Source organism: Hemicordylus capensis, chromosome 4 (genome assembly GCF_027244095.1).
Source record: "Hemicordylus capensis ecotype Gifberg chromosome 4, rHemCap1.1.pri, whole genome shotgun sequence".
Taxonomy (NCBI): Eukaryota; Metazoa; Chordata; class Lepidosauria; order Squamata; family Cordylidae; genus Hemicordylus; species Hemicordylus capensis.
In genome coordinates, this window is record NC_069660.1 from 87,441,862 (window position 1) to 87,563,757 (window position 121,896).

General features: G+C 44.7%; 1 protein-coding gene and 2 long non-coding RNA genes across 4 annotated transcripts; 2 read left to right on the forward strand and 1 right to left on the reverse strand.

Annotated features, from left to right (window-relative positions):
• Positions 1-35,114: 35,114 nt before the first annotated feature.
• Positions 35,115-40,970, reverse strand: LOC128323697 (uncharacterized). The gene is made up of 2 exons (XR_008306430.1): positions 40,334-40,970; positions 35,115-35,301 (listed from the first exon to the last, which is right to left on the reverse strand). It is a non-coding gene; the product is annotated as an uncharacterized LOC128323697 (long non-coding RNA).
• LOC128323696 (uncharacterized) lies at positions 40,437-77,928 on the forward strand. Of its 2 annotated transcripts, none has more exons than XR_008306428.1 (6): positions 40,437-40,585; positions 43,150-43,407; positions 45,433-47,167; positions 47,517-47,560; positions 47,650-47,812; positions 77,675-77,928. It is a non-coding gene; the product is annotated as an uncharacterized LOC128323696 (long non-coding RNA). The 2 variants fall into 2 exon arrangements; XR_008306429.1 differs by lacking the exon at positions 77,675-77,928 and adding an exon at positions 48,663-48,886.
• Positions 77,929-84,910: 6,982 nt separating this feature from the next.
• On the forward strand, positions 84,911-121,100 carry RAD54L (RAD54 like). The gene is made up of 18 exons (XM_053247265.1): positions 84,911-85,711; positions 85,859-85,945; positions 86,910-87,029; positions 88,010-88,070; positions 89,467-89,602; positions 100,358-100,427; positions 101,047-101,335; positions 102,293-102,417; positions 105,502-105,652; positions 105,795-105,921; positions 106,657-106,731; positions 110,644-110,774; positions 112,896-113,006; positions 113,116-113,239; positions 115,871-115,949; positions 117,032-117,211; positions 118,682-118,845; positions 120,015-121,100. The coding sequence occupies exons 1-18, from the start codon at positions 85,709-85,711 to the stop codon at positions 120,214-120,216; spliced, it is 2,235 nt and encodes a 744-aa protein (XP_053103240.1). The 5' UTR covers positions 84,911-85,708; the 3' UTR covers positions 120,217-121,100.
• The last annotated feature ends 796 nt before the right edge of the window (positions 121,101-121,896 follow it).

The following is a 121,896-nucleotide window of genomic DNA, read 5'->3' on the forward strand; positions in this document are numbered from 1 at the left end:
TCGGAAGTGCATTTCCACACTTCCTGTGTTGTGACACCGCAGTCCTTATGCGGACAGCAGGGAGCCGTTCACATTTCCAATGCCTTGTTTCGAATGTAATCGCTGTGATATAGAGCTAGGACGTCGTATATCTGGCGTAAAAAGGTTGCTGTTTTCCCCCCGGGTTGTTAGTTTCTGTGAGACTGCTCCCCCTGCTGTTTACATTTTGAATGCGACTTGCCTGAAAGGAGGCGTTTTGCTGCTGTTGAGCAGCTAGTCTGGAAAGCACCCAGGAAGTCTCCCGACCCAGCAACTGCAAACCTGGGTAGTCCAGATCCACTACCCAGACAAAAAGTGAGGTAGCTGGGGAAATGAGTCCATCCTACCTCACTTTTTTGTTGTCTGCTCTGCTGTGACTCTGGAACAGGCTACCTCTCCACTGCCCATGGGATTGCAGGAGTACCTCCTCCCCTGATTCCATGTTGGGTGTCCATTGCTGTGCTAGTCATGTGGGTGCATGGGTGGCAGAACCCTGAAGAGGCACCAATCGTGTAGGGGAAGGTAGGTAGGATGCTACCCCGCAAATCCTCCCTAGCCCTAGTCCCTAAGGTTGTGAGAAAAACCCCAATACTTAGCATTAATATAGTTTAATTTCCCTTTTATCTTTTATTCTTAAGACAAACAATATATACAAACAACTATTTAAATGTCAGTGTCAAGATTGGCATAAATCATAATCATAGCCATACAAAATTCTGTTTCAAGAGCCATATTATTTCAACACTTGAAACCAAGACAAAAACCTATCCTCTAGTGCATATTCTTTGACAATATATATTGTAAAGATATATAGGTCTCCATGATTGACTGAAGCCTGCAACAGGATTTCTGAGCAATGTTAGTTTAACTAACTTTGATTTTCCCAACTTTCAATGATTTTTCTTTTCTTTTCTTTTCTTTTTTTGGTCGCCTCTGAAACTGAGCTGTCCTTCCTGTGTTTTCCACAAAGTATTTATATAGTTCATTTCAAGTGTTTATAGAGCTTCACATATATTATCTCAATAATACAACAGCCTGTGAGGTCTAATTACCAATATAATTATCTCCACATTACAGATGAGGGCTGAAGCTGAGACAGCAGCTGCTTGAGCTATGACCTATGCCTAACCTATGAAGCTGCCCTATTCCAATTCAGACACATACTCAAACCAAATCAGCTGCCTTATACCAAGTCCATCCAGCTCTACACTATCCACAATGACTGGCAGCAGACCTCCAGGGTTTCAGAGAAAGGCCCTTTCCAGTCCTAATTAGGAATGCTAGGGATTGGACGTGGGACCCTCTGCAGAGAAGGCAGCCGGGGCTCTACCACTGTCTTCACTGCAGAGGTGAGCTTTGAACCCAGGACCAAGAGGATCACATTCAGTAAAGTTCATACTCTCAGCCACGGTGCTACACCAGGTTATTATGAATCCTACAGCCACTAAACATGCATACAATAGTATAACTGGAGGCAGTTACTTGATTTTGATTAACTTTTGGTGGCCCAGTGCTCAAAAGACATAAAGGCTCTTTACAAAAGCAGCCCTACCCAGGCTTGTGCAGCCCTGCCTAAGTAGGGATGGTTGTGTGAAGCAGCAGGATTGAGGTTGATCAGGTTGAGGTTCTGGGAAGCCTGGAATTTTCCCCTGGACTTTTACCCACGTAAAAGGGCTAGGGATGTGCAAACTGGCTCAACATAGAATCAGTTCGACGTTGAACCGGTTCAGTCCGATAGTCCAGAGTTGAACTGAACCCCCCACCCCCGGGCCATGCAGAGGCCAATCGCGCAGGTGCGGGGCCTCCAAAATGGCTGCCATGCCGAAGAGAGAAGGCCGAAAACCAACTGAAAAGCCAGCTGAACCAGCTGGAGGGGGCCATAAGGAGAGCCAGCGGGGGAACCTCCATGGACCCAGCGGGGGAATCGAGCCAGCGGGGGAACCGCGGAGCCAGAGGGGGAACCTCCGTGGACCCCCCCGCCACCTCCAGGAACTCCCCTGAGGGGGATAAGGTTGTGTTTTTTTAACATAAAAAGGTCCGCGAACCCCCCTGGACCGAGCCAAGCTGTGGGGGGGGCAAGGGGGTGCCAGACCAAATTGGCCTGGTCAGGTTTGGTCTGGTCTGAACTCAAACCGAACTGGGCTAGCTGGTTCCATGCACATCCCTAAAAAGGCTGTGAGCGCACCCTTTGTTGGAAATTCTCTGTGGTGAGAGAAAATCCCTTTCTCATTATAGCAGAGTGCACAGAGGCACAACACACAGCGGATTTAGTTAGGCATGCGTGTATGCTGAGAGTAAAGTAACTTGGAGGCAATTCATAGTTTCAAATCAATATAAAAGGCATTTATTAAGGAACTCCATTCTAGATAGGCAAGTAAGGAGTTAGAATCTCTAATCTATCTATCTAGCTGGATGCAGATGGATTCTGCATCCTCTCTGCATATATGGTGCAGGGAGAGAGGCTTGCCATGTTGCAAGGTAGAAAGGCAGGTAGGGAAGAGAGAGAGAGGAAGGAAGTTGAATCCCTAAGAGTAGCAATCTACATTTCAAAGGGATAGCATCAGAGCAGTGGAGAAGGGATGACCAATGTCTTGACTCTCTAGCCCTCTGACTTACTAGTCTGTCCTCCACTGTCTGAGACAAAGAGACAGCACAAAGTCCTTTAACTTCCAACACCCTTCTCTCTGGGTTCCTGGTCATGTGTCTGCTTGGGCTGCAGGCAGCCCAAGCAAACACAGAGCCAGGCGCCTAGAGCACCTGGTTCGCTGGCTCATCATGTGGTGCATTGTGGGATTTCTGGAGGCCAGGAAGCATTTTCCCAGCTTCCAGAATGCCACATAGCTAGTAAAAATGCTGGTCATGTGGGCGTGTCAGCCCATTGCCACAGGACCATGCCAGATTGTTTGGGGAAGAGAGTAGGTGCTATCCTGCCTCGCCCCACCCGTGCTCTCAAAGGTCACGTGCACAACCTCATATATGTGCATGTAGGGTACAAAAACTGTCCATTTGCAGGCAGAGAAAAAAACTTTCCTAAGAGGCAGGAGTTGAAGCACTTGCTCTTGACACCTTCCATGCTGTATGAATGGGTACTTGAGGAAGCGGTGTTTTATGCAATGAACACTGACAGCCAGCACATAATCTGCATGTCTCCCCTTGTTTTCACCAGTCAGTAGTTAGACAGATACAAATTGGCCACAGGACAGCATGTCATCAGCTTAGTCACAGTCTTCCCTACAAGACAGATGGAGGTAATGGAGTTTTGTCTCAATTCAGTGGTTTCCAGGAGAAGGGACTTTTTTAAAAAAGAAATTAGCTGGATTTTTGTATCCTCTGTGCTTGCAGCTTAAATGCATGTTATATGACAGGACTGAAGAAAACTGCTGCTAGAACATACCTGCACCAAGGCAGTCTTTAGAGGTCTCACTTAATGAATACACTCTTCTCTCCAAAATAAAAATCCAAATTGTACATCAAGAAAACACAATTTCTTGACTCAAACTGAAAATTGGATCTGGCACACTGTAAAGTGTGCCAGATCCAATCTGCATAGATTTGTTTTGTTGGTAAGTGGTGTGGAGTCTCTTTACTGATGCAGTGTAACAGCTAAGAGACTAAGCTGCAACTCAGGACTTTTCTGATTGAGAGCTCACCTCTTAAATGAACATAATTTGCAGTGGGGGTGATGGGAGTTGTAGTCCAACAGCAGCGGGACAGCCTCAATTTGGCCACCGCAGTACTAGACCGTCCAGGCAAGCCACTTCTTCTTGGCTGCCAAAAGAAGACTATCAAGAAAATACATGGAAAGCACTTTGCATGCTCAAAAAGCACTAGATAAATGGTGAGTACTGTTTCTGTTGAATCTTCAGCCATTTCTGTCTCTGTGGTTATGTAAATCAAGGTATCAGATTCCAGCTATGATATACATATCTAGACAGAACTTCAGAAACTGTCTTATTAGTCTGGTTCTCATGATTAACAGGATATCAGTTAAATGAAAACTGGAGATCCTGGCAGCGTGCACATTCCCCAGAGAGTGTGTCATGAGAACTTTGAAGTGATCTCCAGTTGGGGCTGCACCGAACTGGCAGTAAGTCAAACCCTGACAAGTCAAGTTCAAATCTAAGATTGCAAATTCTGGCTCGATATCAGTTTGGTGTGGCACCAACCAGAGATTGCTGAGAAATCCTGCATTCTCAAGATACACTCCATGAGAGTGTGAGCATTGCTGGGATATCCAGTTTTCATTTAACTGACAATGAAGTCATTCACACAAATGAAAACTGGGTAGGACAAGTGTCCTACCTAGCTTTGGGAGCTGTGTGTGCTCCTAATTTTTGGTTGTGGGGGTGAAAACAACTAGGTAGGAGGGAGGAGATAGAAGTGACTGTGTGGAATCAGGGTAGGAGGAAAAGCTGGGTAGGACAGCTTTTCCTCCTACCTTGGTCAAATGCTGGGTATGAAAGCTGGGTAGGGCAGTGCTGTCCTACCCAGCTTTTCCTCCTACCTTGATTCCACAGAATCACTTCTCCCTTCTCCTACCTTGTTGTTTGCACCCACACAACTGAAAATTGGTAATACATTCAGCTCCCTAACTTGTGTAGGACACTTGTCCTACCAATTTTCAGTTGTGTGAATGACCTCATTGTGTTGATTGTGAGAATCAGCCCAATGTTTTGCACTTTGGCGTAAACAAACCAAACTTAACGTCAAATCCAAACAATAGAATTATCAGACTGGAAACGGTGTTTGGAGCATGATAGAGATGTATCACATCATGGATGTAGTGGAAAGAATGTACAGGGATGCATTATCCACTGCCATAATTCAGGACCTGGGTTTATGCACAAGAAGAAGAGACTCTGAGGCTAGGTGTTCCCTCTCCCTTGATGGTCTCAAGAAGTAGCTGTTGGGGAATTACCTTCCTATGTAGTGTTTAGATTCCAGAAGTAGGAGTTAGAACATGCAGTAACTGGTGGCCACACATATTGAGAGGAAGACTCCACAGATCTTGAGAGGGAAGAACCCCACAGAGACCACAGGCAGTTCTTCATAAACACAACTATGTAAATTATTGTAAATGAAAACTGGATATCTTGACAGCATGCACATGTTCACCAAGTATGTAATGAGAACCCAGAATTTCCTCCCAGTCTCTGGTTGGCACTTTGGCAACTCAACATTTACCCAAGATTGAAAGCTGGAGTTCAGATTTAAGATTAATAATCCCAGGTAAATGTCAGGTTGGAGTGGTGCCAACTGGAGATTGAGGAAACGTCCTGGATTCTCATGAGATACTTGTCAGGAATGTGTGCACCACTGAAATGTATGCTTGTTGTTTACCAGACATTGCCCCCTTTGGACATAACAGCAAACTGCAGGTCCAGTGGTGGACCCACAGTTTGCCTCCATCTCCCCCCCGACCCCCTCCCAGATGATCAAAATCTCAAGTCTGAGAGCCAGCAAAGTGGGTGGGACTAGCTGTGTGGGCTTCCTCCAAGCCCGGAAGGACAGCCGAGCCAACCAATGGGATGGAAGCCCATGGGAGGAACTTATTTCCTTAACTCCAGCTTGGGGTGAAATCCCAATCCTGACATAACAGTGGGGGGAAGAGACCCTTGGTTGGAGAGTAGAACTCACTACAGACTGAGGGTTCATTCTTAGGTTTAGGAGCAAAATGAGAACCACAGTTGGGTCCGGGATCTGTGATTCCTATCATTTGGACATCACAGGGTGTGAACCTCTGGTGAACCTCTGGTTTTGTGTTATCACTTGGAAGTCAAAAACAGCCTAAGTTTTGGTTGTGAGAACCAGTCCCATGTTTCCTTCATTACCTGCCCCTGGGAATGTCATCCTGCCAACATCCTCAAATGCCAATGACTTATCAAAAGAAATTCCTTGAGTTCCTGGCATCTCAGCAAGGGCAGTGGGTACCTCAGAAGATGTGCCAGTGTCTCTGGAGCAGCACACCCAACAGAAACAAAGTGTTATCCCTTTAACTGGGAGCTAATCTTTGGCACTGAGTGAGAAAACATAAACTTGTTTGTTGAGCATATCTAAAATAAAATATTAAATACTACTAGTTCTTCGTTATATACCACATTTTCAGTTGTGAATATCTCTGAGGCCTCAAAGGAAGAGCAAAAATAACTTGATCTTAGGGGGGAATAAACAGTGAACAGCTCTATATGACATAGTTGCAGTTCAAGGCAAAGTTGTTGTACTCTTCTCGCTCACACACTTTGAAAAATGTAAGCGAAAGTAATTTTTTGCACTTTGTGAATTGCCTTGGAGTATGAACATTAAGAACCACAAATCTTGGTGCACAAGGGTTGGCTCATATCCAGTATTTGCTGACCAGACAACAATAGAACACATGGCAGTAAAATAATTCTGAAATGTCAACTCTACCTAAAGTGAGCTATTATTTACAGGTTAATAACAGGGCAACACACTTCTCCAGATTGATGGCCCTCGACAGCTTGCTGCTGTCTGGGCAAACAGATTTTAAAAGACTTTGTTTTCACCTTGTCTTGTTGCAGGTTGGAGATTAACTTCCTACTGCCACTATCTGCTTCTTGCTTTCTCCTATGGTTAAATAAATGATTTCTAAATCAATCAATCAATCAATCAATCACAGCTTTTCTACCATTTACATCGTTCCCAGAAGCAATTTTCCTTGGCGTCTAGTTTTGTCCCAGCAGTGACTCTTCAACCCAATTTGGTTATCACTTCATCTTGGTTATCACTTGCAAGTCAAATCTCCATGATTATCACCTGGATGCTTTGGAAAAGAACCAAATCACAGAGGTGCAGCTAGCTAATTTTGAAGCCTGGGACTAATGGGTTGATGGGGCCCCCTTTGCAAGATAAGCATCCTTCCATATACATTGCACACACTCACACACGATCTGGCTAATTGCATTTTTTAAAAACCCACTTGAATGTGCACATTTAGACATTATAAAAGCACATGTAGAATTTTAAAAAGGGTAGCAAACAAAGTCTCAGAGGACATTTCTTTCCTGCCAGCAGCCACCTAATGGCGCAGCAGGGAAATAACTTACCTAGTGAGCAAGAGGTTGCGGATTCAAATCCCCACTGGTATGTTTCCCAGACTATGGGAAACACCTATATTGGGCAGCGGCAATATAGGAAGATGCTGAAAAGCAACATCTCATACTGCACTGGAGATGGTAATGGTATTCTATCATTGATATTCTACCTCCTCTATTCTACCAAAGAAAAACACATGGCTCTGTGGTCACCAGGAGTTGACACCGACTTGACGGTGCAACATTACTTAACTTACATAGTCTTTAGAGCATGTTACAATATATCATAAAATAAGCAGATAACCATTTAAAAAATCCCCAGCCATGCTAGCTGGGGATAAGCAAGAAGTTTGCTCTGCTGTTAGCCAAACTTCATTGTGGCCTTGACAATAGCAATTGGTGACATACCATACCATTATTGTTGGAAGTGAAGGACTTTGCGCTGTCTCTTGTCTCAGTAACATAAGAGGACAGACTAGTGAGTCAGAGGACTAGAGGATCAAGACATTGTCATTCCTCCTCTACTGCTCTGACATTATCCCTTTGGGATGTAGATTGCTACTCTTAGGGACACTTCCTTCCTTCCAGCCACTTCCTTCCTCTCTCCCTTCTCTTCCTGTTCCTTCTACCTTGCAAGATGCAAGCTCCCCTCTCCCTGCACCATGTGTGCAGAGATGCAGAATCCATCTGCATCCAGCTAGCTAGCTAGATCCTAACTCCTCACTTTCCTATCTAGAATGGAGTTCTCTAATAAATGCCTTATATATTGATTTGAAACTATGAACTGGCTCCAAGTTACTTTACTCTCAGCATACACGCATGCCAAACTAAATTCCACTGTGTTGTGCCTCTGTGCACTCTGCTATAATGAGAAAGGGATTCTCTCACAACAGAGAATTCCCAACAGGTTATGGGCCCAGTATTTTGAGCTGTGTGTACTGCAACGAAAGAGTTAGGTTTGTTCCAGGAGATCCAGTGAGATCTAGCTGTGGACACTTTGAATTGCTAATCTACAGCAGCTGCCCTTTTACGGAGCCAGTGAGGATGGCAACTTATCTAGAGGGAAAGCTCAGGCTGACTATCCTGAACCCTGACAATTACTTGGAATGGAAAACCCGACTGAGGCTTGCATTGCAAGCAGAAGGACTCCAGAAAGTAACTGAGGAAGACCCCCCCACAGATGGAACCACAGCTGTTGAGAAAACTGCTAAAGAGAAATGGCTGCTCAAGGATGTGAAAGCTCAAGTCCTGATAGCTGCTTCTGTGAGTAAAAACTATCTTACTACTATATGTGATCTTGAGACCTCAAAGGAAATGCTAAGCAAGCTAGATTCCTTGCATATGAAAAAGGGGTGGGCATACACCTTTAACTTGAGAAAGAAAATGCAGAATCTCCAGTATAAAGACGGGGACTGTTTTGCCACGCATGCTGGACTGCTATGGGACTTTTTTTTTGCACAATTTAAAGCTGCAGGGGAGGAATTTACAGAGTCAGAAGCTGGAAGCTCTGTTCCCAAGCATGCTCCCCCAGCTATAGCAGTATATTCGGCCAATTAGAAGTCCACACCACTCTAACCTTTGAGAGAGCAGTGGAAACCATATCTTCTGATGCAAGCAGAAGGAAAGTTTTGACTTCTCGCTATGAAGGTGAATTGGCAAGTAACTTTGCTCTTAAAGCAACAATTGGCCATTCCAGAGGAAACCCAAGGTGGGGAGGGAATGCTGCAAGAGGAAACCTCATGGGCCCACCACATTTGCATACCAAAAGGTCTGGCTTCATTGCCAAGGAAACTCAGTCCAGAGAGAGAGGTCACATGACTGCCAGCAGGGAGACTGCTCCTGGAATGAGGCCAACTGGGACTAATGCCTTTAGAAGTTTTCTGTGTAACCAATTTAGCCACAAGGTGGTGAACTGTCCCAAGAATCAGACAAGAAGAGTTGATTTTACTGAGAGAAATTTAAATAAGGACTTTAAGCGTACAGATTCAAATAAGAATTTCAGTGTTTGTCTGATGCAAGGCGATGAAAAGTTTATTCTGGACACAGGTTCCACAGTTCATATCGTGAATAATTTAGATTTCTATACTGAACTATTTGATATTCCTGAAGAGATTGTTCATTTGGGCAATAATACTACAATTAAAGCAAAGAAGAAAGGCGAAGGAATTTTGTATTGCAAGTTATTGGGTGGATCAGTTAAACAATTTTTTGTGAGAGATGTCTTGTATATCCCTGACTTCTCAAGCTCCTTGCTTTCAATATCCAAGCTAGAGAAGCAAGGCTGTGAACAATATATTAGAAATGGACAATGTGTTGTTACCCAGAATGGAGAAGTTTGCCTTGTAGGCTCTGAATGCAAAGGCATGTACAGCGTATAGGAGCAACCTGTATCAAAGACAGACAGAGAAAGACCAACCCGGTCCAAACCTGAAGCATTCCAGCCCAATGAAGTGAACCTTGCTCAGTCATGCTTACATAAAAACTGCTTGCAACTGTGGCATAGACGCCTGGGACACAGGAGCTATGAGTCAATCCAGAACATGAAGGAAAGAGGATTAGCTGATGGCATTGATTTTGTACCATGTAACATTGTGACTAACTGTGTTTGTTGTCTTGAGTCCAAAGCAGTTAACAAGCCATTTCCTAAGCAGAGTGAAAGGAAGACCAGAAGACCCCTGGAGCGATATATCTGGACCACTACCAGCGACCATAGGTAATCACAAATATTTCTTAACAATCACTGACGATTATACACAATATTCGGTTGTATTTCTACTAAAGGAGAAATCACAGATGCTTGAGAAACTCCAGGAATATGTGGCCATGGCAAGCAACAAATTTGGGTGGAAGCCAAAGATCCTGCGCACAGACAATGGAGGAAAGTATATGTCCAGTGCCACACAGCAGTTCCCGAAAGAACATGGAATCGTGCATCAGACCAAGGTAGCTTCCAACCCATCACAGAATGGAGTGTCAGAGAACAGAAGCCTCCTGGGCATGGTAAGATGCATGCTTGCTGACGCAGATCTCCCACAGAAACTCTGGGGAGAAGGCATCATGACTGCTACATACATACAAAACAGAATGCACACAAAGCCTGTAGGAACAACACCATATGAACTTTGGCATGGTCATAAGCCATCCATGACGCATTTGCGTGTCTTTGGAAGCATGGCTTACTCATACATCCCAAAGGAGAAAAAGACTAAGTTTGGGGCTAGGGCCACAAAGGGGATTTTTGTAGGCTACTCAGCGCAATCCAAAGGCTACAGAATTCTGGATCCTGACACCAACAAGATAACCATAAGCAGATCGGTGTATTTTGATGAAAATGAAAGAGCTACATTTTCAGAGGGGGCCTACACTGAAGCAAGCAACCAGACCAAACACCCTGATGACTGGATTATGCCTCCTGATCTCAGCGGAGTTGAGGAGGAGGAGACAGTAGATCCAGATCCAACCACGCTCAACACAGAGACCCCCAGCGATCCACCAGACGTACCTGAGATAATAGAAGGGACCACAGAGGGTGAGGTGAGGCGATCAACGTGCTCAAACAGAGGTGTTCCAGCCCCAAGACTGTCCTAGCTCGCAAGAACGGCAGAACAACCAGAACCCTCATCATGGGAGGAAATATCCCAGCTACCACAATCAGAAGCCCAGAAGTGGAAACAAGCTGCTGTTGAAGAGCTTGAGAAAAACAAAACCTACAGAAAAACAAAACCTGGACTCTTACTAAGTTACCTCAAGGAAGGAAAGTTATAGGCTGCAAATGGGTTTTCAAACTCAAACATGATGCTGATGGTGAGATTCAGCGCTACAAAGCCAGATTAGTAGCGAAAGGATATTCACAGAAATATGGAGAAGATTATGATGAAACCTTTGCACCAGTGGTTAAACATACCACAGTAAGGACTTTGTTAAGTATTGCTGCTAGCAAAGGAATGCATGTTGAACACCTAGACATGAAAACTGCATTCTTGCATGGCGAACTAGAAGAGGGCATTTACATGCAACAACCACCAGGTTTCTTAGAGAAAGGCAAAGAGGACCTTGTATGCAAACTGCAAAAGAGCATTTATGGTTTAAAACAGGCTGCCAGAGCATGGAACACAAAACTAAATGATATGCTGCTTCAAGCAAACTTCAAAAGAAGTGAAGCTGATCCCTGCCTGTACACGTACTTCAGAGATGGCAAATGGACCTACATTTTGGCGTATGTTGCTGATTTGATTCTTGCCTATGAGAATCCAGATGACAGCAAGGAAATAATGCATCATCTGAACAGAGATGTAGAAGTCAAGCAACTTGGCAACATTGCACACTACTTGGGCACTCAAGTACAAAGAGAGAAAGATGGAAGTTTCCTCATCAACCAAGAACAGAAAATTAAAGACTTGATAAACCTGCTCAGACTAGAAGATGCAAATCCTACACCAACCTAGGTGGCCAGATTTGGCTTTTAAAAAGCCCAATTCTGGCTTACGGCCCATTTGACCCACGAGTATACCCCTTAGGTTCTGGCAACTCTGACACCAACTCCAATGGAAGTGAACTACATAAAGCAAGAAGATCAAACTGAGCCACTATCTGACAACCATAGATCTTGTGAAGTATTGCGTAAGCTTCTATACATTAGTACACTCACTAGGCCAGATATTAGTACAGCATATTAGGCCAGATATTAGTACACCAACAGTCAAGGACTGGAATGCGATTAAGAGACTTGTTAGGTACCTAAAGGGTACTGCACACTTTAAGCTCAAGCTGCCAGCTAACAGTCAACCAAAACTAGAAGCATACGTAGATGTAGACTGTGGGGGAGACCTAACAGAAAGGAAATCCACCAGCGGTCACATAATATTCTATGGAGATGGAGCCATAAGCTGGTCAAGCACCAAGCAAGACATAACAGCATCATCAACCACTGAAGCAGAATATGTATCAGCTGCACAGGGGTGTCATGAGATACAATGGCTGTGTCAACTTCTGAAAGATCTAGGTACAGATGTACCACAGCCCATACCAGTGTATGAAGACAACCAAAGCTGCATTCAACTCTCCAAACAAGAAGATGTAAAGAGGCGTACCAAACATATTGATGTGAAGTACCATGTAGTGAGAAGTCTGCAGAAGGATGGCCTAATCAAGCTGACCTACTGCCCAACAAATGAAATGCTTGCAGATATACTCACTAAGCCACTACCAAGACCTGCTTTGAAAAGCTGAGAGAGAAAATGAATCTTGTGAACTGAGTCACGAGACATCGAGAGGGGGTGTTGGAAGTGAAGAACTTTGTGCCTCTGTGCACTCTGCTATAGTGAAAAAGGGTTTCTCTTACCAGAGAGAATTCCCAACAATTATATCATTGCATGATATCATTAAATCATACCACAAGCACCATAAATATTGCAATCTCCATGTTTTTGTGAAAACAGAGTCATTTACCATACCATCATTATTTCTGCAACTGTTTAAACAGAAGTGACAAACACAGTGTTGGGGCATGGCAGATACAGGGAAGGTGGGGGAGGAGGAAAGCACTCACCCCTAGTGTGGGTCGAGCTCGGCCAGTGGTGACGCACTGTGGATCTTGCCTGCCATCCCGACATGTGGAGGAGGCGCTCACGGCATGACTGGTGCGGGGCCAGTATGGCCTGGTTGGGGATTGCTGCCTGAATTCCCAGGAAATTGCATAGGTTTATGTGCTCCCTGGGGGCAACAACCAGAGAATTTCCTCCCATTTCTGTCCCCCAGCCGCCAGCGTGCAGCCTTCTTGCTACTGCTGCAGTTTCTATCTGCTTCCCCAGCCCCAGCTGCCCACCGAAGCAGAGGCATTCCTCCCTCCTCACTCCCCGCCCCACTCCTGTGTTTCTTAACCATCCTGCTGCCTGCGCCTGCTGAAGTGGTGGCATTTCCTGCCCACTTGTTGGGACTAGAAGGAACCAGCCCCAGCAAGCATGGGCAGAAGAAACGCAGCAACAATTGGAACCAGCCACAGCAGCCAGTGAGAAAGAATGCTGCTGCTTTGGCAGGCAGTGGGAAAGAGAAATGCTGTGTAAGCAGAGGTAGGAAGCCCAGAGGGATGCAGCCCCAGCATGCCTGTACTTCCAGCAGCTCTGTTACTTCCCTGCCTTGCCATCCACCACACTTGTTCCCTCACCGCCCACACCTGTGACCTGCTGAAGCAGCAACATAGGAGAGAGGTTGCTCACCTGGCCGCCTGGTGAAGGACAGTAAGAGATTCCTGCTGGGCAGCCACATGACAACTGGGAGGCAGAGCTTGGCGGCCATTTCGGGGGGCCCAGAGACAGCAGGGGCTGCAGAGGCATGGACTTTTGCCCAGATGTCTGGTTAAAATGGCGCCTCTGCTTGGTCATAGTCTTCACCCAGCTTTAACTGGCATTTTCTCATCCAAATGAAGGTAATAGGCTGATGTAAATAATGTGCAGAGGAGCAATACACAACTTCTTTATACTGAGACAGACACTTGGTCCATCTAACTCAGTATTATCTATACTGACTGGCAATCGATCTCCAGGGTTTCAGACAAGGGCTTTTCTCAGCCCTACCTGCAGATACCAGGGACTGAGCCTAGAGCCATCGGTAGGCAAAGCATGTGCTCTTTCTCTGAGTAACAACCTTATTCTATCAGCCCCACTCTTAAGAAAAGGGAGCCTGGCAGCACAAGAGTACATTGTTTACATATAAGCTCAAGCGGTACTGTACATACTAGCAGGGACTGGAACATGAGAAAGTGGCCCCCAAGATGAATATTCAGATGGGGGGGGAAAGTATCCAATTATTATGTTGTCTCCGTGAGTACATGGTGTTTTCAAAGCTGCACTTTGATCATTCTTTGTCTTCTAGATTTACATGGGAGCAGTGTTCCCTCTAACAGGGATTCCCAGATGTTGTTGACTATAATTCCCAGAAACCCAGCCAAAGGCCACTGCAGCTGGGGATGCTGGGAGTTGTAGTCAACATCTGGGAATCCCAGTTAGAGGGAACAGTGCTTGGGTGACATAGATATACCCACCCATTCCTAGAAATGTTGTGATGGGTTCAAATATCACAAAGACAAAGACCTCTTTCTGTTTGATACTATGATAAGTGTTGTAATGGTTCAAAGTCAGTACTTTTCAGAATTGATGGGTTTCTATAGCTACAAGTCTAGGTGACGCATTTTTAGACTAGTTCTAATAAAGTTATGTAGTGTTTTAAAGATGTGCTTGATTACTGCCTGTCCTCTTGTATCCCAGCAGAATACTCTACTTACTACTGGTATGAAAAAAGAACTGCTGTGGCTAAAAACCTATTTGTTCTGTTGTTGAAGTAATCTTCCTGGTCTTCTGAGTGATTTTAGTAGGGTGCTCAAAAATGCACGATTGCACTCAGCATAGCTCTTCTAGATCGTAGCCAGTACTGACATGGTGACACTTTGCCCACAGTTGAGCCATAGAGCTTGCTGAGATCGCCCTCAGATGTCAAGCAGTAAAGAGGGGCTACCCTCTCCCGCAACTGGAGTTTGGCTGGCCGTGCTTTGGTGAATATCTGTGGCATGAATTTAAGTTAGGTTAGCCATTACGTCTGAGTGAGGCCTATGCCTTTCTCCTTGTGTAAATATTCAAAAGTTTGTTTTTAAAAGAAAGTAGTAGTAATATAGTAATAATTTATTATTTAATAATAAAATTATTAATAAAAAATTAAATTTAATAAATTTATAAATAAATAAAAATAAAATTTAATAAAATTATTCAATAGCAATATGATTATTATTATTAACAATAATAATGATAATAACTGTTTTTTGTTGTATCTAAAGGATATGAATTCACTGTAGACAGACTGCTGTATTCAGCATGACATTTAAGAAAGTATGATGATGTATTCCTGGCTTGGCAATGTTTGCTGATCATTGCTGCATTATTGCACTCACCCTGCAATCTTAGATAGCTTTTTCAAAGGTCTGTTTATGCTTCTGTCTGGAATTTGTTGTCATGGGAAAGTAATTTTTTCATTGCAAGTCATCATGAGTGATTTAGCACTACATCAATTGGGAAGAAATAAATAGATAAGTTGAGAAAGCAGGCTCAGCAGCACATCACCATAAAACAATGAAAGATTATAGTTATCCAGATTTGAATAATAAAAGCATTTGGAAGAAAGGTCAGTGTTGACAACTAAATTGCAAAGTTCAATAAAAAAACAGAACCAATACACTTCTCAAGTCAAGGTGTCTTAAAATAAATTTTGGTCTTCATGTGAAAGCAGATGGGAAGCATTATACATGTGCCAATTTAATTGTAAACTGGTATATACTCCTGAATGGTTTCTGGATGCTGTCTAAGATGGAATTAGCCCCATCTCTGATGAGTTCTTATCTCAGCCACCTAAAATACAAGCCTGTTGAACAGACTTCAAGGATCTGTAGGCAAAAATTATCCTTTCCCTTCTACCAGTTGCTCTGCATGTCGTGCTTGTACATATCACCCTGCCGATCTCTTTGCAAGCAAAGCTTTGGTAGAAAAGCTTTTTTTTGAAGAAATGGATTGTTGTCTGGGAAACTGGGGTCACTGGTGCACATCACTCTAACCAGAGTAAATGAAAAGGCACAGGGACACTTCACTAACTCATATCCTGCCACCCAGAGAACAATTTGTTATGGGGAGGCTAACAAATAAAGTTATATTAGTTATCTGTCTATCTATATAATTCTCTAAGGCATATCCATGGCGAATCCTGTGCATGGCAGCTCTCGTGAGGAGTTTGTGAGCAGAAGCACCATGGTGATTGGGCAGTGGAGATTCCATATGCAGATAAGGAGGAGCTGCCTGTGGCACCGTGGTGACTGGGCAGTGGGGATTCCATATGCAGATAGGGAGGAGGAGCCTGTGATGGTTAAGGTCAGTTGGAATGCAACTGTTACTGGTTGGAAGATGTTCTTGATTGTAAATATATATATATATAATTGATAGTGGGCAGGGGTCTGCAAAGAGAGGGGTTGTGAGGGAGGAAAGAGCCCCTTCAGGAGAAGGAGGCTGCTGTTGTGAATTAGATGAGGAAACAAGATGAACCAGATATGTTAATTCAGGAAGGGAGAGAGAGAGAGAGAGAAAGAGAGAGAAGCGGAGGGGAAGAGCGAGTGGAGGAGAGAGAAAGAGAGAAAAAGGGAGGGGAAGAGAGAAAGAAGGAAGGGTGAGGTACTGGCTTGAGCCTGTCAGCGGCCTGAGGGGAACAAGTGGTCATGGTGGCAGTGGCAGCGGCAAGGAAGGGCCCAGTCAACCACTGCTGCTGTTTGGGGCTACAGAGGCCATTGGTGGAGGGAGGCAGGCAGGCAAGGGACGGGCCTGGGTCTGTCAGTGGCCTGAGGGGAACAAGGGGCCATGGTGGTGTTGGCAGTGAGGAAGGGCCTAGTCAACTGCTCCTGCTGCTGCTCCTGTGGGGAGGAGCAGGAGTGGGGCTTGGGTGAGGGTGGGGAGATCTCTGGGGATGGTGGCTGCAGCTTGGCCAATAGGTGCCAGCAACACTGCAGCTGCAACCAAAAGGGGTGAGCGGGATGGAAGCAACCGGATGGAAGAGGAGGAGCAGGAGTGCAGCTCAGGTGAAGGTAGAGAGATCTCTGAGGTAAGGGGGGTTGTGGCAGGGGGTGAGGGGAGCAATCAAGTACAGCATGCAGATGCTCTGTGTGGGTTAAGCTAGTTGTTGTTGTTTGTTTGTTTGTTTGTTTTATTATATTCTGGAACACACATTTCTGAACCATAAAACAAGTTCTTGTCATTCTTGACTGGCAATTGTTCTTGCTCTTAAAATATTATAGTCTTGGGCAATAATTCTAAAGCCTGACCACACTGCTTGACTCTAAGTATCAAGGTGGAACTACATCTTACAACAACTGCAAACTGCCTTGGATTGCTAATATAGGGGTGGGAGGGATTTTAAGCAGAGAATCATAGACAGCAGGGGGTGTTTGATTCTTCTCTGCCCATTCTCTTCACTCCCCAGAGTGCTTCCAGAACAGCTTTCCATGGCATGTTCTGTAAGCATTTCGATTTTCTCTGTTTCTCTCTAACACACACTGAGAAGTCACTTTATTTGCTTCAGAACTTCCCAGCCACTTACCTCTTTAGTAAATTAAAAGCAAAAACGCTTTCATTTCTCTCCCATTCAGGAGAGCAGAGCAACTTGCAGGCTTTTATTGGTAGGCTGCGCTTCGACAGAAAGGCAGGTCAATTCTCTTGCCTTGCTGCAACACCAGCAGTCACTTTGCTAGAACATACAATAAGAATGCCCTGCTGGATGGAGACCAGCTGCTGGATGAAGTCCAGCATCCTGCTTCCAACAGTGGCCCGCCAATTGCCCCTGGGAATCCCACAGGTAAGAGATGAAGGCATGCCCTTTCCCCTGCTCTTGCTCCCTTGCAACTGGTATTTGGAGACATCCTGCCTCTGAGCCTAGACACTAGCCAGGGCTAACACAGGCACAATAGAGTTGTGATCTTATACACTGCCAATTCAGAAATTAAGCAGGGGCAGCTTTTCCATGAGATGAGGTGAGACAGTTGCCTCAGGCAGCAGATTATTGGGGTACCAGCAAGGTGGCAAGATATTCTCCTGTCCCTGCTTTAAAAAAAAGGGAGGGGGGTCCTCAGGTGCACAGATGTTCTGAACTGCCAGTGCACCTAAGTAGAAAGAATAAGAATCTCTGCCGAAAAAAGCAACACCAAAGCCAGTCCCACCATTTGCCTTAGCTGCAAACCTCCCAATCACAATGCAGTACACCAGGAAAGAATCCAAGCCGCCTTGGAGCAATTTTCAGGCTAACCATACAACAAGAAGAGCAGGCACCTGGAAATCTCATGATGGTGCCTTCTGTCTCTCATGAATCAAGTCCATAACCTTCCTGTCTTCCTCTCTGCTCCAGCCCACACACAGGAGGGTCCTCAGCCATAGAGGCTAGTTTTGGAGGTGCTATATGGAGTTGTAGTTGAGTGGAAAAGCACAGACTTAGTCTACAAGAGGCTCCCTGTCTATCCATGATCACAGGTTCCAAGCAGAAATGGCTAGGGAGAGTCAAACAAACACATTCGCGCACATCAGATGATGCAGTGCTAGACTTGGTCAGAGCAACAGGAACATGGACCAATAGCTTCATTCCAGGAATTGTCTGATTCATTCATAGTACAGGATGCCTGTCATTTTGCCCAGCCCCTACACATACCATCCAGCTACTGTGCTCCAATAGCAAGGCTATAGACAAGGCTATAGGCATCATTTTCATTTGGTTGACTGCTGTCTGCTAGTGCTCCAATAGCAAAGCTATAGGCATCATTTTCATTTCGTTGATTGCTAATGTCTGCTTGTGCTCCAATAGCAAGGCTATAGGCATTGTAGCTTACCACGGACGGCCCAAGATACCGAGGCAGTGAGGCAAGGTGCCACATGATGCTTTGCCTCACACCTCTGGTAAAGGCCAACCCCCTTGCAAAAACAACCCTTGAAAACTGAAAGTGATGGGGGGTGGGTAAAGGAGGAGGGAGGGTTGCCAGCAGCCATTTCTTAGAAGTTTTGCAAGGGGAGTGAGGAGAGGAGGGCAACCTTCTCTTTCTTCCCTGATCTTTTTGCAAAGCTTCCAAGGGTCAGATCGGTCCTGAAGAACTGCTCTGATGGCTGTAGCAAGAAGCATCTTGTTGCCCTGCTGGTGCCCCAATAATCTGCTGCCTGAGGTGACTGCTTTGCCTCGCCTCATGAAAGGGCTGCCCTTGATGTTTACAACGATAAGTTACCATTTGGCCAATAGGCTGGTACTGTATGCAAGTGTAACCCTGTGAGTGTAGCCCCTAGTGGAATGCAAGATTACACAAGCAGCTCTGGAGAAACTTATGTACCTCTCGCACACAGTCACTGTATTATTTGAATAGTTCACAGTCTTTGTTCATTGCCTATTCTAAAATGTATCCCATATTTTCTTCCTTCCTTACACTCTTTTGAGATCAATGGACAGAAAACATCACGTTGTTTTCCTTTCAATACTCCATCATAATCATGCACTGAAAGTGACTAGAACTAAACAGTGAGACAAACCACTTTGATGCCACTGCTAATCTTAGTGAAATGGAAAATACACTAAATCTTGCAGCTTCTATGGCCTAAAGCAAATTGGACTTCTTCATTTCAGTGATCAAAGGGATTGTAAGCAGCCTGCTAAAGGATTCATTTTAAGTGAATAAAATGAATCCAAATTCATTTTAGCGAAATAACTCATTGGCCTCAACCCCAACAGCATGTGATGATGTGCCCAGTGCAGCAAGGCACAAGCTCACCTGTCTTACCACTTGTGACCATGGCCCCTGCATATTTCATCCTATGTAGGGGTGTGACCGGTGTCCTATAGTGTGTGCACACACAACCACATGGAAAGGGGGCTCCCAACCGAGCTTGTCCCAACCCGTGGCTGCTGGCAAGCTCCCTAGGCCCTGTAATATCTTGTGAACAATAACAATATCTTGCAATATCTTGTGAACAATAGCAATATCTTGTGAACCCCCTTGTGTCTCATATTTATTTGCATCAACATTCTCAACCAAAGTAGTTGGCAGTTCAAAGTAACACACTGGTCTCATTTTGTCATTAATGACAAAACAATAGTTTTAAGAGTGCACTACAGCAAGTCTTAGGTTCCCATCCTTCCCATCCTAGTCTTTTGAGCAGGAAAGGAAGAAATGTAAAGGTGTGGTTTTCAACAAACTGCAGTTTCTCATGTTGGTCCATATATGGGAAACTGTGGTTTGTACAAACCATTGTAATAAACCAAGATATCAATCTAGGATCTGATTCTGGTTTGATATCCTGATTTGTTAACTTTTAGTTAGTTAATTACCAGAAGCTTTACATTTCCTCCCATCATGTACAAATGAAGTGAAATGTGTGAGTTTGAGGCTCATCACAGTTTACTTAAAACAATCCATGTTTTTTAATTACACCAAATGCGTTAAAAACACCTTGATGCTGGAAGAATATATGCTGAACAGCATAAACTTTTGTTGCTGGTGCTGGGACCCCACATTGCCAGGTTTATTGGGCACCAGTGTTCTGGCATGAGATCCACCCGGCAGCCATCTGCTCCAAGCTACAGCACTGACACAAACCTTGGGACAGAGGGTGGCACTCAGAGGCGTATCTAGGGAAAATAGCGCCTAGGGTAAGCACTGAAATTGCACCCCCTGTCCAAGCATCTGACACCCATCTTTCAGATAACTTTACCATAATATCAGCTGAAAAATACAAGTCAGGCTCATTAATCTTGTAATATTTCAATAACTATTTAGCAGTGCACTTAGCCAGATCAAAAAATGCTGGAAAACTACAAATTTCAGTATGCTGGGGCTCATGAAATACCCCAATACTATGTGGAGGTGTACTTGGAAAACTAGAAGTGCCTGTCTAATTCTCTACTATGCATTGTAGCATCACTATTACATAAGTTTTAAAAATCAATGGAGAATTTGACTTTTCCCAGATACTCTGAAAATAATTAAAGGATATGCAGAGTAAACTGTGTTACTGCTTGGAATATATTCTAGTCTTTCAGAAAGACAGTTAAAATGAGAGAAAGAGAGCAAGAAACTCCCAGTGGGCCTTAATATTAAGGATTTCACACTGATTCAAAGACAAACTCACCATTAATAGCATATTAGCAAGACATCACATTTAACTCACTTATCACAAGAAGCAAAGTAAGAGCAAATGAATACAATCCTAGCTCATAAGTGTCAGCTCAGTATTCACAAGTCCTGATTCTCTGTACATAGTGCCAATCTGAATATGTGTACAGTGTCTTATATTATATTAATTTTTATTTTTATTTTAACCTGTAGCCCCTTTGGGGGGCTTCCTAAAGTCGGGGGTTTTTTTGCAAAGGTTCCCCCTCACACCCCGCTGGCCTCTAGGGCCTCACAGGTACCATTTGAGCATGTGCGGTGGCCAATTTTAAAAATTATCTCTTTTTTTTGAAAAAAAAGGCCACTGAAAACAAAATGGCCACCACGCATGCTCAAATGGCCTCTGCAAGGCCTGGCATGACCTAGGGCCTCACAGAGGCCATTTGAGCATGCACGATGGCCATTTTGTTTTCGGCAGCCATTTTTTATTATTTTTTTATTTTACAAAATGGCGCCCCCCTTCAAGTGGCGCCTGGGGCACGTGCCCTGCCTGCCCCACCCTAGATATGACCCTGGTGGCACTTCTTGGCTCAGAGGACACCACCCAAGTAAATCAGCTGAGAGTGGGTTGAGGAGGGAGGCAGAAACAGCAGGGGAATCAAAATGCATAACAGAAGGGACCAGTGATTGTGAATGGGACTGGAAGGCAATTAAGGGGGTGTGGGGAATGCATAAGTGTATTTTGGCAGCCTAATGCTGAGGATGAAGGTGGGCATGAAGCAAGGGAAGACCTTTTTTGCTTCCTAACTTTTATCTTACTGGGTTTAAAATAGCACTTCTGCAAGAGAAAATCCTTCTTTCTTTCTAGGTTGTCTCTCAGGAAAAAAGGCTTGCAACTTCACTGGCAATGTGTACAAAAATGAAACCAGAAGGCCATAAAAGAAGGAAACTGCCATTCCGCATGTGCACTCAAGGGTGCTCCTTTCCTTCTCCTTTTCCATAATGAAAGAGCCTTTTGCTAGGGCTACACGTTATTTGTGACCTCCATCCGCATCCTTGATATTAATCAGCCTGAAAACTGAAACGGAGTGAGTTTGGGCATGGGTAGGGACTAGTAGTGGCACAGTGTAGCCTGCCTGCTAAGGTTGAGATATAACAATCTGAGAGGCTCTAATTTTGAAAATGAGAAGTGCTAACACTTCATGCACACTCAAAAGTCGTGTGCTCTGAGCTCTAAGCCCTTCAGAATGTGATATTGATTTCTTAGTATTTTGCTTGTTTTTTAGAGTGCTAGGGCTGGACTTTGGTTGGTACTCATAATGTTGCTACTCACCAGGGCATATCCTGGTGCCCTACCCAGCCTTGAATGAGGCATGAGGAGTGCAACCTGATTGGTCAAGGTGCCCAAGTGGGTGGAGCTTTCAGGCTTATGCCTGCCTGCATCCTGACTCAGCTTTAGAGAGGGATCCCTCCTCTCCGGGAGAACAGTGTGAGTTTTGGCTAGTTGTTCCTTTAAGGGCTAGGTAGGATTTTTTTAGTTGCGCCATTGAGCATGGGGGGGGGATGAGCATCTCTGGCTTCCATGGCCACAAGCACTTCTGGGGGCCTCCAGAGGCACACCCTGGCTTTCCCCCATAACTTTGGGGGGCCGCCAGAGTCACTCAACCATCCCATGTTGGGATGGTTAAACCCTACAACAGTGTCACTGTGGATCTGCTAAGTGTGCTTCCATACTTCCTGTGTTATTACACTGCAGTCTCTGTGCTGACAGCAAGATGCTGTTCACATTTACAATTCGTTCTTTCAGAACTTATTTTTACATTATAGTGCTACAATGTTGTATGTGCGTTGCAAAAAAGTAGCTGTATTTTCCCGTTCTAGGAGTTTGAGATTCTGGGAATTGTTCTCAATACAATCCTGCCAAGCCCAAGTATTTTATTGCTGTTGTAGCATGTGATCTGGAAAGCACCCTGGTCATGACTAGTGGGTACAGTAAGGCTCTGAGGAAGCTAAAACAGCTTAATGGTGAGCATCCTAAGTTATATGATTGGTGCCCATTATGCAAATCCCCAAGGAGGTCAAGGACAGGTATTTGCAGGAAGCATCCCTCACACCAAACCATGCAGCCTTAAGGTTGGTAATGCCCCTACAACATAGAGAACCCCCAGCTATGATTCCCCAAAGCCTCTAAGGACTAAGACTCCCCAACTGACCTCAGTGGGATTTACTCCCAGCCCAGGTAAGCATGCATAAGATGGGGCTGTAAGAGGAATTAGGTGGCAGTTGCCAGAATGATTTTTGTCTGCAGTCTCTCTGATTTCTTCAGCCAGCTTTCAAATCTTCTGCTTCGCTGCTGCTGTGCCACCTAAGATAATCACAGCCCAAAGGGACATTTTAGTAAATTTGGGAAGAGAAAGTCTGAATTTCTATTGTAATAGAAACTTGTTTGAGAGACATGCAAATCAGCAAAGTAATAACTTCCCTTCTCTCAAGAGCTACCCAATTTTTTGATCAGCAGATGCTAAAATACTACTGGGAATGATTAATCCATTTTATAGGCATGATTTTCATTTCTATTTTAAAGTAGTTCTAGAGTTTGGTAATATTTTCTCTGTGATTGGTAATCTTTATTGAAAAGCCACACGATGTGCCAATAAACCTGAGTAATAAATTATACAATTGCAGTTCTGAGACTGGAAGAATAATGTTGTGAGTTTGGGGTAGTTAGCTGGCTGGCATTCTTTTGAAAGTAAATTACTGTTAATGACTTTAAATGACTTCTAGAGGAGGATGCCACTGGGAAATGTGAGGGTCACATACTTCCTGCCTCTTGACAGATACTCATGGGAAGGAGTAGGATTACATGACACACAGATCCCACCCAAGGTGTGTTGTTGTGTTACACTGGGGTGAAAAAAGCAGGCAAGCTGCTACTAGTGGTGGACTGAAGGAAGGATTTCAAGAGAGAGCTTGGAACGGAACAGCCAAGGCAGAGAGTTGTAGCATCTCTGGATGCAGGGACTGGTTTCTCTGATATAACCTGCTGCTGACTTCTGAGAATGATCTGTTATTTTCTATCTGCATCCAATGCTCAACCTGTATATTTGTGTAAATAAACTAAATATTACAAAGAAACTGCAGGGACATTCCTGCCAAAGAAAACCAGAATGGAAAGTGTGCTGTGAACCCTGGAACTTCTCACTGCTCAAGGAAGTGGGGGAACTGGAGGCAGAGGAACAATGGGCTGGATCAAATGAAGAGCAGCCCGACACACACTGTTGTTGGGGCTGCTGTGAGAATCCAGTTGCTCTGATATTAAAGGACATGCTGATTCATTTTTGGCACAACCTTTACTCATGTGTAGGGTAATCATCTGATTTGCCCTCTACATATGCTGCAAAACCCTAATGAAACTGGGTTTTGCAGCGCATGTAGAGGAGTGATTTGGATAATCACTCCTTGCATGAGAGTAAAAGATATGCTGAGAATGCATCTGCTTGTCCTTGATATGAGAGCAGGCGTGTTCTCGCAGCAGCCTCAACATGATTGCGTGCTGGGGCTGCTGTTCGTTTGAACCAGCTGAATATGTTGCAGAATATCGGAGATGGAAGTTGTGCTAACATCAGTTTCAGACTAGCTATGCCACGCCTTTCCTTAGGACCACTTACTACAAATCAAATCAATATGAAAAAACAGGAATATGCATTTGGATGTGTTTTTCTGTTTTAGCCAAGGAATGATTTCTTCTTCTTCATTAATAATATTAAAATCCTCAAATGTGAGGTGCCTGAATAGTCAGTGGTGGATTAATGCATAGGCAAAGTAGGCACTTGCCTACGGCGGCAAATTTTGAGGAGCAGCCAATTTGCCTATGCATTAATCTGCCACTTGCACTTGGCGGGGCAGTGGGAAGTTAAATCTACTTTCAAAACCACTGCTGTGCAAAGGCGGCGAGAGCTCCTAGTGGGCCCGCCAGCCTCCCAAATCATGACAGATCGTCAGACCATCTTCGTATGCCCGTGTGGTGGGGTGGTGGTGGAGACGGAGGTGAGAGCTCCTCCCATGGGCCCACCTGCCTCCCAAAAGACAGGTTGGGCAGTTTCCGGCCCATTTCAGGCCTCTGTGCATACGCACGCGAGGCCCGAAATGGGCGGAAAATGTTTTAAAAGTAGATTTAATCCCGCACCCACCCCCAAGCCCTTTACTTGTAAAGAGGAAACCCTTGCTGGGGTGGCAAATCTCTGGTCGCCTATGGGTGGCAAAATAATCTGCCCCTGTGAATATTATGTGGACACTGTCATCTTCCATCTGAACTCACAGCTTCTTAAGCCACTATGAGCACATGATTGGACAGACTGGAAGGAAAAAAAATACAAAACATATATCATGAAGAGGTAAGAGCACTGAGATCATAAGCATTCTCTCTAGCTCTTTTTGCAGTCTGAGGGGTCATCTTACCATTTTCATTTTCTCTCTGGATGCAGATTTTCTGAATATTGGAATTGGAGTTGCCTTTAATTTCACTGCTGGAAGAAACCTCCCCATTTCTCCTATCCCTATATTCCCTTCTTCAGCCTTTTGTCGATCTGTTGCAAATTGACTAGAATTTGGAATGCACTTATCTTTGAAACACCTTAGATTGAGAGTGGAATCTCTGCAACAGGCATGGAAGACTCCTAAAAATAGATCCAGGAGAGATGTGATGAGGAATGGTAGTATGCCAGAGGAAATATCCAAGGTGTATAATTCACTGTCTCTCTGTCTGTCCTATTTCTTCGGCTATATCCCACCGTAAGGACACCTCCAGTCTCATGTAGCACCTTAAAGGAGTGAATAACATTCTGGAGCAGACAGTCCCCGAGTCTCTATTTTAATAATCTTCTCCAGCACCAGCTGCTCCAGGAGTGATCCAGCTCATTGCTGAAAGATTCCAGCTTCCTTTTTGGTGCTTTTCCCATTTGGAGGAAGGTTTGTGGGAATGTGCTGAACCACAGTCTAGAGATGCGCGAGTGGTTGGCTACATAGTTGTATGGTAGCTGTGACACGTTGCTACTGCAATAGAATTAAAATGACTGCTTTGATGAAACAAAATGGAGTTATGAAACAAAATGTAAGTATACTGAGGCAGGTCACCAAATGCTGCTCCCTCCTTTTTTGTGCCTCCATTTCTATTTGTGACAATGGCTGTGCTTCACTAGACATGTGTGTGAACACCCCCTTTTCTTTACCTCCTCCTCCTCTGCCTCCTTCTGCACACCCTCCTCCTTCCTTTGTGCTGGGCAGGCTACCAATGAAAATGATGAAAGGGGAATAAAGTATAGGAGATGCTTTATAGCAGGGCTACTCAACTTCAGCCCATCCACTGTTTTTGGACTACAGCTCCCAGCATCCCCAGCACAGTGGCCAATAGTCAGGGGTGATGGGAATTGTAGGTCAATATCTTCATGAGGGTCAAAGATAGCCTTGCTTGATAGAGTATCTTTTGCACTCAACTGTCCTTTCCACAGAGTACTGAGGCAGTGGGCGGCATCTGGCTGTCCCACTGGTACCCCAAAAATCCACTCTCTGCATAGCAAGCACCTTACCTTGCCTCATGAAAGGATTGCCCCTGCAGTGCTGCTTCACAATAGTGGCTAACAATCATGGGTGTCGTGCTTGATTTCTGTAATGAAAGCAGTTGGAACTCAATCCTACCTGCAAGTCGTGCTCTGACTGGGAAGTTATCCCCCCTATGCCCAGATCTGTGAAACAGGATGCACTGAGTGTTAGGGAGGCGAGTGGGAGGTGCGTGATCCTAGTTCATGCACTCCTGGGAGGCAGGGGGTCCTTTAAGGGGCAGGTAAGGGTGCCCTTACCTGCCCTGCTGCTTCCCACCCACCCACCGGCACTCTCCGGCGCCTGCATTTGCAGCCATTTGCATGCTGATGTTCACCAGGGCTGCAAGGAGTGACACTGCAGCCTCACACCAATGCTTTTGGGGAGAGTGCTGGTGGGGGGAAAGCAGTGGGGCAGGTAAAGGCACCCTCCCTGCCCCTTAAAGGAACCCCCACCGCCAAACCGGCTTGAATGCTGGACCTTTGAACCAGTTTGGCGCTCCAGGAAAGGTTTAGGTGTGTGTGCACCTGGCCTCTCCCACCTCTGCCTGCCAACCTTCTGCGAGCCCTGCCCGCAACATGGCGCTCACATTGGTCAGACCTGTTAGACTTTTTCTAAAGTTGGGAGACTTTACGAGGAAGGCCAGAAAGGGGCAAAAAAATAATTTGGAGGGGGGGAAGGGGCAAAAAAGCCAATTAATTGGGAGGCAGCGGGAGGGAAATTTGATGGGGAAAAGCCAATTGGGGGGAAGGGAAGATTTTTTGATGTGGGGGGGAGCCAATTGAGGTGAGGGGGAGGGTAACCTTTTGAAATTGGACTGGGTCAGGTGTGAAGCCAAATGGGGATGGGGATGGGTGTTTTTTTAATTTGGGAAAAGGGTGGACCCCTGGGTGGGTGGTGGGTGGCACAGGCAGTTAGGTGGAGTAGTTGGGGGGGGCAAGTCTGTTGATCATCAGGAAAATGGATGGGGGGCGGGCACAGCACCTACCGGGGGGGAGGGACGCAGTCAAAGTTTGGGAACCTGAAAATCAAAGGAAACCCTTCTTTAGTGAACTGAACAGTGTGTGGATGGATTGGGTTGGGGGGTGGATTTGAAGTAATGCTGGGGTACCAAGCAACCTTGCCTATTTAAAAAATTGCACTTTAACAAAACCCACCCACTCCACCCATAGCAAGCAAGCAAAGCACATGATAATAACATCATATATCTTCAAAACATAACAACAATGACCTGGGGTGGGGTGGGGTGGGGAACCTGTTAAAACAAGAAACAACCTGCAAGAAAAGCATGCAACACAACAACAATTTCTTCAGCAACACACAACAACAGTACATCTCCAAGTGTCCCTCCCCACACCCAAATGCATTTCAAAATACAGGTATCCCTATTTAAACCGCCAACTAGGGAAAGGGGACAACAAAAGGTGCACACAATTGCACATGCACACTAACCCCTCTTATTCCGGTCCTTCTCCTGCCACACACTGCTGGTCACAGATGCGCCAGCCAGCCACCCTGGGCTGGGACACAGCCGGGGTGGGTCAACGATCGAGGGGCAGAAATGAGGAGACAACACTATTTGTGTTGCTCAACTCACCCCAAAGCAGAGACATGAAATGAAATACTCTGAAATGAAATACTTTAAAAAAAAACCAAAAAAACCCGTTGGCAGGGACCAGGTGACGTCGGTGGTGGTACTGTGTGGCTACAGCTGTGGGAAGAAGGGATGGATGAAAGAAGGAGAGAGACTAGAGAGAGAGAAGCAGAGAGAGAGAGAGTGCACAGCATGGAGGGGGTGGGTGGAGGTGTGATGTAGCAGGGAGGGGGGATTCAGGGGGGACAGCAGCAGCAGTGGGGTGGGGTATCAATGTAGCAAGGGGATGGGGTGTTAGGAGGCAGGGGGCAGCAGTCCCAAGAAGAGACCGGGGGGGTATCAACGTAGCAATGGGGTGGGGTGTTAGGAGGCAGGGGGCAGCAGTCCCAAGAAGAGACCAGAGGGGTGTGGGGGGTATCAATGTAGCAAGGGGGTGGGGTGTTAAGAGGCAGGGGGCAGCAGTCCCAAGAAGAGACCAGAGGGGTGTGTAGGGGTAAATGTAGCAAGGGGGTGGGGTGTTAGGAGGCAGGGGGCAGCAGTCCCAAGAAGAGACCAGAGGGGGGTGGGGTGGGGTATCAATGTAGCAAGGGGGTGGGGTGTTAGGAGGCAGGGGGCAGCAGTCCCAAGAAGAGACCAGAGGGGGTGTGTGGGGGTATCAATGTAGCAAGGGGGTGGGGTGTTAGGAGGCAGGGGGCAGCAGTCCCAAGAAGAGACCAGAGGGGTGTGTTTGGGGGTATCAATGTAGCAAGGGGGTGGGGTGTTAGGAGGCAGGGGGCAGCAGTCCCAAGAAGAGACCAGAGGGGGGTGGGGTGCGGTATCAATGTAGCAAGGGGGTGGGGTGTTAGGAGGCAGGGGGCAGCAGTCCCAAGAAGAGACCAGAGGAGGGTGGGGTGGGGTATCAATGTAGCAAGGGGGGTGTTGTGTTAGGAGGCAGGGGTCAGCAGTCCCAAGAAGAGACCAGAGGGGGGACGGAGTGGAGGGTATTTATGCAGCAGGGGGGTGTTGGGAGGAAGGGGAGGGGGCAGCAACAAACAGCAAACAACAAATGAGCAAAAATCTCAGGAACAAAAGACCCAAATAAATAACTGGTAATCAGCAACAGAAAATCCTTAGAAGAAAAGCCCAACTCGGGCAGGCAGCAACAGCAGGGAGGGTGGGTGGGTGAGTGAGGGTGGGGAATCTGGATGGGAGGGGAGAGGGCAGGAGCAGAGGGGGCAGCAGGAGTGGTGTGTGGGGGGCAGGACCCAAAGGGCACAAGGAAGGGATGAATCAACAACATAAACCCAAGAAATTCAATGTGCAGCAGCAACAAACCAAACGGGCAAAAATCTCAGGAACAAAAGACCCAAATAAATAACTGGTAATCAGCAACAGAAAATCCTTAGAAGAAAAGCCCAATGGGCAGGCAGCAACAGCAGGGAGGATGGGGGTGAGGGATCTAGATGGGAGGGGGGAGGGCAGGAGCAAAGGGGGCAGCAGGAGCAGGCCCAGTCAAGGGACACATCAATTAATAAATAATTCAATCAAAGCAGAAAATATATAAATTAACAGCAGAAGCAATAATCCAAATGAATGAATGAATCCAAGGTGGAACAAAAACAAGGCACAAATAATGAAACAGCACTAAATGAAAACAATGCAGATGGATGGGGCTGCGGGAGGGGAAGCCAAATGATAAAGGAGGAATGAAAGAAAAAATGGAGGGTGAGGAAAGGAGGACAACAGAAGAAAAACAACAGGAATATGGGAAAAGTTAAAAACAAAGTAAAGTAAGTAAAGTAACGGAGAAGAGACAGACACAGGGCAGATGGACAAAAGAAAGAGCACAGCACAAGGTGGTACACAGACACTAAAGACACACAGTCAAGGGACTCACACAGACACCAGCAAACGAAGCAAGAGTCCAGAGATGATGATCCCACAACTGCAGCCAAAGAGAATTTTCCAGGCAAGAGGCTTGGTTTAAATAGGTTTGAAACTCCCTCCTTTGGGAGCCCCCACCTTTGCACTCCCCCCCCTCCAGCCAACAGGGTGCCAGCTCTCAACAGTGCGACAGCCAACAGCCTACCAGAGTGCAAGAATCATTCTGGCAAATCAAAGGATCAATAGTGCAGCCAATGCAATGCCTGAAAAATAGCCTTACAAAATGGATGCCAGGAGCAAAAGTTGAAAGAAGGAGCCACAAAATGGAGGACACACTATTCAATTAATACAGACCCAATAGAGCCCTATGGCACATCTGAACCGGTTCGAACTGGTTTGTACCAGTTCGGATTGAACCGTTCGGATTCGGTTCGAAATCGAAACGGTTCAGATTCAGTTCGGATTCGGAAGAGCCTGGTCTGGTTCGAATTTGAAACGCCAAACCGGGCCGGTTTGAATTCGAACCGGTTCGCACATCCCTACTATTCAATTAATACAGACCCAATAGAGCCCTATGGCACATCTGAACCTGTTCGAACTGGTTCGAACCGGGTTGGATCAAACCAGTTCGGATTTGGTTCAAATTCGAACCGGTTCGGATTCGGAAGAGCCCGGTCTGGTTCGAATTCGAACCGCCGCACCGGGCCAGTTTGAATTCGAACCAGTTCGCACATCCCTACTCAGGACCTCTTTTTCAAAAGGGTGAGGAAACAGCAGGGCATAACTCTATAGGAATTTCTTGCTTTGTGGGTACATCTGATGAAAACTTCCTCCTGGCTCACCATCCCATCGAAGAGCTGTCCCGTGCTTTGAGCTGGTAGAAGAGTCCTTTCTTGCTGTACACGATTCCTGCCTTTATACAGCAGGAACTGTATACTGTATATAATCTCTTTAGCCAAGAGATTATGCAATTCATTTATCCCATGGAGATGCAAACTTCCACAGAGGAAACATCTGAAAAATTCATGTTTGACTGACAAGTTGTGTTATACTGCAGTCCGTTAAGCAGCTAGTTAGAAAGAAGAAATGACCCAGCAAAAGAGGTACCACCTTTTTATTTGTGATGTGGATTAAAGATAAAGTTGTGCCATCAAGTCAAGTCGCTGTCGACTCCTGGCAACCACAGAGCCCTGTGGTTTTCTGTGGTAGAACACAGCAGGGGTTTACCATTGCCATCTCCCACGTAGTATGAGATGGTGCCTTTCAGCATCTTCCTATATTGCTGTTGCCCGATATTGGTGTTTCCCATAGTCTGGGAAACATACCAGCGGGGATTTGAACGAGCAGCCTCTTGCTCCCTAGGCAAGTTACTTCCCTGCTTCACCTAAATGTCATGAAGTTCTACAGGGCTGCAGAGAAATGACCTGAGACCTGGGGCAAAACATAAGTCCTGGTTCTCGTAACCATTAAAATTGGGGTTGGAGTTGGGCTACCATGATTTGCATGATTGTGAGAACCTGTGCTTTCCGCTCCAGCCCAAGTTGCTCCCAGGATGACCACCTAGCTTTTGTACCCAGATTTTTACCAAGGGTGGATGAGAGTAGAGCCTTCCTGCCCTGATCCTTTGGTCATGAGAACCATCCTCCTGGAGAACCATCACCCACATCATCCACACCCAGCATGCCCTCACCCACATGGCAACCATAGAGGGCTATGCTTACAGTGGTCACCATAATAACAGCCCTGCTGAATCAGGCCCAATGCCTATCTAGTCCAGCATCCTGTTATACAAAGTGGCCACCAGATGCCTCTGGGAAGTCCACAGGCAAGAGCTGAGGGCATGCCCTTTCTCCTACTGTTGCTCCCCTGCAACTAGTATTTAGAGGCATCCTGCCTCTTAGGCTGACCTATAGCCCTCAGACTAGTAGCCATTGATAGACCTGTCCTCCATTGATTTATCTAAATCCTTGTTAAAGCAGTCTAGGCTGTTGGCTCTCAGAACATCTTGTGGCAAAGAATTCCATAGGTTAATTATGCATTGTGTGAAGAAGTACTTCCTTTTGTGGGTCCTGAATTACTCACAATCAGTTTCATAGGATGACCCCTGGTTCTAGTGTTATGAGGGGGGGGGAATCTATCCACTTTCTCCACACCATGCATGATTTTATAGACCTCTATCGTGTCTCCCCTCAGTTTTTTAAACTAAACCTCCCCAGGTGTTGTAGCCCTTACCTCATAAGGAAGGTGTTCTAGGCTTCTTATCCTCTTGGTTGTCTCTTCTGCACCTTTTCCAGTTCTACAATGTCCTTCTTAAGATACGGTGACCAGAACTGCACGCTGTACTCCAAATGTGGCCACAACATAGTTTTGTATAAGAGCATTATAATATTAGCATTTTTACTTTCAATCCCCTTCCTAATTATTCCAAGCATGGAATTGGCCTTTTTTATTTTTTACAGCTGCTACACATTGAGTTGACACTTTCAATGAATGGAATACCACAGCCCCAAGATCTGGTCAGTCACCCAGCAGCGTACATGTGAAGTTGGGGATTTTTGCCCAAATATGCATCATTAATCACTTGCAAACATTGAACGGGATTTGCCATTTTATTGCCCACTCCCTCAGTTTGGAGAGACTTTTGGAGCTCCTCACAATCTCTCTTGGATTTCACTACACTAAATAGTTTGGTGTCATCTGCAAATTCGGCCACCTTGCTGCTTACCCCAATTTCTAGATCATTTATGAATAAATTAAAAAGCACCGGCCCCAGTACAGATCCCTGGAGGACCCCACTTCTTACCTCCCTCCATTTAGAGAACTATTCATTTATACCTACCCTCTGTTTCCTGTCCTTCAACCAATAACCATTCCACAATTGAACTTGTCCATTTTCCCCATGACTGGTAAGTTTACTCAAGAGCCTTTAGTGGGGAACTTTGTTGAAAGCTTTTTGAAAGCCCAAGTATACTATGTCAACTGGATCGCCTTTATTTACACATCGTCAATGGATGCAGTAGCCTGCAAATCACACTATGATCCTAAAGCTGGAGCAGCTTTGGCAAGGCTGCATCCTCCTCCTATTCCTTCATGGCCAATGGGAGGGCAATCGTGAAGAAGCCATCATGAGGAAGCCGTGAGGAAGCCATCATGAGGCTTTTTCAGTCTGCTGGCAGCACAAAGCATGCTGGGAAGGCATATGGGCACTTGGAGGACCTTGCATGGAGGAGTGGGGCTTGGAGCTGATGACTGCAACACCGGATTCCTCACAGCCAGATGAAAATGTGTCTGTTGGGTTTGCAGATCAGCAGAGATATTGATCATGTACTGCTTACAGGGTAATATCTCACCTGGGCTCCTACCCACCTCCAAACAGTATTGTGAGCAGCCCTGTTGCCTTGGAGCCCTTCTCTTGCACCCCCTAAAATGTGAACCATATGAACCAATACATGGTCTTGTGGAGCTGCAGGGCAGTTTTCCCTCTTCCCATGCTTCACTTTCTGCACCCTGGTATTGAAATTTTGCTAGTAGTTCACTGCTTAATTACTGGCAAGAAAATAAGAAGAATTTCTTCTTTTCTCGTGCGTGCACCAAGAGTAGTTGTGATCAGACACTGAGGTAGCACAGTAAAGGAGGTAAAGACTATACTGTCCTCTAATGGAACTGCTCTGTGCACTGCTTTCTACACACTGGCACCAACTAGATTGCACCTCAAAGTTTTATGAGAGGAAATTTAAGTTGATACACATAAGCTGTCTCGTGGCTCAAACCTGTCTGTGTGTCAAGGATGTAACATTGTCCTGTTAGTTCTACCTTTTCTCAACACTGGGTGTGATTGAATCATTCAGTTATAGGCAATTACCTGCCCTCAGAGGTGATGCATCCAGAACAGCGATTCAGATAAAATAAATGTTCAGGGAGAGGGTTTGGAAGGATAGTTTTCAGTTTTTACACACTTATGAAGTAAACTTTTTGGGAGTTTGGTGTGCCTCCACTTTAATTCAGGGGATGGGGGAGTGTTTCTTGGTTATGAGACTTGATCTCTAATCTGAGATGATAGATGGAGTATGGAACTTGGACCTGGGAAACCAGGGTTCAAATCCACCTTAGCCATGGGCTTACTAAGTGGCCACATCTTCAAATGAAAGCAATAGCCACTTAAGTGAGAAAGACTTCCTGATATTTTGAACCTACAAACATATTCGGTCGTCCAAAAGCCTTCAATTTAAGATAAAGAGTTAAGATGCTTTCATTTTTCACTTGTGCTGGAAGCATGGAAATTGCAAGTTAAGGTGCCCATCTTAACTTCTGCACCATATAAGCAATGTGCCCACACCTTTACCCATGAGTAGACTGTGCAAGACAGTCTCATCTTTACAATAAGACCTTGAAGCCTTGCTCATGATAATAGATATCACCATTACTTATGACTAGACTGGCAACCTTACTCATGAGTAGATGGTGCAGTCTTTCTTGTGAGTAGATCTTACATCTTTACAAGTAGATGCCACACTTGCGTGTAACAAGGGTCTACTCATGAGTAAGACCAATAGCCTACTCGAGTAGGAATGTCCCTTACTCACAATAAACCCCAATGCACTCGTGACTAGGCTACAGCCTTATTCTCAAGTACATCTACAACCTTACTATCAGGAAACTTTGCATCCTTAGGTGATAATAGACCTACCTGCAAGCAAAGCTAGGTCTACTCATAAGGAAGCTTTAGGGGCTACTCACACATATTCCTGAATTCTTAAAAACATTTAAAAGGACATTAAACAAATTATAAGATACGTTATTTGATGGCTAAAAAGATACTCAATGTGTGAACACCTCCTTTTTAAGGATATTTAAACTGTTGTAACTCCGCCATTTTACATCAGATCTGCACCATATTTGAAGACATAGTGTCATTTGTCACTTTGTTGATGTATGCAAATAGTCAGGCAGATTGGATAGACTGTTTCCATTTTGTGCCCAATGAAATGCTCAGGGTTGATAATAGAATGTTGAATCAACCCTCATCTTAACTATACTGGCAGTACTGTGCCAGTATAATGTTGTGCCAAGAAGATTAGTGATGAAGTTCAAATAGAAAGGCTTTTTGCTATCATTAATTTCCATGCTTGCTGTTTTAATTTATTCCAGTTGCTGATAAAATGTTGGCCTTAAGTCCCTGAAGCCCATGGGGGAAGCTTCTTTATTACAACAAGATGCTGTTGTATATTTGCTGCAACTGCCTTAAATAAAGATTCAGGATAAAGGTCAGGCCACTCTTTTTCTTCAGCACAGGGGCCCCTTTGAAGATGAAACCAATAATAAAATAACCAACTTCAATATAAAGGAATTTATTAGTTATTCTACTGGTAGGCTCAGCAGCTTAGACAGTCTCTGGTCCAAATTAAGTCTCCACAGCAGTTACAAGTAGGCAAAAGCAAGTAGCATCCTTTCTTCTTTCTTCATGGTTCTCTATCTGCTAACCAAACTTTCATATCTTCGTTGACCCTGTCTAATTCTCCCTGTCAAAACATATTTTCAGTGGGAGAGAGTTATACATTGGCATCAGTGGGTCACTTATCTTTGGCTAAAGAGTTCTCACAGCCTCTTATGCCATGTTAATGAAAATCTCTAGCACTGTGGCTGGTACATACTTTAAATATATTAGACAGGAGAACAAAAGGAGAAATCCTGTTGAAGAGCCTGGGCAGTATTTTCTTCCAGGGATGGGAAATAAAACACACAAATTTGCTATAATGGTGACAAATAAGCTATGTGAGGGTAAAGGCAGACAAACATGAAGATGAATGTTCCTATGAACATGTTCCTATGAATGGAACATGTTTCCATAGAAACATGTTCCTAAGAATGTTTTATATCATACCCTTCATCCAATGATCTCAGGTAGTGTGCATGGTTGTTCTCCCATGCACTTAAAGCTGGACCATGGGAAGCTGCCTTATGCTGAGTAGTCAGAACTTTTGTCCATCTAGTTCAGTATTATCTGCACTGACTGGCAGAAGCTCTCCAAGGCTCCAGGCAGGAATGCCTCCCAGATCTACCTGGAGGAGTCAGGGATTGAAATTGGGAATTTCTGCATTCAAAGCAGATGATCTGCCACTGAGCTATCCTGGGAGGAAGTTACACTGAAAAATAGTGACTGGCCCAAGGTGCACAGGGATGTGAACCTAAGTCTCCTTGGTCCTAATCTTTTAAGCACACCACCACATTGGCTCTGTACTGGCAATATAAGCCACATCTTTAGACATGGCACATTTAATTTTTTGTAATAGATAAATGCTCTAAGCGTAATCATTCCATTAACTTGAGGAGGGGTAGATTCCATTGTTTAACATGTAGAAGGCCCCAACATCAATCACTGGCATCTCTAAGTAAGGCTGGGAAGACCCCTGTCTGGGGAGCTGCTGCCAGTAAGTGTGTGGACAATACTGAGACCAATGGTCTGTACCAGTATACAGAAGCTGCATATATTCATTAGGATGAGAAAAAAAGGAAACTGTGGGCTTAAAAGGCTGAGATATCACGTTATTTGACTGTATTAGTAAAAAGTAGAATTACTGTGAAACTGTCTTTCCAGTCAGGTGAGAGAATCTGCAGTCCCATAGACTTATGGAAATTTTGCCAGAAGCCAGAAATGAGCATGTTTGTTTGCATATAGGTATAGTTGTGCTGTCGAGTCGGTGTCGACTCCTGGTGACCACAGAGTCATGTGGTTGTCTTTGGTAGAATACAGGAGGGCTTTACAATTGCCATCTCCCGCACAGTATGAGATGATGCCTTTCAGCATCTTCCTATATTGCTGGTGCCCCACATAGGTATTTCCCATAGTCTAGGAAACATACCAATGCTTAATTTTTTTTCCTTTTAAAATGTTGTAAGGATCCAAAAGCCTGCGCAAATCCTGTCATGTTTGTAAGAATGGCAGTTGGCATTAGAGGGCTGAGAAGAAAGCTGGACATCCCTGCTGCCCCTGCTAACTGGGCAAAGAGACAACTTCTAAAAGTGGCAATTCTTTTTATTTAGCAGGGGGTGAGCCACTGGCCCTATCCACCCCCCAGCACAGTACCCCTCTGTCTACTGTGCTGGATGTCTATCGTACCAGCAACTGTGACTGTTGCTGATGTCTGTTGCTGGTGCCAGTGATTGTTGCTGGTGTATATCGTACCAGCAACAGTCACAATCTCATTAGATTGTGAGCCCTTTGGGGACAGGAATCCATCTTTATTTATTTATCATTTCTCTTTGTAAATGGCTTTGGAAATCTTTGTTGAAAAGTGGTATATAAGTATTTGAAGTTTGTAGTCGATAAGGGGGAAACGATAATTTTGGGGATGGTGGAGGAGCTGGTGGGTATTACTTTGGGAGGGGTTTCCAGGAGCAGGAGCTTTAACTATTGGCAGGCCTTTCTGAGACTATATTTCTCTCTCAGTAACGTCAGCTGAAGGCCCAGTATTTCAAGGAGACTTATTGGGCATATCCACACTAACCTCTGCGTTGCATTGTGAACAGGAAATACAACCATTAATGATCAACCTTGCACAGCCAGTGCAGACAGAGCCTGAATATTAACACCATATGCCACTTCAAGCCCAAAGTTACTGTGACCTCTGATACAGTTTGTAGGCATTGCTCTGATTGCTCTAATGCAAAGGAGACCCATGTAGTTGCAGGTCAAAGAGTTAAGTGCCACTTAATCAGGCAACAACTAACGGTGAAATTGTATTGCAATATAAATAATGGCCATTGATTAAATATTATTATTAGATTCTCCCTGAAGCATCTGCTTGACAATTGTCTTTAACTATATGCAGATTAGAATGATTATGAGTATTAATGGAGGAAGTGCTCTCATCTTTTGCTGCACATGTCATTGTAGTTTTTTGTTTTCCTCAGACCAGTACACAACTTGGACTGAAATGGATTTCTAAAATCAATTTAGGGCTAAGCACTTGGCTCAACTGCATTGTGGGCTGCCTAATTTTGAAACCTATGCCTGCTTGAATTTCTAACAATGGCCTATTTTGCTGTCTTGGGAATATAGACTATAGGAAACTTCAAGGCAAATAGTTCTCCATTGATGGCACCCTTTTAAAAAGCATTTAATTATGTCAGCATTGTGATGCTGCTAAGGGCATCTCTCCAATTAGTTATCTGCCGGGGTTGGGAGGTTGCAATCATTTCTCCAGTAGGAGGGGAAGCTAGATGAAAGGGCTTTGTCACTGCATATGCTCACATTAGAGTCAGAGTAATTACCAGCCGTCTTCCAATTTGAAAGGGCTTAGAAGGGTCACCACTTCTCTGAAGAAACCCTTCTGTCCCATTTCATAGTATACTATCTTCCTTTTTTCTTTTTAATGTGATATAAATTTTATCCACCACCTGAACCCTTCTGGGTTCTGCCCCTCTCCAGCACAAGGAAGAAAATCAGTTCTGCTTATATTAAATGAAATGGGATTCTTTACAGTGGTTTGAAGCCCATTTCTCAGGAACTCTTTAATATAAGCAGAACCAATTTCCTTCCTTGTGCTGGAGAGGGGCGGAACCGATGCTTTACAGTGGTTTAGCCACCTAATGGCATAGTGAGGAAATGGCTTGATTATTAAGCCAGAGGTTGCTGGTTCGAATCCCCACTGGTATGCAGCAGTGATATAGGAAGATGCTGAAAGGCATTGTCTCAAACTGTGCAGGAGGAGGCAATGGTAAACCCCTCCTGTATTCTACCAAAGAAAACCACAGGGCTCTGTGGTTGCAAGGAGTCGACACTGACTCGATAGCACACTTTACCTTTACAGTGGTTTGCCTGTCTGTCTGTCAAATGAGTGACTTCCCTGGCACATCCAAATATTCTTTGTTATATATTTATGATTCATTAGTTTGGTTTTTTAAAAAGCATTGTATTTTAAAAGCATCTATTGTAGCTTTTATCTGTCATAATAACTATAGTAATTTTATCGGCATCGCCTCTCCTCCCCGTCTTTTCTTAAGTGAAATGTTAAGGGTTTGTACCTTTGGCATGCGTAAGCCCATTTAATGGTTTATAATAATACTGAGTTGCCTGTGGGTAGAACCAGTGAGTTGGGCGAAGATATAGGTGCTCCTGAGCAATAATCACAGAAAGTCTATAATACATTGGCAATCGGAAGCCACCTTCTGGCATGGCACTTTTTACAATAGGCCAAAAATAAAACCAGCTTCAGGACTTCAGGACGGGCTGGGCAAGAGACTATAAGTGAGCTGACATAATCAGAAAGAGTTCCATCAGATGGTTTATGGAAGCAAGCCAAGGTAGATATCAAATTACTATTGAAAAACACAACCTACATGATGTAACTAAAGTGCAGCATTAGTACTCTCAACATTAATGTCATGCTTTATTATTTATATCCCCTGCTAACTGAGCAAAGAGGCACCTTTCTGAAGTGGTGATTCTCTTTATTTAGCGGGGGGAGTGGGGGAAGGAACTGGCCCTATCCATCCCCAGCACAGCACCCCTCCAGTGACTGTTGCTGGTGTCTGTGTTATGTGTCGTTTTAAGACTGTGAGCCCTTCAGGGACAGGGAGGTGTTTTATTTATTTATATCAATGTAAACCGCTCTGGGAACTTTTGTTGAAAAGTGGTATATAAATATTTGTCGTCTCCGTATCCCACTTTTCTTTCAAGAAGTTCAGGGTGGCATAAATGGGCCTCCTTTCCCCAGTCTTGTCCTCTTAGCAACCTTGTAAAGTAGGTTAGGCTGATGATGACTAGCCTAAGGTCGCCACCAGAATTCCATGGCTGAGTGGGGATTTGAATTAAGATATTGCTAAGCCTAGTCCAAAATTCTGCTATACCATTCTGGCTCTCAAGTTACACTGTGCTACTTAGGACTACAGGAAAAAGTAAATAGCATGTGATACTTTTGTTTGAAGATTTTATCCAACTTCTACAGACATCCTCAGTGGCCTCCCTGCCAGCCTCACCATCTGCCCCATCTTGCCATTCTCTAAAGCTGGCTCCTATGTCAAAACTCTACTACCCTTTTCCAGAGACTGCAGCCCGACTCAGACACAATGGGGAACTGGAGGCAGAGCAGCTAGAGGTCCCCAGACCTGAACATCCAAATGCGGGAAACTGCAGTTCATACCCTAATTGCCAATAATGAGGGAGGCTCGGCAGTCGTGCACGTGGGACAGGGTCTTCTCTGTTGCTACCCCCAGACTCTGGAATGTTTTCCCAGTGGCTATTTGCTCCTCGGTCTCCATCACAGCTTTTAGAAAGCATGTGAAGACTTAGCTTTTTACCCAGGCTTTTATGTGATTGTCTCCTCTGCTGCTTCTTTGTATTTTGTATGGTTATTTTATGCATTTTTAAAATCTTTTTAGTTAGAGCTCTGTTTTTATTTTTTAGCTTAATGTTTTAATTGTATAATTTTTATAGCCTTGTTTTAATTTTTCTATGTGAACCGCCTTCGGATTGTTTTAATGAAAGGCGGTATACAAATTCATCAATCAATCAATCAATCAATCAATCATTCAATCCAAGGGTTCACTCACCAGACTGCAATTTAAACCCTTGGTTTGATGTGAGGTTCTCTGCCTGGGCCTCTGGTTTGTGTCTGACTTCATTACGTTCAAATTCAGTAATGAAAACAGCCTTTCCTGGGACCTCCTCCCTCTATCCATCCTTATTGGCTGCCGCAATTGTCCATCAATCAAAGGAGGAAGCCAGGCAGCCAGTTCCCCCTCCTCTCTGTAGTCTCACAGACTGCAGAGAGGAGGCCAGCACTTACATCTGAATTCAGACAGGTAACGTGTTGGACCCTCAGTTTTGTGTTATGTCCGAATTTGGCCTGCATTTGCAGCAAGGATTAGGCTAAGGTCATCCTATGGTTTTTTCCATTGTTGCTTTTGATATATGCTGGAATTGATTTTCAAAGAAGTTGGAAGAATAGCAATCAGGCTTCCAGAAGCGACCTCTGATTAATCACAAGAACCATGAATAAGCAATAACAACCACGCTCTATCTTAGGCCTCTCAAATACAATGCATAAAGTGATTCCAATTTATTTCTTATATTCCCATTAGATGGAAGTGGTTGAAAGATTAGTCTTAAAGTGCCATGGCAGAAATACTGGTGGTATAAAGAGAGAACTGTAGCCTGTTTATCAGGCACAGGAGAAATAAAATTGGTTCTGAAGACTCTGCTGGGGGTTAACAACAGGCAGCTATATATGCGCATGGCTGGATTACTTGGATAACAGCCCAGACATTCTGATCATTCTTTTTTTTAAAAAAGGGCGCTGAGCCTCTTTAAAGAGGGGGGCAAGCACCCTGGGTTCCACACATGGGAGGACTCCCCATTCAAAGTATGGTTTGGTGTTTGAAATGATCAGATCATCCTTTTCATTCAAGGCAGTAAAATGATCAGTCCCCAGGATCAAGAGTTATTTGAGTATTTGGGGTTATGACACTGATACAGGATGCAGTGGCTGACATTTTATGCAGTGCTATGCATGCAGTGGAATGAAACATCTGCACAGTTGTTCAAGAGCACTGTTGTGCAAGTGCAAAAATTTCACGAATGGACTTGTGCGATAATGCGGCCATTATATATAAAGGCTGCCCTGTCGCACAGGACTGTGTGATGGAAGCCTAATATCCCCCACTAGCTGGACTGGTGCAGAGCATCTGTGCACTAGTTCTCCCTGCTTCTTTCCCTCTTCTCTGCACTCCTCACATGCTCTGGGCTCCCCCCACCCCTGCTCTGGCCAACCGGTCCCCGCCCCGCACCAATTCGTGCACCTCCTGGAGGTTTTTCACATATGGCTCTATGCCTTGGGGTATCTGAAGAGCGAATCTGCTTTGCAGCAGATTCGAGGACAGATTCGAGGGATGAGATGGACCATTCGCATAGCCATCAGCACCTCCATCAACACCTTCAGAGAAAGCAGAAGCCCCAGAGTTTTTTCCAAAAGCTGCTGGAAATAGAGGATTTTTTTTATACTGGACATAACTCAGGCTAAGCCAGAATTCACATCCTTCCTTCAAAGAAAAACAAAGCTCTGTCTGTCCTGGTCCCTGACAGCCTGCAGGCAGGTCGTGTTAAATCCAGCGAATATGTAGACTGGCACAATCCAAACAGGAGTAGATTTGGGGGGAAAGCCCTGTCTGTAAAACCTCCTGATCTCTTTGTCAACCCTCCTCTCTTGCTTATTAATTAGAATCTTGCTTACTCTAGCCAGTGGAAGAAAGGAATTGACAAAGGGACCAAATGGAGCAGTACGGTGGGTGGTATAATGGCTGCATGATTGTTCAGTGACCCAAAGCTTTTTTAAAAAGACATTATTTCTTCATTGAGGCCTGGACATCCTTACAGGATCTGCACTCCTCATAATTAAAGGCTGCAATCCTATTCACATTTACTGGAAAGGAAGTTCCATTGAACTTGTAGAACTTACTTCCAAATCAACATGCCTCATATTGGACTGCATACCACTTCGGGTGAATGTAGAACTGGCAGTTTGAACAGAGCAATGGATGTATTTTCAGAATTTTCAGCTTCATAATCATCTCTTTCACCTGCAGTACTTTTTGTGTCTTGTCACTGAGAGCTCGTAGGGAGCAATATGAATACAAAAATGGGCTAATCTGGTAGCAAATACCAATGCAATTGGGTAAATGGCTTGAATGAAGAACATGGGTATTGTTTCCCTCTGTTGAATCACTATTCACTCTGCTCACAAAGGAAATAGCATGGTACATTGGACCAGTGAAACCACACCTTCTGTTCTCTGTCATAATGGATGAATGAATTACAAATTGCACTAGGAGAGAACAAATGGTCCTTTCTGCAAATGAAGAGAGTAAACACTGGTGATTTGTCCAGCAGTGGGGAATGATGAGAATAATGGTGCACTGCATTACTTGTCAAGAGGAGAAGGAACACCCTGAACTGGGTTCCCTCTTGCCTGTAGATCTCTCTAAAAAAAAAAGGTTGGAAATAAATGACAAGAAAATGAAAAGCTGGCCTGATATAAAAGAGGTCTGATTCACACGTAGTCTATGGCCAGCCCCAGGAATCCACTTGAAGAGTTGCACCCTTCTGAAATGTAAGCTCTTGATTTCTCCAATAGAAAGATCTAGTGTCAAAATTCCATTATTTTCGGTGGCAAATAGCTTGTCAAAATGAAATACATTTTCCATTCTTATGGTATACTAAATGCAAAAATACCATTTTAGCATTTGAGACCCATATTCTGAAGTATACAATAACTTCTCTGGCTAACTACCTGTACAAGGATCAGTGTCAGACATGGAAATCTCATTACATTGCACTAAGCTAAGCAAACTGATCCACTTTGATTTTTCAGATTCTACGTGGAGCCAGAAAATGATCTGCCGTGATCCCTCTTTGTAAAGGGCTCTCCCGAAGAAGCCATTTTCAGATCTCTAAGATGCTAATGCTTTGAATATGTGCCTAGGCACATCCGAGGTTGTAGCAGTGAGGAGGACCTGTCTTCCTGACCTGAAATTTTGTGACAGCACTGCCTCAGGTTGTCCCAAGGCAGGCACATCACTTCTGGGAGTTGCCAAGGGGCTCTTCTCCTTTTGCCAACACCACTACTAAGGTGCTGTTAGTGGTCACTGTTTTTGTATATGTTTTAAACTTGTTTTATGCTGTTGTTAACTGCCCAGAGATGAAAGTTTGGGGCGGTGTCAAATTTGATAAATCAATAAATAAAAATAAATAAGTCTTCCCAGGAGCTGTAGTCCTCTACTAGGGACATTGGATGGAGGGTGTATATTTCTGGTGGTGAGGAAGAAGGGTTTTGACCCAGCGTGTTACTAGAATGGTGATGCACATTGCTTTGGGACAGATATTAGGATGGTAAGAGCCAGGTAAGGGAATGGCAGTGGCAGGGGGCATAATGTTACATAAGAACAGCCCTGCTGGATGAGGCCCAAGGCCTATCTAGTCCAGCATCCTGTTTCACACAGTGGCCCACCAGATGCCTCTGGGTAGCCCACAGGCAAGGGGTGAGGGCATGCCTTCTCTCTTACTGTTATTTCTCTGCAACTGGCATTGAGTGGCATCATGCCTCCGAAGCTAGAGGTGGCCCACAGCCACCAGACTAGTAACCATTGATAGAACTGTCCTCTATGAATTTGTCTAAGCCCCTTTTAAAGTCATCCAAGCTGGTGGTGGTCATCACCACATCCTCTGGCAATGAATAATTATGCACTGTGTGAATAAGTATTTCCTCGTCAGTCCTATATTTCCTGAACTTCAGTTTCATGGGATGAGCCCTGGTTCTAGTGTTGTGAGAGAAGGAGAAATTTTTCTCTCTGTCCCCCTTCCCATGCATAAATTTATATACCTCTATGATGTCTCCGCATAGTCACCTCTTTTCCAAAGAGCCCCAAATGCTGTAGCCTAGCCTCATAAGGGAGGTGCTCCAGGTCCCTTATAATCTTGGTTGCCCTCTTCTACAACTTTCCCAGCTCTACAATATTCTTCTTTGGTGACCAAAACTGTACATAGTACTCCAGATGTGGCTACACCATAGATTTGTAAAAAGGCATTATAAGATTACCATTTTTATTTTCAATCCCCTTCCTAATGATTCCTAGCATGGAATTGGCCTTCTTCACAGCTGCCACACACTGAGTCAACACTTTCAATGAATTGTCCACCACAACTCCAAGATCTTTGTCCTGATCATTCACTCAGATCTGATCCCATTAGCGTATATGTGAAGTTGCCATTTTTTGCCCCAGTATGAGTCACTTTACACACTTTACACATGTTAAGGACAGCCAGAGTGGTGCAATAGTTAGAGTGTCAAACTAAGGCTTGGGAGACCCAGGTTCTCAAATCCTCAATCAGCCATGAAACCTACTGGGTGACTTTGGCCCAGACATTCTATCGCAGCCTAAACTATTTTTGCAAGGTTTTTGTGAGGATATAATGGCGGGAGGGGAACCATGTATGTTGCCCTGAATTCCTTGAGGAAAGTTTGGATAAAAATGTATTATAATGATATTTATTTAATTTAATCTTATAATACATAATATTATAAATGTATGGTGGAGACAATTAAGTGCTCTATTCTCCTCTGGTCATGGGTCCACATTTTCTAAGTGCCATCCATCTTCAGGGTAAGTCAAGTGGGGCAATTTTTGTTTAGCTTGTTCTTGAGATAAAGGTCCTAGAGATGGTTTTTCATGATGATATCCTATCTTTGCCCTCGCGTTGCAGATGGTGGCCGGCTTGATTGTAAGTGCCTAAGGGACAGGTTGAAAATTGTTTTCATGTACCAGTGTGCCCGGTTGCCCAAACAAACTCAAGGTGAATTGATAGATGCTTTGTAGCTAGGAAAATGGCAGAGCACCAGGCAAGCTAAGAACCTGTGCAAGTTCACTAAGAACATGTGAGAAATATAGGATATTAGGGCCCCTACAAATAAACAGCTTCAGCTATCCCTGTTTCTCTAAATCCCTCCCCTTGCCACTCTGATTGATGTTTTCTCCATCAAGCCTATCAAACCTATTAAGCCTTGGGTGTTTTGGTGAGAATGAGTTTCCACTTTCTGAAAAGTTTACATTGCCAGTTTCTCACTTGCGATCTCTCTCTCTCTCAATCTCAGTTTCAGTCTCTCCTCTCTTAATTGTGGCTGGCTGCAGGAATGGAAACAGAACATGATGCAAACCTGAGTGTCAAAATGGATCACTGCTCCTTCAGGAATGATTTGTGGCTATTGCATTTGGCTCAGATGGGTGTTGAACAGAAATATCCTGCTTGTCGCATTTTAGCATTTGTCACTCTGAAAACAATTGTGCACAAATGTCTTGTACATACGAGTGCCATATATTTGATTATCAGCTTTTGGACAAAGTTGTAGTTGCTGCAATGAGTTACAGGTTTTTATTTTAAAAGTTCATTCCCTTGAGGCTCTTCTCAGTCAACAGAGGTGATCCAGTATGTAGACATTACAGTATATACTTGATCTACAAAGTTTTGTATAATCAAAGACTCCTAAGTAAATCTAATAGACATAGGAGAAGAGTCTGGTAATGGAATGGTATCTGATTAAAGAAAAAGAAGCACAAGTTTGAAATAAATGAATAGTCCATACAAAGGAAGTCGTGGGGTCTCTGAAAGATTTATATTAGACCCAGCGCTATCTGATTTATTCATAAATTATCCTGAGAGAACCATGTGTGCACATGATACCAAGTATGACATCATAAGGCTCTTGAATTTCATAGTTATCTTTATGCATCTGATTGAGTCCCCTGCTAATTGAACAAAGAGGCACCTTTTAAAAGTAGTGATTCTCTTTATTTAGCAAGGGGAGAGCAACCAGCCCTATCCATCCCCAGCACAGCATCCCAACAGTGGCTGTTGCTGGTGTCTACCTTATGTTTCTTTTTTAGATTGTGAGCCCTTTGGGGACAGGGAGCCATTTTAGTTATTTATGTAAACCACTTTGGGAACTTTTGTTGAAAAGTGTTATGTAAATATTTGCCATCGTATTCTTCATATTGAGTGGACTCTAGTCCAGCAAAGCCTATGCCACAAGACTTCAATATTTTTGCTTCAATAGACTTATATACAGCTGCCCTTCTAGAAGTTGTTACGATGGAATGCAAATGTTTGGGCAGATGCATACTGTAAGAAGCTTTATTATTTTACTATTATCGTGGGGGGAAATGTTTAAGTCACCCTTTAAATTGTGCCCCCGTCAATCTGAGGTGGACTTTACTCATATGAGGGTCAGTGCAATCTGGTGGGATTCAGAGCTCCAGAGCTGCTCACTTTTAGTGTGTGTACAGTATAATGGGAGCCATCTAATGGCACGGTGGGGAAATGGCTTGACTAGCAAGCCAGAGGTTGCCGGTTCGAATCCCCGCTGGTATGTTTCTCAGATTATGGGAAACACCTATATCAGGGAGCAGTGATAGAGGAAGATGCTGAAAGGCATCATCTCATACTGTGTGGGAGATGGCAGTGGTAAACCCCTCCTGTATTCTACCAAAGACAGCCACAAGGCTCTGTGGTTGCCAGGAGTCGAGTCAAAACTGACTCTTCAGCACACTTTACCTTGACAATATAATGGGGCTGACTGGACAAACTTTGTTTTGAAATGCTAGATTTTAAGGCTTGTTCTAAGCTTTCTTTTCTACTGTAGATTACCCACATCTACTAGCAAGCCCATATTCCAGAATTTTCTAGCAGAAAGAAAAGAAGGAAGATGAAAGGGAACATGAAAAGAAAAAGACAGGGAGAGAGGAGAAGGAAGGAGGGAAGGAAAAAATGAGAAAGGTGAACCATGGAAGACAGAGGGAGCAAGAAAAATGGAAGTGCCTTGTAAAGAATGGGAGAAAGTAAGAGAAGGCACTGATATATTTTTTTGCACAATGCTATGATGATTGAAAGGAAACAGTATTCAACATTATTTCTTGTTTCTTTCTCTCTTTTCCCTCACTATTTCTAAGAAAAAACTATTTCCTTATAGGCCCATAGGCCCAACTGCACAAAAATGTAGTTCCCACTGCATTTTGTGAGTGTGTGTATGTATTGCACAAAATATGTCCAGCTGCCTGTGTTAGAAAAAGCCTTGCTAGACTTGTTTGGCTGTAATTACTTCTTACTGGCTTCACTTCCTGGAGAGCACACTTTGCTTTGTAATTAATTACCTGCTGATCTCTTGGAATTCTTTTTCCTTTTCTTAAGGCTCCACTCCTACTTCAGTAACAGACTGAGCCAGCTTCAGTAAGGTAATGTGAATTTCACCCTTTTCAGTGCAAATTGAAAGTTTCTTTTATTCAAGCCAAAAGGTTGTTCACGTGACCTCTTGTCTGGGCAGGTAAGAGGCTTCTTCAGACGACAGAAGGAGACAAGTTGCTGATCGTGCCCACATGAGCGCCTGGGCGGTGATTGTCAAAGTGCAGACAGGAAGAGGAGAGCATACTCTGAGTTCTCCAAGGACCCAGAATGCAGCACTTGCCTATGCAGTGGAGCAGCTTTAGGTAAAGCAGCCACTCTGCTCCGTGTGGCCACTCATTCCTCCCAGCTCACTGCTGGAAATGGAGGTGGGCCAGGGGGAAACACAGTTACCCAAGGGTGATCGTTCAGACGATTGCCTACCAAAGTAAAACAAACAGCAGGGTTATTTTCCCTCAGTAAAACCCAAGGCTGTTCTCACGCACAACCTAACTCAGACTAGGGATGCCCAGCCTGGGTTAGACCCAGTGAGAACCCGATCCCGGCAGGGCAACGCTGCCTAACCCCGCAGTTTAACCTGGCAGTTAGCCGAGGTTAAGGGAGTGAGCACTCCCTTACCCCAGGCTAACTGCTCGTGTGTTCACTGGTGCTTTGTCTAGCCCCAGCAGACAATGAGATGGGCACCTAGTGTGCCTGGCTCCTGAGGGAATCCCTCAATGCATCATGCATGTTGTGCAGTGCCCTGTGGGATCTCCAGAGGCCAGGATGTGTCATCCCAGCCTCTGGAGCTCAGTACTGCAAACACACAGTGCTGCTCATCTGGAAGTGCAGTTTGTGCTCCTAACAGAAGAACGTGGTCATCTGGTGGTGGTGGGGGGAGTGAGTTTACCAAGCCTTCTCTCCCCCCTCCCCCCGCCACTGCCCCGCCAGCCTGATCACATAAACAACCTTCCTGGGGTACAAAAGGTGGGCTACCCTCTACTGGAGCAACCAGGAGCCCTCTGCTCCTAGCGCTCCAGATGACACGAGCTGCCTAGGGTAACCCAGGCAGCTCATGTCATGTCATGAGAACAGCCCTCAAGTCTTTGATCTCCTAACAGAATCATTCTCGTGAAATAACACTATCAGAAAACAATATTTTTCATTTCCCCTTAGTATGAACTTGCAACCTATATGATAAAACAACTGATGTGCCAAGGATCTTAGCAGAACTGCATCACTTTCTTTTAATTGTCACTTCCCTTTCACTGCTGGCTGCAAGTTAAAATTTCATGCGTGCATCTTCTTGTCCTCCTTAGGGCACAATTCTGTTGCAATGTAAATATACCATTATCTTATGCAAACTCTACATTACTAGAATAAAGCATCACATGAGAGTACTCTAGTCTGAATGTATCTAGGGAGGTTTTAAAAATAATTTTCAACACTTGGTGATAGTGGGGGAAATCCCAATTTACTTGAAGTGCTTTCCCTGAAACCTTTGCTTATCAATGCCCTGGGTTAGGGCCCTGGGTTTCACTCTCGTGTAAGTACAGAAGAGGAAGATTTCAAGGACTGCTGGCAGCATGTATGATGTTACTTGCCCATGCACAACAGTTCTGCAAAGCTGATGACCATGTAAATGTCACCAGAAGTTTCAAATGAATTCTTGATGATGCACATCAAGAAAGGGCAATGTGATTTTTGTCTTTTGCATTTTTCTAACAAGCTCTAATGTAAAGTCTACTTCCCAAATGAGTCAGATATCCAGTTTGTAAAAGACTAAAGCTATGATTAAAGAAAAAGAAGAAGAACAACACATGAAAGGATCATGTTCAAGCTTGGTTAGCTTCTGAATAGCTACTCTAAGTGAGGGAAGTCACCTGGGGCTGCTTTTCAGTGCATGCCTCTTGGAAATGGGAGTGAAGGGTTGTGCCTGAAGGCAGTGGCAGCTCCACAATTAAAACTTGCCAAAGGTTGAATGCATAGGGAACAAGCCCTTGTCATATGGCAGGGTGAATTTGGGGCTGTCATTCTGGGTCTTTTATTATGATTATCTTAGCCTTGAAAGAGCTGATTAGGATGAATTTCCCACCAAAATTAATTAGTGCAACCTGTATTGCCCTGAATACCCGCAGTAGAGAAGCTTCATAAGAACATAAGAACCTGTGGATCAGACACACGGCCCATCTAGTCCAGCATCCTGTTTCACACAGTGGCCCATCAGATGCCTCTGGAGAGCCCACAGGCAAGACATATGTGCATGCCCTCTCTCCTGCTGTTGCTCCCCTTTAACTGGTATTCAGAGGCATTATGCCTCTGAGGCTGGAGTTGGCCCACAGCCACCAGACTAGTAGCCATTGATAGACCTGTCCACCATGAATCTGTCTAAGCTCCTTTTAAAGCCATCCAAGCTGGTGGCCATCACCACGTCCCATGGCAAGGAATTCCATAGATTAATTATGCGCTGTGTGAAAAAGTACTTCTTCTTGTTGGTCCTAAATTTCCCAACCTTCAGTTTCATGGGGTGACCCCTGGTTCCAGTGTTGTGAGAGAGGGAGAAAAATTTCTCTCTGTCCACCTTCTCCACTCCATGCATAATTTTATACACTTCAATCATGTCTCCCCTTAGTCGGCTCTTTTCCAAGGTAAGGAGCCCCAGATGCTGTAGCCTAGCCTCATAAGGAAGGTGCTCCAGGCCCCTGATCATTTTGGTTGCTCTCTTCTGCACCTTTTCCAGTTCTACAATATCCTTCTTAAGATATGGTGACCAAAGCTGTATGCAGTACTCCAGATGCGGCTGCATCATAGATTTGTATAAAGGCATTATAATTTATTTATTTATTACATTATAATATTAGCATTTTTATTTTCAATCCCCTTCCTAATGATCCCTAGCATGGAATTAGCCTTTTTCACAGCGGCCGCACACTGAGATAATACTTTTAATGAGCTGTCCACAATAACCCCAAGATCTCTCTCCTGGTCAATCACCGACAGCTCAGATCCCATCAGAGTATATATGAAGTTGGGGTTTTTTGCCCCAATGTGCATCACTTTACACTTGCTTACATTGAACCACATTTGCCATTTTGTTGTCCACTCCCTCAGTTTGGAGAGATCTTTTTGAAGTTCCTCACAATCCGTTGTGGATTTCACTACCATAAATAGTTTAGTGGCATCTGCAAATTTGGCCACTTTGCTGGTCACCCCAACTTCTCAGTCATTTATGAACAAATTAAAGAGCATTGGTCCCAGTACCGATCCCTGGGGGACACCACTTCCTACTCCCTCCATTGTGAATACTATCCATTTATTCCTAATCTATGTTTCCTGTCCTTCAACCAGTTACTGATCTACACATGAACCTGTCCTCTTATCCCTTGACTGCTAAGTTTACTGAAGAGCCTTTTGTGGGGAATGTTGTCAAAAACATTTTGGAAGTCCAAGTATACTACAGGTGAAACTCGGAAAATTAGAATATCGTGCAAAAGTCCATTAATTTCATTAATGCAAATTAAAAGGTGAAACTGATATATGAGACAGACGCATTACATGCAAAGCGAGATAAGTCAAGCCTTAATTTGTTATAATTGTGATGATCATGGCGTACAGCTCATGAGAACCCCAAATCCACAATCCCAGAAAATTAGAATATTACATGGAACCAAGAAGACAAGGATTGTAGAATAGAACAATATCGGACCTCTGAAGAGTATAAGCATGCATATGTATTCAGTACTTGGTTTGGGCCCCTTTTGCAGCAATTACTGCCTCAATGCGGCGTGGCATGGATGCTATCAGCCTGTGGCACTGATGAGGTGTTATGGAAGACCAGGATGCTTCATTAGCGGCCTTCAGCTCTTCTGCATTGTTTGGTCTCATGTCTCTCATCCTTCTCTTGGCAATGTCCCATAGATTCTCTATGGGGTCAGGTCAGGCGAGTTTGCTGGCCAATCAAGCACAGTACACTGTATACTTTTCGGAGGTCTGATATTGTTCTATTCTACAATCCTTGTCTTCTTGGTTCCATGTAATATTCTAATTTTCTGGGATTGTGGATTTGGGGTTTTCATGAGCTGTACGCCATGATCATCACAATTATAACAAATTAAGGCTTGACTTACCTTGCTTTGCATGTAATGCGTCTGTCTCATATATCAGTTTCACCTTTTAATTTGCATTACTGAAATTAATGGACTTTTGCACGATATTCTAATTTTCCAAGTTTCACCTGTATGTCAACCAGATCACCTTTATCCACATGCCAGTTGACACTCTCAAAGAACTCCAAAAGGTTAGTGAGGAAAGACTTTCCCTTGCAGAAGCAATGCTGGTTCTCTTTCAACAAGGCCTGTTTTTCTATATGCTTAACAGTTTTGTCCTTAAGTATGCTTTCCATCAATTTACCCAGCACCACAGTTAAGCTGACCAGCCTGTAATTTTCTGAATCCCCCCTGGATCCCTTCTTGAAAATTGGAATCACATTGGCTGCTTTCCAGTCCTCTGGTACAGAGCCTGATTGTAGGGACAAGTAATATTTTTTTGCTAGGAGATTGTCAATTTCACATTTGAGTTCCTTCAGAACTCTTAAGTGGATGTCGTCTGGCCCTGGCAATTTGTTAATTTTTAGCTTTTCAAGACAGTTTAGAACATCTTCGCTTGTCACTTCAAATTGGCCCAGTTCCTCAGCCGCTAAACCTGAAAAGTTCAATGTTAGGGTATATGCCACCATGGTCAGTATCCTCCACCATGAAGACAGATGCAAAGAACTCATTCAGCTTCTCTGCAATCTCCTTATCCTTCTCAATAATCCCTTTAACCCTCTCATCATCTAAGGGTCCAACTGCCTCCCTGGCAGGTTTTCTACTTCTGATATATTTAAAGAATTTTTGGTTATTCCGCTTGACACTTCTAGCTATATGCTCCTCAGTCTCTCTTTGCATCCCTTATTGTGTCCTTGAATTTTTTTTTTTTTTTTGCCAGAATTTATGTTCCTTTCTGTTCTCTTCATTTGGGCAGGACTTGCATTTTCTGAAGGAAGTCTTCTTCCCTTTTATAGCTTCCCTGACTCTACTTGTTAGCCACGTTGGTGTCCTCCTGAACTTGGTGGTACCTTTCCTCCTTCTTCGTATACATTCCAACTGTGCTTCTAGTACTGTGGTTTTAAATAAGTTCCATGCTTTCTGGAGTGATTTGACCCTCCTGACTTTCCCTTTCAACTTCCTTCTTACCAGTCCCGTCATTTTTGAGAAGTTTCCTCTTCTGAAATCCAGCACATTTTCCATTTTGGTGCACTTCCTTGTATGTGTTTGAATGGGACTTCCTGGTTCTTACACCTCTCTGGCATTTTCTTGTGATTGTGGCATAATCAGATACAGGGGACACAAGGACTTTGAGACAACTATGGAGAACTGAAACTTTAGATAGCAGTTGCAAGATTAGCCTTGCAAGATTAGCCACTCTGGCAACTAAACAGAGCAGCATCCCATGTGACCAAAACACAAACCATCACAATGCCATGGAAGAATCCGAGCATTTCATAACATTACAGAGCTCATAGAGGGGATACTTGAGATGGAAAGCAGACACGTGGAAGTGTTGTTGTAATATGTCCAGCCAGTAGGTGGCACTAGCATTTGCTAGTAGTGATCCTGACTGGGGGCAGAGTCCCTTCCTACTTCCTACCGTACTTCTGGTTGAACTTGTCTCTTCCTGTAACACAATATAGTCTTAAGCTCTAATTGCTGCCTTTATCTGAACTCTCATGACATGGTGTCAGAAGCCTGTTTGAACCCACCAATCCTAGAAAATGGTTCACTTTCCTGTACCAGAAGTTTTCAGCTTTGACAATCCTTCTGCCTGGCCTGAATAGAAAGAAAGATTTGCTTGCTTCAGACTAATTACAAAGCTCTACAAAGAAGAAGGCACTGTGCAAGTAAGTTCCCTTCTTTATGCAATGGGAAAGGAAGCAAACAGCATCCATAAATCGTTTACCTTTGCTGAAGAGGGTCAAAAGAATGAATATGAATCTGCCTTGGCTAAATTTGATGCTCATTTCATTCCAAAATGGAATGTGCTCTATGAGAGGCTTGCTTTTATCAAAGGACACAGCAGTCTGGGGAAAACATTGAGTCATTTCTTAGAGGGCTGTACGAACTCTCTGAGGACTGCTTTTGCAGACGGGAAGGAAGAACATCTCAAAGACAGGCTTGTCCCTGGAATTCTAGATAAAGGGCTATCAGAGTGAATGTAACTCACAGAAAATCTAACTCTTCATAAAGCCATTGAAATGGCAAGGCAATTGAAGTTAATAAAAGCACAGATCAGGGAGCAGAGGAAACCTGAAACCAGTTTGGAAGAAACAGCCTTTTCTCCACAAAACACAGCAGAAAGAGCAACTCCTCTGGAAATGCCAATTTTAAGTCTGTAGCTGAAAGGGCTGAATAAAATAAACCCCAAGTAAAGCAGCCCAGCCATTCCACAAGCACACTGCAGCAAAAAGGCATACAGGTGAAACTCGGAAAATTAGAATATCGTGCAAAAGTCCATTAATTTCAGTAATGCAAATTAAAAGGTGAAACTGATATATGAGACAGATGCATTACATGCAAAGCGAGATAAGTCAAGCCTTAATTTGTTATACTTGTGATGATCATGGCGTACAGCTCATGAAAACCCCAAATCCACAATCTCAGAAAATTAGAATATTACATGGAACCAAGAAGACAAGGATTGAAGAATAGAACAATATCGGACCTCTGAAAAGTATAAGCATGCATATGTATTCAGTACTTGGTTTGGGCCCCTTTTGCAGCAATTACTGCCTCAATGCGGCGTGGCATGGATGCTATCAGCCTGTGGCACTGATGAGGTATTATGGAAGACCAGGATGCTTCATTAGCGGCCTTCAGCAATTCTGCATTGTTTGGTCTCATGTCTCTCATCCTTCTCTTGGCAATGCCCCATACTCCCAGTCTGCATGTACAAGATGTGGGAGGATGCATAACATTAGAGAGATTTGTCCTGCTAGAGGAACTCAGTGCAAGAAAATTTTAAAAACAGAGCACTCTGCAATTGCATGTCATACACAGATGGTACAAGAAGTTACCACAGAAATGGAGGATCAATTTTTCTTAGGCTCCATTTTTTGGCAAAGACTCTGAACCTGCATGGAGGATTGATGTAATGATTAATGGCAAGACTGTGAATTTCAAAATAGATCCAGGCATGTATGTCTGTTAGATCAGGGGGGACCTATGCTAGCCTCAAGAATCATCCTCCACTACACAAAGTAGAGACTGTTCTATGCAGCCTAAGAGGTCCCTTAGACTGCATTGGACACTTTATAACAGTAGAAACCAGTCATAAAGGCAACCAATATGAGTTTTCTGTGTATGTGATTAGAGCCTATGTTTTGGGCAATCTCAGTCATGGAGTAGCTACCAGAATGGGACTGATGAAAGCAGTGGGAGAAATAGGAGTGCTTGGGGACATTGGCCTACTCAAGGGAGACCCTGTGGACAATGTCTTAAGACAGGATGCTAAGTCATATAGTGTTCACACTCCCTGCAGGATTCCCTTTCCCTTACTCCACAAAGTGGAAATAGAGCTGGAAAGATTGAAGGCACATGGCATAATTAAAAAATCACAGAGCCTACACCATGGTGTGCTCCAGTGGTCCCAATCATATATCAAAATGGAAAAAATCTATATCTGTGTAGATCTGAAAAGCCTCAATGAAGCAGTAGTTAAAGAAAAATATGTACTCCCAATGCTGGAAGGTCTACTTCCAAAAGTGACTGTAGCCAAAGTATTTTCCAGATTAGATACCTAGTGACATTTATAACACCCTTTGGGAGATTCTGTTTTCAGCGCTTGCCCTTCAGGATCACTAGTGCTCCTGAGATCTTCCAGAGAAAGATGACAGAACTCCTTAGAGGCATAAAAGGGGTCATTTTTTCCCATGGGTGACATTTTAGTACATGGCATATTACTAGAAGAGCATGATAAAACTCTAAACCTTGTCATAAATCTGATCCAGAAGTCTGCACTTAAACTAAACAAAGAAAAATGCATTTTCCAGCAAACTAAAATAGAGTCCTTAGGACAAGTGATTACAGAACAGGGTATGAAGCCGCGCCCCAAGAAAGTAAAAGCCATAAGAAACTTTAAAGTACCTACAATCTTCACTTAATTTAGACGCTTTCTAAGAATGGTAAATTATCTCTGTCGATACCTGCAGGACCTCTCCACAGAGACATGGCCACTAAACCTGCTACTGCAATCCAATACATCCTGGGGGCCAGATCAAGAGGCACCTTTATGAAAATAAAGGATATGATCTCAAATGCCACAGTTTTGCACACTCTGACAAGTGTGTGACTCTAACACATTAACAGTGTGTTTAACACACTAACAGGCAGGCAGGCAGGCTCTCACCAGCAGAAGCAGCAGCCACCACTCAGAAAGCCAAGGAGGACTGCAGCAAGAGCTACTTCCTCCTTTTGGAGCAACCACCTTTGCCCTACTCCCGGCCAATAGGGTGCCAGTTCTCAAGGAGTGGCACCACTGCAGAGCCTACCAGCGAGCCAGACTCATGTGGCCAATCAGGGAAGCATGAGCTCGGCAAATGAAATCAAGCAATATAAGTGACACAAAATGGAGGATAGCACCTAAAATGGAGGCTCAAGCTTTCAAATCAGTTTGAACTGAACCAGGCTCAATTGGTTCAAACTCAGACCAGCATTGCCAATGAAATGCCTGGTTTGGTTCCAGTGCAAACCTTAGAATGCAAGCTAATGTCGGACTTCAAACTGATGTGGATGGGGCTCGTTCCTGGGTCCGCTTAACCAATCAGTCAGACACAAGGATTGGGAATTATTAATTGAGGCTTTATTGCTCTGCAGACAGCAATAGGTAATCAGTAGGCTCATGCTCTCAAACCGATTACAGTTGGTTACAGGTGCACCTTACATTTATACAAACAATCTAAATGGTGCTGACACCCTAGACCAGGGTTTCTCAACGTGTGGGTCCCCAGATGTTATTGGACTTCAACTTCCATAATCCCCAGCCCCAGTGGTCTTTGGTTGGGAATTATGGGAGCTGAAGTCCAATTACATCTGGGGACCCACACATTGAGAAACCCTGCCCTAGACACAGTATGGTGGTCCAAGTATCTAGTACGCATGCGAATGCCTGGTTCATTGTTCATTGGGTTATTACTCCTTATTTAGTTAGATCCTGTTTTCTTGACTGTGTCAGTGAGAAACAGTGAGAATTTTGACTATGTTAACAAGTTTCATAGATACAATTTTGCTACAGTAAAGGCAGTGATGTAAATTATGTCCCTGAGCTGGGCCGGGGTTAGAAATGGGGTTTCTAAGATATGGAGTTGCTTTGGCTTTACCTGACACATCAAAACCAAAACCCACTGAGATGTCTGAGGATAATCAAAGCTCCACCCAGAGCTCACAAATGGAGAAAATTAAATTTAGAACAAAAAACATTGAAACAAAATATCATTATGTTCGGGGTGCACAAGAAAAAGGACTTGTAAAATTGATGTATTGTCCAAGTGAACAAATGGTAGCAGATGTGCTAACTAAGCTGTTGCTCAAGGATCGTTTCAAAACCTTGAGCAAGAACTGTCTCTAGACCTCTTGCTTGGCTAAATTCTCCCCAAACTGGTTTTGCTCTGCTATTTGGGCACTGAACTTCCATTCTTCCCCTACAAAAATGACCACCTGTTTCTAGTGGTGGTCATATATCTATTGAATATATGGTTGCTGTCTTTGAGACTTGACTCTTGTCTACTTGGACTACTTTACCTGCCTTGGGCACCTTTGACTCCAGAACTTAGCCATGCCTATCCTGGATTGCACTACTAATCTCAGGGGTCTTGGATTAACAATAGTACCCTGTGGACCTGTAACTTGCCTGCTTGGCGGTTTGATCCCTCTGGACTGTCAGCAACACTATGTGATAACATGCAGGTATGATATTAAAAATATTTTTAAAATATTAATGTAATAATAATCTTTTTGTTAGCTGCCCCATAACAAATTGTTCTCTGGGCGGTTCACTACAACATAAGAACAGCCCTGCTGTATCAGGCCCATCTAGTCCAGCATCCTGTTTCACACAGTGGCCCACCAGATGCCGCTGGAAGCCTACAGGCAGGAGTTGAGGGCATGCCCTCTTTCTTGCTGTTTCTCCCCTGAAACTGGTACTCAGAGGCATTCTGCCTTTGAGGCTGGAGGTGGCCTATAGCCCTCCGAATAGTAGCATTTGATAGATCTCTCCTCCATGAAGTTTTCCAAACCTCTCTTAAAGCCATCCAGATCGTTGGCCGGCACCACATCTTGTGGCAGAGAATTCTACAAGTTGATTATGCGTTGTGTGAAAAATTACTTCCTTTTGTTGGTCCTAAATTTTCCTGGCAACCAATTTCATGGGATGACCCATGGTTCTAGTGTTATGTGAAAGGGAGAAGAATTTCTCTTTCTCCACTTTCTCCACACCCTGCATGCTTTTATAGACCTCTATCATATCTCCCCGGTTCTGGATGGGGTTGCACTCTCCTTGAAGGAGCAAGTATGCAGCTTGTGGGTATTACTGGACATGGCTCTGCTTTTGGAAGCTCAGGTGGAGGCAGTGGCCAGGGGTGCCTTTGCATGGCTTCGGCTAGTGCGCCAGCTGCGTCCCTTTCTCAAGAAGGCAGATCAGGCCATAGTTAACCATGCCTTAGTCACATCACGGCTGGTTTACTGTAACGTGCTCTACGTGGGGCTGCCCTTGAAGAACATCCAGAAACTGCAGCTAGTGCAAAAACACGGCAGCTAGGGTTTTATCTGGAGCTGCCCGGTGGGAGCACATCACGCCCATTTTGAAAGAGCTGCACTGGCTACCAGTTTGTTTCCGGGTCCAATCCAAGGCGCTGGTTTTGACCTTTAAAGCCCTTAACGGTTTGGGTCCGAGATACCTGAGGGACTGCGTGCTGCCCGCTTGACGGGGTCATCTGAGGGGGCTCTGCTCCGGGTGTCGACAATGAAGGAGGCTCGGTTGCAGGGGCGTAGCTATAATTGAGCAAAAGGGTTCAAAGAACACGGGGCCCCCAGCCCTGAGGGGCCTCCAGCTCCATCCCTCCCTATATTCTTCATTATCTCCCTCACTCTGGGGGGGGGCTGCCAGAGAGAGGGATGAACACAGGCCCCCTCTCCCCTAGCTACGCCCCTGCTCGGTTGTCATGCATGTGGGACAAGGCCTTCTCGGTTGCTGCCCCCAGACTCTGAAATGCTCCCCCAGTGGCTATCCGCTCATCACTCTCCATCATAGCTTTTAGAAAGCATGTTAAATCTTGGCTTCTTACCCAGGGTTTTTATATGATTGTCTCTGCTGCTGCTGCTGCTTTGTATTTTGTACTGTTTTTATGCTTGTGTTTTAAATTTTTAATCAGATTTGTTTTATATTTTTAGCTTAATATTTTAATTGTGTCTTTTTTATAATTTTGTTTTTAACTCTGTAAACCACCTTGGCATTGTTTTAATGTCTTCAAAAAGGAAAATTTGGGAATATTTGGGTATCATCTGAAAAAAAGCTTGAAAACCATGGAGAGAATGGGCAGGAATGGGATTTCGGTGCTGTGCACATCTTTTGACCAGTTCCCTGTCCCTATGGTCCATTAGTTCATAATGAATTCAGAATGTTGAGTTATCAGTTTGTGAGCAAAATGGGACCACCCCAAAATAAAGGGAATGGTTGGAGTGGAACAGGTACACAGAACTGTAAAAGTAAAAAAAAACCTTGATGAAGAGGAGCCATGGGATGCTGAAAATGTCCATTGAGGGAGGGGGAACAAGAAAATGGGAGGGGTACCCTCACTTCCATGCAGCATCCCTCGTTAAATGCCAGCACTGGCTTTCTTTCTGCTTCAAGAACTTAACTTCAAATCCCTCCTTTAAAAAAATAAAAAAACCCACCCACCTTTTCAATAAAACGTTTGACACAGCCCTCATCCCCTGCACTATACTAAGCCTAAGTATGTGTGGCCTAAATATGTGTGCATGAAATAATTGCATATCCTTTCCCTGTTTATCTTGTCTCTATTTAACTCTCCTTCTTCTGTTATCCTAGTGTTTAGTATCAGATTGTGAACCTCTTGGTAGGGATGTGCAAGCTGATTCAATTCGAACCATGGTTCAAACCAAACTGGCCCAGTTCGGCCAGTCTGAGTTTGAGCCGGCTCAGCCCTGGTTCAGGAGGCTACTGGTAAAGGGAACCTGGTGCAAATTCCCCTTTACCAGTAAAGGGGCAGGGGACCTTCCCTATGGCCAGAGATGGGGTGGGAGGGGAGTCAGGGGTATTTAACTTAATTTTTGCTGGCAGTGCCAGCAGTGGAGGCAGGGGTGGTGGCAGCTCCCCCCACCCCTTCTGGCCTCCCCCAGAATAGCCCAGGCTCCCGGTAGTCTAGTTCAGGTCTTCTCTGGCCCGTTCTGGGCCTTCTTTGGTCATGCATGGAGGTCACTAGAATGGGCTGGGAAGGCCCAAACTGGTGGGGGTGGGTGGGAGCCTCTGCTGCCCCAAACACCACCCCTGCCACCACTGAAAATTGAATTAAGTACCCCTGACTCCCCTCCCACCCCCTCTCTAGCCTTAGGGAAGCACTGCTGCCACTTTACTGGTAAAGGGGAATCCTCACCAGATTCCCCTTTACCAGTAGACCCCGAAACTAGTCCTAATCAATCCGGCAGTTGAACCGGACTGGGTCCAGTTCGACTGGAACCAGGCCGGGTCAGTTCAAATCTGGTTTGGATTCGAACTGAACCAGCAAAACTGGTTCCATGCACACCTCTAACTCTTGGGGCATAATTTGCATAACAGTCCTCTCATCTGTTATAAAGTACATAGATGGTGCTAGATAAACAAACAACAATAACAGAGCCACTTATAGTATCCTGGCAGTCATTAGAGTCAGGGGGATGTTGTTGCAGCTTCCACTTGTTTGGATTAGGAACTCACATATGATTCCTTCCTCCATTCCCCTTGCTCATAAAACTGGGATCTTGGAAGCAGACTCATTAATATAGAAAGAAAGAAAGAAAGAAAGAAAGAAAGAAAGAAAGAAAGAAAGAAAGACACACACACAAAAATAAAAACCAATTATGCAAATTAAGTCTAACACAGAATTAAATTCAGTCTCAGAATTAGGACTTTGAAACAGAACAAAATGTTGGATATGCAATTTTGTCTGCACAATTATCCTGTCTAGTGATTGGAAATAAATGTCTTCCTGGAAATGTCTTGTTCCTGGTGCTCCTGTCTTCCCCTTGGAGCTGCTGATGTCTGTTGGCAATCTTACCACCTCTTTTCGCTGCAGGATGCCATAATGCAAGAGGTAATAGGGCTGCCTGATTCAGTCTCCTCGCAAGGCTGCCTCATGATCTTCAAATTACTCCTTTGATAACAGGAAGCTGGGCACCTGCTTCCCTGCAGGAGCTACTTACCTGCCTCTCTAATTTGCCTTAGAGTAGTTTCTGAAATGTAAAGAATGGGATAATAATAAAAAAAGAGGAAATCATTGTCTTTGTATCTCCAGGTGCTGAGAATTTGTACTTGAAACGCTTCAAACTTCTCTGAAGTCTGAGAGAGAGACAAAAGATGGTAATGCACATGGAATTATTGGATTTTACTCTCACAAGGAGCCAAATCAGTTTGGCTGAATCATAGCATTGTAGGGCTGGCTGCTGCTTCAGGATTCATATTCAAGTATTGGAGGGCTAGGTTAGGTGTATAATGACAGAATCAGCCCCAAAGGACTGTAACATTATAGAACTCTTTCCCAATACCTGCACACCTTGTGCCTTCATTGTTCTTTCAGGTATCAGGCAAAATCCATCCTGTTCTTACTGGTACTTTTTTGGATTTTAATTCACCCTTACTGAAATGAATTTGTGTGGGTTTTATTGTTTTGTTTTCTAATCTGCTGTGTTGCTCTCAAGTAATGATTAGAGCAGCACAATAACAGACAGGGAAACCTTGCAACAGTTTCTTGAGAGAGGAAAACACACAATACTGCATTCACACGGAAGACACATTGTCTTAGAATCTGAGGATGTCATGACGCTTATCATTATCAGCCACAGTATCACAATTTCAACTTTATTAAGGGAGGGAGTTGGGATGTTCCTATTTGAAATAAAGCTTGAATCCACAGTGGGTCCAATTACATAGACCAGGAAACATTAAATTTCAGAATGCTATTTGCTCTAAGGATGAGCAGAGAAGAGAAACCTAAAGTCTATCCAGTTTAATGCTGAGTGACATCTTGGCTTCTGTTTGGAGGCACAAGAAGTAAAAGAAGCAGTCAATCAGGCATCCTGTAATTGTTCACTATAGTTCTGGCATTTTCCTCTGACAGTTGCAATGGCTGACAATAGTTCTCCAGACAGAGAAACCCCTACTTGCCTATGTTTCCTTATTCAGTTGTCACTTGTCAGTTTCCATTGAGTCAGTTTGGTTTTCATAAATCAGGCAGGAAAACAGAAGCTTAAAGAAACAATATATAGATACCTTGATTTTAACTAATCTTACTTTTATGCAGGGGCGTATCTAGGGTGGGGCAGGCAGGGCACGTGCCCCGGGCGCCACTTGCAGGGGACGCCATTTTGTAAAAATAAAAAATAAAAATTGGCTCCCGAAAACAAAATGGCCACTGTGCATGCTCAAATGGCCTCTGTGAGGCCCTAGGTCATGCCAGGTCTTGCAGAAGCCATTTGAGCATGTGCTATGGCCATTTTGTTTTCAGTGGCCTTCTTAAAAAAAAAAAAGATTGTTTTTAAAAATGGCCACTGCATATGCTCAAATGGTCCCTGCAAGGCCCTAGAGGCCAGTGGGCGGGGAGGGGAACCTTTGCAGACCCCGCCCGCCACAGCCTTTAGGAAGCCCCCCAAAGGAGCTACAGGTAAAAAAAATTTAAAACAATATAATATAAGACACTGTACACATATTCAGATTGGCACTATGTACAGAGAACCAGGGCTTGTGAATACTGAGCTGAAGCTTATGAGCTAGGATTGTATTCATTTGCTCTTACTTTGCTTCCTGTGATAAGTGAGTTAAATGTGATGTCTTAATAATATGGCTATTAATGGTGAGTTTGTCTTTGAATCAGTGTGGAATCCTTAGTATTAAGGCCACTGGGAGTTTCTTGCTCTCTTTCTCTCATTTTAACTGTCTTTCTGAAAGACTAGAATATATTCCAAGCGGTGACACAGTTTACTCTGCATAGCCTTTAATTATTTTCAGAGTATCTGGGAAAAGTCAAATTCTCCATTTATTTTTAAAACTTATATAATGGTGATGCTACAATGCATAGTAGAGAATTAGACAGGCACTTCTGTTTAGTTTTCCAAGTACACCTCCACATAGTATTTGGGTATTTCATGAGCCCCAGCATACTGAAATTTGTAGTTTTCCAGCATTTTTTGGTCTGGCTACGTCCACTGCTAAATAGTTTTTGCAATATTAAAAGATTAACGAGCCTGACTTGTATTTTTGAGCTGATGTGGTAAAGTTATCTGAAAGATGGGTGTCAGATGCTTGGACAGGGGGCACAATTTCAGGGTTTGCCCTAGGCGCTATTTTCCCTAGGTACGCCTCTGCTTTTATATCCCAATTCTGCTAGCCTAACTGCTTCAACGTGTTTTTCCGACACAAAGGAAATATCTGGTAGGAAGAATGACGTACACTGTCATTTCTCAAGTGCTGTGCAAATTTTTATTTTGCTATGAGTACCTGAGTGAGAGGGGTGCTGTTAGATTCCTGATACATCTTCTTGTGGTATAGTAAACACACTGTAGTTCACAAGTGACAGTGTGATTTCTTTGCCTGTACAAACCTACCAATCAGCCTTGAGAAGACATCGAGCAGAAATTGCTGCGGATCCCAGTAATGGGGATGATATTTAGTAGGTGTATGAAAGAGGCTTCTGAAGCACTAAGGCTTACTTACTTTAAAGTAATTCCAGTTTTTGTAGATAAGAGGTCTATACCTGCAAGAGAACGAGGTGCTATAATGGGCAGCTTCACTTAAGGCAGCAAATTCTGGTTCCACTCCAGCTTTTACACTGTGCCAGTTTTGAAGGCCTTGTTCCAGCCTGTTCTGTTCCATTCTGGTTTTGGCTGGGAATAAGTTCACAGTGTTTCACAATGCATGGATTTCATTCCTAAGCAATTGCTCCATTTGTATTTAACACATTCCAGTGTTTTGGGCTTTATTTATTGGTTTTCGTCAATAAATGAAATGGCCACTCCAGGCTGTTGTGGGCCATGACAAAAGTATAACATTGTAAAGATTTCATCTCTAAAATATTTCTCTCAAGTGTCTCTAACATGTTGCTGTTTGGGGAATACTGTTTTTTTTTTAAAGGGGTTGGTCTGGCTGGCTCCACTGCAACCAGAAACATAATGCAGCAGGGAGAAAGGTTCTATTCCAGTTCTTTGCTGCTATGCTGGTTTTCTATTTGTGAGGGAGGTTTAATGCAGGAGAATACTAAATAATGTAATTGTCCACTGCAGTCCAAACCGGTACAGTCCATTTTTCCACTTTAGCAATCCACTCGTCTGTTCTACTGAGGGCTGCACAACTTCAGCCCTCCTGCAGATGTTGGACTACAACTCCCATCATTCCTGACTATTGACTACTGGCTGGGGATGATGGGAGTTGTAGTCCAACAACAGCTGGAGGGTTGAAGTTGTGCAGCCCTGTTCTACTGCATCATGTGTAGACTAGACCTGACATATTATTTCTTGTTTACACAGTCAGACAGGTGTTATTGATTGGTTTGTTTTATCCAGACATCAAGTCCTTCCCAAGGACCTGGGATGCCAGAATTTTATTGTCAATTGTTATAGATATCGTCGCAGAATATAGGCTGTTCCCAGTAAAGCTGCTTTTTGTAATTGGCTGATGGTGATTTCTGTGGCCCCTATGGTGTTGAGGTGCTCTTCAAGGTCTTTTGGAACTGCACCCAGGGCGCCAATGACCACTGGGATTATTTGGGTCTTTTTCTGCCACAGCCTTTCAATTTCAATTTGTAGATCTTTGTATTTGGTGATTTTTTCTATTTCTTTTTCTTCTATTCTGCTATCCCCTGGTATTGCTATGTCGATTATTTTCACTTGTTTTTCTTTCTTCTCGGCTACAGTTATATCTGGTGTATTGTGTGGCAGATGTTTGTCTGTTTGTAGTCAGAAGTCCCATAATATTTTAACATCTTCATTTTCTTCAACTTTTTCAATTTTATGGTCCCACCAATTTTTGGCTACATGTAGCTTGTATTTTTTGCAGATGTTCTAGTGTGTCATCCCTGCTACTTTGTCATGCCTTTGTTTGTAGTCAGTCTGTGCGATCTTTTTACAACAGCTGATTAGGTGGTCCACGGTTTCATCTGCTTCTTTACAAAGGTGGCACTTGCTGTTTGTTGTGGACTTTTCGACTTTTGCTCTTATTGCATTTGTTCTTAGTGCCTGTTCTTGTGCAGCCAGTATTAAACCCTCTGTTTCTTTCTTTAAGTAACCATTCTTAAGCCATTGCCAGGTCTTGGTGATGTCTGATTTTCCACTTATGTTGTGCAAATATTGACCATGCAGGGGCTTATTTTTCCATTTTTCTGCTCGGTTCTTGACTTGTTCATTCTTGTAGGCTTTCTTTCTTTCATTGGTGTTGAATAGTTTCTCGTTATTGACCATTTTAAGTGCATCTTCTTCACTGTCCTTGATATATTCTTCAAGACCTCTATTCTCCTCCTGTACTCAGGCGCGTAACAATGATAGGGCAAGGGGAGACAGTTGTCTGGGGGCCCCACTGCCTGGAGGGGCACCCCAGGGGCACCTCACGTGACTCCCCATTGCCCCCTGCCCAGCCCCAAGGCCCCTCAGCCACTTGCCCTGTTCGCCGTCTCTCCAGCTTGTTTTCCTGGCCGGCAATGCAGGCAGCAGACAAGCTGCAAAGAGCTCCTTTTCTGCCGCCTCTCAGCTGATCGGCGGGTGGGCGGGGCTTCCACGGAGGTCTGGTGTAGGCCTCTGTGAAGCCTGAACTCCAGTAGGGCCCAAGCCAGCCAGGAAGGAGGAGGCAGCCAGAGAGGCCTCCACTGTTCTCTGCAGCAGAAGACCCCCTGCTGCCAGCTAGAGTGTGAACTCCCTTTTGTGGTTACCTTCCCCACCCAACCCCCCCCCCACCCGGATATATAGGGATCTGCTTGCCATAGGGCTTTGATATTGGGGGGAGGGACTGAGAAGTCTCTGAATATTTATTTTTAAACAGCTTGGAAAATTTGCTGGCTTTAAAAAAACTATCTAAAAAGTCCTATAAGTGGCTTGTTTCATGGCAGAAAATTGCAAAAACTTCTGGAACAGTATTTTATTAATTTTATTTATTCATTCATTCATTTATAAATGCACTTATGTTCAAGTTGTTTTGCAACCCAGAAGGTCTGAGTGAGAACTGTGAAGCATGTCTTGTGCTTTTATTTTATTTTATTTTTCTTGTGTGTGAACTGCTCCCCAATAACTTGCAGGGACTTCAGGGTAAATCTGGCCAACATGTGAATGCAGCACCTCCATTCCAGAGGAGATGTGTCTTAAAGGGCTTTAAAAGCCTCCTGTGAAAAACCTCCTGGAATCAAACTTGACTGAATTTGTTCAGAATTCTGAGAAAACAAACATAGGCTCACCCTGCATGGTTGAAAGTCTCCTTGGCTAATCTGCAGCGAGGGGGCCATTTTAATAATTAGTGTTGCTAGTGTGTTCTAGGCATTAAAAGTAGCACAAATATATAGTACTCAATGTATATCACTATATACTGTGAAGTGTGCATGTGTGTATTCAGTGAAATGTATTTCCAGGCAGCATACTTATTTTGAAATATCAGACTTAAATCCTTGGGGGCCTGGGGTGTGCGGAGGCCCTGGACTTTGAGTGGGGGGGCCCCATTTTAAAATCTTGTCTCTGGGCCCACTCCAACCTTGCTACGCCCCTGCCTGTACTGTTTGATGGACTTGCAGCATTCCTCTTCCACCTGAGCTGTGAGGGAGGTATAGCCTATCGACATCACTGCGGGGGTGCAGAGCAACTTCAGTGTGTGCAATGTTATCAGCCTGGAGAATGCCCACGTATTTGTAATGTTCTTTCTCTTCCAGGTTCTTGATCTTGCTTCCATTGGGCAGTTCTATTCCATCTGTTTTTCTTATTTTTCCTCTGTTTATTATTAATGCAGCACACTTGTCCAGTCCAAACTCCTTTGCTATATCGCTACTGAATATACGGACAGTGTTTAGCAGTGATTTGATTTCTGACTGGGACTTTCCATACAACTTCAGATCGTCCATGTACAGCAGATGGTTGATTTGACTTGATGTTTTAGATGTTTGGTATCCGAGACCTGTTTTGTTCAGTATTTGTGAAAGTGGGGTCATAGCGATTACAAACAACAGAGGGGATAGTGAGTCCCCTTGGAAGATGCCTCTTCTAATCCTAACCTGTCCAAGTGTCTCACCATTGATTGTTAACTGTGTACTCCACATGCTCATTGCTTTTTTTATAAATATCTGAATGACTGCTGACACCAGTCGTTTCTAAACATTTTAGTATCCATGTGTGAGGCAATGAATCGAAGGCTTTCTTGTAGTCAATCCATGCAACACTTAGATTGGTTTTTCTTCTCTTGCAGTTTTCTAAAATCATTTTGTCAATCAGCAGCTGGTCTTTTGTTCCTCTGGTGTTCGGGCAATTTCCTTTCTGTTCAACTGGAAGCTGTTTGTTAGTTAATCAGTGTTGCATCACTTCATCTGCTATTATTCCAGTTAATAATTTGAACATGGTTGGCAGGCAGGTTATCGGTCTATAATTACTTGGAACTGCACCTTTTGCTGGGTCTTTCATGATGAGATGAGTTTTCCCAGTTGTTAGCCATTGTTCAATATCACCTCCTTGCAAAATGTGATTGAGCTGTTTTGATAGTTGTTTATGAAGGCTTGTTAGGTGTTTAAGCCAAAAGCCATGCAGTTCATCGTCGCCTGGAGCAGTCCAATTTTTAATTTTCTTTGCTCTTTCACTTATTAATTCTGGTGTTATTAGATCTTGCATTTGTTGGTTACATTTTTGACCTCTTTCATCCAGCCTGCTTTTTAATTATAATCTATTGGATTGTCCCATAATTTCCCCCAGAATTGAACTGTTTCTTCTTTATTTGGTGTTTCTACGTTTCTTGCAGTTTCTCCTTCTGTGCTTTGGTAGAAACGTCTCTGATTCGACTGGAATTGGAGATTCTGCCTGTGTTGTGTAGTTCTAGCTTCATGCCTGCTAATCTTCTTTGACACTGCTGTTATTTGCTGCTTTATTATTTCCAGGACTTCTCTAATTCTCCTTGAATCTAGGTGGTATTTTTGGATCAGATACTGTTTGGTGTTTTCATTCTTCAGCTTCTTGTCTTTCATATCTTTCCATTTACTAGCATCTGATCTAAGCCTGGAGATTTTATTTTCTAATCTAATCTTCCATTTAGGTGATGTACTACTTTCTTTTTTTACAGGTCCACTGATCCTATATCCGAGCTCATGTTGTTATTGTTGCTGCACTGTACATTAGTTGGTTTGTTTCTTGCAAATTATTGGTTGTTATTTCTGCAAGTGCAGCATTGACATCTTTTAATACCTGAGCAAGTTGTTTTTTGGCAACTGTTTTTTAGAGCTGGACGTTGAACCCTGGTGGTTGTTTGGTTCATGTGCTCAGTTATTTTTTGCTTTAGTTCTTGTTGCTTTTCTGTTAAATGCCATTGGGGTTTTTGAGGTGAAGGCAAAGGGGAGGTTGCCTGGTTTTGATTTTGAAACAGTTCAGCAACAGTGGCATCTTCTATTTCCAACACCTGCGCCTGAGCAACTGCTTCAGTTGGTGGTAATTCTTCTTCCATGTCTTGAGCCTGTGTTGCTGTTTGCAGTTCTTCCAGCTCAACTCCTGTGAATACTTTATTTCTTATTATGAATCTTCTCTGGTCTTCTAGCCTTTGTTCTGTTATTTCTGTATCTGGATGCTTCTCTTTCCAAATTTGGTACATTCTTTTTAAATAACCTTTTCTAGTTGGACTAGACTTGTAATAGCAGATCATTATTTCCTTGTTGGCATTTTTCGTATTTTTCTCCCGGTTAAGCGATGTTTCTTCCAGTAACTTTGCTGTCTTCAGCCCTGGTTGCTCAACTGAAGATCCTGAGTCCTGTTGCCCACTTGCCACCAGATGTCCAGGGACTCCAGCACCAGGCGCGGCCCTTGTTGACCCGGGCGACGACCGATCCAGTATAGATTTATTAAAGTTACGTCTAACCATATTGTTGATGGGAGAGGTACTCTTTGTCTGGCTCCTCTGGTGAGACCTGTCCAGTATGGTTGGACCTCTGGCATAGCTCTCACCTTCCTCAGAGCACGCAAGCCCCACAACCACGCCAAGGTAGTGCCTCACTGGGGGAGTGCCTCACTGTGGGCATTATTATTATTATTATTATTATTATTATTATTATTATTATTAATTCGATTTTCTATACCGCCCTTATATTTTCTATGAAACCTCTAGAAGGCTTCTGCTGTCTCCCTGTATATTAGTGCAGAACAAGCAAGCAATATATCTGCCTAACAAGAAACCAGATATTCCAGGGCTATTTGTTTCTCAGAAATTATTGGTGGAACCCACAAGTATGACAGTACTGAACTCAATAGGATTTCTTTTGAGTAAACATGCATAGGATCAGGCTGCAGGATCAGACAGGATGTTGAAGGAGACCACCAGGCTCTTTTAGACATGCAAGCAAGCAAATAAATAAAGTTTAGTTTGCTGCTCCTGGATAGCACACAACTTACCAATTATGTTATTATTTCTTGCCTTTTCCTTGATAAACCTTCTGTGTTTACTGGAGACTGCACATTTTTTGACCAGCCTGGCCTGGACAAGACTTTAGATATATTTTCCCCACTCCATGGAACTATAGTATTTTATTTATTATTATTATTTAACAATATTACTGTAATACCATGGGGTGGGAAAATATATATCTAAAGTCTTGTCTAGGCCAGGCTGGTCAAAAACGTGCAGTCCCCAGCAAACACACACAGTTTGTCAAGCAAATGGCAAGAAACAATAACATAACTAGCTGACCCCGCACAGAGCATCTGTGCAGTTGTGTAGTGAGCCTGTGACATCCCTCGCAGCTCGCTCTCCCCCCGCTGTTCTCTCGCTCGCTCTCCCCCGCCGCTCTCTCGCTCGCTCTCCCCCGCCGCTCTCTCGCTCGCTCTCCCCCCGCCGCTCTCTCGCTCGCTCTCCCCCCGCCGCTCTCTCGCTCGCTCTCCCCCCGCCGCTCTCTCGCTCGCTCTCCCCCCGCTGCTCTCTCGCTCGCTCCCCCGCCGCTCTCTCGCTCGCTCCCCCGCCGCTCTCTCGCTCGCTCTCCCCCCGCCGCTCTCTCGCTCGCTCTCCCCCCGCCGTTCTCTCGCTCGCTGCCCCCCGCTGCTCGCTCACTTGCCCCCCGCTGCTCGCTCGCTTGGCCACCCTCCGCTCACTCGCTTGCCCCCCCGCCACTCGCTCACTTGCTCCCCCCTCCACAGCTCTCCCTAATTGGGTGGTCCAGGGCCAGGCCATCCCACCACCGCCTCCCATCTTCTCCACCCGGCTGGTAGGGCTTCGCCCACCACCCACCCACCTCTTTTGGCCAGAGGGGCTTTGCCTGCCAGCCCTCCACCTCTGCATTCTTACCGCCGCCATTATTTCTCTCTGCTTCAATGCTGGAACTCTTCACGCTCTAGAGCATCTGCGCGTTAGTACTTGATTGCTCCCCTCACCTCAGAGATCTTCCCACCCTCACCTGGTCTGCACTCCTGCTCCTCCTCCATCCCGTTGCTTCCATCCTCCTCATCCTTCTTGGTCGTGGCTGCAGCATTGCTGCTGCCTATTGACCAAACTGCAGCCCCCTATCCCCAGAGACCTCCTCACCCCGCTCCTGCTCCTCCCTTCAGGAGCAGCAGCAGTGGTTAACTGGGCTGCTCCTTGCTGCTGCCACCACCATGGCCACTTGTTCCCCTCAGGCCGCTGACAGGCCCAGGCCCATCCCTTGCCTGCCTACCTCCCTCCCTCTTACAATGGCCTCAGTAGTCCCTAACAGCAGCAGTGGTTGCCTGGACCCTTCCTTGCTGTCAGTGCCGCCATGGCCACTCATTCCCGTCAGGCTGCTGACAGGCTCAGTCCTGTCCCTTGCCCTTCCTTCTGTCTCTCTTCCCCCTCCCTTCTTTTTCTCTTTCTCTCTCCTCCACTCGCTCTTCTCCACTCTTTCTTCCCCCCTCCCTTCATGTTTTTTCTCCCTCCCTCCCTGAGTCAACAGATTTTGTTCATTTACACAACGCCATCCTCCTTCTCCTGAAGGGGCTCTTTCCTCCCCCAGGACCTGTCTTTTTGCAGACCCCTGCCTGCTATCCTTTTATTTCCAGAACATCTTCCGACCAGTAACAGCTGCATTCCAACTGATCTTAACCATCATAGGCCCCTCCTCCTTATCTGCATAAGGAATCCCCACTGCCCAATCACCATGGTGCTTCTGCTCTCACAGGCTCCTTCTCCCTATCTGCATATGGAATCCCCACTGCCCAATCAGGTGCTTCTGCTTGCATACTCTGCATATGGAATCCCCACTGCCCAATCAGGTGCTTCTGCTTGCAAACTCAGCCAATCGCCTGCTTCCCACCACGTCGCCACGCATGGCCCGTCTTGGAGAAATAATAATATAGATAGATTGGTAAGCTGTGTGCTAGGGATTTGTAAATCGATTCAGGTACAAATCGATTTGTACCCAAATGTAGCTGATTCGGGTTATTTGGAGACAGAACAAATTGCCCCTGTGGTCCATTGGCTAGATTCAGGTCCAAATAAAATTGCTCCAGATTTGATTCGAATTGATTCAAGATTTGGAATCCTCCTATTAATTTCCCCAAATTCCCAGCTTTCATTTAATAAAGAAAGATAAGCTCTAGCCCTTTTAGCAGTGGAATTATGGAGCAAAATGTGTGGTCACTGTTTTTCAAGTATTTGAATGCTTTGGTGTATAATAACTTTTTCTCAATGAATCCCTATAAGGATTCATTATGCACCTTCATTTCTTCTATTCATTTTGACTGTCTTTGGGCAGTGCCAACTGTCAACTGCCATATGCCAACTACACCCCCTCCCGCCTTCAAGGCAGTGGGGTACTACTCGGTTTATGTTCTAGGACTTTCCCCAAGTGTTTAGACTCTTTGGTTTCTAATAAGCTTTCCTCATAATGAATCCCTATGAGGATTCCTTACACACCAAAGAGTCTAAACACCTCAAAAATTCCTAAAATATAAAGTACCCAGTGGCTTGTGGGGTAGTTGGCAATGGGATGCCACTAATCCCCCACCCGCAACGCAGTGTGGTCAAAATGAATAGAAGAAATGAAGGTGTGTATTGAAGACACCAAAGAATCTACAAAAATTCCTAAAAATTAAACTGAGTACCCCAGTGTGTGTGTGTGTGTGTGTGTGTGTGTGTGTGTGTGTGTAGTTGACACATGGCAGTTGACAGTTGGCACTGCCCAATGACAGTCAAAATGAACAGAAGAAATGAAGGTGTGCAATGAATCCTCATAGGGATTCATTGTGAGGAAAAGTTATTAGACCCCAACGAATCTAAACACTTACATATTCCTAAAAAATAAACTGAGTACCCCACTACCTTGGGGGGGGGGACACTTGAAAAATAGTGACCACACATTTTGCTCCATAACTCCACTTCTACAAGGGCTAGAGCTTAGCTTTAAAAAAAGAAAAGAAAGCTGGGGATCCATGTGAGGGAGGGCGACTTTGAATCACCATTATTTCCGATCATGGAAATATACAAAATCACTAAAAACTAAATAAAATCATTAAAAATCAACCAAGTGCCCCACTGCCTTGAAATTTGGTTGGTAGTTGGCTCTCATGAGGGCCTACCCACCACCCAAATTTAGTGCCCCTAGGACCTTTATAAGTGGTCTGAATTGATCTGAATCTGAATTGAATTGAATTGAATCGAATCCAAATCGAATCGGGTGATTCGGGGGGACAGATTCAGACACAAAACAAATCAGTGGTGATTTGATTCAGGCACAAATCAAATAGGGGAAAAAATGATTCATGCACATCCCTACTGTGTACCATCCAGGAGCAGCAATCTAAACACAGGCCTGACTTAGGTCATCTGCAGGCCAGAATGGTCCCTAATTTTAATGAATTTTGAATAGAAACTAACTTAATTGGAAGAAGGGGTTTTTCTTTTTCTCCTTTAAAGGTTAAAAAGTTCTATTGTATTTTTAGCAGCAGGTCATTATTCATCGCTTGCAAGTGGCTTTAGTGGAAGGGCATTTCAGGTATCTGACAGTGATGAAAAGGTATTGCCATTCTAACTGACACTGTTGCTCTGGCATTGCACTTACATTGCCTCTTGTCGTTTGCAAAGGGATTAGCTGGTAAGTATATATAGGTAATTACATTGGTACCTGAATATATCCAAGTTCCACTTGCTCATGACACAGCTTAGCCTCAATCTTGCAAGTGAACCTGTGCAGAAGGCTGCTTACTTGAGCCCAATAAAACTATATGACCCAAATGAATATTTCTTTAGTTTATGCTAGTAAAAAGTGTAGGGTTTTAAAAAAAAAAGTTTCCGCACAGCTTTTCTGGATCAGATCAATGGTTCATAAAACCCAGCTGGATCTTTCCAATAGTGAACAAACCTGACTGCTGCCAAATACACATTAAATGTATAACAGGATACTAACAGAATACTGTTGTTGTTTTCAGCTCCTGTAGTGTAAATTGATGCTAAGATACACTGATGTAGCTTTTGAAAGGAACTTTGTATGCAGTGTAAACAGGGTCATTGCCATTTCCTCTCTGTACAAGACATTAGTATGGCAGATCTGTGCTATCCAGGTCAAAGTAGGAAGTGCCGGTGGTGCAGAGACATCAACAGCTGTTTCTGTGCTATTGCTGGATGAAGTCCTAGTACTATTGCAAGGGGATGAGGCAGCTTTTCTCTTTGGAGAGGAGGAGTCTGGGGAATCTGTTTGGCATCCAGGACTTCAGTTTGATAAGACTATGCTTTTACAGCTGCATCCAGCCTTGTGCCTGTTGGAGAGGCCGCTCCGGATGGCATCGACTCTTAGCACCAGCAACCCTATTGACCACTAGGGGCATTATGGGTAGAAACAGCCAGTAAGAGCATTACCTCTCTGACCATGCTTTCTCTACTCTGACTCACTTCTGTTAGACTGATAGTCTCAGGTTTCAGTCTCTTACCTGGAGAGAGAGGGAAAGAATCATTCCCAATTAGAGATGATGTGCATGTTGCAGCATGCAGGACTGGGAAGCAAATTTTGGGGGAGAAGCAGTCATGACTGCCAATCACCTACAGAACAGACTGCCAACCAAAACAACAGATGTGACACCTTTTGAATTATGGCATGGGAACAAACCCAGCTTAGGACTTATCAGAATGTTTGGATCAAAAGCATATACATATGTTCCTAAAGAGAAAAGAAACAAACTGAAATTCAGATGTGAAGAAGGAATACTCTCTGGAAATACACTATGAGGAAAAGGATACAGAATCCTTCATGTGGCCACTGGAACAGTGAGAATATGTAATGCAGCATACTTGTAATGCAGACGAAATGAATACTTTGATGAAAGATAAAAGTCAATCACAAATGGAGTGCCAGAAATTGGACCAGAGATCCACATGGGAAAAGAATCAATAGAAGAAGAAATTCCCGTAAGCCTGGAGCTAACCAGTGAACCAGAACTTGAAGGGGAAGCAGAAGCTGATCCAGAAATGAGGCACTCACAAAGACCCAACAAAGGGGTTCCACCCAGGAGACTCTCCTACATGGCCAGAAAAGAAGAGACCCAGAAACCCTGCACATGGGAAAACATTGAAAGCTTGTGGAACTACCCACTGGAAGAAAGTCAGTAGGATGCAAATGGGTCTTCAAAACCAAATTCAGTGCAGAAGGAAACATTGAGCGCTACAAAGCCAGATAAGTTACCAAGGGATATTCTCAGAAATATGGTGAAGACTATGATGAGACATTTGCAACTTTTGTGAAGCATACTTCAAGGACTTCTCAGTATAGCAGCAGCAAGAAAAATGCAAGTTGACAACCTAGATGTGAAAACTGCATTTCTGCATAGAGAAATAGAGGAAGACATCTACATAGAGGAGGCACAAGGATTTGAAGAACCTGGAAAAGAGAGGCTTGTATGCAAACTCCTGAAAAGCATCTGTGGCTTGAAGCAAGCTGCTAGAGCATGGAATTAGAAGTTGAACTAGATGTTACTCAGGGAGGGGTCCACACAAGGAAAAGCTGACCCCTGCCTATACTTAAAAAATGTAGTATTCTACAAAAATATAGAAATGTAGATTCAAAAATGACAGATGAATTTACATTTTGATTTATGTTGATGACTTGATCATTTGCTATGAAAAGAAACAAGATAGTCATTATATTGTGGAGCATCTGAACAAAGTAGTAGGTGAAAGAACTAGGAAGAATTCAGATAGAATCAGATAGAAAGAGAAGAGGATAGAAGTTACATTCTCAACCAGAAACAAGATAAAGGATCTCTTAGAATGCCTGAAATGAACAGATGCCAATGAGGTCAGTACACCAATGGAGACAAATCTCGAAGCAAGATCAGGACAGTAAGCCACTGCCAGACAACAGTCTATACAGAATAGAGACGGACAACAGTCTATACAGAATTCTCCGAAGCAATTGGGAAACTTCTGTACATAGCAACGGTCACAATGCCAGACATAGCTGCAGCAGTGGGAATTCTAAGTAGAAGAGTAAGTGTACCCACCAAGAATGACTGGACCACAGTCAAAATTGGGAAGATACCTGAAGGGTACAGCACACTCTTGATACCAGCAAGCAGCAACCTAGACTCGTGGAATACATGGACAAGGATTGGGCAGAAGACAAAACTGATTACAAGTGCATGAGTGGACACCTGTTTTTCTATGGAGATGAAGCCATCAGTTAGACTAGCTGGAAGCAATCAATTGTTGCGATGTCATCTGCAGAAGCAGAGTACATATCAGCTCCTCAAGCATGTCAAGAAGCTACATGGCTACACAGGTTACTGTTAGACTTTGGAACTGATGAGCCAAAATCAACTGAGATGTTTGAGGACAACCAAGGATGCATCCAGCTCTCTCTGATGGAAAGGACTATGTCTCAAACAAAGCACATAGACAAAAAGCACCACTATGTTCGAGAGGCACAAGAGAGTGGGTTAGTTAAGCTGAAGTACTGTCCAACATCATAGCAGATGGGCCGACCAAGCCGTAGGGATGTGCATGGAACCAGTGGGGGGCAGCTCAAGGGTGGAGGGGGATACCTTTAAGGATTGGGGAGGGTGCACTTACCCCACCTTGTGTTTCCCCCATTGGCGCTGCAGTGTAAAAGGGTCTGGTGGGGCAGCAGCATCCCTCCCTGCCACCCCATTGCCTCCTTGGACCAGAAGTGACCGGAAGTACCCGGTGCACATGCGCACATCGGGTGCGTGCACATGACTGATGTGCGCACACACACCGGGTACTTCTGGTCACTTCCGGTCCAAGGAGGCAACGAGGTGGCAGGAAGGTACGCTGCTGCCCCGCCAGACCCTTTTACATTGCATCACCAATGGTGGAAATGCGGTGGGGGGGAATGCACCCTCCCCAGTCCTTAAAGGTATCCCCCCACCTTCGAACCAGTTGAACTGCTGGTCTTTAAAACCTGTTTGGAGGCCTGTAAAAGGGCCTCCGAACAGGTTCGTGCACATCCCTACCAAGCCATTACCAGAAGACCCGTTCCAGATTCTTTGAGAGAAGGTAGGAGCTGTGGATTGGTGCACAAGACGATGAGAAGGGGTGTTGGAGATGCAGCTCCTGATGGCATAGACTCTTAGCACCAGCAGCCCTATTGACCCCTAGGGGCATTACGGGTATAGACAGCCAGTAAGAGCATTACCTCTCTGGCCATGCTTTCTCTACTCTGATTCCCCTTTGTTAGTCATAGGGTTCATTCTGTCACCTGGAGAGAGAGACTTCCTTCTTCTTCCTTTTCCTACTTCCTGTATGTAACTAGCAGCCAGGCAGGCATGTAGACTTAATCTATCTCCCTGATGGATTTCCTAAATAAACTACTTTATTTAGAACTTTAACTCCATGAAGCTATTCCAACAACCACTGGAAAGTGAGTTAAGGGAGCTTAGCCCTCTTTCCAGTGGTCATGGGAACTACCGGGTTCGCAGGCGAGCCTGGTGCTCCCAAGGCAGCTAGCCTGTCTAAACCACCCTCCCTGTAAATGAGGTTAACAGAGCGAGTGCTCCCTTAACTTCATTTCGGTGCACAGTGTGCAGCGACACACGAGTAGACTCCCGGGCTCGGGGGTCTCTCCAGGATGCCCTGAACACTTGTGCGAGGCATCCTGGAACTTCTGGGGGCCGCATGGCCCCCGATCCCCACAGCCCCTGATCCCCGCATGACAGAGCTGGCAGTCATGTGGGTGGCCAATACAGCCACCCAGCTACGAGCGGCTGCTCGTCTGCAGGGAGAGTGGGCTAAGCCCACTCTCCCTGTAGAAGCACCTCATAGTCTCCAGACTATATTAATTATCAGTGCTCTCTTTACATGTGCACTTGTCTTGTAGCTGGGGTAGATAAAGAAATCTCACCTTCAAACTCTCTAAGAGTCCCTTGCCTTCACACAGTAGCAGGGCTGAGAAAATTATCTGCATCCAATACACAATATCAGTGTAAATGCATGAAATATGAGTGGTGATGTCCAGTGTTGATCCCCAAATATTTTACACTTCATATTGCAAGGATGAATCCCAAGAGATTCACAAGGCAGAAAAGATGTACAACCCCTTCTTCACCCACTTTATGTGGGATGTTAAAAAGCACTTGGAAGTGTAAGACACACCTATGTAGGTAACCCCAAAACTCAGCTAGACCCTGCTCTGTCACTAAGCATGTATTTTAAGTCTGATGACATTTTATTGGTGTGTAGCAGGGAATTAATCCCATTCTGAATTTCCTGCTCCACAGATTTTGCTGACCTGTCTTCAGGCTGAACAGCAGAGAGAAGAAATTACCTTCACACCATGGAGAGATGAAATATTCATGCAATAATTATTCACGCCAGGAAAAAAATAGCCAATTATCATCATAAATAACCACTCTGTGCCCAGTGAGCCTGCAATAGAAATGGCTAACATTACTCACAAAGTATAGGAAGCACTTCTAAAGTGGAATGGCGGAGACTGTAATTCAAAATTAAATGAAAAATTGAGGAGGTCAAATCCTGGCTCTGTTGAATTCAGTGATTAAACACCCTCTGACACCTGCGTTTTCCCTTGGCCTGTCATGCAGCTTTCAAAGGCACAAAAGAACTGCAAGAACAACAAGGTTAGCAGCCCCATGCTCTGTGATGCTGTAAGAACTCACTCCACAATGGGTGCTGTTCAAGAAAAGCCATGACTGTTTCAGTGTGTCACATATTCTGATAATTAGCCAAAGCTTCCCCCACCTCCCTCAAACACTTATTATTAACCTCAGGTCTTGGTCAAGCTCCAAGTCAGATCACAGCTGTGGGTCAAGATGAGAATCAAAGGAACCAGGGGCAGAAACTGTGGTCAAGCAAAGAGTGCTGTGGTCAAGGAAAGGCTAATTCATCTCACCGAATTAGGCAGGTAAGGCAAGGGAGTCTGTGTTGCTCCTGAGTCAGACAAGATGCTCAGGCCTGAAAGATGGGAAGCAAGGCCTGGAACAATTGTTATATACAGCCATCTAGGTACCTGTCAATTACAGGTCACAACCAGTGTGGTGTAGTGTTTAGTGTGTTAAATTAGGATCGGGGGACCCAAGGACAACTCCCTACTCTGCCATGAAACTCACTCTCACGGGGTAACTGGGCCAGTCACTTATCTGTCAGTCTAACCTATCTCACAGGGCTGTTGTGAGGATAAACATAACCATGTACACTAATCTAGGCTCCTTGGAGGAAGAGTGGATATAGATGTATAAATAAATTACATTAAATATGGGCTGAATTGCTGTGTGGTACCACCTCCAACGATTATGAGAGTGGCACTGCAGCAAACACACTGGGAGCTGCCAGCCTGAGTTCTGCTGCCAGAATCCCTCACATAAGAAGACCTCTCCTACACCAGACCTGCTCAACTTGGTCCACCCCCCCCAGCTGTTTTGGGACTACAACTTCCATAATCCCCAGCCACAGTGGCCAATAGCCAGGGATTATGGGAGTTATAGGCCAACATCTTCAGGAGGGCCAAAGTTGAGCAGGCCTGCTCTACACTCATCTGTCTTTATGATAGGACCAGTTTCCCCTCTAACAGGGATTCCCAGATGTTGTTGACTACAGCTCCCAGAATCCCGAAGCAAAGGCCATTGCAGCTGGGAATTCTGGGGAGTTGTAGTCAACATCTGGGAATCCCTGTTAGAAGAAACACTGGATAGGACACCACATCATAAGCTGTGATGCAGAGGAGATGTTTGGGGAAGAGAGAGTTCACTATCACAATATCCCACTAGGACTGAGAGTTTGCATCTTGGCCATGATCTTGTCACTGCAGCACCATCAAGGGTGATGGAGCTGGTGCAACAGAGTGTTGGGCCAGTCCCATTACCCACAGTTCATTATTCTCCTTATTCTTTCATGGTGTGATAATCTAGGCGGGCAGACTACATGAAGCAGGGGGACATCCTTTGCTGGAGAAATAGCCGTTATTAGCGAGCAACCAAATGCACATGGGAAACATAGCTAGATGGGATGGAGGAATGGAGCGAAATGGTAGGCAGCCTGGGGCTGACCATAGCCAGGTGAGGCCATAGGTCTTTGCACCACCCATTCTGACTGGCGAGCACATTATACTGCCTCAGGTGTGCATGTGTTGTATATCTCCTCCAATCCTTTCTCCTGGAAGACCTTAGCATCTGAGGCCTCTGTAATACAAAGTCCATGGTATTTCACTGAACTCCAGCTTCACCAAGCCTCTTCAACCATGAGCTATATGGTCAACTTTATATGGGACTGGGTGTGTGTGTGTGGAAGGGGCCCGTCATGGATCTTCATTCTTTCTGCTCTTGAGCCTGTTTGAGAAGCGTGTAGCTTACAGGAGGAGGAGCCTGGCTGCCCCATTCTTTCCCAGTCACACTTACTATATCAAGTCACCCCAAAAGTAAGTTTTGCCCTGTGATGGTTACCTTACTATCTCATTTGATTGGGACTTCAACCCACTCCTGTTTCCCATTGTTTTGTTCTTTCCCACTAAACTACCAGGCAGCTTATAATTCTGCCCTCTGTGAGCTCACAGTTACAGTTCTTTGTCCCTGTGGCTCTATCTGTCTCTTGTGCAAATAGTTCCCTTTCCACAGATAATACAAACAAGTTGCGTGCAGGGTTCTGAACATTGTCTGTATTGGGGTCATGGGGAGCTTGAGGGTTCCATGTGTGGGCCTCCTCCTACCAACAGAACGAAAAAGTTGGCTGCCCATTGTGAGTGAAACAACACACTTTTCTTCCCTTTCTGGTCCTAGACTTTTCCCTGGCAAAGGAAAAAATGCACTACTGATGTCCCCTCCTTTTGTTATGCTGCTGGCTGGTTTTGGACTCTCCAGAAGGGGTATGGATGAGGTATAGTGGAATCATCATGGCCAGAGGCGTAACTATAGGGGGGGCAGGGGGGGCACGTGCCCCGGGCGCCATCTTTTCTGGTCACGTGGGGGGGGGCGCCGCCATGAAATTTTTTTAATTTTTTTTTTAATTTTTTTTGTTAATACAAATGTTTCCTGCTCAGTGCAGCAGCGCTGCAGCAGTCAAGGGAGTGCGTCGGCGCCCCCTCCCCCACAAGCGGTCCCTTCCGCGCTGCCTGCGCCCCCCCCCCCATTGCTTTGCTGGTGCCTGGTGGCCAGTCAGTGGCCTGGCTTGGCGGCGGCGGCGGGCACTTGTGAGGAAAAACCTAAGTATAATGTAGTATGTTGGGGGGGTGGGGGGGCGCGATTTCAATGCTTGCCTCGGGCGCCGTTTTCCCTAGTTACGCCTCTGATCATGGCATTCCCACCATTGCCACACATTAATTGGTACCTTCCAAGCATGGCTAATATAGGGCATAATCAATCCCTGTCATGATTGGTGGGTGGCAGCAGAGTTGCTAGGGTGTGTCTGGGGTCTGTTGCTATGTTGTCCCTCATTTTTGCAGCTTTCTGTTTTGTTGCACAGGATAATAACTACATTATCATGTGTACATTATGCTAGTATTAGCCTGGCATACCAGTCACAAATGTACCAGAATCATATCACTGGCTTAACAGTGCTTGAATATCAATTGTCAGTGATGGAGGGAGAAATTAACTTATTTAGTGAATGTTTGCATGACTTTGCATAAGGAAGAAAGTTTGCATGAAATTTTTGTTGGGATTATTGTTCCAAAGTCCATTGGTAAAAAGCTTGCCTTGTCACTTGCAGATGAGTGACAATATCACCTGTTTTCCTGGGCACTGTAGTGAGTTACCAGTCAGGAACATCCACCAAAAAAGAAAGCATATTTCCTCAGAAAACAGCTGTGGGTCCACTCCTTAACTGTCTAAGCAGAGGCCTCAGTGGACAGTGTCAGATATAATTACATGTAATTAATGAAGCATCATTGAGCTTCTGTCAAAATTAGGAATCGGGTGTTGAGGGGAAATAAGTATGCCAATCTGATGTTTAGGCAAACCCCTCAAAACTGACATCTGGATTCAAGATAATGTAACTGGTTATATTTTTCATGCACTGTAACTTGCATTCCAGGTAATTTAGAAGTAAAAGAAAATCTCAGTTCGACTTTGAAAAAGTCATTTACAACTTTATGAAATACAAGCAGTGATTCACATTTTCAGAATTCCGTGCTACAAAAGATCAATTTTGCAACAACAAATCCATTAAACACACACACACACACACACACACACACACACTAACTAAAATCTCATAGGGTTGGGAGGATTCCAAAGACTCAAATCAAGGGGTAAGAACCAAAATATAACGGGATAAACATATTTTAAGAGGAGCTGTGGAATAGCATCTGGGAATAATGTCAGGAAATGTGTGTTGACTGCTGAATGACATAATCCTGTGAAATCTTGCTTGCTTTTTGAATCTTTAGCATAAGGCTTGCTAGATACCATGTTTCCATCTAATCAAGCCAAATGCCTCCAGAAAACTTATAAAGAGGCATAAAGACAATCACCATTTCCGGTTGCATGGCCCCTCCAAACATCTGCTAGTGAGAGGTATACTGCCTCTGAACATGAAGCTTCTTTATTGACATGCATTAATGTGCCCAATGCATTTCAGTGATAAGCTTTCTTCAGGGGCATGCATCCAATAATATTATGAGAGATCCCTACTTAAAAAGAGGACTGACCCTTTTTTAAAACAGAGATCTCTCATAAGATTATTGGATACATGACCCTGAAGAAAGCTTATCGCTGAAATGCATTGAGCACATTAATGCATTGCCAATAAAGCTTGTCTACAATTTCCAGCATCTTAAACTTGGTCTTTCTCATTGCACTTACCTATGCAGAACCTCATTGGATATTTTGTTGGCTATTCCCTCAGCTGAGAGACATCCTCTTGGAACTCATCAAAGATTTGAGATGGCAGATCTGTGCATTCAATAAAAAAGCAAAAGGTGTGTGTGGATGAGAAGTGCTCAGCTGCCTCCCATTCACAGATGACTTCTGTGCAATCTTTCTCCCAATGATACTTTTCCTTGAGCTGGGCTCTGGATAACAGATGAGTCTGGCTGGGGAAAAAGTGTTTGAAGCTGCTGCTGTGTGATAAGTGGTGGGGAGAGGAGGGTTCCGCACTCTGCATACGCTCATGAGGGGTATAGAGGAAAAAGTGAACCCCTAATGTTTTCAAGAAAGCACAATATCCATTCATAACAAATATATTCTTGGACACAGGTCATTGCTCATATTCTGATGTGGATAGCTGTAGCTGGGCAGCAGATCTGCCTTAAGGATTTCAGTATCTCCTCCACTTCATTTTACTAACACCCCCCGCCCACCAAACCTAATTACTCATATCTCCCTCTCACCACAAAAAAAGTTTGCCCTCTCTCCATAAAAAAAGTGAGGAGTTGCTGAGGCTCCCCAGGATTTTCTTCTGTCCACACCCTTGCTTGCTATTTAATACAAGTGTCGTCAAGGTCCAGAATGCGGCAGCCAGGTTGGTCTTTGGGTCATCTCAGTGTCCATATCACTCCTATCTTAAAAGATCTACACTGGTTGCCGATATGTTTTGGGCAAAATACAAGGTTTTAGTTATAACCTATGAAGCCCTAAACAGCTTGGGCCCTGGGAGAACATCTTCTTCGCTATGAACCACACTGCCCGTTGAGATCATCAGGAGAGGTTCGTCTGCAGTTACCACCGGCTCGTCTGGTGGCTACTCAGGGACGGGCCTTCTCCACTTCTGTCCCGAGGCTTTGGAATACACTTCTTGCTGAGTCTCCCCATCTCTTACAACTTTTTAAAAGGCAGTCAAGACACATTTGTTCACCCAGGCTTTTAATTAGATATTGTTTTGTGTTTTTAAGTTTTAACATTTTAAATTTTAATTGTTGTAATGTTTTAACCTTTTTATCTTTTGTTTTTATTGTTTTGTTGTAAACCACCCAGAGACTTGCATTTTGGTGGTATACAAATGTGTTAAATAAAATAATAAAAATAAGAGTGGCTAAGAGAAAAGATAGATATGTCAACTGAGGATAACAATGCATGTAATGAAGCTGGTTTTCTGCTCATTCAAAACGTTTATCTGATGCTTTGCTTTTATCTGCTGTACTGTTTTATATGTTTGTTTGTTTTAAAAAAACACTAACCTTATGGTTACCTAAGGCTTGAAAAGTGGGGTACTGATTTTTTTTTAAAAAAATAAAAATAATTAAATAATGCTTAAAGTTAAAGTGTGCCGTGGAGTCGGATTCAACTCCTGGTGACCACAAGAGCCCTGTGGTTTTTCTTTGGTAGAATACAACAACAACAAATCTATATATTTAGTTCTCTTAGCCGGCATGCGTGTCCTGGATTTGGCGGCGGAATTCTTGCAACACATTGTGAGAGTTCCAGCGCCGAAGGGCAAGAGTTGCGGGCAAGAAAAAATGGCAGCGGGCAGTATCAGCAGGCTGCAAAACAGTCTCGAGGAGGCGGGCTTGGCTGGCCACCGGGAAGCGGCGGGATGGCCTGGCCAAGGCCACCAGGAGTGGGAGCGGGAGGTGGCGGTGGCAGGATGGTCGGAGGAGGCGCTGGCGAGAGGGGTGAGTGGGAACAGGCGACAGCACAAAGCCCCGGGCTGGGCTCCCGTTGGAGGCCGGGGTGGGAGGGAAATGAGCAGTTGGACTTCGCTGCCTGGGAGGAGGTTCCCTGTTTGCCACCCGCTGAGGTAAGGTGCACAGTGTGTGTGGGGGGAGGTGGGAAGAAGGAGAGGAATGGGAGGGAGGACAAGAGAAAGAGGAGCAGGAGGGAGGGTGGGCAAGAGAGTGTGGGGTGGGAGGGGGCAAGAGGGGAGCAGGAGGGAGGGGGAGAGGGGCAGGAGAAAGGGGAAGAAGGGTGGGAGGGGAAGGCAGGGGCAAGAGAGAGGGGAGCAGGAGGGAGGGGGAAGGGAGGCCAAGAGAGTGTGGGGCACGAGGGGGAGGGGACAAGAGAGTGTGGGGCAGGAGTGGGGGCAGGAAGGAGGGGGAGGGAGGACAAGAGTGTGGGGCAGAGAGAGTGGGGCAGAAGGGAGGGCAAGAGAGAGTGGGGCTGGAGGGAACAGCTGGCCCCAAAAAGCACACAGATGCTCTGTGCAGGTAGGCTAGTATTTATATATTGCTTTTCAACAACAACAAAAAAGTTTCCAAAGGGTTACATAGAGAAATAAAATAAAACAAACAAATAACAATGATGGATCCCTTGGCTTTCCCCAAAGGGCTCACAATCTAAAAATACAGGAGGTTTTCCACTGCCTCTTCCCATGCAGTATGAGATGATGCCTTTCACGATCACTGCTGCCCGATATACGTGTTTCCCATAGTCTCGGAAACATACCAGCGAGGATTTGAACCAGCAACCTCTGGCTTGCTAATCAATCATTTCTCTGCTGTGCCTAATGCTTACGCTCCAATAAACCTATCAGCTCCTGAGCTCCTTGTTAAGGTGCCACAGGACTTCATATTTGTGCGTGTTCCCGCACAGGCGCGTGCTCCCTTTCGCAAAGCGACGCAACCTCCAATTCCTCGGCCGCTCTGCTTGGGTGGATCCAAGCAGCCACGTCCTGCGCGGGCTCCATCTCCATTACTTTCCCTCCCTCGCTTCTCTCTCATCCCTTGCCATTTCCTGTGTGTCACGCCTACCGACAGGATGCTAGAGCTAATCGATAGCAGCGGAGTTCTCGATCGCTGTTCCATCGGTCGGGCCTGACGGGGGCGGAGCGGAGCAGCGCGGGAAATAGTAAAAGAGGAAAGCGAAGCAGCTGGCCAGGGCTGCGGGCGGCTTCGCCATCCTTCCCTTCTACTCTGCTGCTGCTCCTCCTTTGCCTTGCATGCCTGTGTGCTTCTCACGCTGTGAGCGTTAGAATCCCGCCACCCAGGAGCTCGCGGGGCCTTCCCTCCAGCCACCGCTCCTCCCTTCCTTAACTGTCCAAACCATCCCGGGGGACAGCGCTGCGTAGGGTGCCGCTGACTGAGCCGTCTCCCTAAGAATCTCCTTTTGCCTGCCATTTTCCGTGGCTTAATCAGCTGCCAGTCCAACTGTTCTCGCCATGCTCTGTGTTCCTAGCTCTTTCGCTTGAACTGGCTTATATATGGCTTGTCTCTTTCACTCTCAGGAGGCCTGCCTGCCGCCTTTGCTTCTAAAACAGATCGCTACGGTTTGGCCCCTGTTCTTCTTCCTAGATCTCCCCCACCCCACGAATCGTACCTTCCTTTTTGTCTAAATGCTGGCGTTGCCAGGAATTTCTGTTCTCCTCAGTCTCTGCACTTACTAGTGCCTTTGAACCTGTGTACAGATGGAAAATAACTCCCCTGGGAGGAAATGGTAAGAAGTGGAGGAGGACACGGAGGATTTATGTTGGGGGTGTATCCAGATTATATCTTTAAAAAACCAGAAGCATTCCCATGATCCTTGCATAGATCTTAAAGCATGTAGCTGTGATCCTTTCTCCTTTCTTTCCCTTTTTTGCAGAGGAGAAGCCTGGCTCCTAGTCAATTGGCCAAGAGGAAGTCAGGAGGTGGTGGCTTTGAGGAGGATGAAGACTGGCATCCTGAAGCTGTGAGCACCTTTTCAAGATTTTAGCTCAATATAGAGGTTCCAGGGCAGGGTCTTGGTGCATGATGCGGTCATCTTGCTTAAGCTAAGCAGGTCTCAGTCTGGTTACTGCCTGGATGGGTGACTGCCTAGGAACTGCTTGAGTTCCATGATGAAAGAAAGATGGGATATAAATGTAATAAATACCTGTAGATTTACTGGTGAACCTAGCCTTTTCTCCCAAATGGGTTGATATGCGGACAGGCCTGCCATTCTTGTGAAATTGTGTAGCGGCTTAGCTGTGAACCCGGAAGGCTCCATAGACAAAGATGATGAACAAAGAACAAAGATGATGAACAATTTTTGGTGAATTGTTGAAGTGTACGCATCTTTAAGGTTTCCCCCCATTAGGTATAATGGAGGGTGTATCGCTTCATGTCAGGGGGAAAGGGGTGGCCTAGAGCAGTGTGGGGTTGGTGGTAGTGCCAGGTAGGGGCAAGGAAGCTACCTAAATTTTTTTCAAAGGATTTGGGCAGAGGGCTGATTTTTGGTGAATTGTTGAAGTTTACGCATCTTTGAGGTTTTTCCCTCAAATTAGAGTGGATTCATTGTGTCTCATTGAAAATCTCATTTGCTATCATAGAATCTACACTCAGAACACCTCAGAAACAACAGAACCCTGTACCCCATGAGTTAGAAACCCATGGGGGTGGTTGGCACCCTATGTGCACTCATAAGGTATAATGGAGCTTTCAGCAGCCCCATAAGTGCACTTGGGGGGTGCTGCGGTGGCCCAGAGCGAGTGGTGGTGTAGTGCACATAGGGTGCCAACCACCCCCATGGGTTTCTAACTCATGGGGTACAGGGTTCTGTTGTTTCTGAGGTGTTCTGAGTGTATACATAAATCTAAAGGAATCCTTAAGATGATGTGTTCATTCAGTCCTGGCATCTCCAAATATTCATGTGGTGTGTGTCTGATCTTTTCTAGTCTGCAAAGAAGCGGAAACATGGAAGCAAGGCTGAAAACAGGGAGTGTTATATGTCACCTTTTCGGAAACCCTTGGCTCAGTTGACCAATCGACCACATTGCCTTGATGGCAGTAAACATGTAAGTGATTTCTTCACATTCCCATAATGTGCAAGTTACTTATTCTATTGGGCAAGCAAAGCAAATCTTACTAGTGTTTCTAATGGGATATAATTTGCATCATAGACGATCTAGTAGCACCTTTTTTTATATCCTGAGGCTGAGGCAGTGAATTTGTAAAGAAAAAGGCATTGAGCAATACAATCCCCAAGGACAGAGATTTCTCAAACTCAAGATCTATGTGTAGGATGGGGATGGTGTTTTGCCTGTCCATAGCTAGCTGTGGGAATCCTGTGTCTTGGGATTAGTGTTGTAGAGGTAGGTGATGCCTTTATTGGATTAATCTTGCCTTTAGTTTAACAGGATATAAAGTGATATTTTGTTTAGCTTCTGTTTGGAATATGCAGGCAATGAATATTGCAAAGATCTAAACTATTAATGGCCTAGGGCTTTTTTTAGTTTCATGCCTTAGGAGTGTGGGGGTTTTAAATCTTTGACCAAGGCATGAATTTGTAGAAGGCATAATGAAGGACTAGATGCTAGGTTCTATACAGGTTTATGGATATAACAGACACAACATACAGGAGAACCCCGTTATCCACAGGGGTTCTGTTCCATGGGGTGGGGCGGATAGTGAAACTGTGGATATTGGGGTATTATGGCAATGGAAGCCACAAAACAGCTCCTGTGCTCAAAATGGAACAGGATGGAAATGTCCTCAGAGGTCATTTCTGCCCATCCCCAACCTGCAGATATGCGAGTCTTAACCCTTTAAATGCCTGTCTCTCCCCCCGCCCCCATATACCAAGGTTGGGAGGCAATTGTCCAACCGCAGATACACAAAACCGCGGATGCCGGGTCCACGATTAATGAGGTTCTCCTGTATTTGTTGCTCTCCAGACCCAGTTATATTTACTTGGAATACTTACTTTATCTGAAGCTTCCTGCTGATCAGCCTATTTGCAATGTTTATAATGAGTATTTCATACCTTAATTCACAGGAGGCCTTTATCCGCAGCATTTTGTCAAAACCTTTCAAAGTACCTATTCCAAACTATACAGGTAAAATTAGGAGCTCTTTTTTTACATTAAGCTGACTTATTTTTGTCTATGTTAAGTCCAAATGCGATAGAGAATGAAGTTTTACTTAGTACATCTCTATTTTAGTACATGAGCATTTTTGCATTAGTGTGTGGTGGTTAACAATGATCTTTTAGTCATGTAGCCTTGCTAAATACCATGTCCAGGTATTACATTTGATAGAATATCCTCTTGTATCCTTATGAAACTTGCATAATTTACCAGCTTGTGTAATGTATCTGTTGTTAATGGAAGGAGAAGGAGACAAAAAATGCCTGACTTGCTGATTAGTCACATATGGAAAATTGATCATATTTCTGGTTCATAGGCTGAACTGATAAATACAAACTACATCTAAGATCATATTTTGTCCTTTGGTTCATTAAATTCCCAAGTAATTACTGTGGTTATGACTTCAGGTGTTGGCCTTGGTTCTCTTTTTAAACTTAAAGAAGATTTTTTTTCAGAGTTGTCAAAGCACCACATTTTTGTGTATTTTTTAACAGTATGACACTTAAACCTTTAATAATGGACATAAATTGATTTGAGTCAGACCCCAGCTGCAGCCTCAATAGAAGGGAAAGCTGCTGCAGTTGAGACTTTTTTGTGTGTGCTGTGGGGAGGGGAGGTAAGGTTGGGAAATGATGACTACATACTAAGCACATCTCCAAGAGATGAGGGAAAACGGTAATAATTCTCTCTTCTACGTGGGTATAGGAGGAGTAAGACTCAATGTCCAAAGACCCTGGTACAATTTGTGAGTGCATGAATGTGCTGGTTTGGAGTCTTAACCTGCATCGCCGTCTAAAAGAGACTTCAACCCTTTCCCCAAAGCAATAGTTGGCAGTTAATATTGCTTTGGGGAAAATTGGGTTGATCTCTAGATGTACGTACAGAGAAAGCCTAATTGCAGCCTGTAGAGGCAAGTATTTCTTGTGAGGGTATACCATTTCTAACCGAATTCATGAAGAAAGGAGTATACAGTTGCCAACCCAAGCATTCAGCTGTGATTGTGTTATTCATTGTACAATAGGATGGCTATAGCTTAGCTATACATATACTTTATTGCTGGCACTGTTACTGGCCTCCAAAGTCTCTTAAACTAGAAAATTGTTACTTTTTAATCGGATTGTTTTGGAAAGAGTTATTTGTCTCATGCTACTGTCGGTCTTCATGAATAGCCTTATGAAGCTGTCAGTCTGACAGAAGTGATGCACCAAACTTAATGTAATACCCTATCTAATCTGTATCTCCTTTAATAGTTGGCCGACAGGCATGTTGTCTGTGAAATCTCATATTTGACAGTCTGCATTTTCTGGCGATAAATCAGCTAACTTATTGCTTTCATTGTGTGATTTCCCCCCATCCTCCCCGGCAGGCTCACTGGGTTTTAGGGCCCTGGGTATCAAACGGGCAGGGGTAAGGCATTCTCTCCATGATCCTTTTGAAGAAGGTGCTTTGGTGCTGTATGAGCCTCCACCCCTGAGTGCGCATGAGCAACTGAAGATAGACAAGTGAGTTGACCCTATTCTAACCCATTCCCAAATTATCTTCTGTCATTTCAGAGTACCATTTCATTCTGTTCTCATTTGTTTCTTTATCTTTTATCTCAACTAGATTTGGGTTTGAACTTTAGATATGACATGCACATTTGATCTATATAAGTTTTATTACAAAGCTGCTAGGTTTATTCACCTCCCATCATGGTGTCTCAAAATTGGATCACACATTTGAAACCATCTTACAAGGAATCTCATTCTGTATCCTCTTTTTAAAAAAATCACAATTGTTTGAAGGCAGGGGCACAGCAAGGTTGGAGTGGGCCGTGGGACAGGATTTGAGGAAGGGCACCCCCCTTCGCCAGAGCCCTGAGTCACGCCCAGGGCTCTCTCTCTGCACACTCCCAGCAGAAGGCGGCTTCTTTTCCTCCTATCCCTCCAGGGCTTTGCCCCACTCCGCTACGCTTCTCACTGCCTCTGCTCCACCATTGGCTGCCTGCGAGCGGCGCTACTTCGTCAACAGTGTCAGTGAGTTATGTGCCTGACTTTTGGGTTCCTGCAGAAGTTGTGCTGGTCCTGCAGCCACCTACTCTTCAATGTCTTCTCTACAAAGGATGGCACATCTGCACAGGGCAGGCACTCTGCAATGAACTCAGTGACGTTGTTGATGAAGCATCTGCCACCTTACAGTCAACTGAGGTGGCTGTTGGTGCTGGAACAGCAGAGGCAATGGAGAGCATGGTGGAGAGGGGGCAAAGGGGGAGTGGAGGAAGGTGGCAGGCAGCCCCAGGCATCCTGCCGCACTGCTCAGTGGTGGCTACGCTCCTGCTTGAGGGCAATTAATTCCAAAGATACTAAAGAAAATATGCACAATGTCAGAAGAGATGGTCAAAACAAAGTCTTTGGTAGCCTTGAGCTAAAACCTCATCTGAGAGAACTAGTGTTCTCTGTTCACTTGCTTCCTTCCCAATATTTCTTTATCAGCAGGAACCTCAGAGTGTGTTCGAGGCTTTGTTCCTGTGTGTGCGCCAGTAATGAGTACAGATGGATCTCGTCTGTGAGGGTACCGTTCCCACCAATTTCAATGCATAACAAAACCAAATATATCTAGGCATTGAGGCAATGGCAATTAGTTTATTTATTTATTTGCTTGCTTGCTTGATTTCTATTCCGCCCTTCCAAAAATGGCTCAGGACAGTTTACATTAAAATAAAAACAATTAAAATCAATTAACAGTTAAAATCAACAACTACAAAAACAATATAAAACTAATTAATTAAAACATTTAAAACAGTTTTAAAACCCTAGGAAACCAGGCCAAACATTTACAGTTTAAAAACCCTGGAAGGCCAGGCCAAACAGATAGGTCTTAAAGGCTTTTCTGAAGGCCAGTAATGAATTCAGATTACGGATTTCTGCAGGGAGTGCATTCCACAGCCCAGGAGCAGCTACAGATAAGGCTCACCTTTGAGTCACCACCAGATGTACCGGTGGGAACTGGAGACAGTTCTCCTCAGATGACCTTAACGTGTGGTGGGATCATGTAGAAGAAAGCGCTCTCTAAGGTAACCTGGACCTAAGCCATTCAGGGCTTTAAAAGTAATAACCAGCACTTTGTATTTTGCCCGGAAACATACAGTATTGGCAGCCAGAGCAACTGTTTTAAAACAGGCATAATATAATAATAATAATAATAATAATAATAATAATAATAATAATTTCGATTTCTATACCGCCCTTCCAAAAATGGCTCAGGGAAATAACAAATAAGATGGCTTACAAAGGGAAATAACAAATAAGATGGCTCCCTGTCCCCAAAGGGCTCACATTCTAAAAAGAAACATAAGACACACACCAGCAACAGTCACTAGAAGTACTGTGCTGGGGGTGGATAGGGCCAGTTACTCTCTCCCTGCTAAATAAAGAGAATCACCATGGTAAAAGGTGCCTCTTTGCCCAGTTAGCAGGGGAAATATGCTCTCTCCGGGTTGCCCCAGAGACCAATCTGGCTGTGCCTTTTGAACTAACAGAAGTTTCTGAACTACGTACAAAGGCAGGCCAATGTAGAGTGCATTGCAATAGTCAAGCCTGGAGGTTAGCAGCTGATGCACCACTGTTTTAAGATCATCCTCTTCAAGGAATGGATGCGGCTGTTGAATCAGCCAAAGCTAATAGAAAGCACGCCTGGCCATAGTCTCCACCTGAGATACCAGGGTGAGGCCTGGGTCCAGGAGTATTCCCAAGCTGCGTACCTGTTCCTTCTGGGGGAGTGTAACCCCATCCAGCACAGGAAGCTCTAACTCATCCCTCAGATTCTGAGCCCCCACAATGAGCACTGGTTGGCACTGAATCTTGCTTGGATTCAGTTTCAATTAGTTATCCCTCATCCAGCCCATTCCTGCCTGTAGGCAGGCATTTAGGGAATGAATGCCATTTCCTGATGATGAAGATGAAAAGGAGAAGTAGATTTGAGTGTCGTCAGCATACTGATAACATCCAGTACTAAAACTCCCGGTGACCTTACCCAGCAGTTTCATGTAGATATTAAAAAGCATTGGTGACAGAATGGAGCCCTGCGGGACTTCATATAACAACTCCTGTTTTGAGGAGCAGCTGTCACCAAGGTCCACTGTCTAGAATCTCCCCAAGAGATAGGAGTGAAACCACTGCAAAGCAGTGCCCCCTATCCCCAATTCCCCTAGGTGATCCAGAAGGATACCATGGTTGATGGTATTGAATGCCATCAAGAGATCCAAGAGAACCAGCAGAGTCACACTCCCTCTGTCGATTTCCACAGTAGAGGTCATCCATCAGGCTGACCAAGGCTGTCTCAACCCCATAGCCATCTCTAAACCCCTTTTGAAATGGGTCTAGATAATCAGCTTCCTCCAAAAACGCCTGGAGCTAGTCGGCCACCACCCTCTCAATCACCTTGCCCAACCAAAGGAGATTGGAGACTGCCCTATGACTATCCATTGCTATGGGGTCCAGGGAAGGCTTCTTAAGAAGTGGTCTAACCACTGCCTCCTTCAAACAAGGAGGCACCCTACCCTCCTTCAGCTATGCATTTATGATATTAACTAGGCCACCTGCAACAATCTCCCTGCTCGATAGAAGCAGCCTAGTCGGGCAAGAATCCAGAGAACAAGTGGTAGATCGCACCGCCCCAAGCAGCTTGTCTACATCCTCAGGAGTCATAGATTGAAACTGATCCATTCTCCCTCAGAAGAGAGTTGTATCCGGAGGATCATGGGTTGCCTTGACCTGCTCCAGACAGGGCCAATCAGAGCTTTCCTCATGCCAGGAGGGAGGGGCAATCCTCTTGCCTCTCAGTTTTTCGGCCTGTCTGGCTCCAGCAGGTGCTGTTTCAAATTGCTCCCATTCTCTTCAGAATTTCTGCCTTCGAAAGTCAACTTTCTGTCTCCATCCTTAGCTGTGCCTTCCCTGTGAGTCTCAGAGCTAGTCAGGGAGGGAGCTGGGGAGACAGTCGCTAGCGACATTACAGAATATTTCTCCGCTGCAGCTTAAGTGGACCCTCGGAATGGCCGCTGAAGCTTCCCGCAATGAGAGAGAGGCTTTTCCCTCTCTCGGAGGACTCAGTTGCACACTCTGTGTGCCAGGCTGAGTGGGCTGCGGCGACCACTCCCGCGCCCGTCACTCGGTCTCCGAAGACCAAGTGGGACTAGGATAAGGATAAGGGCAAGAAGCTCCTGGCGCATTCGGCGAGGTCTAGTGGATCCCAGGCGGCAAGCAGCACTGTGCTCTGTGGTGCACAGGCTGTGAGCGATGCCGCGCCTCTGTCCTTGCCGCAATCTGCCCCAGCAGCTCTGGCCGCAGCTGGGTGCACCGCCCAGCAGGAAGCTTTGGGGGCTGTCAAGTTAGAGCTCTCTGATGCTCCACCCACCAAGCATGCCCACCATGCAGAAGCTTCAGGCTGAGCAGTTGTTTCCGAGGGCGGGGAGGAAGAGGTTCCTCCAAGCTTCGCCGCCTTGCTGCGCCGCGTTGTCTCCAAAAAACTCGGTAAGCTAGTTCCCGCTCTCACCAGTGCTGTTCCCGCCCAAACCACTGGGACGGCCATGTTGCCTGCCTCTCCGAGCACCCCTAGCGGTTCTGCTGCTCAGCCATCGGGCTCTCGCCCATCTCGCCAGGAGCTGGGTCCTCCCGCCCTTTCTTGGCTGGTGTAGGAGGTCACCCAAACTTGGGATTACATCCCCCCACATGCTCCAAAAGGCAGGAAGTAGTCACACTTGAAGATCCTTAACCCAGTGCATGTGGGTGGATCTCCTCAGTTCTACTTCCTGCCTTTGCTCCAGAAGGCTCACATTACAGCTTGCTGGCTCTGGCCTTGTTTACTAGGCCTCTTCTCTTCTGCTTATATTCCTATTATTTTTGACTATTTCCAATCTCTTCTTCACCTGGTATTCTACTACTCTTCGTTTTCTCTAGTTACTAAAGAAAAAAAAAACCTTTAAAATAATAATAATAAAAATTAGTTATTTCATATCTGTTCTTCCTACTGTCCGTTCTGTTATTCGTTACCTCTCCTCACCTCTTGCCGACCCTTTGGCCGATGTCCGCTAAGAAGACCTTCAGACTCCTGGCCGTTAGGGAGAGATCTGCCTGTCAGCGCCTGTTCCCACCAAAAACTCAGGACTGCGCGAATCCTGTTAGGAAAATGGCGGATGTATCAGAGGACCTTGCTGGCGCCAGTAGGCCACAGCAGTCCTCACTGTCACCAGATACCGGTGAGGAGACTGAGCGCAATTCATGCCACCAGCCATCCACCGTAACACGACACAAGCAGCGGCACAAGAAGCGGAGGCGTCCAGACAAGGAGGCCCCGTTGGTGGGAGAGCTTTCACCTGGCAGCATGGGCAAGGTAAGCCCGCGAAATTTGGCCTCTCCCCCCCCCCGCCTTCTCCAGCAGTTGGGCATGCAGGAGGAGGACCGCCTCAGCAAGTACTGGGGCTGCGCCGAAAGAAACGTCAGCAGGAGTGGCCGCCCCAGAGCCCGTCAGAATCAGACGGGGAGGACGTACGGGATGATGAGGTAGGCGTTGCTGGGCCCGTTGGAGCACCCAGAAGTCTTGCCAGAAGCTGGGTCCTCCCACCCTTTCTCCTTGTGGTTCCCCAGGCCCCCTGCTCTTCATAGCCCCTTCTCTGCCGCTTGGGCTTGTCAAGAACTCTGAGGCTTCTGATCCAGGCAGGGAGAAGGGGGAACTTTCAGGGGACGATGCAGATCCCGTCCCTCCTCATCAGCCTCCTTATCTCCTCTTTGCACAGGCTGACTATCTGGTCCTTCTGCACAAGGTCCGTAAGACCCTGAAATTCGAAGGGGTGGTGCCACCTGTGGCTGAGTCCACAGAAGGGGTTTCCACAGTCCTCTCTCTCAAGAAGCCTGAAGTGGCAGTTCCATGCCCTCAATTATTTTTGCATCTCATTCAGGCTGAATGGGATCATCCCACTGAAAGTAAGGGGTCCCCTTTGGGGATTAGGCGACTCGATGATTTTTCTAGGAACGTTATAGACAAGCTCAAAGTCCCACCAATGGATGCTGAGGTGGCTGCCTTGGTGACAGGGCCTGTCCTCCTGAGGGGCGGTGACAAAGTGTTGAAGAATTTAGACGATAAAAAATGTGATGCTGCATTACGTAGATCGCACGAGGCGATCTACAGCTCTCTCTTTGCGTGTGTCTATATCTAATTCTATGTTCACCAGAGCGTCCATTCTCAAGAGCTGGTCCCCTTGGTGCCTCCAGAGTTAACTGCCCTGCTGTTTGGTGAGGTGTTAGAGACTGTCTTAATTGAAACGAAGGACAAAAAGAAGGCTATGCCTTCTACGACTCAGTGGCAGGAGCACAAGCCTTTTGTTCCTTTGTCTTCCACCTCCAGGGGCTATAGGCCCAATTTTTGTCCTCACCAGAGCAGGCAGGACAGGTTTCCTTGCACCAAGCAGCAGCATTCCTTTCGAGACAATGTCACTTCCAGGGGTCAGCAATCCAGAGAGCAGCCTAAGTCCGGCTTCAAACGTCAGGCCAAGCAGTGACTATCCCCAGGATCCGTCTTGCCCACTGGTGGGCGGCAGGCTGCAGGAGTTTGCTTGGACCTGGTTGGGCACCTGCACAGACCACTGGCTTCACCAGATGGTGTCCTATGGGTACAGTCTGGAGTTTTCCTCCCAGCCCCCATATCGGTTCCTGCCGTCCCCTCGATCCCACAGGGGGCCAATCAGAAGAGTTCTCTTGTGCCCCAGACCATCATTCTCCACTTGGGAGCTCTGATCAACAGGCTCAAGGGGATGGTCCCCCTCACTCCAGAGCGCAAAGCCAAGCTAGCCTCCATGTGTCGCTCCTTCCTCTCTCGCCCCAGGGCGGATGTCCTCGGCAGTGCAACAGCCAAAGTGCATGTCAACAGACAGAGAGGGACCAAGTCACAGGGCCTGATGCGGGAGGTGTCCATCTTGCTGCTCTGGGAGGAAAGCAACCTCCTCTTACTGGAGGCCGATCATGTCAGCAGGGTCTCAAACATCGTCGCGGACTGGCTAAGCTGGTCCCAACTAGACCCCTCGGAATGGTCTCTGGATGTTCAGGTCTTTCGGCAAACAGTAAGATGGTTTGGTCTACCCATCATGGACCTGTTCGCTGCCCCAAACAACGCCAAACTGGACCACTTTTTGTCCAGGTACCGGTCTCCCGGGGCCGAAGGCGTGGATGCTCTGATGTCTCCCTGAGCCCTGGGACTGGTGTATGCCTTTCCACCCATCGCCATTCTTTCACAGACAGTTTGGCGGATCTGCCAGCTGCAAGCGGAGGTCGTTTTAGTGGCTCCCCATTGGCTACGCCAGCCCTGGTTTTCGGACCTGATAGCATTATCCAGTGAGCCCCCGATGTCCCTGGAGTGCCACCCCGAGTTGCTCAGCCAGGGTCCGGTATTCCATCCAGAACTGGTGGCTCAGTCTCTCCACGTGAGGGTTGAGCGGAGCTCTCTAGCTGCCTGCAGCTATTCTTCAACTGTCCATGACACTATCTTGTCTTCTCACCGTCTGTTGTCAGTTAGAATCTATCAGTCCCCCTGGAAGGCCTTTTCCCAGTGGTGTTCCTCCCAGGGTATTAGGAACATAGGAAGCTGCCATATACTGAGTCAGACCATTGGTCTATCTAGCTCAATATTGTCTTCACAGACTGGCAGCAGCTTCTCCAAGGTTGCAGGCAGGAATCTCTCTCAGCCCTATCTTAGAGAAGCCAGGGAGGGAACTTGGAACCTAGATGCTCTTCCCAGAGCGGTTCCATCCCCTAAGAGGAATATCTCACAGTGCTCATTCTTCTAGTCTCCCATTCATATGCAACCAGGACAGACCCTGCTTAGCTAAGGGGACAAGTCATGCTTGCTACCACAAGACCAGCTCTCCTCTTTTGGCGTCAGTGGCACAGGTGGTTTGGACAAGGGCCTGCGGCCCAATACTCTACACCACCAGGTGTTCGTGCTCTCTTCTGTTTTGGAGGTGCAGGGGTTTCCCTCTCTATCAAGTCATCCCCATGCACAGCATTTTCTGAAGGGGGCTGCTTACAGCCCATTCAACCAGGGGTGCCACCACGTCTGCTGCTCTATCCACCCTGGCACCCCTGGTTGACATCTGCTGTGCTATTACTTGGGCCTCCTTATCCACTTTTGTGAGGCATTATAAAATCCATGACTGGACCTCAGCTGAAGTTGCCTTTGGGTGGTGGGTCCTGCAGAAGGTGGTTCCTACCTAGGGTTCAGATTCAACAGTTCCCACCCTTGGGACTTCCGATGAAGGGCTATGGTATGTCCCATGATCCTCCCGATACAACCCTCTTTTGAGGGAGAATGAATCGTTGGCACTTACCTGAAAGGTCATTCTCCTCAGAAGTATGGGTTGTATCTGCCCCACCCTTTGTTGGTCTGCTGGTCTTTTCTCTCTCTGTCCTTTCATGTGGACAGTTTCCTTTCGGGGGTGTTCTGTCTCTCCGGAGGGTGTTGTGTTAGTACTGAGGTTATATTCCTAGGCATCTTTTCCTCCCCCTTGTGAGCATTGTTATTGTTGTTGCTCTTTTCATTCTTACTTACCTTTTACTGTCTGTCTTCAGAGCACGAGAGAGCTGGCTACAAACTGAGAGGCAAGGGGATTGCCCCTCCCTCCTGGCATGAGGAAAGCTCTCTGATTGGCCATATCTGGCCAAGCTCTCTGATTGGAGGTTGAGGCAACCGCAGGAGGTCAAGGCAACCCATGATCCTCCGGATACAACTCCTACTTCTGAGGAGAATGACCTTTCAGACAAGTGCCAACGATACAATCTAATACTGCAAGAGGGATTGCTGGACACCTCCTTCATTGGCCCTGCAGAAATAGTGGAGTCCAAGACGGCCCGAATACAGATTTTGTCCACAAAGAACCCACCAAAAGCGTCACAGCAGAACGTTTCCGGGGACTGATTTAAAGCAGAAGGAGCAGAAATTAAACTCCTCACAACCCAGGATAGCTCTGCTGAATGTGAACCTGCGGATGCAATGCACACAGACCAATTTTTTATTTTTTGCTGCACGCACCAAAACCGCATAAGCCTTCACAGGGGTCCTATGTGAGCTGAGTTCTCCTCCACTTGCATTCCAGTCACTTACGCTTCAGCCCCCACAACTCCTCAGTATACCAAGGGGCCATTTTAGAAGCAGGCTGGAAGGGAGCAATCATATCTACTGCCCTGGTGAGTTCCCTATTCCAGGTTCCCACCAGGGCATTAACAGAATCACTGGCTGCACCAACTTCGAAACCCTCCAAGTGTTTTTGGAATCCTGTTGGGTCCAGCAGCATTTTTGGGCAGAACATTCTAATAGGTCCACCACCCCTGCAGGTGTGGATTATGGCTGTGAAACCAACCTTAACCTGGTAGTGGTCCATCCATGACAATGGGGAAACCCCCGGATCCCCCACTCATGGAACACCCCCCTGATCAGAACAAAAGACCACATTGAGTGTGTGGCCGGCAACATGAAGCTGGTTCATAAACTAATTGGGATAGGCCCATAGTTGTCATGGCCATTATGAACTCCTGAGCTGCACCAGAGAAGCCAGCCCCAAACTGAAGCCTCCCAGCATCAAAAGTCTAGGAAACCAACACCAACTCCACGACCAGCTCCGTCAGCTCAGTTAGGGAGTCAGTTGGGCAGCTGAGTGGACAGTACACCAACAGAATTCCCAATCTATTCCTGGTTCCCAGCCTCAAAAATATGCACTCGATATAAGTCAGCTGTCTCACAGGGGCCCTAGCAAGGGAGATGGTATTCTTATGGACCACAGCTACTCCACCCACCCCCTCCCACTCCCCCTGGCCTGCTCCACGACAGAGTATCCTGGTGGGAGAAGCTGAGCTTACACTGGACCACTTGCCTCCCCCTACCAGGTCTTAGTTATACATGCCAGGTCAGCTCCCTCCATCCACGATCAAATCATGGACATTTTCTGTCTTATTCTGAACCGACCAGGCATTGCAGAGGAGCAAGGCCAGTCTCTGGGTCATTAGAGCTGCTCCCCAAGGCCTGAGAGTTGACAAGGCAGTTGGAAGTAGAAACACTTACTAAATTACTGGTTTCCCTTCCCCTGTAACAGCCAGCTGTTCTGCCAGCACCAAATTTTCTGTTCCCCACCACTACAGTAATAGCTGCCCCAGAACTGCTGGATGCACCTCCCACACCATCCCACTCAAGAGAACACATTTCTGCAAAGAGGCCTGGCACAACCCAATAAAAGTACAGTAACCTCTAGCCCAGACCTCCACCCCTTACCCCCGCAATATAAGGGCTGCCCCCCTTTGGAGGGTGGCTTTGGCGGTTGCTTGCCTCCTGCTGCACCTGCCAACACAGCCCCTCCTTATATAGCCCCCGTCCCTCTCACAAGAGACACCTGGGGCAAAGCTGGTACAATGAGTGCGGGCAGATGTTGATTATCAGCACTCAAAAGGAGGGAACTGAAACCAGCTAGGCTGCAATGCTGAAGCAGCCAATGTTCTGCCTTTTTCTTCTGGCCAGCAAAAAGCGGGTGTGTGTGAGGAGGGGGGCGGGACAGCGGGTGGCTGTTAATCTTACTCACGATCTGGCAGGGGAGATAGGCCGGCAGAGTCAAGGACACAGACTCTCTCCCTGGTCTTCTCCCAACACCCTAACCGACCAATTAGGGGATTAGGTTTCTGCATGGCCAAAAAAAGGTGGACATCAGAGAAATAAAGTGCTAATACCATGCTCTGCAGGTCTCCACCTGTCAAGTGAGGCCTCCCCAAACCCCCAATTTTGGCTATTTCCCACAAAAAATTGCAGCAAAAAATGCCCCTCACCTCAAGAAAGAGTTACAAAATGGTGGCCAGAAATGATCTCAGAGGTCATATCCGGCCACCTAGGAACCATGGATATGTGGATTTTAACTCATTGTTTAACTGCATATATGGTGGTGAGGTGCACATGGCCCAACTGCGGATGCATGAAACCATGGGTGCCGGGGCCTCAGATGGTGAGGTCCACTTGTACTGTGTAATTTCATCTTAATGTAGCCAAGGCATCTTTTGAGTTTGTGTTAGCCTTGAACTAGACCAGTGCTGACTGGAATCTGAATATGAGAATAACCATCTGGTCAGAGCTCCTCTCTTTTGTGAAGCTGAGTGGTACAATAGCACAGTAGTTCTTGTCTTCCTTGAGAATCTTCTTCAGGATAGCACTTAGACCATTGCACTCACTCAGATCCATCTTCTGTTTGTTTCCTGAAGGGACAAAGTGCCTGTTCATGTTGTGGTGGATCCTATTCTCAGTCGCATTTTACGACCCCATCAGAGAGAGGTGAGTATTCTGAGAAAACAAATACAGTAGCAGTTCTGGTGAACTTGCTATTTTAAAGGGATTCTGAAGACCACATTGCTTTAGACTGCATGGAGGATGTTGTCTGAGATGCAGTAAATGATACTATTTGGCTATTATTGAAACCATGCACCATGTGTGGTACATTTTTCTATCATTTTCCAGTTTCCCATGCCCTGTTTCTCTTAGTTGTGGGGAGGGCAAGGTCACTGAATCATTCTCTGATCAGTACTGGATATCTGCATCATCCTGTACAGCTAGTCACTCTAAGAGGCTTTATTTAAGTGCAGCAGCTTGTGCATTTGAGACATCTGCTGTCATGCATCTTGTCTTGAATAGTGACATTCTCCCAGCTAAATATTTAATTTCAGGTTCATGTGACTGTTCTTGCTGTTTAATGTAAGAATTCTGAAGGCTTTCAACTACTTTGAATTCTGCTTCAGGATTTTTAGCACTACGATAAACCAGATGTTTGTATGTGTTGTAGTTCATGTAATTGTACAAAGTACACTGTAAGATATTCCAGTTCAGCTAGATAGCATAATATGATCATTTCTATTTTGTAAGTCTGGTCTGATCTAACGAAAATTCTTTTGTGCAGGGGGTGAAGTTTCTTTGGGAGTGTGTGACGAGCCGTCGGATCCCTGGGAGTCATGGCTGCATTATGGCGGATGAAATGGGTCTGGGTAAGACCTTGCAGTGTATCACTCTAATGTGGACACTCCTGCGCCAAAGTCCAGATTGCAAGCCTGAAATCGACAAGGCAGTTGTGGTCTCGCCCTCCAGCCTGGTGAGAAACTGGTACAATGAAGTGGGTAAATGGCTTGGAGGAAGGATCCAGCCACTGGCTATTGATGGAGGCTCCAAGGAGGACATAGACAATAAGCTAGGTATGAAGGCTGTACAATATGTGCTGCTTTTTGTTACTATATTTGAACACAAGGACACAGCACTACCTGAATTGCTGAACAATTTCAAAGTAAATTAATACCATTATCACATTCTTAGCAGGCCTCATTTAGTGAGTGACTGTTGTGATTCATGTTGAGTAATTTGAAGTTTTTTATGTTTGTGAATGGAGGATAAAGCAACAGAAATAGCTGTGAGTAAGGCAAAAAGTGCAGAACTGTGAGTAAGGTGACAAGTGCAGAGGAGGCAACTAAGGTTTTCTGGTGGCTTGTTGGATGGTCTGGACTGAGTCCCAGCCAACTCAGTCATGGATTAGCTAAGTCACTTGGGATGGTTTTGCTGAAGGCTATGTGGCTTGCGAAACCCTGTAGCAAAATACAGCAGTCCTGTCTTTAAGCACTTACCTAGTTGCTATTGGTGACCTGAAATTTATGACTGGGCAAGTGGAATTGGCAGAGCTTTTTCTTTTATTTTCCAGCTGGAAGTGCTGATAATGTTCCCAGTGGCTGGCTGCTGCTGATCACCTCCCCTCTAGTGTGTGCCAGGAAATGAGCCTACAGGGTGACATAAGGTCATTTTCTGGTGTGTGCTAGAGGAAATTTCCCCCCACAAAAGTAATAAGCCCTGCCAGCACCACCAGCCAGAAGGGTAAATCACCTGAAGCAGGCACATAAAATGAATTTGCAAGCAGGTGAATGTTGGCGGCTTAAATACAAAGCTGCAGTACAAGAAAGCACAAAAAAGGGGGAAAGAGAAGGAGAAAATGCTTCTCTTGATGCATTAAATGGGAAAGTGACCAACTTGGACTCATTTTTAATGTTGGATGCATGGTTCTTGCAGACGGGTTGATCCTTAATGCTTACACCTTTCTCCCCTCTGGCTTTCAAATACACTTTCATATATCTCCCTCTCTTTGCCATTTTTACTTTCCCCAATAGTTGGATTTATGAATCAGCGAGGCCTAAGAGTCCCATCTCCCATCCTGATAATTTCCTATGAGACATTCCGCCTTCATGCTGAAGTTCTTCAGAAAGGGAGTGTTGGTCTGGTCATATGTGATGAGGTATGTGGAAGGTGTCAGATGCTTTCAGTTGCTAGGAGTCATCATCCATAGAGTCAAAGCCATGTGGTCAAAATACCCATGAAGTTAATCATATCATTAGCTCTAGCTTGCTTGTTCTTTTTCTGATGAAATAATGTGCAGTTGACATGCAATCTTTATTGGGAACATTAGGTGGTTGCTTCCAATATGGTAGTGGGTGGTTGTTGATTTATTTTTATACTTACATCCTGCTCTTCCTCCGAAGAGCTCAGAGCGGTGTACATGGTTATTTTTATCCTCACAACAACCTTGTGAGGTAGGTTAGGCTGAGAGCTACATGACTGGCCCAGAGTCACCCAGTGAGTTTGATTATTCTCTCTGTTTATAGACTTCTTATGATGCTAGAGCTTTGTTTTAATCAGAGTAAACATTTTGCATTGGACATGTTAAGAAATAAATATTCTTATGTTCCAAGATCTTACATTCAGCCAGTACATGAAGAAGGCGAAGCTTGCAAATTGGCACTGCATTCATGTAATGGAAGAAATCATTTGCTTAAGTTAGGTGGGCAGGAGGAATAGGTGTTATATCCTGTACTTCTGTGTAATGCGCAGTCCAGCATATTATTGTCACTATTAAGTAGGGCAGCCTAGATACTGGGGAATGAGAAAGGTGAGGGCTTGGCAAGTCAAGCTACTACTTGATAAGGGAGGAGAGCTGGTCTTGTGGTAGCAAGCCTGAATTGTCCCTTTTGCTAAGCAGGGTCCACCCTGGTTTGCATTTGAATGGGAGACTACATGTGGGAGCACTGTAAGATATTGCCCTTAGGGGATGGGCAGAGAACCTCCATGCTTGCATGCAGAAGGTTCCACATTCCCTCCCTGGCACCTCCAAGTTTGGGCTGAGAAAGACCCCTGCCTGCAACCTTGGAGAAGCTGCTGCCAGTCTGTATAGATAATACTGAGCTAGATGGACCAATGGTCTGACTCGGTATAAGACAGCTTCCTATGTAGATAGGCAGGGGTGGGACAAAGGGGGCATAGAGTGGGATTCAGGAGAATATAAAGGTAGAGCACCTGCCAAAGGCCTCAGGTTCATTCCCTGGCATCTCCAGATAGGGTTGGGAAAGACTTCTGCCCTAAACCCTGAAAAGTTACTGCCAGTCAGTAGGCAATACTGAGCTAAATGGACCAATGGTTTGATTCATTAGATGACAGCTTCCTATGATCCTCTGTAAAGCACGTCCAACAAACTAGACATTAGTTTCTTCCTTATACTCACTCTCTCTCTCACCCACTGAAACTATTTAAGATTACTGTATTCTCGTATCAGTATGTGGGGCGCTTCCTGGCTCCCCACCCCCAAATTCCCAGAAGGAGGAGAGATAGAGTTTAGCATGCACCCTTTCAAAGAGGAGAACTCTGTTCTGAATATAACATGCTTAGCTGTTTTACTGTGGGGAAAAGCAGAAGCCAAAGCATCATTTATTTAGTGTATCTATCATTCTTCTTCGGGGTCTCTGTGCATCACACTTGGGTTATACACCTGTGCAGAGCCAAGTTCTGGAACCTTCCAAAGCTTCACCAAATAAGGAAAAAAGAGCGGGAAGACCCACTCCCCCATAGGATAATCCCTACTCTACCTCAGTCTTTCGTTGACCACTGCTAGAGCAAGATCTTGGAGCTTTCCTCTGCCTTCACCTAATACCTACTTCTACTGTTTTCCTCTATTCCTCTTTATTCTATTTCCTACCCTGTATATATTTCTGACCATCCATTTTGTATTTGGGTTTTCTTGCGGTCCCACCCCCACCCCCCGCCGCTGCCTTGGCGGTCCTATGGGATGTCGTCTTTTATGGATGCAGCACCTAAAATAACTTTCACATATGAAGCTGTCTTAAACTTAATCAGGCCATTGGTCTGTCTAGCCCAGTACTGTCTACCCTGATGGCAGCAGCTCTCTAAGGTCTTAGGTAGATGTCTTTTCAGCTTTGCTAGCTGAAGTGGAGATGTCGGGTTTTAGTGTAGACCCTTTTGGCTGCAAAGCATGTATTTCATCACTGAACTATGGTCCCTCCTTTGTTACAAACTAAGTGGAGTTTTAACTGATATTTGATCATATGACTCTATTGTAAGGAAAACAGATTTACCCAGATTTTCCCATCAATCAATTAATTAATTAAATTAATTAATATACCACCCATCCCAGAATGACTCCAGGTGGTTAACATATGGAAATTTAAAATAACATAACATTTAAAATTGTTAACAGAAACATAAGAGAAAAGCAATTAAAATTAACATAAAATTCATTTTAAAAACATTTAAAACAGTTAAATATTATTTACACTTGCCACTTCAAGCGGCCACTTGCTATCTTTTTTATTCTGAGAGCTGGAATCCAGATCAGATATTCTTTTCAAATTTCTGCTGTAATTTTCATGAAGCACGAGGGAGAAACACAACACCTTGTTCCTTTTTAGGAGCAACTTGATCCAGTACAGCTTCTTCTCAGCACACTTGTCTTTGACTGTGTCTTCCCCTTGCAGTCTTGCGTTGAGCTCTAGTGGCACCTAGTGGATTGAGCCTGTTTGTATAGAGGTGCTGCTAATCATAGAGAGATGTCTATTTATAAAAGCACACCTGATAACTGTACTCGCAGCTTTTGTGATCAGAAAGCAGCAATGTATCTTTGTGCCCTCTAATTATTTCTGTAAGACAAATGTATTCTCCTGCTTTGATAAAAGTAAATGAGGTTATTCATACAAGTGAAAACTGTGCCCTACCCAGGTTTGGAAGCTGTGTGTGCTCCCAATTTTCAGTTGTGTAGGAGCAAACAACTAGATAGCAAGAGGGAGAAGTGATTGTGTGGTAAAATCAAGGTAAGAGGAAAAGCTGGGTAGCTTTCCCTCCTACCTTGATTCCATACAATCACAGCTCCCTCCTCCTTCCTAGCTGTTTGCTCCCACACATCTGAAAATTGGGAGCACACACAGCTTCCAAACCTGGGTAGGGCACAGTTTTCACTTGTATGAATGACATCAAAATGTAGCAAATTACTCTTCCTACCCAGACATGTGATTTGTCCTTCAATGATTTTTTTCAGGGCCACAGACTGAAGAACTCGGAAAACCAAACCTACCAGGCTCTCAACAGTTTGAAAACACCACGCCGGGTGCTCATTTCAGGAACTCCAATTCAGAACGACCTCCTTGAATACTTCAGTTTGGTACATTTTGTCAACTCAGGCATTCTAGGTAAGGACTTTTAACAGCATCATAACGTAGGGATCAGCAAATGACAGTAGTCTTGTGTGAATAATGTTTAATACAATATTGACGACAAAGAGAGGACTGATGTTTATCTCTGTTTCTCTTCTGTTTTTTATGTTTTGGACAGGGACAGCCCAAGAATTTAAAAAGCACTTTGAAATTCCTATCCTGAAAGGCAGGGATGCAGATGCGACTGAAACAGAGAGGCACAAAGGAGAGGAGAGACTTAAAGAGCTCATCAGCATTGTGAACAGGTGAAGTTCAACATCTTTTTTTTTATCCTAAAATTGCTTATCTTCCTTGTTGCAGCCCCTCAGATGAAGCTGGGGATTTTCCACTGTATGAGCCCTTCAATTCTTTGTATCATCTTAATAGTCTCTGTCAAAAGCTCAGAAAGCCCAATCCCTTTTAGTTAATTTTTCATGTTTCCAGAATTCATTTCTTCCCTGTAAGCAAGGCATTACTTGGTGCTGGTTGTTTTCTTCATTGTCATTAGTTTAGCAAGAGAACTGGACTGTATGAAAATGGATGTTGACCTAGAAAAGCTTTTGTCCTCATGTGTGGCCCTATCAGAATCTACTATGAACAGGCAACCTCTTAGCATGTAGCTGATCGAAGAGTAAAGGCAGGAATCTACAATTATGAGCTGCCATTAAAATTGTGGTTGTCAGGATCCCCCCTCTGGCCCTGATCAGTCTCTTCTACTCATCTCAAAGACTGGAGCTGTAAAGGGTGGCAGGGGCTTCTCAGTTTGGCTCTGTGCCTCCAAGGCACTGTGGGAGCTGGAGAGGTGGTGGAGATCTCTATGCAACTGCAGGATTATCCCTGCTTGCTTCTGTAACTAAAAGGTTGAAAGGAAGGCTGAGACCTTGTTGTGCTCACCAGAGGCAGCGATACGCTCCACAGCAAGTGAAATTGTAGAACCCCAATAATTGATGCCTTTAGATTTTCATGCTGGTAGCATTTAACTTTGTTTTGTTTCTTTCTAGATGTCTCATTAGGAGGACTTCAGATATTCTATCCAAGTATCTGCCTGTGAAAATTGAGCAAGTAGTATGCTGCAGGTAAAAGGCAAAAGAGCAACTTATAACATTGGATTTATTTATTTTTTACTTAAAGTAGAAGTGTGATGGATTCAGCATTGTACTGGAGTCTTTATATTTTCATTGAATATAGGGCTAAGAAAGAGTCATAAACTCTCTGGGCTCTAGTGTACTGGGTGTCATGCTGATCAGGGTAGCATGTTGAGGTCATTCACACAAGCGAAAACTGTGTTCTACGCTGGTTTGGGAGCTGTGTGTGCTCCCCATTGTTAGTTGTGTGGGTGCAAAAAACTAGGTAGGAGGAGGGTAGGGCTGTGCACGGAACTGTTTTGTGTGTTTCAGTTTGAATTTGAACTGAATTTGAACTGAATTTGAACCGAACTGCTGGTCCGCAAACCAGTTTGTTAGAAATGACCGGCAATTTGGTTCATGCACTTGAAACAGTTCAGAATTCTTATAAAGGGAATCCAGTAAGGATTCCCCTTTACAAGCAACGGGGGATCCCAGCAACTAAAAGGGGGTTGAAAACGGCAGGTGGGAGATCACCTTACACACTGTGGTTCCTTGGTGGTGGCGGCAGGCTGGCAGCAGTTCTTCTAGGCCCCACTGGTGCTTCCCCCTCCCCCTCCCCCATCAGTGCAGACTGACAGAGGCCTGGGATCTTGAGAAACTTGGGATTTGGATAGAGTTCCAGGTCTCGCGAAGCTTGTGAGGCCTGGAGGCAGGGTATGTAAAGAAGACCTGGCCTGTCACTGATGAGGGTCTCTGAGGAAGACCTTCCTCATGCTGGCCCTGCTCTGCCTCCAGCAGTCCCCCCCCCCCCGCCCACCATTCAACCCATGCTGCAGGGAGACAGGCCAGCACTCGAGGAGTCGGCATTCAGGTGGTTGTGCAGAGAGAGAGGCCAGCACTCGAGCGCAAGTGGCGTCCCGGCCCTCTGGTGCCCCCTGCTCTACAGGGGATATTGTGTTAGAGCACCCTGGCAGGGAGAAAGGCCAGCACTTAGGAGAAACCCCCACTGCAGGGGGAAAGGCCAGTGCTGAATTTGTTGGGGGTGGGGGGGGAGGCCAGCAACCTCTCAAAAGGCAAAACTGACCTCTCATTGACTGTACATGAATCACATAGGTATTGGCTTTTGATGTTGTTGGATCTGTAGTCTGCTTTCTTGTTCCTCAGTAGGAGCCCCATAAGTTCCTATACCTTTACCCTTCCCCACCCCATCTGTGGCCATAGCCATTTCCGTCTTGACTGCTGCTAATACACACACGAGGAAATGTGCTAGCATGTCCTGGGAACCTGATAGCTACAGAAAGCAGCAGGGATGCAGACTGGGTGACATTTCTGGAGCAGCAAGTTATGGGCTGCAACCTTGGGTATGCTACAGTTTAATTAAGGACCATTTTCTATTTGTTGAGTAGAAAAACAAGACAAATAAGTTTCAAGCAACAGCTTAATGAACAGGGAGTCATTTATCTCAGCTGCAAAGTTGAAAACCAATTTATTGTCAAGAACAGTATGACTAAGGTGTAATTGATGCTAGTAGACAGGGGATTACAAGAGAAGCTGATTACTGTACAAGAAGGACAGAATGAAATAAGCAAATAAAATGCCTTGATAGTTGATTGATTATTATTTGTAGTATTGCTACTTTATTTGTTGAATTGAGAAATTCTGTGGGAAAGGATTTTCTAAAGTCATGCTGCAGATTGGTGTTGGAACTGGCAATACAATATTTTAAATCCTGTTTCTCTTGTTGTGTTTGAGTTTGCTGGTGAGGTAAAAAGTGTAAAAGTAAATCCTAAGCTCTCTACCCTTCCACTCCTGCCTACTTTGATTTTTGACAGTGACTTAAAGCCTTTGTCTCAGAGCAAGCTCATATGAGGGAAAGAAAATGCTGAATCATCCCTGCCGAGTTGCCTGGCTAGGCCTCTCCTAAAACTATTCTGTAATAATTGGTAGGTTCAAAATGCTGCCACCAAGCACCCTAAAACCTGCAGAGAACCAGACCTGTGGATTGGGTGCTGTAATCCAAGGTTCCTCAGGAACTGGATATTGGGCAAACAGAAAAAAATCTTCCATGTGTAAGCTTACATGGGATGAGAAAACTGATAGCTGCTGAATGTCTGAGGATGTGCTTGCACCAGAGAAAACCCCCTCCCCCCCACACTTTCCTGAGTTAAAAGCCAATTCGGAGAGGCTTGTAAAAAGAAACGACTTTTTTAAAAAACAAAACAAAACACAGTTTTATTCAATTACTGCATACAGCTTCCGTCCGAGGCTTTCTAGCTTCCTTAGATACAGTTAAGAATTCTTAGTAGATTACAAAAATCGGTTGTCTTAGGCAGGCTTAAATATTTATATAGTCTTTTGCAACGCCCTAAGTAGGATGGGTATAGGCTAGTGTTTCTTATTTTAATTACATTGCCAGTAAACTATAATAAAACCATATCAGGAATATGGAAAACACACACCAAAGTAATATATGTTTTGAACGCAAAGTCTGACTAAACAAATTTCCCCCTAAATTAATCGTTCTCAAAGCCAAAGCTCAAACTTGCTTTCCTTGAACTCACCAAACTCCTGATGAGAATTCAAGCCTCCTGTAATCCTGTCTTCCCAGGATTTACAGTTATCCTCCATGGCCACATGTCCTGCTGAGCACTTCCAGCCTAGTTTCCTCTCTAATAAAGAACTCCCTTCTTCCTGTCAACAGCGCTCTCGAGGTCCCACTCACCTGGTGTATGGATTGGCTGAGCCCTGGAGTTCACCAGCCTGTCAGTCAGATAAGGGTTCACTTCTGGTTAACTCTTTAGAAGGAGTGGGGGCGGGGGGCTGACCACTACAGTGATTCTACTTATTTGAGACTCTCTCTTAGTGCCATTGGGAAAGGAAAAGATGTTTTAATGAGTGCATTTTCAAAAGCAGTGTGTATGAACTGAAAAGTAGATCTAATTTCAGAAAGCAGACTCTAAGTTAGCAGATTACTTGGGTGGAATCTAGGAGATGGAGTCAATGAAAGCTCTGCTCTTCTTGTACCCCAAACTTAGTTCTGAATTTGGAATCAGGACTTTATGCTTTAGAAAGTTTGAGTCAAGTATTATATGGTTTTTGGGTCTAAATAAGTCCATTATGGATATAGTATAACTATAGCTTTATAATGATCAACGTGTTGCAGGTTACTTCTGTTAAGGGCTTTTTACACACTCAACATTTAGATTAGCCTTGAGCTAATCAACTAGCTGAGGAGTATGAAAACCTCCAACTTAGAGGATGAACCACTATGTAGTTGTGAGTTAGCATGAGGTATTGTATAGACAGTTTTAAAAGGTAAGAATTCTAGAGAAAAACACCTAGCTTTCTAGTACAGCATATGTAGAACATAAAACATAGACAAAGCATAAGACATCAAAATAGAATTGATTATAAAGGACTTTATATGAAAGATGATGTCAAGGACTTTCATTCTTGACTTATTTTTACTGGCAGCTTTCAGTAAACTGCCAGAAGCACAACCTGATTCTCCATTTGGAAATTAGACTCTATCTTAAAATTGTGCATGATCAAACAGAAAATACATCAGCATTCCAATCAGAAAACGTTCCCTTCAATGAAAACAGGCTATCACACACAACTTTCATTGACATCCTTCTTTGTTTTGCTGTTACTCAGATATAATTAACACTTTTCATGTAGACAGAAATCCTTTCATTGTTCTTTTTGAGGAGTAGAGAACAGTTTAGATAATTGTATCTGGGAAACATCTGATTCACAAAAACATCTTGAAAGAGGTTGGATTTCCAGTAAAAAGGTGGTCATCTTCTAGGTCAGAGTTTAATCGAATAAGAAAGGTTGATCTTACTCTTTATATTCACGACAAACTGTTCTTTATATCCATGACAAACATCGCACAATCAGTGTCTTGTTTCACTTCAGGCTGACTCCCCTTCAGGCTGAGCTGTACAAACGCTTCCTGAATCAAGCAAAACCAGCTGAAGATCTGAAAGATGGAAAGATCAGTGTTTCATCTCTCTCCTCAATCACGTCTCTAAAAAAGCTCTGTAACCGTGAGTAGATCTGCCAATTTATTGTATTTATATTTATACTATAATACCATACCCTAATGGTGCAGAATGCGATATGGGAAGCTAGCAACAATATAACTATCTGTCCCTGAGGGCTTTGCAGTCTGAAGTTGAACTGTTTGTTCCCAACAAGTAACTAGAGATCCAAAACCGAAGGTGTAGGAGAGAAGCCAACCAAGCTGGAATTATGGAATTAAAAAAAAGAATAAAGACCATGAGAGCGATGGTAGTAACTTGAGCTTATACTGAACAGCATGATGTTCTGGCTTCCATTTTCAAATTCCATTTTGAGAAATGGCAAAGTTAGTTTGTAATATTGGTATTCTACAGTCTCTCACCTGCCTGATTTCTTAATTAATTTATTTGTAATCTATTGCATAACGTACCTGTAGACTTAAATTATGAGAACAATTAAGGCAAATGCATAAAGGACTGAAAAAGCCTTTTTGGGGGTGATGGCAACTATTTCTGAACTTCAGTTTTTCAGTGGATGGCTTAATACAAGTGCAGTAACCCACCATTCCAAAAGCAGGGCATGTGTGCTCATCCCATGCTTCTCCAAACCGTATTCTTGCTTCTATCTCACTTCTATTGTCTCCTGCTAACTGAGCAAAAAAGCACCTTTTTAAAGTGGTGATTCTCTTTATTGAGCAAGAGGAGAGCAACTGGCCCTATCCATCTTCAGTACAACATTTCCTCCAGTGGCTGTTGCTGGTGTCTACCTTATGTTTCTTTTAAGATTGTGAGCCTTTTGGGAACAGGGAGCCACTTTATTTTTATTCATTATTCATTTATTCATTCAATGTAAATCACTTTGGGAACTCTGTTGAAAAGTGGTATATAAATATTTGTCATACAGGAGAGCCCCCTTATTCGTGGGGGTTCCATTCCACAGGTGGGGGGGAATCATGGATAGTGAAACCACGGATAACGGGGCATTAGGGCAATGGGAATTGGGCGATTAGGTTCCTGAAGCAGTGGGGCATGCAAAGATGCTGGTGAAAATGTTGCAAAAGGCCAGCGAAAATGGCGCAAAGGAGCTGGTGCATAAGGACTGGCGAAAACGGGATAAAAATGGACTAAATGTGGGGGAAATGGGGGGTGCCCTACTATGCTATGTCCCCAGTGTTCAGCAATGCCCCACCAAATTCAAATTTCTTTTTGTGTGTGAAAAACTGCATTTTTCCTTTAAAAACAAAACTGCAAAAAGGAGCCGCAAAATGGTGGGCGGAAATTACTTCTGAGGTCATTTCCACCCATCCCCGACCTGTGGATTTGCAAGTCTTAACTCCTTAAATGCCTAATTTTTTCATGTATAACAAAGTCGGGTAGCAATTACCCAACCCAGGATACACTTAACCACAGATGCCGGATCCATGATTAATGAGGTTCTCCTGAATTTGTATTTGTATTGAACTTTGAGAGACTCTGTAGATGGCATCATCTATCAGATAATCACTTTAGGGATGAGCTTCCCATTATTCCCAATGGGAGGGTTGTCACTACAGTGATGATGCAATTGTTAACAGTAATGGAGCCTCTCTGAGCTCAGTAGAAGGGAGGATGTGGTTGAACAGTGATTGGGTCTGGGTAAGTAGAATATGTATGTTCAAAATCCCATACAGCCTTGAACAGGGTAAACAACTCTCTTACTTTGGATAAGTCCACTTGAGCTTATCTCACAAGGTTGTGTTTGAAAATGAAAATTACTCTGTAGATTACAAAGGTTTGCTGGTCAATGACTGAATAAATTTATCTCTCTGTAGATCACAAAGGACTGGAAAATCATTATCATTGCCAGAAATTGCTGTAAATAAACTAGTGATTCTTTACTCATAACATATGAAGGCATAGTGGTTAGATCTTTAATTGTGTGTACTGTATTACTTACATGGGTATGTGAAAATACAGAGCAATACATATTGTCTATAGATGATAGGTGACAATTGGGCTGAGCACTGAGTTAGTTTCAACTATCTCACTATGCAGACACTTTATGGTTTTGCAAAGAAACAGTTTCCATTCTGCTAAGCCGAACCTTCTGCCTTATTAAATGGGAAGTTTGCTAGTAAAACTGCCTTGTAATAACTCTGTGTTCTCCAGACCCTGCACTGATCTATGAGAAGTGTGTAGAAGAAGAAGAAGGGTTTGTGGGTGCTCTGCAGTTGTTTCCTCCTGGCTATGGCACTAAATCCCTAGAACCTCAGCTCTCAGGTAAACATTGCTGCAAAAAATCACTCTAAATATTGGTGCAGGGATTTGGATTGGGAAGATTCCTCAATACTATGTACTAACTGTGGGTTCCCCCCCCCCTTCCTTTCAGGAAAGATGCTGGTCTTGGACTACATCCTTGCAGTTACCAGGAGTAGCAGTAATGATAAAGTAGTTCTAGTCTCCAATTATACTCAGACACTGGACCTCTTTGAAAAACTCTGCAGAACTAGGAGGTATAATGACTTAGGTTAATTGTTTTTTGTGGATGTGGGTAAGGAAGAAAACCCACTATTGGTCAGTATTCATTTTTATAGAAAGTTTCTGTAGCTAAAGGGAACGCCTTTTGATAGAAATAATGGGAATTGTTTGGTCTGTGCTCTACTATGAGTCGGGTCACATGTACAGTTTAACTGCATTTAGAGCTAACCATGTTTGTAACAAGCAGTACACCTGAACATGGAAAACTGCAGTTAAGCCTCAAAAGTTAACTCCAATCTGCCCCTTCTAACTCCAATATGCACCTGAGATTTTTCCTATTGTTCGCCGCCAACAACTGCAGTTATGCCACCAAAGTGTTAATCCTGAACTCAAACCCGTCCCTAACCACAATTAAGTGCCCAGTTCCTAACTCCAATCATAGAGGAGGCGGCTACTCCAGGCATTCTGCACTTCTCACTGGCAGCCTCTCAGAAAATCATCCCCGCCCTTCTTGTTAGCTGCACAGCTATGGAGTTGCCAGGCTACAGGGATGCCAAAACATACTGTCCCAGATGTACATATGCTGTAACACTGGCCCTGGCCTGGGAGTTTTGAATGTCTTGAAAGGTTCACTCCGCAGCCCACTGCCCACAGGATGCATGAAAATGGTTTGCTATTGCCGGGGTCTGAAAGGCAGACCCCCGAAGGGATTCCAGAGCAGCCAAGTTCTATTTTTCAACAAATTAGGGTGGAGAAGGAAGGCCCAGCCTCTTCCCCTTTTGGGGGTGGGTGCCCAGAGAAGCCAGCTCATTAGCAGGACAGTCTTGGGTCAGCAGAGATCCTTCTTCAAGGAGACCTCAATCCAGCCCAGGGTTCAGTGGCCAGTCATGAAAGTGGCAGGCCAGGGGGTACCCCCATACAGTTCATGAGAAAGACTGTCAAAGCGGAGAGAAGTGGGCTGGCCTGATAAATCTGCCATGATGCCAGGTGGCAAAACATACCCATCTCCACCTAACACCTTGCAGGAGTGCTATCCCGGGAATACATTCCCGGTGTTGGTGACAATGGGCAAGTTGCCACGATCCCGTGCCCCCTGCCTGCACGGCCATGTGCACAAGTGTTCTCTTTCCAGTACTACAGAGTGGCAGCCCCCTCTCCTGTCCATCCCTGTGACCATGGCGGCTGGGCGGGCCAGTAAGCAGGAGTCCTGAATGGGTGTGTACCTATGCTCAGCCCTCAAGCAGCACCGTGCATGTGCCAGGGCAAGGTGGCATCTATATGTCCTCTTGGAGCTTTCAGGCACACAGATAGGAAGAGTGTGCAGAGCTTTGGGGGGATCCGCTCTCTTTCTTGACATAGAAAGGGTGGGGTAGTGGGGTAGGGGCTAACAGCCCCCCATCACTCATGAACAAGGCTGGGTCTACTCGGAGATAGGCAAAATATTATGAGTGTGGAACTGTCCATGCGGACTACATCCGCTCATGAGAGAAACAGTCCATGGGTGCTTTAAGTTGAGCTATGTTGGGATCTGGTGGGTGGGGGTGTCCTGGTGACTGCTTTCTTGCTCCCACTGATGGTGGCCGGGGTGTCAGGGAAGTCAGCCCCCTGCCCGGCTATCCACACCTGTGCACAAGTGCGCCATTGCCAGCAGCCCTTGTGGTTGACCAAGGTGCAGGTCTGAGGAAAGTACCCTCTCCCTACCTTCCCCATGCCTGCTCATCTACATATGGTGCACAGACGAACCAGTCCCGGGAACTTTGAAACTCTAGTGGATGTGCTGTCCTGTTGGACCTTCCCATGGTGGTGTGCACGGTCAGGCTATAGATGGTGGGGTGTGGGGATGTCCTCCGTGGTGAGTGCAATGCAGAGGAAGGATGAGGGGAGAGGAAAAGTCCTCCCCCTTCTGTTTTTAAACAAGGATAGTCGGGGGCCCCACTAGAGGGGGGGGCCCCCCTTGGATTTCCTGGTGGTTAAGTGGCCAGCTGAGCTTGCAGTCCGCAGGTGGGAATAGCACCTTAGAGGACACAGGCATATATTCCCAATAGACTGGCCCTCTCATGATAACCTACTGGGCTGCAAGCTGCTTGCAGTGGCTTTTGGATGGCTCTGGCCAGAGTGCTCGGTGGGGTCTCCCCTCATGACATCTTCCATGATCACGGCGGGACAGACCTCCCAGCATCCTTTGCCCTGCTCCATCTGCATATCCTGTTCTGACAAATGTGGGTTCTCCCCTCCCATCCCCAAAAGAAAGTGAGATTCCATACCTGCTGGCCCCCTGCTCCCCATGGCGATGGGAATTTTGGGGTGCGGGGACACTTGCGGGGGGGGCAGTGCCATGGCTAGCAGAAACAGTGCTGGCATTGTCAGGCATTTAAAGGGCTTTTGATGTGTTTCCCTTGACAGGGTCATATTGGCACTTTGAAAAAGTTGGAAATTGTGTCCAATCGCATCCGAGTGGCTGACGCAGTGACACTTTGCCCACAGTCTGGCCGTAGAGTTGGCTGGGATTGGGTTGGGAGGCTGAGTGGCAGGGAGGGGCCCGGGGATGGGAATTTGTTAATACTCAGTAGTAAATGTATTGTCAGAATTGTCTTGTGTGTGAAGAGTGAAATTACTATTTAAAGTTTGTATTGGTAGCATTTTCCTAACTTGTATGTTTGTGCCAGGTATCTGTATGTTCGTCTGGATGGCACCATGTCCATTAAAAAGAGAGCAAAGATAGTGGAACGTTTCAACAGTGTTTCTGTAAGTTACATTTCTAGGCTCATATTCTATCATTCTACAAGCCAGGGCAGGAATGATTACAATTCTGTAGTCAAAAGACCTGCATAAAAAAAGATCAACATAACTTTGTGTGTTAATGCTATGCCCGCCAGCAAGAGAACTCAACAGCAGCTAAACGCTGATACACTTCTGACTGGAACTGCCTCATGTTAACAGGATTATGTCCCAACACAAAGGAATTGCAACATTAATTATGGCATATACCTGTGTGTGTAATGACTTCTCACTGATGTACTTTCTCCTCCACATCTGCAGTGTTGAGGTTCTAAATGCAGTTCTTCACTGGCTACCCAGAGTTCAAGGAAATGCAGTATGATTAGAATGGGGAAGAGGGAGGTAATGGAGAGGTGGGAGAGATGCTGCATGCACTCATCTTTTCTTCTGTGTCTTCAAAATTGATATGTTTGCATGCCCAGTTTTCTATCAGTTAATAGCTCTTCTACCTAATTATTAACTTCCATTGAGGAGGAGAGCTGGTCTTGTGGTAGCAAGCATGACCTGTCCCCTTAGCTAAGCAGGGTCCACCCTGGTTCCATATGGATGGGAGACTAGAAGTGTGAGCACTGTAAGATATTCCTCTAAAGGGATGGAGCTGCTCTGGGAAAAGCATCTAGGTTCCAAGTTCCCTCTCTGGCATCTCCAAGATAGGGCTGAGAGAGATTCCTGCTTGCAACCTTGGAAAAGCTGCTGCCAGTCTCTGTAGACAATACTGAGCGAGATGGACCTATGGTTTGACTCAGTATATGACAACTTCCTATGCTTCATTCATGATCACTTTATCTGCAATTCGTGTTTGCACAATCAGATACCAGTGCAGGTTGCAATGGATCTCCATTACAAATAGGGGTCTAAATGACTAGATTGAGAGGTGGGAATCAACAAATTTGTTATGGCCTTGTAGAACTTCTGTGTTCATTTATCCTGCTTACCTAGATTACAGCAGGGCAATTAACTCTGAGGTGTGTTTTTGCAGAAATAAAGTATTACAATCAACACTGACATCAGTATCTGGCAGTTAATTTGAGCTTGTCTTGGCTCCGCAGAGTCCTGAATTTATTTTCATGCTGAGTAGCAAAGCTGGTGGCTGTGGCTTAAATCTCATTGGAGCGAACAGACTTGTCATGTTTGACCCTGACTGGAATCCAGCTAATGATGAACAAGCCATGGCCCGTGTGTGGAGAGATGGCCAGAAGAAGACTTGCTATATCTATCGATTGCTTTCGGTAAGACCTGAGCTAGATTCCATCACCCTGTCAGTTATTCACATCTTAAGTTACAAATGGTGAAGTCTCAGTCTGTTGCAGGGAATAAGCAAGTTCACAGCAGGTGTCTGAGAATATAAGAACAAGCCCTGCTGGATCAGGGCTATCTCATCCACCATCCTGTTTCACACAGTGGCCCACCAGATGCATCTTAAAAGCCCACAGGCAAGAGGTGAGGGCATGCCTTCTCTTCTGCTGTTGCTCCCCTGCAACTGATACTGAGAAGCATCTTGGCTCTGAGGCCGGAGGTGGCCTATAGCTACCGGACTAGTAGTCATTGATAGATCTGTCCTCCATTACTTTTAAAGCCATCCAAGCTAGTGGCCATCAGCACATCGCACTGTAGAGAATTCTGTAGATTAAATATGCGCTGTATGAAAAAATACATCCTTTTGTTGGTCCAAAATTTTCCGGCCTTCAGTTTAATGGGGTGAAACTGGGATGACCCAGTTCTAGTATTGTAACAGAGAGGGAGAAATTTTTTCTCTCTGTCTGCTCTCTCTAATCCATGCATAATGTTATATACCTCTATCATGTCTCCACATAGCCACCTCTTTTCCAAACTAAAAAGCCCCAGATGCTGTAGTCTTGCCACCATAAGGAAAGTGCCCCAGGCCCCTGATCATCTTGGTTGCCATTTTCTGAAATTCCAGTTGTTCTGATGTCTCAGCATGGAAAGCCATTAGGAATGTTTGTACTGACCATAGTGGAACCTGTTTTTTAACCCATATTGTGATACTAGACATAGGGTACTGTAGGCCAAAGGAAGAGTGCCCAAATGGAACTGCATAATTATTGCTGAATCTTTGGAAAATATACTCCTTAGTCATGTAGAGATGGTAGGGTTATCTAAGTGAGAAGGCACTTTCCTGAGGCCTGTTGCTTATGGCCAAGATCTTAGCTCATCTTGTCTGAAAAAGGAGGGCAGCAACTGAGGTTGCATCCTGTTTTTAGGTAGGATGCGTAGTCTGTTGTGAGCTTCAGCCTGGAGTCTGTTTTGCTTATCTTTTACTCTTTTTTTGCAATATAAGTAAACTACTTCCAGAACTTGGATAATAAAATGCAGAATAAATACAAAGCAGACAAAAATATTTTAGCAGTCTAACTTGGGCTGACAAATGGCATCCCAGTTGATGACCAAGCATGCCATTTGTTTCCTGCAGATGTTAAGGGTCAAACTTCAGAGCCTCCTATTCCTTACAAGAAAAACAGGCCTTTGCTGGATTAGTGTTTGGAAAGAAACACTAAAGAATGGTGGTAAATAAAGAATAGAAGACACCATCCCTCACCCGTGAACAAGGGCTTCAACCGGAGTACAGTGCATGCATTATTAGGAGCCAATTAAAATAAGTTTCTGGCTAAATAACATGTATTAAGGATCCTTGCATATTTTTTCAAATCTAGCACCAACTTGATTTTTTATTTCCTTAGACGGGGACCATTGAAGAAAAGATCTTCCAGCGACAGACTCACAAGAAGGCTCTCAGCAGCTGTGTGGTAGATGAGGAGCAAGATGTGGAAAGACACTTCTCTCTTGGGGAACTAAAGGAGCTTTTCACTCTTAATGAGTCTACTACAAGTGATACCCATGACAAGTAGGTCTAGAAAAGTGGTCACTCATGGATTTATTTTTAACATTTATATCCTGCTCTTCCTCTGAGGCGCTCAGAGCGGTGTACATGCTCATTTTTTTCCTGCTTTATTATGTATGCAAGGACTGTGGGACAGTTTTCCAATAACAAATTAGCTAAGCCCTGTGCAGAAGTTCAATCCTGTACATGCTCGATGGCCCCTCTAGATCTACCTAATGCTCACACACTAGACTTTCTGTGTAGGTCCTTGTACAAATGAGTCCAATGTGTGTAGGCCCAATCTGTTACTTGCAGTTTTTGTGGTATACTGATCAGATGGATTGGGCCTGTGTGCTGGGTGACCATGGCCCCTATGTGGATGTCAGGTGGCAACAGACTGGGGTGATCTCAGTCTGCCACTGTCCATACAGACTGAACATTTCCAGAGGCTGCTAGTTATGTCATTTACTTTTGAGCCCTCTTAAACAGAAACTGACTGATCACCTATCTGATTAGGTTCTTGACTGAAGGTTCTGGGGTACACATCTTTACTTGGTACTGCAGAATGGCCATCTTTAGTCCATCTGGATGGACTAATGCTACTAATAATAGAAACCTAATACTTTGAGACTTGGGAGATGAAAGTAGTTAGATATAGTGGTGATCACAGTACTGCCTTGGGATAAGAAGGATAAAAAATGGTCTTAATTCGGATTGATTGATCAAGTGCCATCAAGTTGGTGTCGACTCTTAGAGACCACATAGATAGATTCTCTCCAGGATGATCTGTCTTCAACTTGGCCTTTAAGATCTCTCAGTGGTGTATTCACTGCTGTCATAATAGAGTTCATCCACCTTGCTGCTGGTCGTCCTCTTCTCTTTCCTTCAACTTTCCCCAGCATTATGGACTTCTCAAGGGACCTGGGTTTTCACATAATGTGCCCAATGTATGATAGTTTTAATTCTACTCTGAAAAAAGCCTGTTTTTTCTTAGACCTCTTACCACTAACAGAATGTGACCTCTGGCAATGAGTTGCTCTTGTCCACTTCACTTTATGAAACAGAACATATTTTTAATATGTATTGCTCCTAGCTTCAGGAGTCTTCAAAATGTCCTCCAACTCTGATATAAATGCCTGGAAAGTCATGTAAAGCTTCTTGCTCCTGTCACCAAAAGGCACTCTTTGTTGCAGGATCAAGTGTCGTCGCTGTGTGAATGGCCATCAAGTCAGGCCACCTCCAGAGGGATCTGACTGCACCTCTGACCTATCCCAGTGGAACCACTGTGCTGAAAAACGAGGGCTCCAGGATGTTGTCTTGAAGACTGCTTGGGATGCTGCTGTTACCTTCACCTTCCATCATCATTCTCATGAGGAGCAACGGGGGATAGCATGACAACTAGTTTCCTGAAACCCAAGCTATTTCATTTTCTTAATAAGAGGATGAATACTTCTACTTGTTACTTTGATAGACAGCACTTGCTTCTTCCAGTAACTGAAAGAACTTCCACTGCTGTATTACCAGTTCTCTCAATTAAAAAACTGAGGGCTGAATCACTTGAGCAGAGCAGACCATACAAGTGGAACACTGGAGAAGCAAGTGTTTAATACAACCCCAAGTATTTGGCAGTGAAGAAACCAAAGATGAAAGGGGATCACTGCCAGAAAGTGCTAATAACTTGAAATATGAGTAGGTGAGATGGTTGACACTTGACTAAGACCCAGAGGACTAGAGAAGAAGCCATAATGGATTCAATAATTGTATGCCTTATAATCAGACTGACAGTCTTGGGTTTTTTCAGCTTATTTTGTTGCTGCATCAACAAAATCACCTATTTTTAGCCTATTACAAGAGAATTTTTATATCAGCTCCATTAGATAATTCAGAATTAAGATCTCTATTAAACTTCTACAATAAAGTTGCAAGTGAACTGTTTAAACCAGTGTCCCGGGGACTAAGAGAAAGCAAGGTAATATGCTTGTAATGTGACTAACTATATTGCAAGATGAAAGACCCAGGCAGGTGAATTTCTTTTGCTGTAGCATGCAAGATTTTGAAGTGTTGAACTGGGGAAAGCTTCATTTTCCAAAAGCAGAGGCATTTGCTTTGTCTACTGATTTTTATTTTCAACTGAAAGTTGGAAGATAAATTATGGTTGTAAAATTCTAGTCTGCCCTTGTGCGTAGTAGAAAAAAATCAATGGGTTTGTTTTCATCTCATTAGAATTGGTCCTCTGGACTATATTGCTTGCTTTAAAGATTAAAAACCTTTACTTTGAAGACAGTTTTTTTTTTAATGGTAAAAAAATTGACATACATGACATACACAAATTTAATTCTTTGCTTTCCCAATGAATAATATGTACTTAGTACAAAATCAAATAGGTTTTGGATTTGTAATCCAGACTAGTTCTGTTCATGCAAGAAGGGAATGATAATTTTTGTTAACTGCAAAATCATGTCTCTGAAGACAAAGTGACCTTCTGTGATGTAGTTTTAGCCATTACACCAGTTACAGAAGGAAACACATGTTCTACCATTTCACTGTCTGGTGTATACTAGTCTTGACTAATTAAGAAATAATAAGTTGGTTTATAGATCATTCTTAGACTTTCTTCTTTCAGTATGATTTTTTCCACCCATTTGAGCTAATTTTGTGTACAAATTAGACTTCCTCAACTTCATTATAGAAATTTAACCCACATCAAAGACAAGCAGTAGTAGTGGCAAGGCAGTCCTCCTGAAAATGCTGAAATCCTATTGCTGAATGCCATAAGCTTATTGGCTCTCTGCAGTACTATGGAGGGATAATCTCTGACAAGTGTCCCATATGTTATGGCCATTGATCTGTTCTGAAGAGCAAAACAGAACCTGGATTGTGATTCTACGCACTGTTACTTGGGCATCAAATTTAGTGAGACTTCTAAGCAAACATGTTTAGGACCAGGCTGTTTGACTTCAACTCTCAGAGCAGTTGACATGACAGATATTGGGGCTGGGACATTTCAAATGGAAATGATCTATTTAAATACTATTGGTCTATGACCGCAATAAAGTTTCTGTTCTATTTAAATAC

Coding starts and splice junctions, on each gene's coding strand:
- RAD54L (XM_053247265.1), top strand. Junction 105,922..106,656: donor CTCATCAGCATTGTGAACAG/GTGAAGTTCAAC, acceptor GTTTCTTTCTAG/ATGTCTCATTAGGAGGACTT. Junction 117,212..118,681: donor ATATCTATCGATTGCTTTCG/GTAAGACCTGAG, acceptor TTATTTCCTTAG/ACGGGGACCATTGAAGAAAA.